Raw genomic sequence first — 144,179 nt, 5'->3', positions numbered from 1 at the left:
CAAGAAAGAGTTTGGATGGACTTGAATGTTGGTAGGTCATTTAGAGGGCTGTTTACATGAGTTAAAGTGGACTGCTAGCAATTCTTGCTAATCTAATTTTATGTTTTATCAGCTTCTTAGAAATAGAAAAAAGGTTTTCCCTAAAGATGTAGACACACACACACACACACACACACACTGACAATATCACACCACACAAATACTGTAAAGTTTAAAATTTTATAGCACAAAATTTATATAGTTTTCAGAGAAATGTTCTAAGATGGTGTCTGCTAAAATACGTTCTCTTTTTTTGGCTCATGGAGCATGTGCCTTAGATTCCCAATGCAGTTGGGGCATTGTGTGTGTTATCAGAGAGTGGACGGAATTAAAGGAGCAGAGAAATGGGGATTGCAACAAAGGTCATCAGCTTGGCACACCTCGGAGATTGCGTGGTTAGCCTCTAATACCCCTAGCATCAGGATGCCCATTTACCTTTTGTAGACCATTTTCTTTTGTAATATATTTCTGTATTTATGCTCTCCACGTGTTTTGTCCACAGTAGTCACACATAATACTTAGGACACAGTTTTAGTTCAGTCTTGCGGGCAATTGTGTGTTTTTAACTGACATTTTATCTGTTTAACATCGCTCCATTGAAAAGGTTGAGTTTAAACTACAGTGTCCTGTGAACGTCAGTGGAGTTTTGACTAGCTGTTGCCTTAATGCTCTTTTAATGAAGTGTGGCTGGGAGCCTGGTCTCAGTAAGAGGTGATTAGTTTTGATGTCAGAATGTCAAAACTGAGACTAAACTGACACCGGGTCTTGACTTAAGCCATACAACCAACGGCTCAAAACGAAATTCAAAAAGCACATTAACTGTACTATGCACACTATGCTAACATGCACACATGCAAATGCCCAGCCAGGTGTATCCATCTCAGGCCACATTTTATAGGCCCTTATAGCTTATAAAAGCTGTGAACCTTTCTATGGCAAATACCTGCCTTCTCAGAAGCAGAAAATTACATGTAAAGTATTATACCATTTTGAAACAATGTCTATATTTTTATACTTTTTATTTGCGGTCTGTGGCTCTCATGTCTGAGCTGTGCATCAGGGGTCTCGTATATCCAGTGTTTTAACACGGCATTATGTTGTAACATTCAGACAGCCTGCTTCTGTTGAATATCATGCTCGTCATTCCTAACTTTGGGTGACTGCTCTTTGGCTTTTACCCTCACTGTTGTGTCAAAGGGACAAGTTTCATGGGGTATGCCAGTGTGGGCAAAGAATGCTGAAAATGTGGAGGAATTGCTAAGATTGGATCAGCAAGAGCAGGGGGTGAGACTGGAATTTGTTGCCATCTTGCTTGAAGCACAATGGAGGGTTACACTTGTAACTCAGATAGTAGGTACAATATATCAGCTCAAAAGTGAACGTTGCATTTTTAGTTTAGTACAATTGTAAAACAGGGTATGCAGTTGTGGAAACTACATTTTTACAGTTGCACACTCCGACTGGCCCTCTCTGTCTCCCCCTCCTCTCACCATCTCTCTGTGTCCTCTGTACTACCTATGAGAGTGTCTGATTGATGGCTGCAGGTCAAACGTTTTTATAAAAGATCACTGGGGGTGCTGTTACACCCTGTTCAAATCTCTCTGCTCTTTTCCTACTTCAGTGAGAACAGCCCGGAGCTACTAAAACACATCTGACCCTTGCCCTGTGTTTGACCTGCCAGTTAAAACAAATACACACATTTCTCCCCGGACAGCGTCCCTTCCTCCATGCCTGGGCTAAATAAATGAACAGATAGCACACATGAGAATCCTCTTCATCTTTATGTCCTCTCCCTGAATCCTTTGATCTCTCTTTCTCTGCATTGTATTATTTTATTCTCTCTTTTAAGCAGTTCAGGTCACTGTTTTCCACTGCCCTTAATGAATAAAAGACAAAAATAATAATAACAAAAAATCCATCACACACCATTTCTTAACCAGTCCAGTCATGGTGAGACGACAGGTCCAGTTTGGATGACGCAAGCAATCAGATGAATGGTGACTTGGAGAATTATTTTATCATCCCAGAAAAGTCTGGCCATGCTCTCAATAATGCCAACTATTTCAGCCATCTCACTGCCCATTCCTTTCACAACAGAGCAGTTCACAGTCAATCAGCACAGCACTGTTCCACTTCGTCTGGTCCAGCGCATCTCCCCAGGAGTTATTTTGACTATCTCGGCATAGTAGTCTAGACATTCACCTCATCACTGCTGATTCTTTTGTAAATGGAAGGTGGTGGAACAAAAAGAGGCAAGGGAGAATGATGGGAGCATTCCTTCCAGTTCCTAAAAAGGGAACACACAGACACATTTTTGCCATAGTTCAGAAAGGAGGAAAGACCATGATGGATAGTTTTTTGTCAAAAATAGGCTTATGAGGTGAATAGACGAGTGTAAAGAGAGACAGAAGAATGCGGTGTTTGTCTGAAAAACGAAACGTGTTCACCAGCTTCAAATTTGGCTGCTGTCAAAAAGTTTAAGGCTAGAAGAGTGAGGTTATTGCTTCAGTGTCTATTTCCATGATAAAGCTGTCCTAAGAGAGCAATACGCAGCTTAGCACTGCAATAATGTCATTTCAGCTTCCTTAATGAAACTACTGCAGCATGCTGTGAGTGGACAGTGAGGCAGAGAATTTTAGCCAATGTGTGTCCATTTTTGTGAGTAAGGACATAGAGTAGATGTCAGGAGCACACCTGCTTTACAGGTAGAGCTTATTTATTCTTGACTAGCATCCGTTCCATTTACAAAAATGACCAACTTTAACCTTAACAAAGCACACATCTGGCCACATACAACCATACCCATGTGGTCAAACGTGTTCTGTTAACTAAATTAGAGGTTACTATCTCCATTTTTGACTTTCCCTTCTCCATGCACCTTGGAAGTAGGTGAAGTTCTGCTGGAAATCCCTACGTCACTCCACCCCAAAACACAACTGATGTTGAAATGAATATCCCTCATTATACACTTGCCAAATTACAAAAATATTTACCTATTCACCCGTGGTTGGATCCAGCGATGCAGATTGTTTTATGCGCCCAGGTTTTGAGTCACCCTCAAAATTCTGCAGCCATATCAATATGACGGAGGTGAATTAAACTTCGATTTAACTTGTGCTGCTTTAAGGAGACCTATTATACTGCATTTCCAGCCCTATATTGTAGTTCTATGACTCCTATATGGCATGTTCCTTTGTGAGCGTGGCCAGCATTCTCTGGAGCAAATGACCATGTATGGAATCTGGAAATACTTTTACCTCTTTATTTGAAGCTTTGGCCATGTTTAACATGAACATCTGACATCTTGTAACATTAGATATGCCATGAAAATATGAAAAAGTATCATAGGTCGCCTTTAAGCCATTGAAAAATTCAGTAGCAGCTTGTCTTCCCAGAAAAATTGGCCCAGTTATTGGCGTACCACTCAAAACCTCTGCACATAAAACTCAAATGATCTTAATGGCTAGATACCACTAGGGATAAGAGAGATAATATGTTTAATTTCACGCTTTAAAGGAAATGTTGGTTAATTACAACCTCATTGTTTCTGTCCACTATAATAATACTGACCTCATCTAAGTAACTGCTGAGATCTGGAAACAAGGGGACATTGCTACAATGAGATCTGACGGGGCCAGAAACATGAGAGGTCGGACTATCAGACTGACCGTAAACTGATTATCTAAAGAATTTCTACTTTTGGAGGTAAAACCAAAACTGAGCACACCCTAAATGTTGCTAACAATCCATCATTGCACAGGAGCACTGTGGGTGCACACCAACAGCAGGTACAGTAACTTTACTGGACGTTTACAGTATGGGGAATAATTTCACTGCTTGGCTTTTTTTCCCTCTTCCAAACAAGTTTGGCTAATCTGGGGAAACCTGCCTGATCATCTGGCTGCTTGTGTTCCTTTCTAGTAGCTAGCAGTAACTTGATGAGTATAATGTTATAAATATGGACAGAAATGAGGGCCAAACTATGATAATAAAACCCAGACTATATGAAATGTCCCTTTAAGGCTGTTGTGCGTTTCTCAGACAAATTCAGTTTTACACTTTCTCTTTCGCTATGCCAGTTCTAACACTCCATGCCAACCTTTTTTTCACTCAGGCCAGTCAAAACATATACTGTCAGTGTCGCTCCTGTCCTCCCAGCATACCTGATCAAAGCCTGTTGCCTAGGAGCGTTTCACCAGACCCTTTGCAACCCATCAGCGGATAATTCCAAAATCCTGTGCAATCCCAGACCGTGGCATCGCTCCGAGCTTCTTCCGGATATATCGATCAAACCTCGTAGAGGAAAAATGTTTCCAAAGCGTGGCTACACACCTGTGATCACTTGCGGGGGGAAAAAAAGCATGTGATACAGTGGGACACCAGTTGGAACAAGGAAATACTAAATATTTATCCTAGCTCCCTGGAGAGGAGGTTAAAAACATACTTGCTTTGTGGGGTTGAAGAAAAGATTATAAAAGTGGAATAAAAAGAAAGAGAAATGGAGGTAGGGGGAAACGCGAGCTTGTCCTTGAACGACAGAGAGAGGGAAAATGTATTTCATTTTGCAATCATTGCACAACCGAAGTGTGCAACCAAATTCACTGTTTGTTTTCTCACTTTTATTTTCCCTCCTCTATTTTGGCTTAAACGAATTTTCTCATCCTTACCCAAATATACAACTGTCACTTCTCCAAATATTCAATGTCTCAGGGAGAAGAAATGTTGATAATCTGCCCAAGAGTTCTCCAGCAGCAGCAACCCCATCTCTTTCATCCGTCATTTCCCATTTATACAGGAATCCACAGCTATGGGTTTAACTGGGCCTGTTTAAACACATTGAAGAAAGTTCTATTGTGCAATTTTTAAAAAGTATTCAGAAATTATCAGCAACACAAAAGCCACTGCAGAAATGTAATCTATAATCATGTTTCCATCCAGCTGCGCAGGTAATCTTACATAAACATGTATCAAAACAGTGTAATGCGAGTTAGGTGTGCTTTGACTGGCTAAGAAAACAGAATCGATAAAAAGAACTTGGCTGCATCAGGAAACACTTTGCTATAAATGGTGTGTTATTACTTATTCATGAAATGTGTTTCCATTATTTAATGCAGAAATTCACATGGATTTTCTTTCAAGGACAAACAAAGCAAAATATTTTCCTACCACAATGATTTCTTTTTGTTGTTTTGGTGAAGGAAAATACTGAATAACACTGTAAAAATGTTGAAATACTATGGCGACTAGAGCAACAACTGTCAAACTCCCAGTTTTAATACAATACTACTCTAAAGTTGCCCTTTTTCTGGGAAAAGAAACATTATATATTCTCATCAAACTTGATGAAAACATGGATGCATTTTTACTGATGATATAAACAGAGCAGCCATTAAAGGTAAGGTAGGAGTTTTATTTTTATTATTAAATCTTTGTTTAATCAGGCAGTCTCTGAGAACAAGAAACATTCACAGGATCAACAACAACAACAACAACAACAGACCAAACTGAAGAATCTCAGCTAATAGAGTTTCAAAAGGGGAATGTAAAGCTGTATTTGAGTATTGTGTTTGAGGCCTGAACCCATTTATGCTGACATTAGTGCGTACATAAGGAATAATGATGAGTGGTTACTGGATTGAGTACTGTAGTTATTTAATAGAAAGAAGAGATGTGAGGTAGCTTAGAAGCTTCAACAGAAGAGTTTTATAGATGAATAATGTGAAATGACTGTTTCTTCATGACTGTAATGAAGTCCATCCAACCGTATGATACAGAGAGCAATGATGAGTACGAAATGTGTCATTTGTGATAACTCGTAATGCACTGTGATGCACAGGAGTGTCAATGGGGCAGCATGACAACACAGGATAGCTCCATAGTTAAGAACCGACATGAATGTTGACCGCACAATAGTGTCACATTTAATTCTGTACAAGAAGCAGTTTGATTTTAAATTTTTGAGTCAAATGCTGAATGTGAATCTAGAAGGATAGTCTACTGTCAAGTCAAATTCCTAAATATTTGTAAAACCCATGAGTAATGTGGGTGCCATGTTAAGTTGTAATGTTAGGATAATCAGAGTCACTGATGTATGTGGAGATTACCATTTACTTGGCTTGTTTTAAAATGAATCCGTGATTTCTTCTTCTTGTGAATAAACAAAAGCTATGTTTACATTCAGTGTTTCTGACACTGTGTTTCTCAACAAATCCGTTGAGTGCATTTCCTTCCTCATAACACACTTGCAAAGACGACGTTATAATATTTTAAACCCTGCACTGCCCAAATTAATGTTTGATTGCTAAAAGTCTTCTTGTCTATGTCACAGCCATCAACTGTTGCCCTTGCATTTGCAGTATTATGAAATGGGTGACATTCCTGAAAAAAATGCTGTTAAATGGAAATTGACCATTTTCTTCTGGTGCAGTTTCACATTAAAAGCATTTAACTGGCAAACTCACAAATTCACTTTTATTTTGAAGTAGTCACAGGAAATGCAATGTGTTTGTCAGTGAAATTAGCACCATAATCGTTCATCAAAATTGCGTGCACAAAACAATACAACAATCATCTTTGATGTTTTTTGACAACAGATCACTTTGAAATATTGCAGAGAGTTATGGATGAAGAGGGCCCTGTACACAACCTCACCCAGTCTCTCCAGGATTGTGCAAGGCCCCACCCACTCACTGTCCAGCTTTGGGCACCTGCCTTTTTTATCCTCTGGGGGTTATATACCCAGACCAGCTCTTCAACTTCAAAACGACGCCCTCTAGCATGCACGTCATAATTTCTCTTCTGTCTTGCCCCTGCACTCAGAATCTGGTTTCTGGCGAACTCGTGAGCTGTCTCCAACCGGTCCTGGAGCCTCAGGTCCTCGAGGATCCACAGGGGTGTCAGGGGGTTTTCCCACCATCATCTCTGCAGGAGTCCGAACAACAACCTATGCCGGCACCAATAAAACCCTTGTCGGAGTGTCTTAGATACCCCAAAGTGGCCAGAACCTGGAGCTTCATGTACTGCCTGGAGCACTGTCTCCTGCAGACCCTTAGGTACAACGACCTGCCACCGTGTCTCTCCCGTTGCTGGCTCTTTCCACACCCTCTGAAGCACCCCGCCACTCAGGCGCAAGGCCTTAAAACATTGGAACAGTGGTGCAGCTATGCAGGAAAACCCCCCCACGAACCTTCTGTAATGGGAGGCCAGGCCCAGGAAGCTCTCCAAGTCCTGCGCCGAGCTGGGGGAGGGCCAGTCCCGCACGGCCCGCACCTTTTCATCCATGGTGCTGACCCCGCCCTCTCCTGTGTCTGTGGCCCAGGAATGTGACCTCACACCTCATAAAACAACACTTCTGGGGGTGCAGTTTCAATCCTGCAGCTGCCACTCTCTCCAACACACACCTGAGGGCTCTAAGGGCTGACTCAAAGGACTCACCATGTACAAGAATGTCATCAGGTACACGACACACTCCTGCCGGGGGATGTCAGCTAGTACCTTGTCCATCAGTCTTTCAAATGTGGCAGGGGCATTGCAGAAGCCAAATGGGAGGACTGCCACATCCCTCCACTTGTGATGAAGGCTGTTTTGGGTCTGGCCTCAGGAGCGAGGGGGACCTGCCAGTACCCGCTGCGTAGGTCCAGAGAGGAGAACCAGGAGGTCCCTGCCACTGTGTCAAGGGCCTCGTCAGTGCTTGGGAGGGGATAGGGGTCTTTTTTGGTCACTTTGTTGAGGGGTCTGAAATCTGATGGTAGAGGGCTCATTGAGCCCCGCCCATTGCATTTCTTGCAAGGCTTTGTCTGCTGTGGCTTGCCTGGCCAGGGGAAGGCGGCGGGGTCTCATCCTAATGGGCTGCACAGTCCCTGTTTCAATGCTGTGCTGAATTAGGTTTGTCCGGCCCACATCATCCTCTGACAGTGAAAAACAGTCATTGAACTGCCACAGCAGGTCCTGTTCAGGAGGAGTCAGTCCATCACAGTTTCTCTGTCAAACCTCAGTCAGGGGTTGGTTGAGCGTGTACCCCAGCAGCAGGCAGGGTGAGGGGGTTGTGTAGGTGGTTCGTTGAGGGAGGTGTTAGAGGTAGCCATTTTGGATGTTGTCTCAGCCGCTAGTACTGTCACTGTGTGAGCCACAGAGGAGTCAGGCTGGGGCAGCCGCCTAGTCATCCGGAAAGGTGAGGGTCCCTCTCCTTGTGTTAATGACACAGTCCAGTGCCTTGAGAACATCCAGCTCCAGTATACAGTCCTCTAGGGCCGTGACCCACACCGGACAGTGGTCACTAAGGCCTCCCCCAACATGGGAGCTCGCTCCCCGGTGACTGTCTGGAGCTTCACTATGGTGGGAAAAATGGTTGTTTTATTTCCCACCACATCAGGTTTCACCAGAGTCACTGAAGAACCTGTGTCCACCAGCGCAGAGCAACGTGTTCCACCCACAGTAACCGGTGTTTACCAGCAGTCTCCTACCCAGGTCCGGCCCAGCACTACGAGTCGCACATCACACACCGGTTGCAACGTCCCCACTTGGTTTGTGCAGCATGCCTTTTTCTCACCTGGTACAGGTTGGGACACAGAACCAGGGATCGTCCCAGTTATGCGGTCCCCTTGTCGTTTCCCTGGTTCGCGTTGCTGTGGGGACAATGACGGAGAAGGTGGCCAGGCTGTCCATAGCCCCAGCAGACTCTGGCACACAGTCTGGGCCTCTGTTCCTCCCTCAGTGTGGCAGCCCGGACTAGCTGTGTCAGTTCCCCCACCCAGGCAAGCGCTGCTGTATTCAACTCAGTCCCACTTGCAGCTCTCACCTTTGCTGTTCTGTCAAACATGACTCCCAGAGAATCAGTACCCAGCATTTCTCTTTCTGTAGCCAACTCCAAAGCCTCCTGGAGGGACCTGGGGTGAGCCAGCGGTGTCTGGATCCGCAGGTCGGCTGGTAGCAGAGCCTGGAGGAAATGGTCTCTGGCCAATTAACTCTGGATGGGAGGAGGCATATGAGAGTAGGTGTGGTGAACTAGTCCCTCAATGTCGTTGGCCAGTTGGCAGACTTGACAAAGCATCACCAGTGAGGCACATCGCTAATTGGAGTGGCCAGAGGAGCCCAAGCCGGCCTCGGCAGCCATTCTCAAAGTCATTTCTCTCACCCGCTCTCTGTGTTCCGCCTCTCTACGACCCGTGGCTGGGCCTTCACGTCCCCGTTCGTCTTCTTCCTCCTCCCGCTTGATTTTAGAGGGGTCCCACAGTGATATGTTTTATACTAGTTATGGAGACAGCAACAGCTAGCTCGTAGAAAAGCAAGAGGAAACTCCGTGGGCGAATCGGTCCGTCACTTCTGACACCAGTGTAGCGTCCCTCAAATGAGAAGCTAGGAGAAGATAGCTGGTTTTGCTCGTTCTTTATTTCTGAACAAAATACAGACTACTGTGGGCCGTAGCCAACGCTACACACTAGCTTCAACTCCTCAGCTCGCTGCCTCACCTCTCTCTCCTCACACACACCCTCCCTTCGGCCTAGCAGGAATAATAACAACCATCCCTCTTAAGTCTCTGCCAATCACAGGTATGAACACAGCTGATTGACAGGCTTCTAAACATATCGCACATTACTCACAGGCAAAACACATTCACTGACATCCTGGAACATTGGAAAACACAGTGCTTACGGTAAACAGCCCTTTCTGCCTTAGCTGACTAGAACAATCTTACTATAATTGTCGTGAATTCGCATCACACCGCTTCCATTGACACTGCAGCCATGAATTCCACCAGTTCCAGTTTGTGCATGTTCCAGGGTTCTTAAATCAGCTGCTTTGCCTTTTAAGCTAGCTAGCCAGTACTTTACTTCACTCTGTTTATTTTACTTGTAATTCTCCAGTGTAAGTAAAACTGAGTTTAAGACAAGAATGATAATGCTGTGGGATGAGCTAGCTTCTGTTTTGCAATGAGCAGGGAAGACTCTACAGTCAAGGGCCGTGAAAGGTGAAGGCCAGTCCAGTTTCACAGTAATGATTTTTTTTGGGTGGGGGGGTCTTGACAAAGTTCGTCCAAATTCTCGTAGGTTGAAACTACTGGAGTAGACAATAAAATAAATATTTAAGATTCTGTCTGCATGTGTGTGTCTGTTTACTAGCCTCTCTCTGCTCAGTGCACATCAACTTTAATACTTACTGTATATGGCCGTTCACATTCTGCCCTGTGCAATGTTGGAAAATATGAGGGTGACTTTATTGCTCCGCAGGCTTCAGGGACACACAGGGATGCATCCTGCTGTGTAACTGGACAGTGATTGATGGTGGGGCTGATGGGATAGCGGCTGGACCACCGAGACCTCCAGGTGCTCTGGAGTCTGGGGGCCCGCTGATCTACAGTCTGCTCCTCTGCATGTGTCAGCATTAAATATCTCACACACTAACTTTGTATTACACGGCCAACACACACACAAACACATAAACACAAGCAGACATCAGAAGATACACCAGGCAGCAGCTCCAGCAGAGGCCTAAGTCGGCTACTGGGCTGCATGTATTTTGGTTCTTGCACACCAACTTTCCTTTGGTGAACATAGAAAAGAAATTTTCTAAACGACCAAGTTCTTTTCACACAGCTAAGCATGGCTTCGTTCCTGCTGAGATCACAAGGGAAGTTTAGGAGAAACTTCTTCTCTCAGCACCTCTAAACTCAAACTCTCGCTGTCTTTCTCGCAAGCCTAGTCCATGGGCAGCAGGGAGAAGCAGTGGGCCAGCTAATCATTTGCGGAATGTGGCGTGGACATAAGATAGGCCCAGATTGGGAATGCGCGGAGCCAGAGGAATGGTAATTACTGTGGAAATCAAACACCATCAATTGTGAGGTTTTTCAACATTTCACAGCGTCCCTCTCTCCCTCTCCCTTCCCAAAGCCCCCCTCCTCTCGCTCCAACTCAAACGACCATCGCTGCCACTCCCTTAGGCCCTCAGCCCTCCCTCCTGCCCTCCTTATTTTTCCACTATTTTCAACCCTATTCCACTTCTCTACTTCTACTTCTCTGTCTCTGTCTACCCACCCATTTATTTTCCTTTAATTCTTTCCGCCTCACTCCACCCGCTCACTTTATCTATCTTCACTTTGTTTTTCCTGTCTCTCGCGGTACACCCATTTATACCTAATCCCTTGGTCAAATGGCTTTGTTTCCCATCCTGTGTGCTCCGCCCACACTCATTTGCACACACACACACACACACACACACACACACACACATTCACGCAGGCACTCACATGAATGACCACATAAGACAAATGACCCTCATCACTGTACGTCTGGAATGTAAAAACACTGAAAAACGGCGCCCAAAACATTTGTTGTACATTCCAAATGCTTTTAGAGACTCTCACTTACTTTGCACTCTGCTGTCTAGCAAGAAATTACAAGCTCACACTAATTCTACGGGCCTTTGTCTTGTAACTTAGATGATAAATGAGTTTTAGTATTTCTTTCTTCCCACATGCCTCTGACTAAAAGCCACATACATGGTGGCATGACCTCAGAGGTAGTTAGAGGATTGTGGGGTGACAGGTGATTATAGGTTGGTTATAAAGCCTCTGTTCCCCAGTGGGTTGTTAGACTGTCGACCTCACATATACCCACACTGGGGTACATGACACTAGCCAGCCTTACTGCAATCAAAAGCACTTTTTGACAGTCCGCTGCATGTGTTCTTGGGCATGCCTACCACTTTGTGTCAGCCTCATGGGTGCAGATATCAAAGGGATGTTGTTACATAACACACACACACAGCACACACAGCCTCTGTCCTGTCCTTCATCCCATCATTCCTTTCCTTTTTTGACAAAGAGCAAATGTGAATTGGACAAATAGGGCCTCTGTCAGGGGTGACTTCCAGGGATAAGAAGGAGAGGGTTCCTGGGAGTAACGCAGGCGGAGGCCGGGGCCCACACTTCATCCATCTTTCCTGGTGCGCCCGCAAACATCCCGCAGCAGCCCCCTCCACACAGCTCCAGTCATGTCATGCTGTAGGTCACAGATCTCTTTTGACAGTCTTCAAGTTGAGGCTCAGGGGCCGGTTTCACAAAGAAAGACTTTGACTATGACTACACTTCAGATGGACATCTAAATCAGAGCATTGCACAAACCCCTGAAGACCCTTACTATCTTAAGTAGAACCACACTGCAATGAATTCTGGGTAAAATAAGACACTTATCAAAACAATTAAAATGGCGAATTGACCAACCACTTTTGTTTTTTGAAGCAGCGTAATAATTTTAAGGACATTTTACTTTTAGCGGAGAGTGTAATAATGTAGAAATGCTTGATTTTGAAAAGAATTGTGACAGCAGTAAAGAGCATTAACCCGACCGTTGAGCAGTGCATCAAAGATATACAGAAAAGATCATGGTACATGAAAAAAAGAAATATTTAAGAGGAAATATCCTAAAATGGTAGGTGGAAGGGCTCAGTACTTCAGCTAATTTGTCTGTCAGACTCAGGATAGCTTCCCTGTGTAAATGAATCCAAACGATGAAGTCCTCATTGTATATTTCTAGAAGGTTACTGCGGCCCCTAAAAACTCTTCCCATAGCTCTCTCCATAATATCAGCTGCAAACCACAAATTATTGGTTGTTTGTAATATAACTGATTGTTACTGGTGGGTAACATGGTAACATAGAATCTTAGACATAAGTTAGCCTGGGGGTGAGGTTTCAAATTTTTTTGGTCTAAACTTAGTCAGTCTATATTTTTGTGAAACAGTCTAACTTGTATTAGACTAGTCTATGAGCAAATTTTAGACTAGTCTTACGCTATAGACCGGTCTAAAATAGCTTTGTGAAACCAGCCCCAGGTCCTTAGTATTGATTTGCTATCAATTAAGATGCTTCTCCACGCCAGAAATGCATAAAATATGTATTTATTCCATATTCATTTCATTTTCGAGAGTCTGGAGAGGTTGTGAAAACATCTCAGCTGGATGAGAAGGTCAGTGAAGGGGAGTGCTTTATGAGCAAATGCTGTGAAGCTTATCTCCCATGAGCCCCCTGTGCAAAGTCAGCCGCCCGTCTGTGAGAAGACAAATAGTTGGAGGAAGCGACGCATTACAGGGGCAGGAAAACTTGCACAGACATGGACACACGCACGCGCGTCTACGCATTCGCCAGGGCGGCCCAGACAGTAACAACGCTCTTTGCCAAGTGTTTGTCAGAACATAACATTCACGACAAGCACTTCCCGCTTCCTGCTCTCGCTGTGTGATGAGACAATCTGAGGAAACGAATTTTGCTGCAAAGGTGCAAAGCAGAGCAGAAACACAAAAAATGCATGGGTGCTTGAAGAGGTAAGGGAGTCCCACATAAAACTGCACCAACACTAGTATCACTTATTAAATACACAGTTTTATGAGACTAAAAAACAGCCAGTGTTCATTTTTGCTCCTGCTTGGCTTGATTGACACAGCAGGACAATGGACTAGCCCATTGGGGGGTGCTTTCACCACATTAAATGGATCCAACATCCATGTTTCATCGCTTGCAGGAGCAAGCAAATGTATCAAAATAAATCACACATTTGCATACAATACTGTTGGGGAAAATGTTGTGGAGGTCTAAACAAATCATAATCAAAATAAACTGCACCGTCGCTTGGGTTAAAATGCTTCCTGTTTGTGAAAGTGGGTCTATCATAATATCCTGTCTGCACTCAGGCGCAAACAGCAGATTGGACATTTAGTTACACAAACATCTCTCAGGCAATACTGCTCTGGAGTCAAAAGCGATCTCATTAGTAGAGATATAACTCAGCAGGTGGATCCATAGTGCTTTTCATGCAAATTTGCTTACTGGCAAAGGAAAAGCATAAAGTACTTCTGCTTTCATTCAATACCATATAATTACCCTATAAATAAGTCTTTCTTAACATTCTTGCTAGTGTGGCTAGCCTCTCCTAAACTTGTGGTGTCAGATTCTCATGTTTCCAGTTACTGTGAGAGAACATTTTTTTGACTTCCTGGTATTTGCTAACACCTTCTTTGCAAGCTCTCATGTTCATTAAACTCCAGTCTCACATCTTCTTCTTGTCTTTTGGTGGATTGACAGATACAGAAGATAGTTACATTCAGTTAATGTCTGACTTAAAATTACTCTGTGGCCTGGACACATTCCCCATGTAAATCTGATGAGAAATATCTTTGTTGTTGTCCTCCCAGAGGTCACAATCTCTTTGAATGATGTAATTGACATATTTAATGCTGAATACCATGAATGTTGACTGTAAAAACATTTGGAAACTGAGGGGCTTATTGCCACTGCTGATAAAATCTTTTAGGAACTTTGTTCCTATATAGCTGCAAGGTCATTTTTGTATTTTTAATTTTGTGCTGTATGACTGCGACATCGCTTTGAGCTGCAAGCTTTCCTATAATCGATTACAGGAGTCACATTAAAAAGTAGACGTTGTAGCTGAAAGCTTTGTGGGTTAGTGACATCAGAATCAGAATCAGAATTTGACTCTGTTCTTACATTGCTATCAATGCACATCCACAGAAGCATAAACAATCAGGACAACAAGCTCAAATACAGATACACACATATACACAAACCTAAACAGCAAAATTTGTAGACAGCAAGACAATAGTGCAATGGAGCCGACTGCAAAGGATGCTGGAACAGATATTCTTGTGCAGGTAATTGTATGTACATGAGGTAGGTGGATATGATATATACAGTGTATATAGTCATATCATATATACAATTACAATAATGACAATAAATAGGGAATACACTGCTCAAAATAATTAAGGGGACACTTAAATTACACATCAGATCTTGAAAAAAAAAAAGTTGCAAGTATAAATAGCAGTGTCCCTACTGCCTCAGCATTCGACCGCCTCTTCAGTAGACGCCATCAGAGCGGCAGGGCTCATCGGTAGAGGGCTCCGCCTGTGCTTATAGAACTAGGGTTACCATATCGTAACCTTCGTTCTATCTCACACAGGCTCCGCCCTCTACTGGACTCTATGGATACAGTGGGTGGAGCCCGATGACTGTCCGCCCTAGCCACGACAAGCCAAAGTCCACCACACCAACCCATTCGGCCACAGGCCGGCCAAAGCCCCGACCACTACATCACCTAGTGACAGAATGGTGAGAAATCCCTGAGAAGGTCGCTGGACCAATAGGGGCTTGGCCTGACCACCTGGACCCTGACTTCTCACTGGAACGTCAGGCACTGCCAGTGTATGTTCCCCCTCTACACCGAGTAGTTACCAGATCCTCACTTTTCAGATCCTAGTTCGCACTTGCGAGCTGGATCCCAAGAAGGAGCCTGACATATCCAAGAGACAGAATTGCACAGTAAGGGCCAAGATGCCATTGTGCAGATCTCTTCGACACACACCCCGCTGAAAAAGTGGAATGTGCACGCACCACTAAGGGTGGGTCTGTTCCCGCCGTGTACAGGCTTGGGAGATTAACTCACAAAGCCAGCAGGCCAGGCTCTTCTTGGACAGGGTTTTACTGACTGCACTGAAACAGACGAACAGCTGACCAGTCCATCGAATGGGGGCTGTGTGCTCTACATAGGACGTTAGCCTAGCACACATGGACACAACAGATGCACTCTCACCTCCCTGCACCCTAAGTGTGGTAGGGGGGTAGAAAGCATCCAGATTTATTTTCCTGTGGACACCAAGAACCAGCATGCAGCTGGGGTGAACCAACAGGCACACAGCTCACTCACCTTCTTAGCAGAGGAGAGAGCAAGGCGCAGGTCTGTTCAAGAGATAGCATTTTCAATGAGGACTGCTCCAGGGGCTCATAAGGTGCAGATATTAGAGCCACCAACACAAGCAGCAAGTCCTACTGAGGCGCAGAGAGACACGACCCGGTCGCTGTTTTCTCACACCCTGCAGAAAGCCTATCACGAGGGAGTGGGTGAAGACTGTTCTGTCACCAAACCCCCTGTGACAGGAGAGATAGTTGCAGCGTGACAGCCCCTTCTCCATCAGACCTTGCAGAAAAGAGAAAACGGATCCCACCGAACAGGTAGGCAGATCTGTCTCCCTCTAAATGCATCAACGCTGAAAGCCCAACCAATTAGCTTTACAGCAACGGCTTGGATGGTCTGTGCGACCTCAGCGGATAGACCAGCCTGAGTCTGCCTCTCCACAATTTTAGGAGAAAAACCTGGAGAGGCTGGTCCAACACCAGCATTGTGCATATGAAGTCTCACCCTTGTGACAGAGCCCCCGAGACCATGGGTACAGGCCAGGGCTCTGTCACTGTAGGCTGCATCACTTCTACCAGAATGACAAACGACCGTTCCCGCCTCATCTAACTGGAGGGATGAGATGGGGTGGGGAGGAATGCAAACAGCAGCCCTTCTGGCAATGGCGCGTGTGTAACGCGTCCATCCCCAAGGGTGGGCTGTCCTGTGGCAGAAATGAGAACCACAGCGGGCAGCGGGTGTTGGCAAACAGATCAACCTCCGCTCTCCCGAAGCGAGCTCAGATCTGCTGAACCACATTGTTGTGCAGTCTCCAATGGCTCGTTTGGGGGCCAGCCCTCGACATGAGGTCAGCCACCGCCGTTCTCCAAGCCTGGGACGTGAATGGCTTTCAGAGACAGCAGGTGTTCTGATGCCCATGTCTATAGGTTCCCTGCCAGCGTCAACAGAGCCGTGATGCTCTCTTCGGGGAGCCACAACACTCACTGCACTCCCCTGGCAGGTCCCTCCCCATCCAGTGAGAGACTCATCTATGAAGACTGACACGGATGAAGACACCCTGCCGAGCAGCACCCACGCTGCCAGACAGTGAGAGACCCCCAGAATCACAGGTCCTCCTGCACTAGAGTTGAAAGGGGGAAGGGGGGCATGCATCACCTTTGCCTTTGAGGTCCAGATGCAGGCTGGCAAACCAACATTGTAGCCATCGCATGTGCAGCAAGCCCAGAGGGACCACCTGATGGACTACTGCCCTGAGGCCCAACAGCAGCATCACTGACAGCGCTGCCGCAGCTGTCCCCTACTCCAGCCTGTGGACCACCAAGTGACGTGCACAGATACGCTCTTGGAGTGTTGCAGTTGATCACAATCCCCAGATACACCGCTCGATGCAGCGGCTTGGGGGAGCTCTCTTCCCAATTGATCGCAACCCCAGGCTGTTGAGGTGAAAAATCAACTGGGCTGTGTGGAGATGACTCAAGGCTTCAATCTCTCCATGACCATGAGGTCGTGAGTAGAAAGGAACCCTCATGCCCTTCGAACGATGGCAGTGTGATGTATGAGTGTGTGGGGGGCTAGCGAGTAGTTGACGGGGAGCCATGTATTTGTAGGCTACCCCCTGAGAGGAGAAGTGTAGAATTCCCTGTTACTGTGTCACCTCGACATGAAATAAGCATCTTTCAGGTCGATGGCGTTGAACCAGTTGCCGGGCTGCTCTGGCTCCAGCATTTCCTGATCATCAGCATGTGGAAACGCTCTCTTTTCCATTATGCTGGTTCAGGTGCCGGAGATCCAAAATGGCTCAGAAGCCTCTCGTCTTTTTGGGGACCAAAAGTACATGGTGCAAGACCTCTGTGCATGTCATGTGCAGAGATGCCCTGCTTCAGCAGAAGTTGCTGGATCACGGCGGCCAGGAAGTCCACATCCTCTTGAGAGGATAGACTGGCTTCCATTATGTCCAGGAAAACTGGTGGTATGCAGCAGAACTGAAGAGAGTAGCCTCGTCTCAGAATGCTGTCCACCCAGCTTGTCAGCATGCAGCGGCGGTGCCATTCTGCATGAAAATGTGTACACGTGAACAACGCATCTTCGGCATTCTCTTACCATAAATGGAAGTTTAGCTCAAAAGGGGGGGAGGGGGGGGCAAACGGGCTATAGTGTCTCTGAACGCACCAGGGCCGGTTTCTCCCTGGTGTCTTTGAACACACCACAGCTTGCTGCTCCAATGACGGCTCAACGTGCAACAGTGTCACCAGTTCTCCACCATCAGTGGAGAAGTCAATATCAACACAGCTGCCGAGTGAAGCCGAGTCAGGACAGGGCATCCTCCTCTCCACTGCAGCGAGCTGCTGCTGGGAGAATGAGCCGCTGTTCACTGTGTGCCAAGGGCCGCACCGCTGGAAGAGACGTTTTGTCTGGTTGCGTCTCTCCAGCTATATCTGTCCTAGATTGGTGTTAGCTCGACTCATGCCGTCGCAGCTAGTCAGCTGAACTGGTTCAGTTGAGTATATGTTGACAATGTGGTTGTGTTTTTTAGGAACACACACACTGTCAGTAAGCTAGCAGTTTTCCCGTGGACACTGTCGTGAGTGCACGGGGAACGCATAGTTAGCTCACATTGCTGCATTGTATCACCGTCATGGCAGCAGCCCATCATTCAGCTGCCAGGCAATATAGGCAACCCATTGTGTGGGCCGGACAGCCAGCTAGCAAGGAGGAAGCCCAGGTCCTACTACCATCTCGCTCGGATGCTACCAGAAGAGTGACGTGGGACATGGGCTTCTGTCCCAATGGTTTGAATAGCGCAGCAAAGACCCGGGCTCTCCCACCGTCTCTCTCGAGCTTAGCAAGGAGAGCATTGTGGGCCATAGGTCGGATCATTAGCTTAGCATCGGTGAACGTGCAGTTTTGTGGAGACTGAACTGAAGTGCGTTACGCACCGACCCGAAGATGGAGGGGGTTCGGTGGGGAGGAGAATGCTCTTTAGGAATGTGCTGTATTTAATCAGTTGAACATTCACAGCATTTTCAGTGTGTACACAGCAGCACATGAAACACAAATAAATGCATGCTGGACACATAATGGAGGGAGGAGGTCTGGTGGTGCGCACCAGTGTCTGTCACCCTTCTTTTTTATTATTTTTTTTAAATAAATAATAAGGCTCAGACTTTTTCCAAGGGCTGCAATCAAAAAGGCTGTGGTGTCCTTGAACGCTCCATGGGCCGTTTTCGAAAGGTTGAACCGGCCGGAGTTGGAAAAGGCCGACCGGGCCTTGAACGCACCACAGTCATTGTGACTGTTGTTGACACGTCACGCAGTGTTGATGTCAGCCTAAAGCTCACAGCTTCCCTGTGAAGCAGTGGCAGGTAGACAGCCTCGTCTGCTTCAACAGGTGCTACGAGCCGCTCGTGGAGGAAACGAAAACAACCGAAGCAGCGAGCGATCTCTTTCGTCCCGCTATACCGAGAGACCTGTCTCTCTCCGGCTATAGCGGACTAGCCTAGCTGCGCTGTGACCATTCATTAATGTTGGCAGGGCGACGTGTCTGTTTATGTAACATGCTTTCACCGCCGGTGAGCTAGCAACGCGCCCGTGCGAGTCCTCGTGGGCACGCTGGGAATGCAGAGTATACAATACAATAGACTGCTGCATTGCCCAGTTTCGTATTGGTCGGCTACGTGCACGATAAAATTTCAGTGGGCAAGTGAGTGCGTGTGATTGGAGGAGGTAGTACCCATGGAGTCCAGTAGAGGGTGGAGCCTGTGTGAGATAGAACCAGCTGAGGTCTAACAATGGCTCTGAGGATTTTCATTCCAGTACCTACAGCAGTCGGGGTACCATTGGCTAATGCATGGAGGTCTGTGCGACACAAAATAACACAAAATTAGAGAGATCAGTCAGGAAGGATTAGGAGAGAGCAATTGTCTGTGGCCACCACCTGCAAAACCATTCCCTTTTTGGAGGTTGTCTTGCTGTTGCCTCTCCAGCACACCTGTTTTCACTTTCATTTGCACCAAAACTGATTCACAATCACTTATGCTTCCTAACTGTACAGAATCACATCGCTGAAGTTTAAAGAAGTGGTATTATGCTTTTTGGCTTTTTCCTTTTCCTTTATTGAGTAACATACCTTTTTTGTGCATGTAATAAGTTTGCAAAGAGCGGCTAGTCTGATGCACCTTCAAAAACACCAGTGGAAAAACACTGAGCTGCAGCACATCTCTCCTCTCCCTTCCAAACACTAGCTACCCTCCAGGCAGTCAATGGACACAAAGTTGTTACTGTGATGTAGAGACAGAGCTCAGTTAAAACTTTATGGATGAAAGATACTTTTGTTACAGATTAATAACTCACCACTCTGAAACTCTTGCTCCAGTCCATGTTGCCAAACTGGTCGGCATCGGCAACATGTACAGCTGAAACAAAGCCCTGTTTACCGGCTTCTCACTGGCCTGTCCTTTTCTGCTTCTGATTGGCTAGTAGTCCTTAATTAGGAACTGCACATGTGCAACTCCCAACAAAGATCATTTAGAGACAAGATGTATCACTCCATAGCTAAAACAAAGTCTTCAACACACAGGGTGAAAAGAAGAGCTGCAGCAATGTGCAGTATGAAAAAAAAATATGGTGTTTTCTGAAATTAAACCATGTAAACCTGTTCTGGTACAACACCTAAAGAGGATTTTGAACCTGAGCAAAATGAGCATAATACCGCTTCTTTAATTGACATGATGTTATTCTGTGATGATTAAGTGTTCCCCCTAATTTTTTTGAGCAGTGTATAGCGGATACCTGCAAGTTATGCAATAGTGACCATTGGTTGTGGCTAGTTTTGTTAGTGGGAAATGGACACAAAAAGAAAAGCTCTGTTGGTGCTGTTTGCAGTGGAGATTTTTATAAAATTGGATGACGCAACACAATTGATATAAGGTCAGGATTGTAAAGAGGGTGTGCAATTGGTCAAAGGTGCAACTTTGTGTGTCAGAATTTATCACAGTTGAACTAAACAGAAAAACATGCACATTTTCTTGCAGCAATTCCATTGAAATGAATTAATATCAGCTAATTGTTTCAAAGTGTGGTCACCAGGCAACACAAAGGCACACCGACTCCAAAACAGCAACACTGAGCTTGTTAAAGACTGACCCATACAAACCACAGCATGCAGTGCACCGTGTGTCCGCAGTGTGTGTCATGAGTGGCCAGCTCTGTACTCTGTCACACACTAAATGTGTGATTAAAGAAACCATTGGGCTGGGACGAACAACTTTAACAACGCTCTGACACGTCACTCAACTTTTATGGATAACATTCCACTGTTAAATTAATCATCGAGGGCGCGAGCACCCGTGAAGTAAATTGCCCCCAACACACATGCATATATGCACACAGAGACAGATGCAAACATTAGGGAGCGAATAAAGGAAATCAAAGCAGAGAACTCGAAATTACACAGTGCCCCAGGCCTCCGTCACACGACCCCCGGATGGTCTGTCTGCTACCATGGTAACCCCCGTGCTCTGATCTCATCTCTCTCATAAACTTTCAATATCCTAGTAAGCACAAACACTGCAGCCAGCATCCATCATCCAGTGGTCAGAACACACTCTTGATTTACAGTTTATTGCTTTGTTGGCTTGTTTTCCTTTTTGTTCCCAGAATTCCTCTTTTTCGTTTGGTTTTGTATTCCCGTGCTATGACCTCTAGCTGCGTTGAAAGTTTTGTGTGCGTGTGATACTGCAATTTAATGTGATGAACGGCTGACACCTGGGACTGACTGATATGACAAGAGTAAACCTACTGCGTCGTAAATTTTGCATCTGATTTATTCTGGAGTTTAGTGATGTATTTCTTGACCCCAGCAGCATGCTATCAACACAAACATAGGCAGTGATAAGGAAAAATGTGTGTGTGTGTGTGTGTGTGTCTGCCTCATTTCCTCATACAGCAGCTTCCACTGCGGTCTGAGGTCAATAATTTAATTCATCCATCTTCAGCTTCCCACAGTTTTAAAAGATTAAACAAATACGTGGTTGATATGAGAACAATGTACGAACATCTATCTGTGAAACAGACAGTTACTAAAACACTGTATGCGTTTAGGTTAGAGCTGAGAATCTTTTCACTATGGGAGTCAAAGGAATTCAACTTACTCAAGTAAATGTAAAAAGCAGCCACAGAAATATTTCATACAGTTAAAACACAATATTTTTGGAAAATGTGTTCTGATGAATTTTGCGGTGGAGCCCATAGTATATCTTGAAATACAACATTTACACATATTCACATGACTTAATTTCATACAGAATTTTGGCAAGCACTCCACCCATCCTATGAGGTAGTGCAGGGCACCTTTTCAGCAATGTACATAAAGTCCTCTCCATTAATCTCAATTTGGATGTATATAGCATCATTCCCTGCCACCTCGATTACACCCAATCACTGTGCTCCATTCCCATTAATCACTGGAATCATGTGCAGAAAGCGTTAGGGATCATTTAAGGAAATTCACTGCACTTTTTTTCCCCTCAGCTCTGCCTCTTGTCTATCTATCTGCGTTCCACTTACATCCGTCACTCCTACATGACATGGCAAGAAACAAGACAGGTCACACAGCACTGCAAATTGAAAGCATGTTCCCAGTGTGTACTTGGTAATAAATTTTCTGCCATGTACATGTACATTTTTAATTATCTTCACTCTCTTTATAAACAAATATAAACATTTAAGCTTCAGGCCTCTGGGTGGGCTATTCCCACAGCAGCGTTTGACTGACATCTAAAAACCGCAGATGCTAGGATACACGCCGTCAACTTCTGTGGTGTGCTACTGACTAACTTGCTAACACACGCACTAATTCCCACATTACTTTTGATCTATAATTTAACACCTGCTGAGTCATTGGCAGCTCTCACACACTCAGAGCATTAGCTCTCTGTTTTTCATGAGTCCAGTTTTGGTGACAGCAAATTATCAGACTGTGAAAACACTTGCAAAGAGTAGTCCTTTAACCTCACTACTCACAGTCACATCACAACACAGAGTATTGATCAAAGTCACACAGTAACATCACATGAAATATCACAAGTAACAATGTCTGCCCCCCAGCTGATTTTGGTGGCCTTTGAAATTGATTTGATATAAAAAACAAATTTTAGGTCATGCAAATTACAGTACCGGAAGTATCAGTCCAAACCACAAATTCACACCTGGTGGAGAACAGTATGTATGTAATCATAACCACACAGGAACATATATCAAAACACACGCTATATACACTGATTTCTAAGGAAAAATATATTTTAATTTTAGTTTGATTAATCCTGGTTGTTTACAAAACAACCAGGCCAATGGCACACATGGGATTACATTGAAAAAGTGTTGGCATTCTTTGAACGAAGGCAAACCTAACCCTAAATACCAGCTAAAAGCTTTGCCACGTTACAAATGTGTATTGTTTGCCCACCTGTACAGCAAGCACTGAAATGAAGACAGGAAATTGAAACATTTGCTCACATGGCAACACAAAACTGTGAAAATTGAGACAAATCACAGAAAATCATGCATTGGTGGTTTATGTGCAAAATATTTAACTAGTTCTGCCAGAAATTTTGAGCATCCCAAAACAACCACAGCAAACAAGCCACTTGTGTGTGTTTGTATGAGCCAGCCAAATTGTAGAAACTGAATCTCAAATCAGCACAAGAGTTGCTACATTTTTCAGGATATCATATGGGAAAAACACAAAGCAAAGCCCCGTGTTCTGTACTGCTACTACGATTTTGAAGTTATGTTAACAAATCCGAATTATCGAGCAAAACCCATAACACATGAATAAAGGAAATCATCTGGGGGCTGAGGTAGTGAACACAAACAACCTCTTCTGTTCTCTCTCTCCATATAATAAATATTTATACCTAAATACAAAGAAAATACACACGCAAAAAGACAATCACCTGGCTCGGCTCACACGAGCCTTGACGCCTGCCAAAGACTCAAAGCTTGCATGAGAGTCTTAAGGCTGCATCGTGTATAAGTCATTTTCTAAAAGCCAGTCTGTAGACCTTGGTCTAATCCTGGAGCTAAAAATAAAAGAGACTGCAATGTACACCTGTCTCATATTGGCTGTGCTTGGTTACCTAATAAAATATTAGCTCTGCAGGGCCCTGGAACTATATGGCAGCTGAATAGAAGTAGGGGCGACTGGTTCATAAAGGAGTGACACATCCACCTGTATTCTTCACATATGACACAAGATGTACATACACACACAGACATATTCAAACACACTATAATTCTGATTGTGTAAAGTTGAAAAAAGTGTCCATGGTGAGACATAAAAGGCCATCCATCCATCTTTTTTCTACATCGCTTATCCTGAGGGTCATCTTATCTTATAGAGCATACATAAACACACACACCCCTGCACACACATACATACAAGATGTTGAAAACCAAACAGTGCAGACGTTGCCCAAAGGAGTGTTCAGCTGCGACGCAGATGTGCTGAACAAAGTTGATGGACCTAGTACACAACATACACACGTCCACATATTCACATAGACACCTTTACTTGCGGGAGGGAGGTTTTAGACAAGGTAAAGGTTCACAGGGTGACAGAAGCATCATGAACCCTCTTCAACCAGGTCATATATTAAGACACTGATCAAACAGAGAATGAAAGAAACAAAGCAAATATTCCGCCGAAACAGCTGCAGGGTCAGGAAGAGAGTAAGAGGAAGTTGAAATGAAAGAGCAAAGGAATGAGGATGGTAGCGAATGGAACCAAGACTCCGACATGCGGTTCAGATTATGACTCGATGCCATGAACATCCTAATGGGGAGTGTGTGTTGATCCAAGAAAATTGGCAATGTGTGGCTGGAGGTATTTGAAGGGCCATCAGCGTTCTGCACCACTGCACACAGGTTCATTTATTAAACATGTCATTGCGCTGCCTCAATCCGGCACAGTAGAGAGAAGGGATGTTTGTTTCCTGTGGGGAACCACCTCGCACAAACAACATTTACACGCTCAAACAAAACCTGTTTTCTCTGCCTTAGGCCATTCCTTCCCCAATTGTGTTCCACAACGTCAGAATGCATCTGACTTTAAATAAACAGTTTGGAAGAACCAGCTGTCATCTGCAAACAGTATACACAAAACAATACGAAATTATACATTGTTTCAACGTCTAATCATGTGTAATCATCATGTAATCATGTCATGTAAATTAGGCAACGGAAAGGTTGCTTTCATGGTTTTTGTAAATTGAAAAAGAAAGGCGGCGTAGGCACACCTCTTCCTGAGCAAATGCACCATGTTTTTGTTTCTGCGGTCTTAATGCACCGCTGATAAACAGGTAACAGGGGCTTGCCACAAATTCTCATCTTGAAGTAATCAAAACGAAGTAGTCTCTGAATTTGTTCCTAATAGGGGCCAGGGTATGTGCAGACTATTATGGGGCCTGTTTCTGATCTGCAAGAAAACAAAACAAAAAATTCCACAGCAACTCCTATCAAAAAGAAGAGGCTAGCATCCAGAAAAGGACCACCAGCATCATATGGACAAACAGACAGGAAGTTACTATTAGTGTATGTCAGAATAAAGGACATGCCCAGAACCCATGCACATCCTTAGTAACACAATTATGACAATGGATGCACAATGTTATCATATTCCCAGTCAACATACTTAACATTTCTTTCCTTATATTTTACTAAGATAACCTCGATCCCAAAGTCAGAATTTTATGGTTTCTCGTATTTTATCAGTGTTTCTTGGCATAGTAAAATACAAATAATCTGTTCTTGTAAATATTAGGTTTGATCATGGACATACCGGAATACTAAAATCCCTCCAAACAAAGAAAAAGGCCTGTGTCATGGACTATGGTTATGGCTGACTATCAAGAGACACAGGTATGAAGCACGACCCTTGAGCACCCCTGAGGGGCATCAGGGAGCCAGGCAGAGACAAAGACGCCACACACATTTGGATGGACCTCACTATCCCACAGATATAATCACCCCTGGAAGAGTCTCTGCTAGTCTGTTTCCCATTTCAAACCTCAATGAATCCCATCCTCATCCTTTAAAAGTGCACAGGCACACACACACCATAGCCTGGAGAGACGGTTGCACTCTATGTTGACTCAGTGGAAAATTTCCGAACCACAGAAACAAAGGCATTTGGTAGAATCGGGAAACAGAACTCAGATACATCATTGATTGGTCCTTGAATAATCATTATTGATGTAGAGAGAGATGAAAAATAAGATGGCCTTATTAATGTTTTTATGTTCATATGGACGAACCCCAAAAGGGATTTTTGTGTACATCATAGACAAAAGAACACCAAAAGATTTAGGAAATGGTGCAGTAGTATGACAGCCAAGGATGTTGTTTTCAGAACAGCAAAGCCTGACCCTCCTATGAGTTGTATTTGAGTTGATCTATTTAAAGACAGTCATTAATAGTAAGTCCTAAAGTGTTCTGCTCTTTCATTTTCCATTCTGTATGTTACAAAAAGGAAAACGTGTTTGTAAGTTGTAACATTCACTCATATGCGCTTGTTTCAAAAATGGTCTTGGCCGGAGCCCTGTGTTTCCAGTGTGGGTTCTGAGGATCAAAATGGAAACATATTGAAACTATGGTACAGATCCAGCTCTCTTTTAGTTGTGTACATTCTTCATCGGCAGTGAGCACTGCTGAATCAGAAAGGGTTACCTAACAAAAGTTGCGAAACCAAGAGGCTCAGGGCAACAACAAGCCCCTGGTCATCTCAGTTATGTGACAGCCCAGCTGGAAGTCCAAGTGAAAATGCACAGATATTCTATTTCTTTTAGCTGTGATAAAACTTGTACATATTTCTGAAAGCTTGAAATACCATTATATGCCTTAATATTCTGCTCCTTTTAGGGAGTTTTAAGTGTATAATCAAGGTCTGGAATAGGCTCTGCGCCGCCAGTTTGGCTCCGTGGACCCACAGCCACAGTTGGACAACGACCACTTCTTGCCTTCCCATGGTAATGGTGGGAATGATCAACTCATTAATGTCCTCTGTATTCACAATTCAATTCAAAAGGGAAGGAAGCCAAATTGGCCGCAGACTTTGCAACCTCAAAATGGGACTGCATACAATATTTGTGCTAGCCTCTGATTAAAATCAAACTATACAGTCAGAGCAGAAATTATCTTGCCATGCAGCAGGATCACAATGACACTAAAAATACTTGATTGTGCAGATTGACAGCCAGTTACCATTGTCGCCCTCATTGTTGATTTTTAGCCATGCTAGTGACATGGCTCTAAGGATGACAGTGATGGTTTGTCGGTTGGTCCACCAATTTGATCCAAACCTAAATATCTCAAGAATTATTAAATTGTCTGCAATTTTGTACAGACAATCATGGTCCCCAGAGAATGAAGCCTACTGATATAGGTGATCCCCTGAGCTTTCCCCTAGCGGCGTCAGCAGGTCAAAGTTTTGACTTATCCAGTGAAATATCTCAACATCTACAACTGGATTGGTACAAAGTTCAGTGCAGACAATCGTGGTTCCCAGTGGATGAAGCCTAATGGTTTGAGGTCCTTGGTCTCAGATATGAAATCTGATACAGACATTTATGTTCCACTCAGGATGAATTGATATCATTTTGGGGATGCCTTAACTTCTCCTCCATCATCAGGCCAAAATTTGAATTTGTCCAATAGTTTTTGTTTATGACTAATTACCTGCAAAAGCATTGACATTCCCACCTGCCTCAGCTGTACTTTATGTCAGTGCTCATTAGCTAATGTTAGTGTGCTAACATGTTAAATTAAAATAGCAAGCATGATAAACATTGTGCATCAACATGTTAGCATTGTCATTGTGCATATGTCATTGAAGTCTACCTCAAGGCACAGCGTGTTTTAAGGACAGTCTAACAGAGCTGCTAGCATGGCTGTAGACTGTATTAGTCTTGTTGACATAGAAGGCCTCTGATTTTGCAATACTGCCTGTTGTGCAGACTATCAAATACTTTATAGTATTTCATAGTCTGGATAGAAATTGATAAGAATCTATGTTGCAATAAATTGTATAATCATTCACAGATTCTCCTTCAGAACCTAATTTAAGTGAAATGTTTATGACAGTGTGTTGAGTCTGGACTCATTTTATGGTTTTCCTTATCATTTTATTCTTCTTAAGTGTGGTATCTATCAAAGCAAAACCATTTGGATGTGTAGACATGATGTCAGAAAAACAACTCAATGGTAATATGGTGCTGGTTAAATGTTTTTATCCACCACCCTCGGGGCACGCATGACAAACAACACCGAAACTTATTATTCCAGTGTTATAATAAAGGACAAGCCACCATATGTCATGCTCATTGGTCAGGAAACTATCATAAAAACATTTAAATGTGAAAAATAGTTCAAAGTTAGGGTGCAGTGATTTTTTTAGGTTTTTATTGGGAACATTCCCCATAGGTCCCTTCATTTGAGAGGCCAAATTCTACAAAACATATCAACTATTAGGGGGGAAAAGATGTAAATAGAGTCAATGTAGAGTCTCTCCAATTAGGGAATAGAAAACATGTGCATTGGCAGGTTGCCAACATGTAATCTGTAAATAAAAAAGGTCTATGGACTTCAAAAGTGAAAGCTCACAGGACTGCCGTGCTACACATATTTCCAAAGAATAGGCTTTACACTCACAAATGCACACACGCACATTTTTGTCCCAGCAGATACTATGGTCAGTAGCAGCTTGGCATCTCCATGGAGTTCAGCAAGTAGGGCAAATACTCTTTTGGGACCCGCCACTGAAATCTCCAGGGCTTTGGAGCGCGTCATTGGCCCAGCGCTTCAAAACACCCCCCAAATCCTGGAGATCACCCTGAGAGGGAACATCTGTGGGCTAGGACGGCCTGCAGATGAGAACAGAGTGCACTGTGTGTGTGTGTGTGTGTGTGTGTGCGTGTGTGTGCGTGTGTGTGTGAAAGAGAGGTTGTGGTAGTGTGGTTGATTGAATAGGTGGGTAGTTTATGATTTATGTCAAACAACGTTTAAGATCATGTATGTGTGACATGTATAGGTCTTTTGGCGCATCATCAAACCAGCCAGTTAATCAGTAAGGCAAGGCAAGTTTATTTGTATAGAATCTTTCAACAACAAGGCATTAAAAATATATTGGCAAGTAAAATACAATAAAATAGGACTGACACAGCAACAGATTCATTGACATGGCTAAAAGACCTTTACAGACATTGTTTACACAATGTACATTTAAAAATGCAAGACGTCCTGACCTTAGAAACAAGTGGTTGTTTGTTCAAACGCTGAAAGCAGCCAGTGTTTATGTGACTAGTGACCTCTTGCAGTCATGCAAATAACTACTGTCCATTCTAAGTAGCAAATGCAGAAGTAGCATGATATTATACAGCAGCACAACCTCTTAGGAAGGAGGTCGGTGTGGATGGTTTCATACCAGCAGTCAGTCTTGGTTTCATTTTAACTAAGACTGTCTTTCAAAAACATTTACCATGACCACAATCCTTTTCTAACCTTAACAAAACAGTTTGAATTACCTCAACTCAACCAAATTCTAACCTTAGAGGTGGCAGATGAGAAAACGTACATATAAGTCACGCACAGTGCAAACACACATTGTAGAAACACACTGTTTTTATGGTGCAAATATGTGCACTGCACATACAATTCACACACACTGCACAAAAATCACACTACGTAATCACGGTACATTCAGATCCGCACGATCCCGGCATACATTCTGTACCCGAAAACCATCTGCACGATGAAAACACACACTGTAGATCCATTGCACATACACACCCGCACATGCTCCACCTGCAGCCAAGACCAACTCTGACTGACAGCTTAAGCATATTCAGCCTATCTGTTCCCATCAGGTGTGACGACTGCATTGGATTGAGGGGTTAAACCCAAAACTCCACTCTAAACAGAGAAACGGGCGTATGTTTAAACTGGTTGTTGCCAACTAGCCAAGGAAAGCAGGACTTTGTGGCCACCTCAGCAAACAGCTCGATTAAAGGGATTTACCATTGATTTTTTGGTTAAAGTTACAGTGGAAATATTTGGACAAAAGGCCGCTATCAACATGAATTACCACTGACATGTTTGCACATTTGAAAAAGAAAGAAGGAAAGAAAGAATGCTAAACTTGGTGAAACCTAAGTAAAACAAGAAAGAAAGAATGGGGAAAAGACACAAGGAAACAAAGAAAGACATAGTGGAAATGAAAGTGGGGTGCAGATTTTATGAGGGGGCTGTGAACGTCCCTGATGTGCGTTTCTCTGTGGGAAGCATGTTGGAGGCTGTGTACACTCTAGTATGTGGTTTTCCCAAGGCCAAGCAGCTCGACCCACCTCTCTCTCATAGACACACCAGACTTACACACCACTACTCAGAGGGAGGGAGAGCCAGGGTTTTCCTGTTCATGTGGAAAAAAGGAGAGAGGAGGGGAGGGAAGAATGAGTGGAGGTAACCCTAGCCACCGAGGTGGCCCTCTGGCAGGGCTCAAATCCTACTATTCTCCTTCCTGAATCCCTCAGCCTCTCTCACTTTCACAGATACATATGAGCAGACTGAACACGTAGGGCGAGGCGTCGTGCATGGACGGCTGCGGGTGGGGTGGGGTCTGGACACTGCTATAGCCTCTCCCTGTTTTTTAACCACAGTTACGTTACATGCCAGTGGGTGTCTGGTTAAGAAAATAAAGCAGTGCGTGGGTCCAGTCCAGGCTCGTATATAAAGCATATGTCTCCAAACACAGGAATTCAAATTCCAAAGGCAGGAATTTAGCAGAGGTCTTTAGTTCTCCTTCACTGCATTGTGGAGCTCCTTCGATCTAAAATATCATTATCTCCCTTACAAATTGTTTGAAAATATGAGTACAGGGAATGATTTGCAGCATTGCAGTGTATTGGATTTAAGTGTCTACTGTCAGACACAGGGGTATTTGTCTCTGTCTATATCTGGTATTCACTTTCTTTACGCTCTCTCCATCATTGTGTCCTGTTCTTTCCTCTCCACTACATCTTCCTCTTTCTCCCTTTCTGTCTCTCTCTGGGGGACGTTGTGCAGGCATGCCTCTGTGTTACTGCTCTGATCCCAAAGAGGGCCCCGCTGAGAAGGGATATGGATTCCATAAAGCACTCAGCCCAATAAACGTCTCCCAGTCCACATTTAGCACCTGGCTAAATATTATCCCAGCTATGCTGAGGTGACATCCTCAGTAAACATGACTGTATTGTCTGATGGCAAATTCTATGTTGTGATTAATTATGTGCTGCTCAACGTGCTTCTTCGAACGTCAAATCTGTAATTTACAGTGATAACAGTAATAGTGTCATCATTACTCATCTTATCAGCTGTAGATAGCTAGCTAATTAAGCTAACGGTAAGTCCATGAGTTGGTTGAGCTGACTTTTTTAATGTTTCCAGCTGACTGATTTTAGCCCTATACATACATACATGATATCATGATAAGACTGAGGAAAAAGGTGCATGTCCCAGACAAAAAAATCAGCATCCTTACCAGTTGATGATCCATGAAGAAGACAAATAAAGAAACAGCACTGTTTTTATCACTTGTCTCTTATTACACTGTAGAGCTAGTTAGTTCTAGTATTGTAAATTTAATAAGAAAAACTATACAGTAACTGAGGTTACAAAATTAAAACTTTTCCTAATTTAATAAAGAGCAGGACAGGACATGCATTTATACTTGTGCGTCGGTGTCTCTGTCATTCTGCAATTACACCCCCAAACGCTAGTTGGCGGTAGTGCTACAGCGTCCACTGTGTTGACTTTTGTCGGCAGAGCAGGCACTTCCTGTCGGCTTGGAGGCATTGCGAGGCTACCCAGCCGACCAATCACAGTGCTTACGGTCCGCATCGCCACTACGTGTAGTTACAATTTAGCGGAGGTTCACGTCACGCTACGGCGTAGGCGACGGCATAGGCTACAGCGTAGGCTAGGGTGTAGGGTAGGGGGCTACGTAGAGGCTACGCCGTCGATTCGACACAGAAGTATAAATTGCACTTAACACTGCAACCTAATGTAATTAATTATATGCTCACTGGCCTTAGAAGTAAAGCTTTGTTACTACTGAAGGTAGAGCTGACGTGCCAAATTATGGTTGCTAAGCCATGATTGGACAATTATTGTTTTTGGGGGAACAGTTTAGCAAACGGTCAATTGTGCATATGTGGAGTAAGTGGCTAAAAACCACATCAACGGCTGAAAACTAAGCCTCAAAACTATTTTTTTTTTTAATGTTTCTGAATTGAGACTGAGAAGATGAGTCGTTTAACTGATGCAGTCTGAACAATGGACGTTATTTGGACAACTCCAGGCCCCCCGGTGGTTTCGTTTGAGTTAGGAATCCAGTGCTGACTTGGTGCTCTTATTAACCACACGAAAAGACTGTATCCACAAATGACCCCAAAGAAACCACTGGGACATGAGGGTATGGTACCTCATGGATACCCTGAGTAACAGTTCAGCTTCCTGTCAGCATACCAAACCACTATGAGAGGGTTGATGAACACCTGCATCTATATGACCTCTGATCTGCTTATCACAGTACATCTGGTACAAAGATGGGTCACATCCTGTTCCTTATTTTGATGGGTTTTAATGATGTAACAAGTTAGCAATAGCACAGTAAGACTTAAATGAAAACACACCATTTAATGAAGATCCTTGGCTACTGTGCCTGGGAACCAAAGAGCTGCTACAGAAGCATGTGACACCCTCGCCTCCACATGGAATTACTTACATTCAGTCTCTGACTGCCAGAATGCTTTGCATTTTGAACTACAACCACAGTTGTGTTTTTTTGATTTTATGATGACTCTTAACTGCACTGTTAAACAATAACTTCAGGCATACTGCAGAGGCAGTAAAGGCCAGGGGATAGAAATGAACAAATAAAAAAAGAAAGGGAATGAGACAGAAATGAGGAAGGGGAATCTCACTTGTTTCCCCATATGTCTTGATTGTTAAAGAATCTCTTAATTACTGTATGACATAAATGAATAACATTTCACTGGCTTGCAAATGAAAGCCCTGTTAGTGGACTGTGTTGCTGCCATGTTAACTTACAGTCAATCCAAGCCTGACTAGAAATCTCACATGAAGTCTATAGATCTCTATCTAGATTCGATTTAATATAAGATTGTCCCTTCAGTTCAATCACAATACCAGGCTCAGAAGTCAAACATGCTCATTTTTAATGGTCTTTGGCGGCTCAGAAGTACAACAGAAAGCTCTCAAGTTACCACAGCTGCACTCTGCCCATTTCACAATTTGGGAAACCGATTTGGAGGCATGGATCCAAGACAGAGACGGGATCCAGTGGACTTGATGCGACCTGGACTACCTCAGCCATTGCACACTGACAGTGACGGAGAAGAAAAACAAAGGGCTGGAGGAAGGGAGAGGAATTGCAAAGGAAATTAATATCTTACAGTAACACATGGTGTGAAAGAAAGAAATGTCTCTCTTGCTGACCTCCTTGTGTTTTTCATTCCACCCCCCACCCCCTTCCTCCTCCACCCCTCACTTTCGCTCTATGCCGATTGAAATATGCAAGCATAATAGTCTGGGAAATAGGATCGAGAGGTTTATGAAGGAAAGTGCATTTGGGCTGGGCCTGCTATGCGGCGTTAAATCCATGTTGAAGAACAGTGAAAGAGATTTATGCTTTGTGTCAAAAGCATGAAGGTAAACTTGGAATTATCACGTTGAAACCAGAATACCATGAAGTGAAAATGAAGCAGAGGAGGACCTGAGTGAGTAGGAGATGAGGATGGAGCGAGGAATAGAAAATAGGAAAACGAATTAGTTAATAGATACATGGTTTGCTGTGGTTTCTCTACAAGTACAGAGGCCAGACCTCATCCAATTTAACTCCTCAATCCACCCTCTATCTATCTACACTTTTGCTAAGTTATTTTCTAATCTTTTCTCCCATATTTGATTCCCTAAACTAGCCAAAAAACTTCCAAAGCATGGGATGTCCTCTTCAGTTTCACCTCAAAAGTGGCTTGAGTAATTTAGGTAATATGGGCAGTGGGATGACTGTTGTTCCCTTCCTCTGCAGGACAGCTTTGTTTGCCCCCACTCATCCAGTCAAGGATAATAGAAGCCAATTTTCTCGCGCCACTGCCTTCATAATGACTTTGGAGGGTCTGTGTGACCAAAGCTTGTCAGGAGAAACCAAATCGAGACCCTCAATTAGATTAGATTGATACACTAAAATAATATGCACTAAAATAACTTTTTCACATATGCAGAGGCCTGCAGATCAAGTGTGATTCTCCACTGCAGATGTTTGGCTAAATGGGGTTTGCAACACCTCCTGAAGGCAAAACAATAAAAGTATCAGTATGCTGCAACTGAATCTGTGATTTACAAGTACTAACCAGTCCAAAACTATCAAGGCATAGCGTTCACAGCGGTATCTAAACTTCACATCTTGCCTCTTATCTAGGACGCCGTTGTTACACGTTGTAACAATTTCTTATTTTAAATTCCTTAGATTTAATGAAATCTAACTTTTATGCAGACCTCTGGGCATAAAGCCGCATACATATCATCATCTCAGTTCGTCAATGGAATAAAAAGTCACCATGTAACAGTGATCAGGGACTACGGTGAGACCCAGACAGACTGACCTGGCCTGACTTGGCCCCAGATGACGATTCACATTTCCTATGCCCAGTTGACAGCTCGCACGGCGCATCCCACTTCCTTTTCCTACAGTGACTTCATCTGTCAGCTGTAGCAGCACCATAGTCTGTGGGTTTCCTGAAACAGTAACATTTCCTTCCTACATGTAGATGCCTCTGTACACACACAGTCCTATACACTCAGAAAGAGAATCCATATGGATTTGAGCCCTTTCAGTAAATGGAAATAGTTATGCATTTTCTTGGAGCTGCTGGCTGGTGTTACAGGCCTATTTGGCCTTTAGGAGACCAATAGAGGTGAGGGTGGGTCTACAGGTGGTCTGATGTGGTCAAATGTGAAAGTGGAAATATCAGATGCAGTTTTACTTTTACTGTTACTTGCTCCTATTTTTAGGCACAGTGTACCTTTTTAAAAATGAGGTACACAACTCTATAAAGAGGTGCTAATGAATGACGCACATTTCATGGAACCCTCCACTACGTTTGTCATTCTTTCCTTGCCGATTCAAGTGTCCACACTTTGCAACAGTGACCACATTCAGTCGTTCTGTTATTTTCATGGTAGCCATAAATATTGGTGGTCATGCTCCCTCACTTAGTTTCTAACATATACCATATAATGAGTGAAAAAGAGCCCTAGGTTATACTTCAACAAACTATTCATCTATTCACTTATCACTCTTTCCAACAGCATTTCAAGTGGTTTGGGGTGTTCAGCCCATTAGTTACAAATGAAATTAATTCTATTCCTTCTAGCCAGCTTCTAGTTTCCTATTCATTGATGTGCTATAAAAGCTACTTGCTGAGACTGAAAGATGCCATACTGGTGATTTGCATGCTTGAGTATTCATGGAAAGCATCACATTGAGAGGACAGAGGAGAGGACAATAAGTGAATGTGTTGCACCGCACAACTTTGTCAATATAAATAGATAAATAAGGAAGACGAATGTTCTCTGTGAACAAACAAAATTGAATACAAAATTACTCTATCTATTTGATTTGTGTTTACATTGTAGTTAAAAATGGACTAAAACCTCTTAAACCACTGGCACAGTCCTTTCAACCAAATTAACCTTCACGTGTGTATTTGGCTTTACAGTATATATACATGACCATCATAGTGTATGTTGGCAGATCGAGGTGCTGAGAGGTACCTTGTGTGTCACAAGGAGCACAATGTTAGTGTTGTGGTACATGTGCGGGGGTGGTCAGGGGTCACTGAGGTGTGAAGGAAGAGAGGGGGCTCTGGCTGAGGGAGCCTTGTTATAATTACACACTTATGTTCAGACCTGGATTTCTTCGGAACACATTCACCCCCTGGGTTATTATTTTATGTTCTTTTCCTCTCCTCGGCATTGTGCGGCAATCTCAGTTATATCCTCCACTGACATGTTTTCCCAGAGCTGGTGTTATTGCTAATATGGTTAGTGCTGGAAAACCAAACAAAGCATGACACAGCACTCCATCACCTGGCCCGATGATGTCATGATATCATAAATACCCTGCTTAAAACTGAGGCCCCACCTTCCTCCCGGCACGTGTCAAAGATTGGGGAGACGTGGGCAGGTGTGTGTGTGTGTGTATGGGACATTTTTTGGAGGTTGAGTAGTGACAGGGCATGTTTTTAAGACCCCCCATTCATGTTGTAAAGTTGAACCAGACCATGCAGCACCGGATCTGGGTGTAAATGGGGGGGTTGTGTGTCTGAACAGTCCGCTCTTTGAGCTTCTATAACCAGGTCCACCCTAGCAGATTGAGCATTCATAGTAGAGGTGTTGCCATTAGGACGGTTGCAGCCTCTGGACTCAGGGGTTAGATTTAGTATTTCAACCAAATGCTGGTTATGCCACATCCCATTACTATTACTATTGCTATTGTAGATAATTTCACACAAAACTGAAATAGGCTACTATGAAATGGTTTATTTTTTTTCAAACAGTATGGATATTAGTTGTATAAAAATTATCAAATAATATCAAATACACGTCATTCATTTGATCCAACTCTGACAGACGGCTTTGCACTATGCACTTTTATTTTGTAGGCAGCAACATAACAAAAACAAACATACTCAACATGAGAAAAGTGTGGCAGATGTTAGCAAACAGAGCGCAATGAACTTCACATGACAGTATTCATAACTTGGATTATTTTATATGAAAAGCTGTTTTGATTCTTTTGATCGGTGGACCCTTACAGACTAAAGGAATATAAATAATAGAGGAACGGACACATTTTGACTTATCAGCACTATTTTTTTCATCTATTGTACCATGCTGGTTACACTGGTAAATCTATATGAATTAGACTTTTGGGCTTTTTGTTTCCGTTAAATGATCTCAACGATTGAATTGTTCATATTGACATACTGATCATACATCAATTAACATTAATGTTTGTATGCACGATCTAAGCAGCTTAGAAGCAGCTAAAGCAGGTGACCTGGCAGGGTTTAAGAGGTTTTATACATCCAAAGAAGTTCTATAAAAAACAGACCAGGCGTCTAATCGAGACCTGCGTCAAAATGTCCCACAGCAGGCCAGTAAACGGGGTAGGTGGCTATTTGGGACTCGGCTATTAATTGAAGATTTACGGTAACGTTACTTTAAAAAAGCCACGTTAAATACTGTTCACATTTTACATTACATAGATGCCCTTGATATAGTTAAACAAGACTAAGAATCTAGAGTCAGGCCACTGTTAGGCTGTAATTAGGCACAGCAGTGTTTTGAGCTAAAGGCTATTGACACACGCTAACATGCTGTTGTTTAGCAGGTAGTGTTTACCATGCTCCCTCTCTTAGTGGTATTATAATTTACTAATTAGCACTAAACACAATTTACAACTGACGCCGAGAGGAATACCATTAATTTAACAGATATTTGGTCATAAACAAGAATATTGGACAAATTTAAATTTGGACATGATGAAAGGTTAATGGATCACCAAAATGAGTCCAATTCATCCTGATGGGGACATGAAGGTTTATACAAATTTCATGGCAACACATCCAATAGTTTTTGGGATATGTGTTCTTTACGTTTACATAAGTTAAATGTTGTTGTGGTGGTAATGGTCAAATGCACATATGTTATACACCACATTGTGTTTATGTATGGCTGCTACCTTGGCCAGGTCTCTCTTGTAAAAGAGATTTTAGATCTCAATGAGACTTCCTGGTAAAATAAATAAATAAAATAACATACAGTGAGGGAAAAAAATATTTGATCCCCTGCTGATTTTGTACGTTTGCCCACTGACAAAGAAATGATCAGTCTATAATTTTAATGGTAGGTTTATTTGAACAGTGAGAGACAGAATAACAACAACAAAAATCTGAACAACGCATCAAAAATATTATAAATTGATTTGCATTTTAATAAGTGAAATAAGTGTTTGACCCCTCTGCAAAACATGACTTAGTACTTAGTGGAAAAAACATGGGTTCAAACACAGGTCAGACTTTTTTTTTGTTTGCCACCAGGTTTGCAAACATCTCAGGAGGGATTTTATCCCACTTCTCTTTGCAGATCTTCTCCAAATCATTAAGGTTTTGAGGCTGACGATGGCAACTCAAACCTTCAGCTTCCTCCACAGATTTTCTATGGGATTAAGGTCTGGAGACTGGCTAGGCCACTCCAGGACCTTAATGTGTGTGTCTTTTTAAGCCATTCCTTTGTTGTCTTGGCTGTGTGTTTTGGGTCATTGTCATGCTGGAATACCCATCCATGACACATTTTCAATGCCCTGGCTGAGAGAAGGAGATTCTCACCCAAGACTTGACAGTACATGGCTCTGTCCGTCGACCCTTTGATGCTGTGAAGTTGTCCTGTCCCCTTAGCAGAAAAACACCCCCAAAGCATAATGTTTCGACCTCCATGTTTGACGGTGTTTTTGGGGACATAGGCAGCATTCCTCCGTCTCCAAACACGTTCAGTTGAGTTTATGCCAAAGAGCTCGATTTTGGTCTCATCTGACCACAACACTTTCACCCAGTTCTCCTCTGAATCATTCAGATGTTCATTGTCAAACTTCAGATGGACCTGTACATGTGCTTTCTTGAGCAGGGGTACCTGACGGGCATTGCAGGATGTCAGTCCTTCACGGCATCTTGCATGGAGCTCCAGACCGAGGGAGATTGACAGTTGTTTTGTGTTTCTTCCATTAGCAAATAATCGCACCAACTGTCGTCACCTTCTCACCAAGCTGCTTGGCAATGGTCTTGTAGTCCATTCCAGCCTTGTGTAGGTCCCTGACATCCTTGGAGAGCTATTTGGTCTTGGCCATGGTAGAGAGTTTGGAATCTGATTGATTGATTGCTTCTGTGGGCAGAACAAAACAAACGTGATTAGGAGCACTCCCTGTAAGAGTGTGCTCCTAATCTCAGCTCGTTGCCTGTATAAAGGACACCGGGGGGGCAGAAATCTTTCTGATTGAGAGGAGGTCAAATACTTATTTCACTTACTAAAATGCAAATCAATTTATAATATTTTTGATGCGTTGTTCAGATTTTTGTTGTTATTCTGTCTGTCATAAACCCACCATTAAAATTATAGACTGATAATTTCTTTGTCAGTGGGCAAACGTACAAAATCAGCAGGGGATCAAATAGTGTAAATGCAGATTGCTTTTCAGATTTTTAGAGGGCTAAATAATAATAATCTTTTACAGACATACTTTTAAAGAGGATAATCATGTGTTTAATGCTCTGATCTGTGTTAAGAACATCCGGCGTTGAATAAAATGATTGGACTGCTGTTTGGATGAAGACATGAAGTTGTTACTCGTGCCAGATGAACTGCTCAAAAGAACGTGTCATCACCTTCATCTTGGCTAAGACATCCCCTCATTTTTCTCACAGCATCATCTATTTGCTCTCATTCACACCTGCCAAGAAGCAGATAAAACAGCGAAGGACAAACGAAAGATAAAAGTGAAGAGGAAAAAATGTGGATGTTGGATGTTCCCATGCAGTTCGAGTCATGCCTTTGTCTTCCAAAGCAAATCTCCAAGGACATCCAGGTCTCATTCACTCAGCTCCACAGGCTTTTATGTTCATTGAAAATGTCTCCATGGTGCATGCTGCATACCGAGTGCAAAAGAAACCAAATGTGGTATTACGTTTCATTTCCCTTTGTTAATACATATACAATTTTGGTTTAACTGATTATGGTTACATTTCTGAATCAAAGAAACACTTTAGATTTAAAGAAGCGGAAATAGGAAATAATTACACGGTCTCACAACATATTAACAACAAAATCGGTTCATAGTTACTGTGAAACACAACACAGTGTGCTCAGATGACAGAGGCTGAAAAGACTAACAAACACAAAGAGAATCTGAGGCATGCTTCTGGTCCACTCAGTTCAGAGAGAAAAGATCTGATTTTTGCGTGTGGGTCTGTTTGTGGCCACATGCATACGTGTGTGGTTGTTACATGGCCGCAGAGATCAGAATCTGTCTGTTTTTTAATTTTTCCCTGCATGAAACCATATGACTGTCCTGCAACTGGCTGACTGATGTGGATGTTGACAGTTAGAGGGCCAGACACTGACCTGCAGCATGCGAGGCCCGGAAAACATCCGACAAAATGTTACAGAGCTTTTGACAGCTTCCTCCCTCTTTCTCTCTCTATTTGTCCCTTTGGAGCAGGACCCAGCGGGTGTTTTGTCTGGGTCAGATATACGGTAGATCTAAGCACCACTGAGCCCAACCTGGCCGGCTAATTGGAAAAAGGTTTGTACGTTATGAGGCCCGCAGAGAGCGCTTTCAGCACCTCCACAGTGAATGAGTAACGAAATCACCCAGGGAGGCACACAGGTGAAGCAGATGCGTGTCCACGTGTGTAGGAGAAATCCTCTACATAATGTACGCAGGCAGACACTAACGTCACATTTTCAAGGCCATAAAATTAAGAACTTTTGGCACAGTGCTCACATTACTGAATGACATGAGTGAGGAAATGGGAAAGGCAAAAGTTGAACATTCAGCAACACGTGTTTGGCACAAATCTTCCCATTTGAGAATACACTCCCATTATGAATCCCAATTATATTTATGCATGTGATGTATTTGAAGGACAATAAATACACGCAAGTATAAATGTCCTCTTGCACTCTCTCAGAGTATTACTTCTTTCCTGCATTGACAACGTCCTCTCTTGGGCTGCTCAAAACTCAGTTGTTATTAGTATAAACAACACTGTTTTTACATTTTGTTATAGCTGTGTTTCCTAAAAATGTACATTTTGTAATGTCATACACCTGGAAGCATAGCACTTTCGTGACAGGCAATGAAATGGCAGAGAAAACAGTTACTGCTGTACTAGATGTGTAAGCACTACATCTTTCACAGGCAATTTTAAATCTACTGTGTTTAATCTGATTTTCATTATGAATCAGTAAAGAGGCATACTCTGTGCATCTTGGCCTGTCTGATGCATGCGGCCTATTACATAAATGTCTCATCACCCTGAGGCCTTTGTATCTCTGCCCAGCACAAGAGGACTTGAACTTGGCAACAATAAAAAGACTCTGAAGGCTTTACAGTTGGGCACACACAAACACACACACCACCACAGATTCTAGCAATACTGGGATGGAGAAATACTACACCTGATAAAAATAATACCCAGAGTGACAATGTAAACAGCTGTCTGGTCTTAATTAATTGCAAATGGTTAGAGCAGAAATGATAGAAATATGCCTTCATTAGCTGATTTATGAGGACAAATTCATCATTTATATTTCTAGTAGCCACACTAGTGGCAGGGATCTACAGATGGCAATCTCAATCAATCCACCACTTAGTTAGTTCATTGGTCCAGAATTATATCTCAACAACTAGGCTATTGGGTGGTTTGCCAAAAGGTTGGGACAGTCTTGGTCCCCAATGGATCAATCCTACTGATTTTGATGGTCCTGTAACGTTTTCTCTAGCGCCACCAGCAGGTCAAAGTTTACACTTGTCCAGTAAAATATATCCCAACATCTATTGAATGCATTGCCCAACATTTTGTGCAGACATTTATGCTTCCTAGATTATGTCTCCTAATGACTTTGCTCGTCCCAAGACCTTTATTGCCATCAGCAAATTGACATTCATGGTAAGGTTTCTGTAAAATACAGAATTGCCCCAACATGAAACTAAAAGACGTGTTCCATATTGAACTGATACGGGACACGCTTATCTCCGTATTTTTAATAAATTCAGGGCAAGTCTATGGGAGAGAAATATTACAGGTTAGACTATAAAACTAAAGACTTGAAATCTAAAGGGGACAGAGCATTTGCTGTCAGGGTCCCGAGGCTCTGGAACAGCCTGCCCGAGGAAATCAGGTCAGCTGAGTCAGTGAACTCTTTTAAGTCCCTTCTTAAAACATACTTTTATAGGAGAGCCTTTCCCGATCTTATTTGACTTTATTTTATCCCTTTTATTTTATTGTATTTTACTAATTTTATATTTATCTTAAATGTGTATTTTAGTCTTTTCAATGTTTCATTGCTTTTATCTTGTATTGTTTTTGTATTATTGTCTCTTGGGTATTATTTTCTTTACACTTGTTAAAGCACTTTGTAACTTGTTTTTGAAAAGTGTTCTACAAATAAAGATTATTATTATTATTATTATTTATTATTATTATAAAGACAGGGTGATTTGAATGACATAGAAGCAAACCCTTTGCCTCTCCCCCTGCCCTCTCCCTCATCGTTTCTGTCACTCATTTGTCAAGGCTCACAATGCAACAGCCTTAGAAAAGCTAAACAACATAAGGCTGTTTCAGATTCAAATAATACATTTATTAGTCAGAGAAATCCCATTAGAATGTAGCACTAGAACAGTGCTAAATATTTTTTTAATTTATTCTCAATCAAAATCCGCAGAGGAAAGAGCGTAGAAACTTACGACTTGAATCTCTCTTTCTGTCTCTCTCATTGTATGTCCCTTCACTTTTCTTTGGTATTTCCTATTTCCACTGAAAGTTGAGGTTTTGAGTGAACAACTATTAGACAGATTACCATGAACTGCTGTACAGAAATCATATGTCCTACAGGATGAATTGAATAACTCTGGTGAAAATCAGGTAAAATTTTTATTTGTCCAATACTTTTCTGATCAAAACCAATGACATTATTTCAAGCTGTACTTTGTATTTAGTGTTAATTAGCAATTGTTAGCATGCTAAACTAATATAAGACCATGGCAAAAAAAATGACCTGCTTACATTGCATTACAACATCATGTTAAAATTGCATCCTGATTTTACAATTTTGCTCAAAGCACCACTGTGCTTAAGTACAGCTTCACAGAGCTGCTAGAATGTAGACATCTAATCTGGTGCCCACTTGCTAGGAGGGCCAATATTTTCATCTCACCATGACTTTCCAAAAAAAAACTTTTAAATGTATGTGGTGAATTAATAGTGACAGGTTTGATCTGGGCTAGCTAAATGTTTCAATTCCATGACTGGGTTTGGGTGTTGTCCAGAAATGTCATATCTGTTGTTACAGCCATTTTAGGAATTGCTTTTTAATTGAAATTCCAACTTCTGTTCAAATGTGAGGAAAAACTGAATTACTTTTTAATGATTTACCCGAATTCACAATTTGCAGTGTAGCCTACCATAACAGGTAACAGGTCACAATATCAATAGTTGGTCCCTTCACTATGACAAAATGGAAGAAACAAGAGCAATGCTGTCATCAAAACATCAAACTGTGTAAGAACCAATGTGTGGAGTAATTTTGACACCACAGATGGAATAATGGTGGATAAAGCAAGACTGTTTGCTGCCTTTTAAAAATGGATCTGTCTTACAGTAAAATTATCTCAACAACAAACTTAAACCTGTTAGCTTGCTAGATAGCAAATGAGGCAGCAGGGGAATCAAATAAATAAGAACAAATTACATGTTTGTATTCATTCTGTCCCACTTTAATTTTTAGTTTTAATTCATTCATTTTAATTAAGTAACTTTAATTTGCTCTGAAATATTCCCAAGGGCATTGTTTTCTGCTTTAAAATAAAAAGCATGAAATGCCACCAACACTTCAGTAATGAACAATAACAACCATTTCTTTTTGCTATTTTGCAATTTGAGGAAGATATTACCTTTAATGGAAAAACACATAATTAGCATTTTCTTATGGAAGAATTTCAAAGATAGCATAACATTTACACAACAGCTAAGCTAACAATGCCCCATCATGCATCTCCCACAGTGGGATTTTTTTTTTATAAACCTCAGTCCACGAGTCAGATTCCACTCAGTCTCATTTTCCAGTGTGACAGCTTGAGGTGTTTTATATGGAAAGTCATACTTCACAGACCTGAAATGTCTACCCTGCATAATAGGACATCCAGACCCCTTATAATCACATTGACTGGTGTGAATGGGTGCTTGCAGTGGGCGTATAATAAATGACTTGTTGAAGATGTAAAGCCTTAGAACTGGTGTCTAGATTTATTCTGTGACATTAGCTCTGATATCATGACTTAAAAGTTAGATAGATGGCCTGCTTGGGAGCCATGAGTCATCAGAACAACTTCGCTCTAATCACTGTATGGTGTGTGTTTTGTCACTTCAAGATTTTGACACACACACACACACACAGTCTGTTCATGCTTGGCAGTGAGGAGCGGTGATATCCCGTCCAGTGCAGCTGGTGTGCAGCCTCTAGGCAGTCCTGTGCTCTGGGAGGGAAGCCTGGTTTGATTTTAGTCCAGGGCAAACTAGGACTTTCACATTCCTGCTTTTCAATTGGAATTAACGTATTTGTTACTGCGTGGGAGACTGATATAAATGTATGCTTACGTGTGTGCATTTGAACGAAAAGGCTTGGAATAATAAGGTGAGGTGCCGTTTGCCCTCAGGGCTATAGCCAGTGTAATATTACATGATACTTTTTTCTGCTCTTTCTCTCCCACTCATTCTCCTCGCTCCATCTTCAAGTGAGGCCGCTCCAAGCTGGAAAGTTCTGCCACTGTTACATAAACTCCAGCTCGAACGGCTGCGGGGTCAGGAAAAAAGGGAAAGGAGGGAGAAAAACAAGACAAAAGTTGAGTTGTATTGTGGGAAAATGAGGCATAAAGATAAAGAGGATCTGGAACGGGTAAAACCTGTATCATTGGGAACGTCTAAAAACTTCTCTTCATCAGATCCTGGAGAAAAGAGGAAGAACAAAAGAGCAGGAGGAAATTGGAAGCAGAGTGAAGGCAGCTTAGCAGCTCCCCTCCAAAAAGCCTGGAAGAAAGAGAAGGAGGAAAAACTAAAAACAAGGCATTAAATGGCTCGGCGGCGTCCAGAGCTGTGGCTGAAACCCTCGTGGAACCAGCCAGGTCACTGATACAGAAAAGAGACCCAGCTTTGGACTAATTTCAACCTGACATGTCTTCCTGCTGAAAAGATGTTTTCTTTGTTAGCACGAGTCCCTAGTGACACTGGTGATCCAGGATTTTATTGTACAGGCTGGCTGGATCTGATCCATGCTTTTATTTTTGAGCTTGGAGAGGTGTGTTTTACTAGTTTTGTTTCTCATTTCACCTTTCCTGCCAACTCTCCTGATGACCCAAACATGACTTCATGAGGCCTAAAACATTCTCACTTTCTATTGGATGTGCGGTCCATGCTAAATGGTTGAGCAAAGCATGAGTTATTAGATTTATAGGAAGTGCTCAACAGTTTGTCTGAAAGTGGGTGATGATTCATATACCAAATGGCTTGCAGATGCTGCAGCAGATTTCACTGGGTACATACTGTGACTGAATAACAAATCAAGTCATAATTACCTCTCAAAGCCACATCCATGTTTATTTACCGAGGTGTTTATGCACATAAATCCCAAACGAACATCCCCTGAAACCGCTAACATCACACTTTCACTAAAAACAACAGTGTGTTTTAGCAGAGTTTGTAGAGCCTGTGAATTATGTAACAACTCTTGTGAGCATCTTTTCAGGTGCGCACCAGAGACACCCTCATTAAATCAGCCACATCTTCCCACCACTTCACTGGCCGGGAACATTATTCAGTCTGTCTGGGATTTTTACCATGAACACACTTTGTTTGCTGACTCACAGCATTCTCTTCTCAAAAGAGTGCTGTCCATCCTGCTGTCATCTCCACTCTTTCCACTGACCAGACACAAAACACACACTCCGGAAACCCTCTGGAAATTCCGGGTGACTGCATCTACAGTCAGCCCTTACCTCACCTGAGAGGCAGCGCGTTATTCAGAAAAGGCTGACTATCACACATCCTTTCTTTGATTTAGAGAGTGCTGGCTTTCCTTGAGCACATCAGCAAAACATTAACAAGACTAAGAAAATGGAAAAAAGGTGGAAGTGAAACAATGAAAAGGACTGAAACTAACAGAAACAGAGGATGGCAGCGGATGGAGTGGAGGTAGAAGAAAGGGATGCGGTATTCAGTAAGCGCAGGTCAATACCAGGCAGTGCGCTGGGCTTTACTGTCACAGCGTGCCTTTCACCATTTGTTTCCCATAAAGGCCACATGGAAACGTTTATCTGTCTTAAAGCAGATCGGCGCACGTTGTCTCAGGCCTGTAACATTTGCTACTTGTTTTCCAAGTCCGTCCTAATAAAGTTTTCTGAAAAATACATGCAGCTGTGATACATAATATAATGACAATAACATAAACTTAACTATAATAAAAAATAAAAACAATGCAGGCGCTGATGGGAGACACCAAAGCGTTTGACTTATGAGTGATGGGAAATGTCCGTCTCCCAGAGCCCATGTGTGTTTTAACTACAAGAGAAAAAAAAAAGACTATAGATAAAAATAGCATCTTCGAAGCAGTTCTTCATGCCTCGGAGAGAGTCTTAAGAGCCTCAACAACAACTTCTTTTGTTTTTTCTCCTTGTGTTTTCATTCTGCAACAACATCTGCAGCCTTGCAAAGGGAATAGAAATCACAGATGCACGGGTTATGAGGAGTGAAGTCATAACGGAGCGTTGGTTTGCAGTCCTCATACTTTCTTGGTTGATGGGTAAAACTGTGAAAACAATCAACACAAACCCCCTCACTAGACATATTGGTGTAACTTTAAGTGGTGGGAGACAGAATATGGCCTTTTTGCATGTTTGGACAAGGTCCTTCTAGTGTGCATTAACACCTTTTTGGGAGTACAGTGGTTGTAATAAAGTCCTCCTCACTTTGGCCTCCGTGTACAGTATGTGCATACATGTGTGTGCCTGTCCAGCCAAATTCCTTTGAGCATATGGCAGAGTAATACAGGTTTTCACAAATACACAAACCCAGCTGTCCATCCATCCCCCAGGTACACGGATCTAATACTGCCAAATCATTTACATTGAGCTTCTGCACAAAAAACTATTTCCTGTCCGCTTTCCATCCAACATCCACATCACACACCTACAGGGTGCATAGATATGTGCACGTAATGTGTTGAGAGCTCGCATAATGGACCGCCAAGCTTACTGCATGTTGACGGCCGTCGCAGTTCTTGCACTTTTCACTCTGTATCCTTTTAAATGAGCAGTACCCCACACATGAGTGGGCAGAGGCTTAAGATGATAAATAATATTGAGAAATCCCCTCCTAATACATCTTCCCTGGGGTTATAAAGTACAAAGACCACATGTTGTCATCGTTTGTCTAATCTCCAGCCAAATCAAAGCTGGTCCACATATTGGCCTTGGCATTAGAGGCCACTCTGCTCAAATATGTCAGCTCTTCCCATATTCATAATCTGAAATTTAACTTATTTTTATATTTTCTGGCAGCTTTAATCTTCACTCCCACAAATAAGGGAATGTATTTCCCCCACTATACCCATCTTTGGCCAAAAAATGCTAAATGTACTAGCTGCAGCTGAGGAACGTAATGTACAGAGCAACCTCTGGTGGCTTTTTGGAGAATTTTACTTTAAGAAAATGAAAACTGTAAAAGCAGAAATGGGAACATGTAATAGCAGTTATAAAATAGGATGTATAAGATTTCCAGCTGTTAATAGCTGACAGATTTCTCCAAAAGGAAATCCCTATCTTACAATCTCATCCTCCAAATGCTTTCAGCAGACTCGTGAGTTTGGTTCTAATGTTATTGTTCTGTTACAAAATAAAACTAAAAAGACAAAGAATAAGAAAAACATGGCTAATGTTCTAGTGGTATCCAGACCAGATTTTTGCTCCTAAAGAAAGACCAGGGATGATTTGCATATGTATGTATGTGTGTTTGTGTGTGTGTGAGTGAATGGCCACCTCAGTTATTCAGGAGGTGTGCAGTGGGTCTAAATGAGAGGTTCTGTTTGTTACTTTAGGGTGATGTAAAGCCATTTACAGGTGTCACAGCTAGAATCAAGAGCTGGTGAGTTTTAGGAAGGCAGCCTGTCCTTTTCTGCACGCACACACACAGGCACACAGATTACTTACATGCTTCCTGAACAAACATAAGAGATGCATTAGGTCTGTTATTGTTTGCCTTTGCACAGCGGCTGCAGTACTCCAAAGGAAAAACGCTCCCACAGTACACTGAATCAGAACCAACAAGGTGGTACAGGGGACAAAGTATATGTGTGTGCGCGTATTCATGTTTTTATATCTCAGTGGGGACTTTGACCTGAATGCACACAAACCGATGGGGACGTCAGTCTCAAGGGGCTGTGTGTGTGTGTGTGTGTGTGTGTGTGTGTGTGTGTGTGTGTGTGTGTGTGTGTGTGTGTGTGTGTGTGTGTGTGTGTGTGTGTGTGTGTGTGTGTGGACACGCGCGCGTAGGATCTGTGACCAGTTAAAACTGTTCCAGGTCTGCCAACAGGTACATTATCAATTGTTTAGTCTCTCCACGCACCACAATCACATGACATCATATTAAATATCCCGCTTTTATTTAACATATTCATCTACATAAATTAACATGCCATATAATTGGCAGCAATATAGAGTGTGATTTCTTAAAAAAAAGGAAAACAAACAAGACAAACATAAAAACATCACAATGTAACGCTTTTCAGCCTTGCACCCAAAAAATCTATGCAATCTATGCATGGCCAAATGACAAGACATCATTCTTTTGAGAAGCAGAACAGATGTCTGAAGAAGAAAAGGTGACTGTCCACAAGGAATGGTGACAGAGTGACAGATAAGTGGTCAGAGGCTTCTCCTGAACAGCAACAGCTGTCATTTAAAGCTGACCACAAATCAGTGCCAAGGATTTTTTTTACCCATCAGATATTCAAAGTAGCAGGGCCATGTTATGATCTTGCGTTGTTGTGTTTCTATAGTGTACGGTGTTTTCTCTGGGATTCTCAATTGTCTCGTCTAATTTCAAGCACTTCTTCTCCTAACAACACAGATAGAAAAAAAACAGGAGACGAAGATACTAGAAATAATTTTGAGATTGAGATATGCCACTCAATTTTATGTGTTGAGCTCATTCATCCTTTCAGTCCGTATGTGAAGGTGTTCCTTGTATCACTCAGTCCTCCCCAAAAGAGACACAAGAAGCAGAGGGATGGATCTTTTCACTCGTCTCCTGCTGGGAGATTTTCTTCGATCCTCTTGATAAACTTCATACGTATTTCTGTCACATTGTCCCCCCGCAGAGTGTCCTGAGCAAATCTCACATCCACAGCCATCTGGACCTAAATCAGAAAAATCAGCACTTAAATTTCCATGCGGTTTTTCTCTTGAAATTGTTGCACAAATTTGCACAGGAAATTTACCTAAAGCTATATTTTAGCAATATCTTCTATAATTTTAAATTTTCTACATAATCAAAATACTGACCCTTACACTGGACCCTTACTCTTCAATCTCCTCCTTAAAATGAATGTGTAACGCGTAACTCTTCATTCAGACTGTGTCAATAGCTGAGGGTTGGCCTTACCATTTCCAGGGCTCCTCTGAGGACCCCACACAGCAGGTTGGAGTAGATCAGCGTGCTGTGGTTATCCGGCAGCTCCACAAAGTCTACCAACGGGTTGTTCTCAAGGATGAGGGAGAATTCATCCCCTGCCGGGCTCCAGTTGGTCACACTGGGGGTGACTCCCAGGTACATCTTGAATGCAACCTAACAACAACCACAACACAGAAAGCAGTGCAGGATTACCCAGCTGACAACAGTAATGTTTGACTACACATTCATTTAGCTGAGGCGGGTTCAGTTTTTACTTTGGTGACACTTGTGGCATTAGGGTTTTCAGGGTTACTTTAGGGTTACTTTGCTACTAGTTACAGTTTTTTCTTTCCAAAAACACATTACATACACAAAGATTGTCCCAACTTTTGATTTGTGTAGTTATAGACCATACCAAGATAACATGACATAATGCATACAGTGATGCCAACTGCTCACCAGAAACAGAAATTAACTCATTCATACACATTCACACACCGATGAAACAGCCATGTGGAGCAATTTGGGCATCAGTGTCTTGCCCAAGGACACCTCATGCAGACGACATACAGACTGGGGGAGCCGGGGATCGAACCACAGACCTTATGATAAGTGGAAGACCAACAGCTGATTGTGTCAGCTGATTTCTGGGTTTTATGGTGAATTAGTAGTTCCAAAAAACTTGTGTTGCCAACAGGGGAGTTGCCCACTGGTGGACAAACAACGCAACAACAACACTCATAACACAATCGAAGGATCTCTCTGCCGTCTCTTTAAATTGTCATTTATCAGCTGTTATAAACACCAACACCAATGTATCTGCAATTACCTCATAGAGGCCGATAATATCAGCACTGCGATTTATTGGTCAGACTGTAATATTTAGCATTACCATTAATCATTTACTGCAAGTAACTAAACTATCATGATCTTTCTCTGAGACACCTACTCACAGCACTGTCTTTTCCACATTTTAACAAAAAAAATGTATTATTTTATGTGTCTTGGCGGATTTGTCAAAGCTTCAGCTGAGCCTGCAGCTCATCACCAAATCATCTGACTTGTCTAAAACGGACCATTAACCAGCTTAGTGACCATCGCGGAGCTGCTCCTACGGCTGCTTCACAGTAAAACCCATCATCAAATCGCCACACTGGAAAGCTTTAACCGCAACGCACCAGTAGAAAGTCTTCACGACATGCATAGTGACTGTAGCATCTGCACACACCTGTTTTCTGATACCTCCTGTCCTTTCTTCTATGATGTGTCACAAATAGGGCGGGATACTTTTATTGTATTTTTTATATGTATGTAAAATGGTTGGACTCTGACATGTAGCGTTACCTTAACAAATGAGTATTTTGTCGAAACACGGAAGAAAGAATATTAGCTAATATCACCACAATGTAAGTGGTGTCTTGCCTTCCCACAGAAACCTTTCTAGAAAATCTGTGTCTGACCAAACAACAGACCTCCTCCATATATATATATTCAACTGACGAATGACTGAGGTGGTTTCAGAGTTTAGCTAGAGGTCACATGATATCCTCAGGCAAGGCTATCATTGCAACTTCCAAACCGCTGTCCCATAGTGGTCTTCCGCTTACAGGCATGACCCTTCTCTTTGCGACCAAGAGCCAGCTCTCTGAGCTGGTGTGGGGTTACATCCGTTGGAAAGACTAGCACGCAGCAGTAACACCTTGAACAGCTGGAGTGCTGAACAAACAGTCAGGCCTGAGAAGCAGACTTCATCGTCTTTCTGTCCATCGGTCATAAGAGGAGTAGGACTTTTGTGAAACGAGACGAGGATATGTTAAAAATCCACAGGCCAGGGATAAATACAGAGAATTAGACTGAGGTGCAACATATCACAACAGTAATAAGATCAGCCAGGTGATTCAGTAAATGACAAAAGTACTGACTCCTTTCAACTGAGACACATTAATATGTATTCCAGTTGTTTAAACTATGAGTACCTGGACAGTGAAGCTGAGACGGGGTATCACTGAATGTGCATTACCCTTCTGAGGGGTGAGATTACAATTCATTCCACATGTAAGTAAATCCTTGCCTTCTGAATATCATGGTAACTGTCCAAAAGTAAAGTGGAACGTGATCTTAGCCGCAGGTTTACAAGGATACACACTGCAACTTTCTAATCTACAATTTTTAGGATGTTGCCTCAAGATCTCTCTCTCTCTCTCTTCTTTATTTTTATGCCTTCTTCTTCTCCCTCGCTCCATCTAGGGAGAAATCCGTGGTCGCCCTCTGATTTGCCTGGAAGCTTCCATTCACCTTAGCAATGACATCAGCTGTTTCTCTGAAATCCTGACACCTGCCGATACTGGAGCGTGCCAGGAAGTCCTCAATCAGACGCACGCCGATGTTATAACCCCTGTGAAAGAGAGAAAGACAGGCATAGGAGTCATTCTTCCTCTTTATAGTGGAGGAAAAGCAGTGAGGAAATGTGATAGTAAAGAAACAGCAGTCAGTTCCAAAATGCAACCCTGATCCCAACATGGTCTGCCTCTGACCAGTTGGCTGGCAGCTAACAGAGCGAGCAGTGCAGACTCACAGCCTTCTAAGGTCAGGTGAGACAAGCCTCATCATGACTTAGCTTGTGGAGAGCTAAGGGTTGCCGCACAGCCAGAAAAGCAAAGTACATCCAGTCCAAAGTCCTGTCAGCATGACAGGATGTTTTGAATTTCTGAGAAATAAACCCATCGATTTTTCTTAATCTTATTTTGCGGGAGAACGGTATCCAGCATTGCCTTCCAGAGATTTTTTCTCTCGCAGAAAAACATTTCAGTGTTCTCTCAAAAGGCCCCATGAGTTCTAAGAAATGGCACAAGCAGTGGGAAACCTCTGACACAGACGTGTGAGAAATAAAAGCTGATACAGTCATCTAGTTTGTGTCTAGGTATATTGTGAATAAAAGGCACCCGAACGATCAGTCAGAGTCAAAGGGAGACATTCAAGTGGCCAGAACAAGCCTTTCTCATCCCTTGATTAACAAGCACAAGATAAACTTTAACATGCTGAAGCAAAGCAACATATGTTCAGTACACTATGGTACATTGGTATTGGCAATGGTACTGGCATTTTGCTGGATACTTGAAGGTGGTATGTTGTACCTCAGTTATTAAAGTCAGTTGCGCTTCCATACAAAAATAACTGCTGTGAGAGGAAATTGGATGTTTTGTGATACATTAAAGACCTATGCAATTCATCCTAGAGGAAATGATGTGATAAGAAAACTAAATGTTTTGTTTTGTTGTTTCACACCAGCAAGTCTTATTTGGCATCTACACTATTTGTGAACTACAGATCAGGGTGAGCACAAAGTAGCTACTGATAGTAGAGGCGGACACTTACATCTTGTCCAGTTGTTTATTGACTTCCTCGTCATTCTCGTAGTCTTTACAAAGCTGGGTGACCAGGGCCCCGTAAGTCAGAGTGAACAGCTCAGAGTTCTACAAGAAAGAGAACAAAAGATCATAATCATATCATTTGTGCTGGTTAAGATAAGGAGATCAAACCAATTAACTGATAAGAGTATGGCAAACTATTATGTGATGATGAAAAATAAATTTGTATTAAAGTTATTGATCTATAGTGAAGTGAGCAAGATATTATACAAACAGAATGATCAGATATAAAAAGTCATATATTGGATTTCTATTTTCATATCAAAAGACAGAGCCAATCCTCAAAGATATGTTGAACAAATCAGGAAGCATCTAGCTTCATAGTGGCCAGCAGCCCCTGGTGGTCTGGCGTTAACATCAGAATCAGAAATACTTTATTGATCCCCAAGGGGAAATTCTTGTGGTACAGTTGCTCACTTTGCTAATCAATGCATTAAAAGGAATAGAAATAATAATAGAAAGTTGGTAAGTAGAAAAAAATTTTAAAAATTATACAAATATAAAAATATAAGTGTGGAAATATGTAAAGTATTTTACAGTATGTGACAGAAGTGCAATGAATAAATAGTAGTACTGATAGTGTTGAGGTGAAATGGGTTAAAATTCTTAGAAATTGCAATATTTATCATAAAAGTGATAGCAAGCTCCAAACCTTTTTAAAGTTGTGTAGCCAATTACACTTACTCTCTTAACTTAAAAAAATGAATTTTGGCATAAGCCAAATAAAAAGAAGACCAGTGGAGAGAGGCGTGATACAGGGCTACTTTCTGGCACCAAGACGTTTGACAGCTCATGCTATGGACAGCTCCTGGTGCTGAACTGAAGTCTAATAGCAGTAAAAATAAATAAATAAATAACGGTTTTAATAAATAATTTTGCTAAACCATTTATGCGCCGTTCTGTAACTTCTTACTTTAAGTGTTTAATCCGTTTTCAGCTAAATTGGACTTACAGTGTAGTTCAGCTCAGTAGTTATGTCGAATTATGTTTCTTTTTCACTTGCTCAGGTGAGAATGCATTTCGGCTAATTTTGTTATAATCGCACATAATATGCATTTAACTTTGAACGTTATTTTAAACTTGAACCGAGGGTGACCATGTACAGGTGTGGATGCTAACTATTTAGCTTGTGTGCTACACTTCCTGCCACAGCCAGTATTAACATTAAACAATGAATGAAATTCAACTGGCCCAAACGCTTTTATATATATATATATATATATATATATATATATAGCCACATCTGTCAAACAAACATGCATGACTGCCAAGCGGCGTAGCTCGCAGAGGTAACCAGTTGTTAAGTTCGCTTTTTGGCTACGGTTAGCATCTTGCTAGCTAGGCTATGTAGGTTTGGCTGATGTTGATCCTGCGGGAGTCGCCTACCATCTTCTTGCTGTCTGTTGGTCGGTTGGATTGCCTGGACATTGTGGACAGTGGTACAGGCTTACACAGGTTGCGACTCGATATTAATCCTTTATTTATTTGATTCTTGCTAAGCAGTTATTTCCGTAATCTCCAGTTTAGTCACACACTTCCACCAAAGTCAAGTCAGCGAGATTGAAATCTAAACTTCCGTCGTATATCAGACTAAAATAATTACTGCGAAAATCTCACGAGTAATGCAAAGCACAAAGATGGAAGAAAACAATGCATTTGAGGAAAAAAAAACATTCAGTAGACGATAAGAAGCTATTGTTGTTATAACGTACTTGTATATAGATTCCCTATAAGCAGGACAAACACGTTACATACTTTATTTTGAAGAAAGTCATCTATTTTCCTGTATTTCTTTGTTTCCTTAATGCTAGCTTGATGTAGCTCTTTAGTCAGCTGTCTCACCGACCTTTCCTCGGCTATTCTCCTCTTGGCATGTTGTTTCATCGCCGTCCTGCGTCCTGGAGGGGAACAGAGCGCCACAGTAATACCTCAACTCTTATGACTGACCGCAGGATGGCAGTATACGTAATATATTGTGAATAAAGTAAACCAAACGACATGAGATTCTTTGTAAAGCAGGGGCAAACAGCTTTAAAATATGTTTTGTTCATAATTGTAGTGACTATTCACACTTTCGCGTCTGTATAGCAATGTATCATTGTGTGTGAGCGTGCGAGAGAGAGTGCGCGCGCGCGTGTGTTTGAGAGAGAGAGAGAGAGAGAGGAAGGACTGTGAGAGCTGAGAGCTTCAGGACTCAGTACCGATGACAGGTTATAGATGCGCTTTAAAGGCAACATTACATTAGGCCTAACGTTACATTTGAATCTAAGCTATTACATGGTGTTTTCCACCACGTTGCGTCTTGATTAAGGTGTATTTGCATTTCGAATAACCCGCATGCTGGTTGGCTGAAAGGCAATCATTCCATCGTGGTGAAACAAACTCGCACTGCTTTATATCGAGGAGGAAGAGGAACGGAGCACATCGGCTCTGCACACACTGCTTTGATTTAGTCAAATAAGGGGCTATTTGACAATAGCCGGTACGGGCTGTAGCAGCTGGGGAGGAGGTGGACCGGTGCAATGATGACGGGCAAATCTGTGAAAGACGTTGACAGATACCAGGCTGTCCTCAACTCTTTACTAGCGCTGGAAGAGAATAAATTCTGCGCTGACTGCGAGTCAAAAGGTAGGTGTTGGCCAATGTTTTGATCCTGTTCATGCCTGCAAATGGTCAGCGCATGAATCATGACCCTCTTGCTGTTTTACTACGCGAGGAAATGCGGCATTGCATTCATCATCCCTCGACCAATTACATTGTACTATGGTGCAAGCCACGGGGCCACATCCTTCGCAAGGATGGAGCATGGCATGCAACACCATGACAGCTCCCCCAAAGTAATAGGGTAGCCACAATAGATAAAGATTTTATGAGGAATACCTCTCATCTAAAAAGGTTTTATTTTTAAATAATAAAAAAAATAGTCGGCTACAGGATGAAAGGAGTAAATGTGATAGCCTAATTTGTGAACATTACTCCAACTATTGACTCCAACTACCCTTGCAAGACACCTGTAGGGAACCACTGGGGTAGCAGACATACAGATAGACATAGAGACACCTGTCCAGACTTTGAGTAACCCTGAACAGACTGTTCCTGCAGGCTGACTGCAGATGTCGACCATAGACTGTGTATAAGATGTGGACACAGGGATGCCTAATAGGCACTACAATATTCTCACTTTATAATGGCATAGGGACATATTGTAAGTTTGTAAGGAATTACTTTCAGTGTAATAGTTACGGTGAACAAAGGAATTGGTTGTAGTGACATCACACTGTTCCTCATGTTTTTTTAAATGCTGGGGATGTTGGTGAATTACCCTGCAAACGTTCAAAAATGCATTACATGGTTAATATATATACTGTATATGAGTATCACAATAGCCAGACACTCAGTCCTGTGTGTTTGTACATGTGCATTGACACTTCTGTCTGTTTGTATGAGGCCTTGAACTATTTCATCACCTATTTGGGGAACATGGTTTGCCAAAGTGGCAAGTAAACACTGCTGATTTTGGCCACACTTGCTGGATTCGCTAGATTTCAGACAGGGTCTGATGCAACTCAGTGGCACTGTTGGTGTTGAAATTAATTAGATTGGCCTCTCCATATTGCACTTTGTCCGAGAAATGATTCAACAGAGCAGCTGCATGTTCCTCATCTACATGGTTGGCACTACTTCCTCCTCAGTCATAATTTGAAAGCCCTGAATGTATGTAAATCACTGCACGCTGTCAAGCAGGGGACACCCTTTGGATTCCTTATGAATTATATGGGTAAGGGGATTAAGATGGATATTCTGTAGCACTCAGGTGCATTCAGGCTCAGATCTGTGTTTGCTTCTGGCACAGAAATAGCCAGACAAATGGACAGGCAAACAGCATGATGGAAACACAAAGTGTACAAAGCACTCTTAAAACCTCAGTTGTGTCATGGCTTAAACATCCTCCTTCAATCTGGATCTGGCCATGCAAGTACACTTCTGCTTCACGACAGGAGGGGATTAAAGAGTTGAAATCAATAAGTTCTGTTTGCTTCTCTCTGGATTTATGTACCAGGCTATGTCATGACAGGGGGAAATATTTTGTAATGTTTGTGTAGGCAGGAACACTCAGAGAGGTGGTGCAGACAGACAGACGGACAGACTTGTTGTTCATTTGGAACGTCACTATGCAAGTGTTCTTTCTGCGTCTCTCTTAGTATTTCTCAGTCACTGTCTGTCTCTCTGTCCATTTACTGAGTCTGCATCTCTTCATCTCTTTCAGGTAGCTGCCAAATACAGGTAAAAAACTATCTGGGTTGCTGATGCAGGCATCAGAGATATTTCACATGAAACACTAAGTGGGTGGGGTGGCTGCTGAAAATGGAAACAACTGTCAATATCAGACAGTCCTCCCCAAAAATGCAGCCATATAGGTCGTCTGTGCAAGCAGCTATTTGCGACCCATATTTACGTTGATCTGTTAGCCAACAACCTCCTAATGGCCTTGGTAAATATGACCAGAGCAAAGGAGGAAGGTTAGGTAGTATAAAAGTCCACATACGGAGGAAGCTTGGGTGGATGAATGGGCCAAACACATGACTGTTACCCAGGCGTGTCACATGTGACACCAAAATCAATGTTGACTAATTTTAAGTCTTATTACTTGTTTTAACCCAAACTGTGATCTTTACCTAAACTTAACCAAGTAGTTTTGATGTCTCAACCCTGTCCAAACTGTGACTGTTTGACAAAGTTAACAATGTTTATTATTTATTATTATTACCATGAATACAAAGGTCTGGTACGCATGTCGCAGGTACTCCAAAGTTCATTTATATATCATTTTGGGAGTCATTGGCAAACAACCCATTGTGTTGTTTAGGTCTGAGGACGTGTTGGTCAATATGGATGTGGTGAAAATTATTTTTCTTTGGACATGCAACCTTGCGTAGCATGAAATAACAATACCAATACGAATTCATTGCCGTAGCCTTCAATTAACCCCAAAACTTCAAGCAATGTAGAGTGAGCCAAAAGGCTTATTTCAAACCGTCATGGTAATCTGAACAATCAGTACTTTCAGACATCATTGACGCATCATCTGACCCGTGTTTAGTATGTGTATAGCTTGTTTTATGATAGATTCCTCAGGTTTTTTTGTTTTCTTTCTCAATTTTCCTGTTAAACACAAAAATACAACTTCCCATCAGAAGTGAAAGGAAGTTTAATTGAATCTTGTCTCATACACCACACAGAACATGCACAGTACACAGACAATGGCAGGATTTATACGGGACTTTGTTGAGATGACATGTGATGTTAAGGTCTCGGCTGAATTAAAACCTGAGACGTCACCATGACACTGTGAATGCTCAGTTTTACAATACAAGGTTCTGTTCCAGTGCATATGGCCGCTGGATGGTCTTTTTAATAAGATATAAATAGAACTGCAGACGTTGTTCGACCTCAGGCAGACACACTTGTGACTGTTCTGAAGTCAATTTTTTTAAAAGCTCACCGTGATCAGACTCTTGCAGCTTATCTAAAGACTGTTCCAAGACCGATCAAGGAACAAGCCGAAAATAAATGCATCATTTTTGCATTTGTGAAGCGGTGGACAAAATCGGGGACATGTGGAGAGAGAAAGTTCATTTAGTCTCTTTTCTTCTTACATCCTCAAACATGCGGTGATCACGCGTGCCTGTGCATTGCTTTTTTTCATTGGCGTGACTCTGCTGTGTGACAGACTGATCTAATTAGACTGCAGATCAGATTAGGAGCTAGGGGATAAAATAGCAACCACACTCACACATAGACACACCAAGGATGCTGAAACTGTAGCTTTGCTCTTTATAAAAGTGACCTTTTTCCAGTATCATTTAGTGCTTTTTTATCATAATCTAAAGTATGTTTTCTGTCAGTTATCTGCATTTATTATTTAATGTCATTAAATAATATATGGCTACTGATAGAAAGGTCACAAACCACTCTCATTTTTTTTTTTGTAATGAAGAAGCTGCCACTGTCATCTAGGTTGGCGTTTAGAGAGAGGTATTTATACTCCCACCTGATTAGCACCTGTGTTACAAAGTGTTACTCTTCTGCGCATTAGATGACAAATACAGATTCTCACAAAACCTCACACGTGCACACCTTTAAAGCATAAGTCCCTCTGTGGTTCCTTCTGTCAAGTCAGTCTTTTGGCCATATGGTGTGTGATGAGGTTTGGTCTAATCTTGTTTGCTTGTGACAGAGATTACTGTACGTTTATCACCTTCCTGCATCTGGGTGATTGAAGAGGAAGTGTCAAGATGTATGGAGCCAAGTGTGTGCTTACACCTGCACATGAAAACACACAAAAACACATTAACGGTGCTGTCAGGCCATCCCTATCAATGCTTACTGTGCGGATACCACAACAATGAAACAGTATCTCTGCTTTCTGACTGCAGTTTATTGCCTGTGCTGCCCAACTTCCTGTCTCTCTTTCCCCCTGTACGGCCTGACGTTCTGTATCATTTGGTTTAGTTTTTTTCTCACTTCCTCACAGTGTGACACTTGTACTGTAAATCCTCAACATTGCCAGGAAATAATGAAGAGATGGGGGAGAGAGAGTTAGGCAGGTGCATAATGTAGTCAACACTTCTACCTCTGGCTTCGGTCTCAAGGGGCTGTGTGTGTGTGTGTGTGTGTGTGTTGCCATAAAAGCCTTTCTCCTTTATTGTCTCTATTGTACTTGTGTTTACGTACACACTGGGCCTTGGTTGCTGTGGAGATAACCCCACACACAAGTACACACACACACACACACACACACACACACACACACACACACACACACACACTTTAATCTCATCCAATCAGAAGCTAGCAGGAACTTCCAATGAAACAATGTGGTGATTGGCTGTTTGTGTCACCTGGCTGGCATGGAGTTCACACAGTCTCACCGTACCAAGGAGAGAGTGGCACTATGGTAGTCTACAGTATATTACTGTGTGTATACACTTCTCTAATACACTGTCATGGCCGCATTAACCTGCTCGGGGCCTAGTGGAAAAAATAAGATGCTGGTTCCTAATTAATACCCCCGATCCTCCCACTCTGTGTGCAGTGTGTACAATATTTGAATTAAGCATTAAGAATATTCGATTAAACAAAACATTAGCTGAGGGTCTTAAAACTAGATTTAGACACAGCAGCACCACTATATGTAGCTGACGTAATAAATTAAGACCCCTTAAGTCTGTATCATGTCATGTCTTTAGTGGAGTATATTCCAAAAAAAAGTTACAAATTAATCAAATTACACACACAACTTGCCACACAGTAGATCTTGTATAATCCGGTGGCCCCTGGAGGTCAAATAATTAACATTAACAAAGGTAGCATGTACTTCAAGAGAATTTTATTGTAATGTTATGTTTTCACTCCTTTTGTGTCACCAACAGCTTTCGTCTGAGGATGAGTTTATACCCAGTACTGTAGGCAGAGCTGTTGTTGTGGGTGGGGATGGCATCCATTTATCTCATGCTTATTTTACAGTGAGTTATTGTTACAATAAAACATGTGTATTGTACAAGATTTCAAAATTCTCTAACAGTCATGTAAATGCAGAAATAATTGTATCAACTACAAAGAGCAAAAACAGTAACACAAATATCAGTAATAGGATAAAATTAAGCGTTAAATCTTAAAGTCTAAAAATGTGTATTGAGAAGAACCTAAAGCTTACAGGGATGGAGTGTGTTACTCATCTTTTGATGTATTACCCATTCAACCTCAATGACTCACCTGCTGGATTGTTTCACTCTCATTGTGACGCAGATGGTGGGTGTGTTTTAGTAAATTATCAATATAGGTCCATCTGCTTAGCTCAGACTGGGACTGGGTCACTGTGTGGCCTCAGGGTTTCTGGATTGGTTTAGATGCCGAGGGGCTTGAGGATGGGACAAGTGTGTGTATACATGAGATTGTGTTTGTGGGGTGGCATAGGAGGGCGTAGGATCCACTGTTGACTCTGTGGGATTAACTGGATGCATGCAGAAAGCACCGTTTATCCTTGTGGGATATAGGCTAATGAGCCATATGCACCTGCTCACACGTGTGTGTATGCAAGTCAGTGGGTGTTTACATGAACAAATGTGTTCATGTGGGACATGTGCACTTATGGGTGTCACCATAGCTGTGTGTCAGAAAAGCATCCCTGGGATAGGAGATGTTAATATTATTTGCAAGTTAAAGGTGGGGTAAGAATTCCAATCCAATACACGTCTTTTTCAGGGAATATGTCCTCACTGTCCGCTAGCTGTTCGTTCTGTGTGCACTGAGAAAAAAAAGGTGTTTGTATCAAGCCCTGGCTCTGTAAATGGGAAACAAACAAAGTGGCCCACACCCTGCCACACAACACTATTTCAGCCGTTCCAGCCATGTTTTGTGTGTCAGGTAACATTAAATGACTTGCCCACGGACATTCATGTTACTTTCTAGTTGGCCGAGATATGCTGTTGTTGTGATGTTAGCTATAGTAGCAGGAGAGTATTGCTGTTTGGAGCTGGTGTGCTGGCTCTGCGGCTGTCTCCTCTCTGCATGTGTTTTGCAGCAGCAACTGTAGCCACAGTTTGCTAACCCACAACTAATGTTAGTTACATTACTTGCTGTGTCTTCGTTTGCTCTATATCATGGTATTTGTCGTGTTGTTGGATTTCTCCAGAAACGCTTACTCCACCTTTAATGTATGATTCTGTTTTTTAGTTTTGTTGGTTTGACATTAGGAGATACGGTACATGCCGTTTAACTACAAAAATGTAAAGGACGACATAATAAAGACTTATTTCTGTCGTGGTTGTTGAGGTAAGGATAGCAAAGATGTTGGAGGTGACTTGCTATTAGCAAACAAACCAATACAATATCCACTGTCATCATGAATGAAATCACCCTAAATCAAAACCAAAAACCCAAAAGCCCACTGAGTCGAGCTGTTGAACCTGATGGAATTAGTTGTTGTCCCTGACTTTAAAGGCATGTGCAGATTGAGTAGTAAAAAGTGGAGTGACAGAGAGGTTCATTATAGAACTCTGCACTCACTGCTCATCATACCCCCTGTACATCCCAGCAGGTCGTCAAACAGCTAAAGTCCACCATTTGATGACTATAAAAATCCCCTCTTGTTTGTCTCTGTTTTTGGCTCTCGCCCCGGCTCTGCCTTCTCCTCCCCTGATGTGCTTCAAGCTGCATGTTTGACAACAAAAACCACAGTTTTTGCCAGGATGATTCATCAATCCCCCGACTTTTGGGTAATTTGCCCTATAAAAGCTGAGGACAAATTTATTAGTCAGAGCTAATAGATATTTTATTATACCTGAAAAGAAGTTGTTGACATGTGTTCTTTGATTAAAAAAAAGAGAAGAGAAAGCTTACTCACCGCTGTTACCCAACAGTGGAGAAATATGCACTGCAATGCAAACCCTGTAACTCTGAGATTCTGATTTGTAGATTGTTCGTTCAATCTTTCCTTCCTTTTTTAGACGTGTATTCCTCCTACTCTTGTCCTACTATATCTGTTCAAAGCAACTGGAGGTGTGCATTGTTGCTGGTACAGATGTACTGTATATGAGTTCTTCCTCAAGCACTGCACTGATTGAAACCAAAGAGGCCACTGTGGTGTGGTGTGCAGGAGTGATTCAGCTCTGTCCCGGTTCCTCTTCCTTGGCTCACCGGGTCAGCACACTCCCTGTACACACCAGAGCATTAGGATTCCGAACATTCACAATACATTGCTGCAGATTAGACCTACACTTGCGCACACACCAATGGACACAGGTACACAAACAGTTTGAAAACTTAACCCTGGAGTTACCCCCCTTGGTGCGGTTCTTTTGGGTTGGTGTGAATGCTAGACTCGAACTCTGGTGTGAAACAAGCAACCGCTTTCTGGTCTTTCTCGAAGGGGTGGTCTCCATTGTCAAGTGAACTCTGGAGTGGTTCATTTCTGGTGTGAACCCCAATAATAGGAATTGTACTATTGTATGTGTCATTTAATTGGCTGATAATGTTTTCTCTTCCTGCTTTGGTGCTACAAAAATGTTGACTAGCAGGGGGAAAAAACTTTGACTCACAAAGTGAGATCTCTGAATATTTGGGCTGAAGAGAACACTTACTAGAGAAGGTGCATAAGAACACTGAGGTATTCAAAATACCCAGCCATAAAATGAAGGAGAAAATTTAAACAATGTATCATCCTCGCATTGGTTCAATTCAGGAACCAGAGCTTTAGGTGTGAACCCACCTAGTCTAAAGTCATGCCAGCAGCTCTGTGTGGCTGTACTTAGGAAGAAAGTATACTGTATCAGTGATGTGTCTGTCGCAAATCAGGAGCTGTAATTTCTGTCACTTGCACCGTGGATATCTGTACCTAACTCCATAGCAATCCAATTCAGTAGTTGTTATATATGATATTTCAGTCTGGACCAAAGTGGTGGACAAACAGACCAACATTGCCATGCCACTAGGCTGGCTAAAAGAGATAGAATATCAGTACAATATGCAACCCCAGAATGTAAGGGTGTAGAATGTAAAAGAAAGGGAGAATTAGAACTGCCAGCAAAAGATATGGGCCGACAGGGGAGAAGAGGAGGGAGCCAGTGGTGTGGTGAACTAAAGAGATAAGAAATGGCGGCCAGAACACAGAGGAGCATTAGAATAAGGATGAGGAGGATAAACTCATTCCAGCACTCAGGGAGTTCAACACAATTGACAATGTCTCTCTTTCTCTCTGTCTGTGCCAATGTTTACAGCGGTTAAGCAGGCTTTGCAGAGTAATTCTACTATTATTAGCCGACGTGACAGCTAATGCTGCAGCCAGATGGTCAGGATGATGGCATACCCTGTCTGTCTGGTGACCCTCTCTTTTTGTTTTTTGGTTCTGGCTCTCTGTGCTTTTGTTTGCATTTTTGCCCATTGGTTTCTTTGCCTTTTTTTTTATTTTAAAATTTAGCCTGCAAAATGGGTATCCCAGGAATACATGAAATACAGCACCACTCTTATAATGATGCAAACAGAATAACCCTTTTAGCATTCATAATTCAGGATGCAACCAAGACATAAGACTACTATTTGACTCTGCACCCAGACAGTGTTTCCGCAGCTGCAGTTAAGAGGAAGGCAATGCATTTTTGTTCTTCAGAAATTCAACTTCCTCTTTTATTTGCATAGAATGGCCTTTCTTAAACACTGCACAGTAACTTTGGCTGACAGGAGAGTCCAATGAGAAATCCAAATCAAAAGCAGCTCTTCCACCTAGTGGCACAAAGGCCACAGTGCATCAACTTGTAGCAACGTTGCAACCAAGGTCTCATAAGTGAGATGAGAAGACAGAGTCTTAGGAGGGTGAGCAGGAAAGAGATGGAGGGAGGAAAAGAGGAGGAGTGGCAAGAAGAGGGTGAGATCTGGAGAGAAGCAGCAGTATTCTCTTTGAAGCTGACTGAATTCTCTGAAGAGGACCGTTGCATAATTTCAGCAGAAAAATATCCTGACAGTGTTGTTTTATTTTCCCCTTCTCAGAGTTGTCTGTTCTGGCAAGGAGAGCTCTGCAAATAGAAGGAAGATACACAGAATCACACACAACACTCTATACAGCTTAAACCTATAAACATGAAGGGTGAACATTGGGCACATAACACTCACATGCAACCAGTAGGATACATGTGGCAGTAAGATTGACAAAATGGCCCACTCAGACAACCACGCACCCACACACACAGGCTCATGACCAAATGAGTAATCATCCCTGCAGGTATCCAGGCTGTGAGTGTGTGTTTGTGTGACTTTCTACTCCCCCTCTCAGTCTCAGCTATGTAGGCTAACTCTCCTATTGGATCCCATTATGTGTCAGGACACCTCATGACTTACCCAGGATTAGATGTGTTCCCAGCTGAATTCAAACTCATAATTGAATTTCAGGCTTGCCTCTCTATAATTGGACTAAAATTAATCAGTTAGCTTTTCTCATCATTTTTAAGCTTTTCGCCCGCTTACTTTACCTCTCTTTTACACTTCCTGATTACTCTCCATCTCTTTTGTTCTTTTTTGTTCTATCGCCCATTTACTTCATTGGCCCTCTCCAAAGACCACCGGCTCTCAATATTAAATACTATCTTCTTCTGTCTGCCAGGACCAAGATGGGCGTCCTGGAATTTAGGCATCTTTATCTGTATCCGCTGTGCTGGTATCCATCGAAACCTGGGGGTCCACATTTCCAAGGTCAAGTCTGTCAATCTGGACCAGTGGACGCAGGAGCAGGTTCAGGTCAGAGGTCACACTACAGATGGACACATCAAGATGCGAACATTAGCTAATAAATATTATTGTGATATATTACAGGATGATTGGGTTGACAAATAATAGATCAGGGCATTACACTTGTCGGTCACTTATTCAGTATTCATAGACAAACTCCAAAAAGTGGTATCCCTGAATAGCAACTAAAGCCTTAATGCTCTGATCTTATGGAAGCAGTTGTTTGCACTTGCAGGTATTATTGAAATAGTTTGACATGTTGAGAAAGATGTTAATTGCTTTCTTGCCAAGAGTAAATTGAGAAGATTGATACCACTCTTATAATCCCTTAGCATAAAGATTGGAAACAAGAGTAAACAGTTAGCATGACTCATTCATAAATTTACTTGTCATTTTAAGTGTGCACTCAGACCAAATGCAAATTTAATCTTTACGTTGCTTTTCTTGCGTGAGTTTTATCACTGGACTACTCGCTGAGTGTTCACACACAATGCGATATTGCACAACCCGCAATTACCACAGTGGTATGAACCAAAATTAAAATTTTGCTAGAATTTAATTGCAATAAATGGATCAAAATGATGATGCCAATTTGTTAAACATATGAATTCATGCTTTTTCAAGTCAGCAAGACAGCAAGTTTTTTGTTTTCTGAATAGTGAGTTTGGATTGATCAGGCCTATGCTATGCTAACTTGTTCACAGTAAAGTACAACGATAGCTAGAATCAAGTAACAGTCACATCTTTTTTGAACATACCAGGTAGTTCAACTTCCTTGCTTACTTTTCTCCAAGCAATGTCCAGTTGTGTCCATTTTTTATATAAATATGAAGTAGTATCTGGATGCACACTGAAGCTAACAACAATAACAACAACAGTGGAAGTTGGAAGCACTGTGGAAGTTGGTTCACTGCTGAGAAACGCAACTGAAGATAAATCAAGGTTGTAACCCCAAAAATTTGAGGTAAAAAGTTAATTTAATCAAAGCAATTAACTCTAACTCTGTTGAAGCAGAATTCATTTGTCCAAAAGCTCCGCCGCTGCCCCCGGCTCTCTGCTCCACAGCTCTCTGTCACTCAGCAGCTGTCTGTCAGCCAGCAGAGACTCTGTCCCTCCGCTCTTCCTGGTCCTCTCCAAATCACACTCTGAAGCTGTCAGCGACATCCTGACAGTCTTAACTCTGACAAGTTGCGTGAATCCCTGGAAAAGGAAATCGCGTCTTTCTATTGACTTTGTATGTAATCGCGCCGTGCCCAATGCTTGCTTCGCGTTTGGCCTTAAAGCACCATAATAATTTAGTTATTGCACAGATTAAACAAGTAACAAGTTTTGCCAATTGGCAGAGGCTGTTTTCCTCTGTTTTTGGTCTTTAGCTAATCAGCTGCTGGCGGTATCTTCTTATTTAGCTAAAGACATAATAGTATTGATCTTCTCACCTGACTCTCAGCCAGAAAGCACATAAGAGTATTTCCCAAACTGTCAAACTATACCTTTAACTTTACTGGACAGAATCTTTGGGAAAGTGCGATGTTAAAATATAGGGCAGATTTTCCCTACAAAACAATTCTCTTTGTCTGCTGCTTATTTTAGTTGTAAATTATTATAATTATTAAGTTATGATATGCTACCAAAACAGCAGTGATACTATAAGGTAATGAAAAGGGCTTTGGGAAAAAACTCTGGGTTTTGAAGAACATATGAGTTAAACTAAAGTTCCTAAACTGACAACAAAAGAAATGTAGTTTTAGGGTAAAAGCTTGTAGAAAAGGGATACAAATAAATAATAAATTATAAAGATAATAATAAAGAATAAAGAGGAACTTGTCAGTCATGTATGGAGCACAGCAACATACAAGTGTTAAGTGTTTTCCCACTGCAAGGGGGTGATAACAGCTTTTCTTTGGATTGACCACAGTGTAGGGGCTATTCCTTTTTCTTATGTTTATTTCAAATTTATGTAAAAAGAACATCATAGAACAACATAGGCTGTATTATAAATTGGTACAGACATTTTTTTTTTTAGATAAGACAAAATCCTTTGTCAGACATTTATGTATCAACTGTATCTGTCCGGGATTTTGAATGATTGCTTAGGAAAGGAAACACAGGACATAATAGCAATACTTGCATGTTCACATACATTAGAGGCTCTCATGCAGTTTGATAGGCAAGACAGTCAGCATTATGTTTCTCATTGTGATCTTTGATATTCACTTTTCTCTGCATCCACAATAAGAATTCAGTTTTATTAACAGGACTCCACCACACATAATAGGAATAGCACCTTGGACACCTGCTTAACACTGTGACATGGTTTGTTGTGTTTTGGTGCCACCAGTGTGTTCAGGAGATGGGAAATGCCAAAGCAAAACGTCTCTACGAGGCTTTCTTACCTGAGTGCTTCCAGCGCCCAGAGACAGATCAGTCTGCAGAGATCTTCATCAGAGACAAGTATGATAAGAAGAAGTACATGGATAAGGTCATTGACATCCAGATGCTCAGGGTGAGTCTGCACACCGTCACAAAGCTTTGTGTCATCTCTCTCTATCTACCACTGTTACGATACTGCTGAGCAAGGCCATTACACCTGAAGTGTCTACTTATTCAACAAAACCGCTTGCTTTCTCTGCACAGAAAGAAAAGAGCTGTGACAATATACCCAAGGAGCCAGTTGTGTTTGAGAAGATGAAATTGGTGAGTGCATCTTTCCATGGTCAAACAGGCTGTATCACAGCACTAATAGAGAAGAAGTGATCTTTTCCTTAAATTGTTAGATTTGAAACATTTCGGTGATGCTGCGCTGTTCTGACTTGAGTGGGAAGGAGATTTCACTACCAAGGAGTCTGGAGAAAAAGGATCCTTCGTTCAAGTTCATTTGTCAGTGCAGACATATTGCATTAATTGTATCGACTTTCTCTGTTGTGGCAGAAAAAAGACATCAGCCCGAAGATGGATTCCCAGTCTGTTACGGACCTGCTTGGATTAGGTGTCGTACCTCTCACCCATGCACGCACACACACACACACACACACACATTTATAGTATAATGCTGAGAAGTGTACAATAGATAATTACTAGCACGTTATATAGCACAGCAACATTATATAATAAAGTTGTTCACAGAAGCAAGATATGCTTTGCCAGTGTTCTTTCCAGAAAGCAACATTTTCCCATCTTGAATATCATATCATCCTATTTTTGCATCAGTTGTAGCTAGAATTGCAACCTCCCCAACTAGTTTTGAGTTGCTTGTCGTGTTCTACAATAAGTGGGTGTGCCAAAAACACAAAGACAATTTGAGGGTTCATTAGAATAAATAGTTAAAGAAATACTGACATGAAATAATGATAGCCATGCTTCCTTCTACCCTCTATTAGATGCCCCGGCTCCAAGTCCTGCAGTGTCTAATGGTGGAGGATGTGCTCCAGACAGCAATAAAAGCCCAGCAGTGTCTAAACCAGCTCTGGCACACTCTGCACTGGATCTCTTCAGCTCCCTGCCAGCACCCTCCTCTGCTTCCTCCACTAAAACCATGGTAGGAGTTAACACGCTGTACATACTGTATACCGTCTGCTCTCTACAGAACCCTTATGTTTTGAGCCATGCTAGCGACATGGCCCTAGGGATGGCAATGTCTGTCTGTCTGTCTGTTGGTCAACAACTTTCATCCCGATTGAAATATCTTTGTTATCCCTATGTGCTGCCTCATAGAGCCACTAGCATGCATGTATACTGTTACGTCTTGTGTAAATCTGCCTTTGCCACTTATATTTGCTCCCTCTGTCATCCATGCTTGCATCTTTCCACCCTTCATTATAACCTTATCCTACCTCTCCGTGATAACTCTCTGTCCATGCCACCTGATTGCCCTTCCTCTCCAGCCTGCTTCCAGCTCCATGCCTCAGAGCAGAGTGACAGCCTCAGTGCCTGAAAACCTCAGTCTGTTCCTGGATCCGGTGCCCAAAGCAGAGGTGGGCGCTGTCAAGAAACTGTCCAAGGACTCTATTCTCTCCCTATACGCATCCACGCCCTCAGTGCACGCCAGCAGTATGGCTACTCACGGTGAGATCTGGAGAACCTTTGTTTACTCTCTGAAGTCTTTATTGAATTGCTTATCGATTGCCAAAATGGACGCTTTCTATCTGTGATTATTTTCCGCAGGCCTGTACATGAACCAAATGGGATACCCGACACACCCATATGGTTCATACCATTCTTTAGCCCAGGCAGGTGGAATGGGAGGCGCCATGATGTCATCACAGATGGCCATGATGGGACAGCAACAGAGCGGCATGATTGGAGTTCAACAGAACGGCATGATGGGACAGCAGAATGGCTTAATAGGTGGCCAGGGTGTCATGGCTCAGCCTAGTGGCGTTATGGCGTCAACCTACATGACGGGGATGACCCAGGGCATGATGGGACAGCAGCAGAGTGGGATGATGGGACAGCAGCAGAGTGGGATGATGGGACAGCAGCAGAGTGGGATGATGGGACAGCAGCAAAGTGGGATGATGGGACAGCAGCAGGTTCAAGGACTGGCCACAATACCTCAACAGCAGGTGTATGGAGTGCATCAAGCCCAGCAGCTACAGTGGAACATTACCCAGGTGTGTGTGTGTGTGTGTGTGTGTGTGTGTGTGTGTGTGTGTGTGTGTGTGTGTGTTGGAACATATGAATACAGTGTATGACAGAGTAGTACAATGGCTGTTAATAAGAGTGTGTTTCGTGGCTTTCAGATGACTCAGCACATGGCCGGCATGAATCTCTACAACACCAACGGCATGATGGGATACAGCAGTCAACACATGGGAGACTCGACAACTCCGGGCTCAGCGCACATGGCGGCACACATTTGGAAATGATGATCCAAGAAGTGACGTAAGGCCAGTAACCCACAAAAGAGAGGAAACTCCAGTTGTAGGAATCTGTGGATTAGACTCTCCATGAGACATTTTCTAATGCAAGGGAAGAGGAGTAAGAGGAGGAGGAGGGGACAGGTGTGAAGAAGAATATGGTTTGGGAAACCACTACCTCTCTTTCTCTCTCCTCTCTCCCCACGCTTCCTCTTCTCGTCTCATCCATTGCCATGTTTTGCATAATTCCATGCTTGCCTTCAGAACATTGTCGTTCAACGAAGAATACAACAGGGTTCAGAGATTCACTGATTAGGACTACACATCTTTCTTTGGACCCAACTTTTATGTGAGAGTGTGTGCGCACACATCTGTTGTATGCGGGTGTCAACTACCTGCTTGACTTAAAAGAGCAGTTTGGCTATTGGAGAATTTTACAGTTTTTCTTACTTGATCAGAATCAGAATAACTCAATTGATGTGCTTGAATGTTTATTGGAACAAGACACATTTCCCCTTAAAGGAGGGAAGCACACCTTCTTGCAAGGTTGAGGGTTTAAAATGTTTTCATTTGTTAGATAGATTGATCTTTTGGAAAGTACACCTTTTCTTGAAGAGAGTTTGAAGATTAATGCCACTCTTATGTCTGTAAGCCAAATATGAAGCTACTGCCTTCCGCACATTATATTAGCTTAGCTTAAAGACTGGAAACAGGGGAAATAACTAGCTTGGCTCTGTCCAAAGGTATCACAATCCATCTACCAGCACCTCTAAAGCTCACTTACTCTATAACTTGTTTGTTTAATCCATACAAAGTGTAAAAATGACGGATTGTGGATTCTTGTGGCAACTATCTTTTTACTAGATGAAGTAGAGTAACTTCCTGGGGTCTTGCTGTTTGTATAGATTAAAGAAATGAGATATAACGTGTTAATTAGTAAGCTTTAGATGTACTGATAGGCGGATTTTGATACCTTTGATACCAGGCTAGCTGTTTCTCCTGTTCCCTGTGGTTGTGCTAAGCTAACTGTCTACTGACAGGTAGCTTCATTTGTACTATACAGACTTGAGAGTGGTATCGATCTTCTTATCTAACGCTTGGCCAAAAAGTGAATAAGTATGTTTATGTCAAATATTGAAATTGAAATATAATTCTTTTAACCCAGCATTAAGAATGTTTCTTAACAGAAATGACAATTAGCCTATATTTAGCTGCAACCATTGTTAAGGAGCAACTACAAATGTTTTTCCAGCCAGCTTTCAAGCACACAGGGTTAGGAGTTTGATACTTTAGACGTTTTAGATAACATATCATTTTAGAAATGATTGGAGAATCCAGCTAGGTTAGGTTAGGCTAGCCTTTAAGCTGCACAAAGGGGGAAAGATATACATTCATTTGTCTGGCTCTGTGTAAGTGTGAAACATTTGTAAAATCTTACAAAAAACAATGTGTTCCTTTCTAAATACTTAAGTTATCCTACCCGTCCAACAATGTTAAAATGTAAGAAATCCCTTTACATTCTGATAAGTTCCTAGATCCTTACTGTTACAAGTTAGAGCAGCTACAAAACCTACCTAAACAATCCTTAAACATGATGTCTTCTACTCAATTTACAGAGGGCTTCTTTTAGAATCAATATCTAATCTCTACTTTTAGTATCAAAAGTCCTAAACTGGATTTTGGGAGACCAAAGATCAATGCTAGCTTTATTATGGTTGCACAGTAATCCAACGCTTTGTTTAATCTGTATAGCCACGTAACTAGTGATTAGTAGAAAACCAGTCCTTAAACAGTTTAGTCATACCTGATCTTACGTGATGAAAGCTTGGGCATATCTATTCACTGTGCTATTTCCTCTGCAACGGTGGGACACTTAAAAAGTCACTTGCATGCAATGTCATTGTGTAAATGCTGAGTTAATGCTCACACACCTCAAGTAAATCTACCATATACAATAGAGGCCTCAAATAATGTTGAATGTCAGTAAAAACAGAGAGAGAGACAGAGAGAGAGAAGTGGGGCAGAGAAGACTTTAAGGTACAGATTAGTCATGTTTCAGATTCTTCCACTGAATTGCATGAGGAGAATGTTTTTCTAGCTCTGATTGTATGTTTATGTTTATTAAGATATCCGAATATGTCTCTTAAATGTGTATCTCTGAATGTTTCTCTCTACATGTCAGTCGGTTTTTGACCAAAACCAACAAAAACTCTTAATGAATGTGTGTTCTGAATGTGTTCACGATTGTACTGGACTTGTTTTGAATACACACACCTGAGCACTGCTGGGGTGTGTTTGTTTTTGATATTCTATGACTCTGTCAAGCACTGTACACTTCTGTCTTTTGAATGTTCTGTGGTCAACAGCGTCATTGTTGTTTTTTTTGGTAAATTGTTAAATTCAACCAAGATTTTCTTTTCTCTTTCTTTTTACCGTCACATTAGGAACAAACTTTGACCAGGCTGAACCATTTTCAGGTCACTTTGGGACGTTTACAACTTGGACATACCGCATTGTGAGGCAAAAGTGATTGTACGACCACAATCTGTCACCTCTTAATGTTTTAGTTAACCCTTCTACACCTCCGCAACACACTTTCTCTGAAAGTGTTTCTAAATAGGTCAGTTCTTGTAAATGCATGGAGCCATTAGTGTAAATAATCTCAATCTTGCCATTTTTTCGTAGAAGCACCTTGGTGTTAAGTTGCCATTATGAATGTGAGGGGTAAGAATGTAAAAAGCATAATTGTTATTAACTGCGTCCAGTAAACAAGCAGTACATCCTTCACAACTGAGAAACTCTTTTCCTTCCAGGTATTTTTTTTTTTCCATTTTAGCTCAGAGAGCTGAGACAACAGTGTGACAGAGGCATTCACCTTCTCTGAGCAAAATCTCCATCTCTGCGCTGTAACAGCAGATCTGTCAGCTCGCGATGAGAAGTATCTGGAAAATCAGTTACAATCTCAACCGGGCTTTACCTGAGCTTTTTCATCTGTGATTATCTTTAGGTTCCTTGTAATCGGTTCCTTTTTTCGTCTGGTATACTTTCTGTGAAATAAAGAGCAAATGAAGGAATGTATCTTTTTATGTACTTGTCGATCAAGATATTGTGTACTTTATTCTTTGTCAAAATATCTCTGTGTGTTATGTTTCTTAAACATGATTGAACATGTATTGTATATCAGTTTGGCATTTTCTCACATGCTTTGCCACTTTTGATTTCATGTTCCCACAAGTTAGTCACTTAAATTTGAGAATATGTATGTAACATAAAATACTTGTCTGTGAAAATATACAAAATAAATATTGTTTTGATTAAATTCTGTATGTTATAATGATTTGAAATGTGCCTACTCACAAATGTACACTATTAACCATAGCAGCATGTTTGTGCTATTTAATGGCGATCATGCTTTAGTAAGCCCATATTTACTGTTAATTGCGCCAAAAAACTCCAATATTTCCCTGAATAGTTGGACTGTTCTGTGTTGATCAATCATATTTGTCATATTGTAATTAATGTTCCCTAGACAAACTTTGATTCTACATACTGTATATGTAGTCTATCGCAAATCTTGGATGAGACTATTAATACAAGTGTTTGTTCATTTTAAAATGAGCCTAGGTATTCTAAAAAAGCAAAATGTGCAAAACATCTATATTTGAAGGTGATATAAAGTGGCTGTAATAAACAATTTTATAATATCAATTAATGTATGTATAAATAACTATGTATAATGAGAGTCTCTCCTACTTATGAACCAACAGAGAATTATCACCCTGCAGTTCCTCACAGCTTTACAAACCTTTATAGAATCTTTCAGGTCTTTGATTTTGATTTACAGCCCACAATTTTAATATTCTGGTTTACTCTCATGACTCTCAAAGTGTCATTTCCGGCCACAGTAGGCAGCTGCTCTAACACACTGTACACTACAGACACAGTTAAAAGACAAGCTGCTGAACATAATGTAGGATTTAAGAGTTTGTGGAGGCCAAAACAGTGACACTAGACAAGTGGCCAAAAACATAACTCTAAATAAATGCTAATGCGACTTTGTATCTGCTGGACGTGTTAATAAGTAACAAGTTCACCATATCAACTTTAAAGGTAAAAATATGTCAGTGTTGTGTTTACAGCTTATTTTTGCTGCCCCCATGTGGCCATGAAATCTGTTATTGAGTGGGATTGAAAAAGTTTAAAATACACAGCTGACAAATGTTTGTGATTCAAATAAACTTTATTGACTTTGCGTCCAGATGTCCAAGGGCATGCAAATACAGGCTTCTGAATCCCAAACAGTTTTTTTCCTCAGTTTGGTTCTATTTTCTTACAAAACTACGTGCACCTTAAGTAATCAATTCTGCAGCGTACAAACCACAAAAATACCAGTTTTACATTATCAAATACTGCACATAGAAAACATTTACAAAGCACAGGTATAAAATTACAGCTCCCTTTTTCTTCTTTGCCATATACCGCTTTCCTTTCATCAAACGGTCTGCCATGCTTTGCCCTTTAAAACGTACTCTGTGAACACTCCTCGGTGGAAAGGTTAAGGCCGGTTGAGGAAAGACAGCAACTTATCTACCAACACCAGCAATCCAATTTACCTGGGCTGCATGTTTTGATGCTCCCATCCGTGTTTACATTTGATTCCAAGATGTCAATCTGCCATATGTGCTTGGGAATGTCATTTAATATAATCAGAATCTTACCCATAAAGACGTACTTTATTTTGAGGTACCAAAATAAGACATTAGTTCAGTTTGTATTCGTGAAGTTTGTGCTTTGCTGGGCTTGACAAGATGAAGGTTGTCTTGACAGTGGGGAGGGGAGCTACAGTGGCCTTAATATAGTCTGACAGACAGCTAAAAGGACAGAATGGCTACTCAGGAAACTTGTGCTGTGATTACAAACATTTATATACGTGGATGAAGACAAACTGGCATATTCAGCAGCAAAAACTCGTTGACAGCTGCTACTTTGGCAAACAGACATATGGAATGCATGCGTCATTAGAAAATGAAAATAAAACAAAACTCTGTGTTGCTCATGGGGGCTATCATAAAAAAGCAGTTATTCAAAATGCATTGCATCCTCTGTTGAGTCAAAATTGCTTCTAGTGCTTGAAAAAGTGATTCGACTTCTATTTGTCATCATGGTCAGCTGATACAGATTGAGCCTGAGGTTGCCATGACCCAATTGTAATGAGTAGAAGAGGCCAAGGCCAAAAGTGAAGGCCCCGCAACAGTCTATGGTTATTGCCAGAAGTATATCGGAAACTGGAAGGCTAAGTCCATGCTACTTTAAGATACAGCATTTTTGACAATTCATTTGCCTCTCTATGAATTCCCTTTGATATTGTACTGGGTCTAATTGACTTCCTCATCACTTGTCACCATTATCACAATTATTATCATCCTAAGAGTACCATCATAAAGATTAAATACAAGAAAATCATCAGAGTAACCATGCGGCAAACATTTTCTAGTTCAAAATACAAAAATCATAACAATTCCATTAGCTTGATAGATAAATCAATAAGTTAATCGGGGAGGGGCAATCCTTTCTGTTTGAAACCCATCGTGGCGAATTAAATAAATCAAAATGCATTTCGCCGGACAGAGTTCATGCTCATTTTAACCGCAGAGCTGCTCTTTTAAAGGAACACACACACAGAAACAAGATATACAGTACAGTAAACGTAGGGGCTGCCTGAACCAGTGCAGGCGAGGTCCCTGGAAAGTCTTCAAAGAGACAGTATAGCAAACAAGATGACAAAGAATTATACTCTGGCTCTGGTGTAAGGATTAAGAAATACATTCATAAAACTATAAATATACACATATATAACTTCGGTACAATATTTCAAGCAAAATACGTTTGTCAAAACTTTCAGTTGTGTGCTACAATAGTGAAGCAATGTCCCCTACACAAAATAAGGCCATTGTTAACAGAACAAGCCCTCATTTTCGCGAAAATCTAAAGGTGGGTTTTGCCCACGCCGCCTCTCTAACTCTTTCTTCTCCTTCTCAGAACAACAGTCTCTCCTTACAAAAATAAAATACATCTTCAACATAGCACTCAAAAGACGCTTCGGATTCAGGTTGATTGACGATACATTATAAAAGTTTTTCACACAATAAAAGTGAGTTTGGGAACGCTCAATGTGGAATTTCACAGGGAAGCGAGCAAGTGCAGCACTGCCTTTACATTCAAAACTCAGCTGAGCCACGTTGAGATACTGTCTAACTCGAGCTAATACTATCTTCACCACTCTGAAACACTGTTTCCCAAGCTCTACATGCTCCGTGCTGTGTCTTTAATTGATACTTTGATAAATCCAACAATTTAGCGATCCCCTTGCATGCATCTACCTTTTACAATGACAAAAGTCTAAGCATCGCTAAGCTTCACACAACCATAAAAACTCTCTGAAAACCTGCTGTAACTCTGCCCCTGCTGTTTGTGAGGCTTCAACATCTCATCTTTTTCAACTCACTGAAAACGGTAGGGTCGGTGTCAAAAAAAAAAAATGGCCATGTGATGAGACAATGCAAGACTTCAATAAATTCTTTCTAATCTATGGTAAATGTCATGTAGAGGGAAAAAGGTGTTACTGTTCATATCTGAAGACACTGATCCTTAAATTCTCTTCACTGTGAAGTACAACTTGAGTAACAAGTGGCTTTGTAAACAAGTGGCTTTGTAAATAAATATCTATACATTTAAATCTCTCTCACTCACATTTTGCTGCCGTGCCTCTCCTAGACAAGAATGCACCTCATTAAAATACATACACCCTCACTACGTTTTGAAGAAAGGCAATATTTGAGCTGTCCTTCAAAAAATCTAAATTTGTCAACTGCTATCTGCTCTCAATAAACAACAATAAAAACTTGTTATAGGATCATTTTTACTTCTCATGGCACTGTCTCTGTCTCTGCTTTCATTAGAATGTTTAGGGCTACTCAATACACAGCAAAGGGACAGATACAGTCTCACATTAGCTCCAAAAATTGGTAATCACATGGAAACATATTAACATTAGGAGTTTACCAAGGACTAAACATTCAGCAGGGAAGTCATACAAGCCATTTCTCAATATTCAACCTTTCTTTCAATTTTTCTTTCCATTTAATTTCTCTCCCGTCAACCAAGCTTTTTTTTGTCTTCACAAAAGGCGCACACTGAAGAGAATGTGTGCAAATACCAACATCATGCCAGCTGTCCACAAAAATAGACAGATAGAAAATTAATAAAGGTACATAAAATTACTTCATATACATGACCATACGGTTACAGATCGAGCAAGGAATAGTTCCAAAATGTAGAAAGAAATTGGAACCCAGACCTTGGTGGTTCTTCTAAAAAGGATTGTATACATGATGGGAGGGTCAAAAAAAACACCATCATACCACCAATTATACTCCTCCCAAAAATTCAAGAATGCCAGAGATCCCTTTATCCTAAGTTCAACGAGTGTTAAAATGGTCTGAGGTGCCAAGAAGACAAAAGTGCCTCAGAGTTTCCCTTTTTGTGGATAGATGAAGAGAGGAATAAGCTACACAGTTCTTAGCAGATGATAACATACGGTGGCGATAAAACAAATGTGAGCTCATAAACACGCACAAGCTTTTACACTCTTGCACTACTAAAATACGACAGTCTTTAGTGTCATTATACATACACAAAGTTTGGTGCTGGTCTCAAGACCGACAGATTCAAAACACAGAAGGTGAAAGATGACATCTTCATCTTAAAGAAAAAAGCAAACACATGTCGCTCAGTTTGCCCTGCTGCTCCTCTGCCATCAGTGAAGACAGGTCACTATCACCTTGTTTGCGTGTTCAAATGCAAATAAAATTCTTCAAATAATTAGAACAAAGTGGGGTTGGTTGCTGGCGGGGTTAGGTGAGAAAGCTAAAGGCATAAACTAAAAACATCTGGTAAATTTTGGGACCCATGTCTTTCATCTTTAAAGACAAACATTTTTTAAGATGTAATATATGTAAATATACCTACTGTTTTTGAATAACCCAGTGATGACGTTTTTTGCAAACATATGAGGTTAAAGTCTAAAATCTGAGGCCAAACTGACCTGTTCCAGCTGCCTGAGTGGGCCTTTACACTGATTTTCAAAATACACTCCAGTTACATTTCCGTGCTGGCATTCAATTCAAAGATTCAGAGGTGAACACTGCAGCGTGACCAAATAAAATCTAAATAAATAAACAGGTGGTTAACCACTTCTTTGTTTGTAATTCAAACATAATACATATTTTACATTAAAGTGCCATCTTAAATATAAATACGCTGCCTGAAAGGAAATAGAGTAACATATTGCACCTGAAAGAAGTAAAACAACTATACATGGCAGGTTAACTATCACCCTGCGAGCAAAGTAATACTGGCATAAATAGTCAGATATCAAAAAGAAAAACTTGAACACATTGACAACAGGTTTAATTACAGTCAGTGTGACAGAGAAGAGTGACCAAAGAGAAAGTAGGAGGGTTGTGGTTGGTACCGGCTGTGTGCGTGTTTGGCTGAGACCTGACCAGACGTGGAGAGGGCGACAGAGGCACGCTTGACACTTTCCTCCCTCCATCATGAACGAGGAAGAGCGTGACAAAAACAGATGACATCAAAATGGGGAAAATCGACAGGAAGTTCAAACAAGTCTGGGTGCTGGTATACGGACAGAGAGTGAGACCGTGGCACCCACTGGATGTGCAACACAAGAACCCCAGACACACAGAGCTGGACACATTTCCCACAAAGCCTCGTTGCTGAGTGCCCTGTGCGGTACAACAGCCCTCTTAACTCTAAAGATGAAGGCAAGATCAGAAATCAGCGAATGGGTAGCTGGCTGACCAGTTTGTTCTCTTCTTCTGCAGGTGGCGACGAAAGCATGCTCTCCCTGTCACCAAAGCCCCAATCCTTCTCCCCAACTCAGCGCCATGCTCTTTTCTCAGGACGGACTGCAAAATCAAGTGGCACTATACTCCTGTTACATTGGTCAAGGCAAGCTAAATAAAAGGATTTAAGCTCTTTTAAATGTCTCTACAAAGGGTTGCAAGCAAACATGCAGAATGCAACCGATACATACGTTAACACAAATAAGTATTATATCTATTTATATATATATGTATATCTATATATAAACTCTGCCCTATGAAAATTATAAGAATAGCAGTGTTGCTACCTCACATAATAGCCATTATGTGAATATTTAAGCCTGTTGCCCAGGTATGTTTATGTGTCTGGCCTACCATTCTCAGCTCATGTGTGTAGAATGTATCTTCATTTTTTGCATTACATCTAAGTCATTGACTCTGCTACATATCCATACTTTATATTGTATACTAGCTCACCTACTACTTATAGTAATAATAACAACAATAACAATTGCTTTGGTTTTAAAAAATAAAGTTTTTTTTTCTTAGTTTGGCATAGAGAGTTTAGAAACTGGCATTGGGATGGCCCTGGGATGAGTCGTGCCACAGAAATCTGGTATCTTGGAACGCAGAATATGGCACCCAGTGGATCGCTGTGTCATGGTGGGAAATGTTGAAGTGGGAGGTTGAAAAATGCTACATGTTCTGGTAAATTATATCTACTTCAGGTTGGATCTGCTATGCGTTTTCTCAACTAAAAACACTGATCAATGGGTGTGACTGTGGACGCAGTGTGTAATGTCCAGTAAAGGATGTGGCAGCGTGTCAGTACGTGTTGTCATGTGGATGAGATCAGGTATTTATACCTACATGTCAAATGCATATTCCTGCCCAGATGGGTATGTGTGTGTGTGTATGTCTACCTGTCTTGCACTTCAAATACAGTCGTTGTGTATATACAGTACGTGTGTCCATGTCTGCATGACTCTGCCTGTGAACGTGCATGTGGGTGTCTACTGGGTGTCTAGGTGCACGAGGGGCTGGTGGCGCTTTCCAGGGAGGACTGGGAGAGGCGTCTGGTGAGGGGTCCGATGCTGGGATCTGCCAGAGAGGAGGTAGGGAACAGCTTGTACCAGCCGCTGACTGTGGCAGACAGATCCAAGTCCTCCAGAAGGATCTGGGCCATTCCCATGAAGCACTTGTGGTCCATACGCCCGTAATCCCCCCACACTATTACCTAAAGGAGAGATTAGAATAAATTATACATATCAAACTAAGATATGCCACAGTAGTACATGACATCACTGTAGATGACGGTTGGTTGGTTGTTTGGTTAATATCAATCAAATCCATACAGACCACAACAACTCTTTTTAGCAATAAAGTATTAATATAAACTACATAAAGTCACAAATCTTTAATGATACAGATTAATACTTAATATATACTGAAAAATTTATATCAAGGTTTCAGGGGCTTTAAAATCCAACAGTTTTTATTCTGGTTCTCGGGGGAAAATATAAAAATGTCTTCCATTAAAATGTGATCATAGATCCCATTTAAGTCATTTAAAACCTACCTATCTTTTTTCAAATGCACTGATGGAATTGCCAAAGTCATGTAATGGAGCACGTTTTCACGCATGTCTGGAAATAAGGTCAGTATCTTGAAACAAAGAAGAATAAGGCACATGACCCTGCTACAAGAAAATGTAATTAGACTAAAAGAAAATTCTTCAGCTAAGTCACTTTGCTTTTGACAGGATTCTCTCAATGGGGCTGAAACAGGTGAGATAACATACTTTAGGGTGGACGTTTTTTGTTACATTTGTGTATTGGTTGTGGAAATGATCACTTTGGAATAAAAAAAAAATTGTAAAAAGTGGGAAAAAGGAAAGTTAGAAAGGGAGGAAAGCAAAGAAATCACATACCTGTAGGACTTTGCCCTGAGGACTTTCATCAAACAACAAAGCCTGCTGGTAGGTGGGGTCCAGATTCTTCTTCACTACTTTGGTTTTCTTCTTGGCCAAGCACACACCATTCTCCAGGACATACACCTTCACGTACGTCGCTGCGGACAAAGAAACAAATCACAGATTGGACAAAGGAGCCAAGGCAACAGAATTTCAATGTAGCATGTTCAGTCAGTTCTGAGTACCTGGTATGTTCTTGGAGCCCGGTTTGGGGGTCAACCCTCTGGCCTGGTTGACCTCCACCTCCAACTGCCCTCCTCTGTCTACCATGCCTACATGGACATCCCCTGTAGAGCAAAAAAAAACCCACACCATTTCTAAAAATCCAATCAAATTCTATATAATTAGAACTAAAATCTTCAAACACTGTGGTGGTCAGTTAACCATATTTTGCTTTAGGCTTTGGTTCCCTGAGGTTGCTGTGTCCAACATCTAACTGCAGAGGGCGACACCGAGCTGTGAATGTGTCTTCACAAGCAGGTATGGTGGAGTACAGTGCTATGTTCTGTTTTTCACAAGCAATGACCTTTGCATGAAAGATTTATATCTCATGCAAGAATAACATCATCTGTGCCAAGTGAACACACTAGTATTGTGCAGTATTTTTAGATGCCGCTGTGCGTCTAACAGTCTGTACGTTGGTATGTGGCTGTAGATTTCCATGATCTGGTCGCTAATGAATTAAAATGGATGATATTTAATATGTTGTTTTGCCATTGTTTAACAGACCTAAGTCCTGCTCCTACATGAGTGCAAAGTGCTATCAAATAAAAATTTTAAATCGGAACCATAACCGCTTAGTTTTCAATCAACTGCAAATAACAGTAGATGAAAATGAGATGGATTTAAGAGGAAAAGATGTTGGTCTTCTTCCTACTTGGCTTACCCATGGAGGGTGTTGCTAGTGTTTGCCGGCCAACGATCTGAGCAGGGCCTAGTCCATCCAGAAAGTCGCTGAACTGGCTCTCAGGCCCCAGGCGTGTAGTAGGGAAGACAAACCTGAGACAGAGGAAACAGAACAATGATAGATGGATACTGTATATGGATAAATGGATAGATGGATGAACTGCTGGTTGGATACTCACGTTCCATCAGAGCTGTTTGAGTTGGTGCTGCCGTCAGTTGACTCCTTGCTGCCCTGCCGTGTCACCCGGTTCCTCATTTCAACGGCGATGCCGGTCTCTGTGCTCCGTCGGATGGTGCTGCGAAGCTTCTTCGTCCCGCCGTCTGAAAAAAACAAACAAACACAGAGGTCAGAGGTGCCCTTATTTCAGCAGTATAATCCACAGAGTAAAATAATCAGAGGAAGTTTAAATTTACGTACAAATAGGTGTTGTGAAAATATCTGAACCCCTACATATCTTGATGTTAAGAGTAGAGGTTTCCTCAGGCAATATTTATACAGTATAAGCTCTCATAGTTACCAAGTTCATATAGAACCATGTGAAACAGACAATGGATGGATGTTTCTGTCAAACCTTTTTATGTCTTTGAGCTGGGCTGCTTTTTATAACTGCTCACAAGAAATAAGGAAATATTCAGGTTGGCCTTGAGAACACCCATCTCTCCACTATTTATTTTGAAGCAAGTTCACTCCGGCAAGAAGGCAATACCACCTTATTTCCACTGGGATGTCCCTGCATTATTGGAAAAAAAATCCTCCACTTCACAGGTATTACTACGGCCCCTTTTAAACACACAAAGCCAATGGCTGCTGTGAGTAGGGGGCAATAAGCTTTTAGAGGGACTCCTGAGCCTGACTTGTGAGGCAGAAACACACACAAAATGCCAGCTTAAGGAATGTGAGAGGCGGGGAATAAAGAAAGTCGGGAGGCTGAGCTGAGAGGGCGGGAGGGAGGGAGGGAAAGGTATTTAGGCTTTACAGCTCTGCTGACACTAGGAGAACGGGAGCTAACTGGAGAACTGCTAACCCCACAGGAAGCTTTCAGGGCATCATCCCCTGTAATGACACACCGTATCTCTTGACTCAAGATACTGAGTTCAAAGTGGTAGGGCACAGTCAAAGTGATTTGAGCTCAGGATATGACATGGGATGTTGTGTACTCGTGCAGTCTCAGCCGACAACCCTTCCCTTATCCCTTCTGTCACTCCCATCTTTGTCTTGCTATCCTTCTCACAACATCTCAGGGTCCAAAGAGGCAATGCAGCCTAACATCTCACCAGTGCACTTGGGGGGACAAAAACGCATACACAAATAGATAAATACTAGATCTGAAGAACTCAGTGAATCAGTTAGTTGATTGACAGAAAATTAATCAGTAACCATTTTGAAAATAGAGTAATTCTTTAAGTAATTTTGTGGGCAAAAATGGCAAATATTCTCAGATTTTTGCTTTTTTTCTCTGTCATATATGATACTAAATTGAATATTTTAGGGTTTAAGAAAGATTTGAAGACATGACGTTGGACTTCCTGACATTTTATAGACAAAGAAATTGATCCTCATGTGCACTGATTATGTATGACAGAAGACGATTAAGTGTTCATTTTAATTAATTGTTGCTTTTCTTAGTTTATATTAAAACATTAAAGGCCAGAAGCTGGTAGTAGAAGGGAGGAAGGTGATACATTTTAATTCTCCCTGAGGTCCATGACTGTAAACAATAAAGCAACATAAAAACTCCCAAAGCTATGTAGCACAATAATCTATGGAGACACATGCACACACAAATATCACGCTCTGACACTAGACAGCAGTGTCTGTACATTCACAACTCTGTGCAACATTTACACTCACTCACACACACACACACACACACACACACACACACACACGTGTGTGTCTGCACGTGAGCTGTCTGACAGTTTAGTCAGTCAAGAGGATGAGAAAGCTGCTGAGAGTGCTTGTGTTGGCAGAGCTTAGTTTATAAAGAGTTCTACAAAGTCTCTGACTAATTTGTGGGACTTCCCTTTGACAGGGGCTTTCAAGACCAGCAGACTTTTTTTTAATCCCACATTAGGGATTTAAATTCCTGAAAACATCTTAAACCTTTTGCAGATATATCCAAGTTTCCCCCTTCAAATAGTCTAAGTGGAGGTAACTCCACTGGTTAACAAAGCAACAACAACAGGTTCAAACTCTGGTTTAGGGCTGCAGCCGTGCAGCTCATTATGACTGCAGTTGTGGTAGCTGTATAAACTCGTATGCTCTATAGGAGCCCAGATAGTTGAATGGTGCAGTGAAGTCACCAAAGGGGACTTTTAACAAGAGGTTGCCCATTGTTGCCAGTTGCCATTAACCTGAGCAACTCCAAGCTCATTAAACATCCTCGCCGTGACAAGCGCAGACACCCCACATCAACAAAGCCACTTGATGAGACTTTGTGGGGTGGGGGTGGGGGGTGAATGGGTGAAGAGGAAGATGAGAATGATGGGGTGCCATGGGTGTTGGAGATGAGGATAGGGGTGCTGCCTTCTGCTGACTTCTATTTATAATCCTGTAGTCAAGAATATTTCCAGCAGACAGCGTGTGTGTGTGTGTGTGTGTGTTTGTGTGCAGCATCACAACCAGACAAACTCCATGCATTCCTGCTGCCATGACAACCCCCCGCCCTCGGATCTGGACCCAGACAATGCCACCTGAGACAACTGGCGCCATGGCGACAGGCTCATCCCCCATCGCTTTTTTTTTTTATGAATGTATCGACATTTCAGCGAAACTCCCGCACTTTGGACTGAAACACGGGCTGACACAATCACTGCAGCAGTAACCTGAACTCCGCCTTGCTCATAATTGAACCATGCTGGTCAAGAAAATAGCATTTAAAATTATCATTTAAGTATAACTGGGTTACAAGCGTGTGCGTTGATGATATGAAGTATCATGACGGTCAAATGTGTCTATAATGAATCTGTCAAAATAAGAATGGGATTTCTCCGCTAAAAAGCCATCTTTGAACTATCAAGCAGCTATTCATTTAACTTCATATCCACACTTGTTACTCATTTGTCAGCCGGCCCCCCTCTCCACTCATCCAAACAGCCCCCATTCCCTCATGGTGCGAAGCAGTGATCCCTTCCTTCCTATTTAATCCCCTCCTCCTCGTCTGCGCTTTCCCTCCATTCGTTTCCATGGCAATGCTGTCTGCATTGCACCAAGAGCCCAGGTCGGCGTGTTTCGCTCATAAGCCTTTCCCCTCTCTGTGTGTGTCTTTCTCCGCTCGTATTGTCCTCTCCATGAGTCTCACTCCTTAATCAGCAACCACTTCGTTTTCTCTCCATGTGTCTCTAAATTGTACCTCCCAACACTCTTCTTTCAATTTATTACTGCTCTTTATCTCCAGCTCTTTGTTTCCTTGCTGTCTTTTTCCTCAGCCTCGCTGCCCCTTTTCCTATTTATACACTCCTAAAGCACCCCTTCATTTTCCCTTTTCTGGTAGTTCCCCAGTTCTTCAGACTCTGTCCATCTTTATCACACAACTCTTATCTCTTTTCCCGGTCCATCCCATCTAAATTATTTAGACAATTTTCTCCTCTCCCTCTGCTGAGCTAACTTTGTTATACAGTGCTAACATCAAATCCACACATATCCTGGTAGAAGTAATTAGAGATAGTCTGACATTTATGCCATTTGAGCAGCTAAAGTAACCATATTACGTACGCTGTGTTTTACCGTGCTAGAGCAGAGTGTTTCTTGGTCTTTGTGTGCTACCCGGCTGTTAAAAATGTCTCCTGTTGGCTTCACTGTGAGGAGTAATACCTCGTCCCCGAAGACACACTCGCAGAAACGTGCAGCCCCAGGGGAGCAATCGCGCACTCAAAACTTTCTTCTTTGTTTAAGCCATGTTTGATAATCACGATAAGGCGAGTTCAAGTCACAGGGAAGAAGATTAGGGTGCGAGGAAGACAGAAGTGGGGAGGATGGAAAGAATTTAGCTTCAGTCGAGAGAATTAATAGCAGAGAGGGAAATACAGAAAGGTGGGATTACTGAAAACGCAAACAATGCAGAAAAGAGCCACACACTGTGACTGCACACATGCTCGCACGCGATATATAGCTTCTGTGTGTGTGTGTGTGTGTGTGTGTGTGTGTGTGTGTGTGCTCAGTAGATCATTAAAGCTGCTCTGACATTTGGAGAGAACACTGATGAAGCCCTTCTCATTATATGCTGTAATATAGAATGCTGTTTTTAGACTCCGTGGCTGCGCCGACATGCCGATTGGATGCACCGGTGACGGCAACGATCCACCATGCATAGCAACAGTAACCAAGCACGAGTGTTGGAGATGAAAGATCTGTTGTGGTATCTTTACCGCCAGAGACCTGCTAAATTTGGACAAAAAGGAAGAGTCAAGAGTTTAAGTAAGACAAGAGTTTATTTATATGAATGCCATTCAGAGCCATATTCATGTATCATACAGTTACATAAGCCAGTTATTAAGTGGTTAACACAGTATATAACACAATTATATATTGTGTATAGTACATAAGTGTATACTGTATATATATAGTTAGATACTGGACTATGATTATCATACAAATCTTCATGTAACTCTAAACAGATTTACAGTACTTTCTAGGAACAACATGGATCGTATCATCCTACAAATGGCAGTAAACTCTGTTAAATTAAAAACGTATGCAGATGGAGTGTAATGGTTTTACCCTCCAGGACATCCCTGGTTAAAACATCATATAACCCTGTAAACTCATTTGTGTGAAGAAATCAGCAACCTTATTGTTTCAGGGCTTTGCTAAGGGCACATCAACAGCCCAGGGAAGACTTATTCATATACCAATACAAAGTGATGCCTCCAGTTCAGCCAGTAGAACACTTCAAGGCCCTGAAAAAGTATTTCCTCAGGCAGTATCTTATTATGGGTAATGGGATCCTACATTAACACACTATTTTATACCAAAGTTTCAACATTTTTGGCTTCTCACTGGTTTGATGCAGGAGGGGCATGCACGAGTGATCAAGATAGAGCATCAGGAATAGAATCTGATGAGAGTTGGTAGGTTGTTTGGTGACTTTCAATCACATCCAATCAATCAAAACCCACACAGTCCTGATAAAACAGGTTAACAGAGTTTTTAACTATATAGTTCGATATTTTGTGAAATACGCTTGATTTGTTTTCTTCACACAGAGAAATAAGGGTATCATTTCTGTTCCCTAAAGGTACATTTGTCAAAACATTACCCTGTAAGGTACGGAAATGGTCCTTAAGGTGTTAACCGTGGACCTTTTTTTATTTTTAAAGGTACAGAATCATTGCTGACAGCAAAGGGTACATAACTGTACCTTTAACAAGCTAAAGGTACAGGCAAATAATGCAGAAAATCATTGATCCCCCGCCCCCATGACATAAAGGGTTGGCGACGGGCCAGTGGATAAGACACATGCTGTTGGTGTGAGAGACCTGGGTTCAATCCCCACTGTGACGCATACACTAATGTGTCCCTGAGCAAGACACTTAACCCCTAGTCCAGAGGCGTGCAACCTCAGATACAAACAGCAATGATAATGTGTAAGTGTCAGCTAAATGAATAATTGCAAAGGTACATTTTTGACACTAGGGTTGCCTGAATGTTCTTTTAGAGGTACAGACAAGAAGGTACAAAAATGTACCAACTTCAAAAGGTACAGTCCTCGTACCCTACTAGGGTACAGCTGGAGCGACAAAGCATTTATACATTTGTAGGTCCATTCCTGTACCTCGATTTCTCTGTGTGTTGCCGAGACATAGATGAGAAGACTGATACCACTCTCATGTCTGTATTTGTAGCTGGAGTCATCAGGTGGTTAGCTTAGCTCAGCATAAAGATTGGAAACTAGGAGCAGCTAGTCTGGCTAATCCAACTACCAGCACCTCCAAAAGCTCAGTGATTAGCACGTACAGGTATGAGAGTGGTATCAATCGCCTCATCTATCTCTCTACAAGAAAGCGAATAAAGGTCAAACGGTTTCTTTAAAGTTCCTTTGAAACGGAAAGTGGAGTGTTATCGGCTTCTGCATATTTATGCTCGGGAGGGACTCGCGTTGGAAACTGATTGCTGTTTACAGTAGTCAATAGCGCTGGATGTGATTTCGTGGCAGAACAGTGTTGGCCACTCGCTCTGCTCATGGTGCCCATTCCGGCGTTGCTCGCCACCAGCATTGCCTGCTGGGTCCCCCCACGCCCCTGGCTTGTAAACCTCCTCCCAGCTGTCCCAATTGACCCTTCGCTAAGCCAAGCCCCCCTTAATTACTGTTGCCGACAAACTGTCGAACCTGTCACACTTTAATTACGGCGCTGTCACTGTCTGTAACTGCACTCCTTGGAGAAATATTGTCTAATTTCTGGAAAAAGCGATCTCAGAAAGAAGCAGACAGTTTTGCAGTTGCATTATGCATTTGAAGGTTATTTTCAGGCTGTCAAACCGACTCAAACTGATGTGAAAAAGCTTAAGCCTACCGATCACAGTGTAAAAGTGAACCACCGTATTACCTGACTATTGAGAAAGATATTAAGGATCAACACTGTTTGTGTACAGCTGGGTAGGTCTCTATTCACTATTACAATCATTAAAAAGTATCAGTAACAGTATGGTTATTTAACGTTACATTCAGTAGTAAGTTAGCTAGCCATAGCTAACTAACATTACATTAGGAACAATCCGCTGCCTACATTTTTTCTAGATTTGTTTTAGGTTTTAGAAAAGGAATAAATTATACTTCTCCTTTCAACCTCTCTGGGTGTGTCCCAGGAACAACGTTTGACCATACTTTGGAAAAATACAGCAAAGAAAAGCTAGAAAACGACTCCTTTTGCATTAGAGTCAATGGAGCGCAGCCATGAAAGTGTCAGAAAGTGTCAGTCTCAGTTAGAGCGAGTCCTATACTGTGCTGTGATTGGCCAGCTGCGTATTCGGGGCATGGCTTAGGGAAGGGTCAATTGTGCTAGAGTAAATTAGAGATGTAAATTAACACTCCACCAGTGCTCCAAGCTCCCAGTCCGGGCAGTCAGCTAATATGACCTCTACCATGGCTAACTAAGCTAACTAGGTAACAGCAGCTAGTTAGCTTTTTATTTTACAAGTAAAGCTAGCTGTCAATCAGGAAATGCCATAAATCACAGAGAATTGAGGCAGAGCAGCCAAAGGACATCATAGGAAAAAAAAAAAAATCGTTTCAGACAAACTCTAAAATATCATTAAGAATAGAATTTTTCTTTTGATCATTTTTGGGCCAGATACTGGAGTATAGGTCCCATGTAGCACAATACATATATAAAAACGCCTAAACATCTATTTTGATATCATGGGGACTTTAAGGCCACATTAACAGTCTGAGAAGAATCATTCATAATACTAATACAAAGTATTACCAACAGTTTAAGGAATAGTATTTAACCTCTTTATACTTCAATGAACATGACTTATGTGTCTCTTATATTTCTATCAGTGTGCAATCAAATGATTCTTTTCCGGCTGCTTTGTGATTGTGTTTTTCTCAGTACCTTTCTCTATTTGTTCAACTCTTTATGAGAAACTGCCAGCCGGTCCACTTTTCTTAGACAGTTATTTAACTCTAACAGAGCGTGCAAAAACAAATAAATCTGGCGGAGAGTTAAGTGTAGCCTAGTATGCTAAGTGTTACTCTGTCTTTAATGATAATGCATAGGAGATAAACAGAACTAATCTCCTGTGTAGTCTTTGTGTGTGTCCACAGTCAGTGTGTGTGTGTGTGTCTGAGTGCTCTGGCAGGGACATAAAACAGGGAGTGGTCAATGTGAGGCGATTAGTCTTTCTCAGCGCCATCTTGCATAGGAAATGATTTCTAAATCTAAAACCTTCATGTATGGCAGGATGTCTGTCAGTGAGTTAATATGCCACACGGGCTCCTGTCTAATGACAATTAATTACAATGAGGAAAGGAATAATCTAATTCAGATGTAATTTCCTCTTGATTACTCTGCAGCTGATTGGCAAATGATGCAAGGTTTCTTCTGTGGGCCTTCGGTGGCTGAAATACTTTTTACCGCTGACCCTGTTTACAGCAGTACAATGCTTAGCTTCTGTGCTGGTACAACTTTCTGCTTCTCCAAACTGGGGACGCAAATATAATTTTCTCATCTGTAACACCACAATGGTGGAACGAGCTACCACATGCCATTAGAGCAGCAGCGTCCCTCTCTAACTAGAAGCTCTTATAACACCTCTTACCACTAAACTCCAACATGCACTTCCTGTGCTCTTCTTCTATCCCCTTATAATTCTCTTGTATTGATTGCACTATTTCGTTAACTTTTACTTCTTTCTAGGGCTGAATGATTAATTGAAAAGTAATCGAAACCGAAATTCAGAACCTCTAACCCACCTAGTTTTACCATGTTGGTTATTTCGGTTATTTAGTCCTATTAATATTTTCCCCGTGTTTGTTCATGTACTTTCCCCTTAAAAACATACTACCCTGTGTGTGGTCACGTGACTCCGTGCCCTCCAGTCCTGCTCAGCTTCCAGACCGGAGTCAGAAGCTCAGGGAGAGGTTAACTGGCACAAACCGTCTTCACTTTCCAGCAGTTGGGGAAACGACAGAAATAAGTTTTATTAACTGACACCTACACTGCACATTTACTGCCAGACTGACAACAAACTCGCTCGCTTTCTCCATCACTTTCTGCCGCTCTCTCTCTCTCATTCGATCACCAACTCACTCGCTGCACGCACATACACACTGCACTCCTTAAAAGACTCCACTGATCTTATAACAAAAGCTGTCACATAACTTATGAAACCCATTATATTGGCTTGTCAATGGCTTCCGCCGTGCCACTGCAGTTTGTTGCTGCGAAGAGCAAAGCACGCGCAGCGCACTGCTTGGCGAACTTGCGCGCATGCCGCAGTCAGTTCAAAACAGCTGAACCTTTGCGCTCAACCCCGCGACCAGCGCAGCGCAAATCGCTCCATAAGACGTCCTTTGATGAATGAGGAGAGGAAGCTAGTAAAGCGTGTGTTACAGTGCTTACACAGTGTGTGAGCGAAAATCATTTGTTCTGCACTGACATTAAAATTTCATAATTTAAATTTTAGCAGCAGCGCTCAGCAGCAGCGATGCGACGAATATATGGGGAACCATGTCTCTGTAATGTGCACGTCAACATTACCCTAACATTTACATAACAGATTTTTAAAATCTGAGAATAAAAAAGTAAAATAAACCCAGTTTTAATAGTTGAGCATATTTACAGTGCAAACTTTGTCAGTGAACTATGAGGGCAAAAAAAACAACAAACAACATTCAAAATCAAAATAATCGTTCAAAAATTGTAATGGAGGTAAAATGTTCAATTAATTGTGATTTTGATTTTAGTTGAAATTGTCCTGCCCTACTTCTTTCCCTCAGTATTTACCCCATTGATGCCATACCTGCTATTAGCTCTTACTAGTATTTATTGCTGCCCTCACTAGTATCTATTGTCGCTTGTAGATCTCTTGCTGTATTGATGCTTTGTTGATGCTTGTATGTTGTTCCTCAAATGTAAGTCGCCTTGGATAAAAGCATCTGCCAAATGAGTAAATGTAAAGTACTGCAAGTAATATGCTAACTGTGGATAAGTACCTCATACAGCCCCACTTCACCTGAACTATCCCTTGAGAGCAGAATAATCAAGCCAATTCCACTTTGTGTGAAGGAAATTACACTTAGGTCAAGAAAATTCCCCAGACAAATCAATTTACATTTAATAGAAAGGGAACTATCTCACCATCTTGGCAGCTTTGTGCTCTCTGATTTAGGAGCCAATAACATTTGAAAGGGACACTTTGCAGGTTTTCAACGAGCTTGGTATCATTATGTGGTCTGTATATGCAAATTGTTCAACCTCCCTCCATGTTGCCTGGACCCAGACCTCCACGCTCATTTCACATCTAGGGCTGTTTGAACTACAGACTGTACTTCCACATTATTTGTATGTCCGCCTCAATGAACAGTCAGATGGAGAGAGGGGGGCTCCTCAACATCATGTCTAAAATCAACACCACTGACAGAATAGATATATATCCTGCAGATATGGAAGGAAACCGTTTTATAGTGTAATGCTGAAATCAGACATTCTGGGTTACTTATATGAGCAAGAATACAGAGCAGAGCTGCCCCGTGCCAGGGGCAACTGGGGGTGCAGCTGAAGTAATGTGCGGCAATGGAAACAGAAGCTGTGCTGCAGCAAATTTTACCGAGGCCAGTTTCTTTTGGAAAAAGTTCCTGAATCGAAAGAGGAAGGGGCAAAAGCATGTGTAACGTTACATTAAACCTGCAGGCCACATTTGGACAGAGGAGTGCTTAGCTGACACATATTTCAGGATCCTGAAAAGAAGCTGGAAAAACAGGCTGTTTGTAAGATTTGGGAAAGTTTACGCTGCCTGGGAGTGGCCTTGGAAGACAACGAGCTCAGTGCATTCTTGTTGTTATAGGTTTTCTATCTTTTGCGCAAAAGGGAATACCCCAGCACCTTTTCTCTACTTTCTCTGGTAATGTAGCTAGAATTTTAAAAGAACATTTGCATCTATGATTCCTGCAATGCAGCAGCAGCATCTCTGTGCCATGATATAGATTCAGGAATCCACTTGCATGTTGTATGTATATGTATGGATTGTGTACATTCTGTGTAAATGTGTGTTTACAGCACTCTATGTCGAGAGGAGTGGTACTGACCCCCTGATTATAGGTCTTTTACACACAGGTATTCATACACACACAACATAGTGATTCACCTCACACACTTTGGAGCTTGGTGACACTTCACTGCCAGTTAAAACCTCGCTGGGACGCCACTAGTGCTCATTTTCGACCCGTTTTGATAATCTGAGAGCTCTTACTCTATTAGTACGGTTTGCCAGATCAGCCCATATATGAGTAATAACGCCTCAGCCAGCTCTACTTTGTGATAACTCGGACATGATGTATAATACATATAAGAAGAAATATTAAATTATTTTCAGTTCTGAGTGGAAAGTTGCATTGGTGTAAAAAGGAAAAGTTGGACATTTGCTTTTTTGCTTAGGAGATTGAGAAGATTGATATCATTCTTATGTTTGTACATAAATATGAAGCCACAGTCAAAAGCTGTTAGCTTAGCTTTGCACAAAGGCCGGAAGCAGGAGAAAATAGCTAGCCTGGCTCTGTGAAAAGGTAAAAAAAACAAACAATGCACATACACATTCAACTGGTATCAATCCTCTCAGCAGAAAGCAAATTAGCATATTTTCAAAAATGTCAAATAATTCCTTTACATAAATATAATGTAATAATAAAAGGTTGCATCAGATTGCAATTGCAGCCGCAGTGCTTTTCACACTTGGATGAGAGGCAGAGACGGAGACTGCACACACACAATCTCACACAAAAGCAGGTATGCAGGTAGAGAGAAAGACAGTTTACCAATCTGGCTGGATAAGAATAGCGCAGATGAGTCGATGGGCGAGATCGGGAAAACGTGATAGGTGCTTTGAGTGAAAGTGAGAGCAAAAAAGATAGAGATAAAGGGAGGAGAGATAAAGGAAAGGGAAAATTAAGATGTCATTGAGCTGGACGAAACACAAAGAGAGCAACAAGGGAGTACAGCGAGCAAAGAAAGAAAGTGATCATCGGTCAACTTAACCGGTGTTTGATAACCTCTAAAAGCACCGGTGGGGAAGAGAAAGCTTTTAGAGACATGAGTAAGGTTTCAGTTGGTATGTGTCAGGAGAGCCACTGACTCAATACGCTTCAAAAAACAAATGCGGTGGTGGAGCAGGAGGTGGGGTGAGGAGCAGCAGTCTCACCTGAAATAGCAGCTCAAAAGACACAGGGAGGATTTTTTGATTAGTCATTGTTGTGAATATTAATAGCTATCATGTGCAGTCACCCTGTGAAATAGCAATTATTATGAAAGGGCAATTCAAGACTCAAAACAACCATTGTTAATATTCTAACAGCTTTTTACCCACTGCTGCTCATTTTGGTCACAAGCCTTTTCTGAGTTGTCTTGATGTGCAAGAATTTTTCTTCAGGTCTGAATTTTCCCTTGAAGGATCTGATCACCGTGAGCTTTCCAAAATGTCTGCCAAAATTCCTAAAGTGTGTTTCCTAGTGGTGACTCAGAAATAGAGCTAGAAGTAGGGCATGAGTGAGTCACCCCGAAAACACCCTGAGTGCTAAAATGCCAGGTTTATTCTCTGGTCCACTGTAACGCAGGCTAGAAGACATGCAGAGGCTAACTGTTTTTAAACAGTGGACATACTCGTCTGTGGCCTATTATTGTGTTATTGTTGGGTTTCTTTCTCTTGCCAAAACGTCCCTGATCACTTTCATGTGTTTAAATATCACAAAACCACTCAAAGATTTTGAATAGGATTGTTAAGATATAGCAACATCCTGATCCAACACACGCAACATGATCCACATCTTCAATAATGAGGGAGAAAAGAAGCTGGAATTGAAAGAGAGTTGATCACTATAGGAAGGAGACTTTCAGCTTCAGTATATATTTCTAATATGAAATGAGTCACAATGTATATAGGGAAGACCTGTACACACATAAAAAAGACCACTGAATGGTGTACTGTATTGAAGTGTGTCTAGAACAGAGAGAGACAGAGACACCTGTGTTATGTTATCCATAGCTATCTCCCATCGGCATCACACCAGCCTGTCCTACAGCGCTATCTCAATGTGGGGGAGCACAATGTTCACATTAAAGGTATTTAGTAATCTAAAAAGACAATTTATGTTCACTGTAGTTCCAGGCAAACTGATCAAAGCAGAGCTTTAGCTAAACACTGTCCTGTCAACGCTTATCAGTAATAACCGGAACAGTAGGCTAACATTAACCTTAGCTTACAACAGAAAAGTTTGAAACACCACAGCCATGTCATATTAACTTTAGCTTCACTAAAATGTACCCTAGGTAAGAATTACACCAAATAAATAAAATAATGTGCACTCACCTGTATGCTATCAAATTGTGGGCTCTGTTTTTAGTTATAACTAGCAACTAGCAAAAAGAAATGATTAGCAAAAACAAACTGTTCAGAGATTCACTTTTATACATTTATCTAACAGCTGGATAAACAGCAGCTGACAACCAGTTTACTATGAAAGTAACAAACTCATAAGCTAAAAAGATTAAACTAGTACCACAACACTGCACACTTGTGAGGTTAGCAACTGTATGTCATGAAGTTTAGCACAGGCTACATTAGCTTTCCTCACGTTGGCAAATGCTAAACACAATCTGAGTTTGACTTTGAGTTAGACTTTCTTATGTTCAGGTAGTAAATATGAAACCTTTGTTTTGCCTCTGTTCTTCCTTTGGTTCTTTTGAGAATAAAATCCATATGTCTTTAAGTTGCTTTGAATTCTTCCATCATTCTGCATTGCAGAAAAATTGTCACTGCTAACTATCAATGACGCACCACCACTGGATGCTAAAGCTGAAGCTAGCCACATATTATAATTTATATATAGTTTCTAAAGCTGTTTAGGAAGACTTTCTGTAGCCGTGATAGCTGCAGAGCTTTAAATTTGCTCTACACATAGAAATAAAGGCTTCTAAAAATGTAATTTAAACACAAATTAAAAGTGAGTGATGGGGAATAGGTTTCTTAACATTACTGGCAATGGTGAAAACACCTTCACATATCTTCACTCCCTGGTTGGAGCTAGAGTTACAGTTTGCAAACTTAAAATTATTTGTCTAACAACAGTACACCCAGAAACATGGCTGCTATCGGTCTCAGAACAAAGTTGGAAGCAATTCAATAAGCAAACTAACAAGTATTCTCTTCCTGTGTCAGACATTTTTCCTTCTCTGTTTCTTTTCTGTGTCTCTGGTGTACTTCAAACAGAATCTACTGCACCACAGAAATAAACACGCAGAAGACAGAGAGATTTAAATAAAGAATAGGCTAGTTGTAGGAATTGAAAAGGAAAGTTGAGAAAGGGGGGGGGGGTTACTGAGTGGGTTGAGAGAGAGCTAAATGGAGCAGAAAAGAGAGAGTGAGGTGATTGAGTGTGAATGTGCACCAGCCAAACACAAGTGCACACTTGAACACAAACATACAGACACACATATACTGTATATACAGTAGAAGCCTTTTACAGGGACGCTCACCAAAAACACACACAAACACACATCCATGCCTGGTTTCCTTTAATCTAACTCTCCTGGTGCACTGCAACTCATCAGTGGCGCTTGTTTCTTAGCAAGCCAGGTCCCTCTGTGCAGACTGACTGGGAGATGCTCTGCTGGCTCTCTTTTCATAGCCATGGATAAACCTGCTCAGGAGATAAGTCCGTGTTCAGCAGAGGAGTGACTCATCCATTAAACCTGGGGAACTGCTTGTGCGTGCGTGTGTGTGTGCTTTTTCCTCACTGATACTAATAATAGCAGGAAATATATAGAAACACAGACAGAACCAAAATGCCAATCCCAACACCCGCCTGTTATAAAACCTAGAATAATGAGACAATGGCACAGTGGGAGTTGGGGCTATGAATGGAATAACATGAAGGAATTTGAGATACATTATGAAAGAAAAACATAGGAGGGCATAAAAATAGTATTAAGGTTAAGGATCTAAATATGGAAGCACCGATTATACAATACCAGTTCTGTATGCTATTCTGTACGCTGTATTTTATTACTGTTCATGTTCATAAAGTCCTGTGACCTGGAACGATTAGCGGTTATCGATAATGGATGGATGGATGGCTGTTCATAAAGTTTGATTACATTTATTTGATGTTGTAATCAATCTAACCTCTACACCTTACTTATTAACATATGTGTGTCGAACATGTGCAGAGACACGTCAGCTGGACATTAATTAGGACTGTAGATTTCACATTATTATGTGGCACAATAAAATGCTATAAAAATATGCATTTTAAGAGATGGTTAATATTTAAATACATTTTATTTTCTGAGTTATGGCTCCCCAGAGTTCCACATTTTTGTTCGAAAACACCAGAGGGCACAATTAAATTGCATCCATTAACACTAAGAACTGTCAGAGGCCTCAGCTGCCATCTGAAAATGTTAACAAGGCTTCAGTCTTACAAAAAATGCCCTTGTCCTACTTTAGACATCTAAAATCACTTTGTATGAAGATGTTTAAATTGGAGTTTGTGCTTAGCTGCCATGTGCAGAACGCTTTTTTTTTTTTTTCAAGATTTATTCTATTTAAAGAGGTGGTATTATGGTATTTGGCTTTTTCCCTCTCCTTTATTGAGTCATATATCTTTTTTGTGCATGTACTAGGTTTGCAAAGTGAAAAAGCCCAAAGTCCACCCCAAAGGGAGTTCCCATCTCCCACAGAAAACACTGCTCTGAACTGCCTGAAAACAGCTCGTTTGTAGTCCAGTCTTTACTTCCCTTTCTTGTGACATCACAATGAAAATAGGTGTCATAATGATTGCTGAGCGACTACTCCGACACGCCCTAAAAAACACAGGTGGAAAAACATTGAGCTGCAGCACACGACTCCTCTCCCTTCCAAACACTAGCAACCCTCCAAGCAGTCAATGGACATGAAGTTGTTACTGTGATGTAGAGACAGAGCTCAGTTAAAACTTTATGGATGAAAGATACTTTTGTTACAGATTAATAACTCACCACTCTGAAACTCTTGCTCCAGTCCAAATTGCCAACCTGGTTGGCAACATGTAGTTTACAGCTGAATCGAAGCTGTTTACCGTCTTTTCGCGGACCTGCCTTTCGCTGCTTCTGATTGGCTAGTAGTCCTTAACTAGGAACTGCGTATGTGCAACTCCCAACAAAGATCATTTAGAGACAAGATGTATCACTCCATAGCTAAAATGAAGCCTTCAACACGGGGTGAAAAGAAGAGCTGCAGCAATGTGCAGTATGACATAAAATATGGCGTTTTTTGAAAATGAAACCATGTAAACCTGTTCTGGTACAACCCCTAAATAGGATTTTGAACCTGAAAATGAGCATAATACCACCTCTTTAATCAATTTTGTATTGTTAACCCCTTGACGCCGATTGTCGCAAATTCGCATCACACCTCTTCCTTTCAGACTGCAGCCAAGATAGCGCATGTATTCCCCCAATGCCTATTTGTGCATATTCGACATGTACCTAGGAACCTTTTGCAAGCCCTGGTTTCTCATTTATGCCTGTTGTCGCTAATTTGCATCATACCTACATCATACCTGAATTTATATATTTTCTATGTTCTATAGACAAATTAATAATCTTCACTTAATTTAACATCAGCTTGAAAGCAAATGAAAACACAATTTTTTTTTTTTTTTTTAAATTGTAAAAAAAATTCAGGCGTCAATGGGTTAAACCCCTAGTACTGTAAAAAGCCAGATCAGTGGAGGGTAATCAAGTTACCAGACATTACCAGCCCACTAAGGCTCTTTTTTTCTAATAGTTCTGACACCTCTTTTTTCCAGAAGACACCTTGTTTTTTTTACAGTTTGGAAATTATGTCATTTTGAAAATAACATACAATTCTTGCTTGGACACTTCAACAGAAAACACCTCCTCGCTTGCATAAGAGCTTGCCGGGACAGATTCTGCTAATAATTGACTGGATACGATTCGCAAAACGTAGCACGGCCAGAACGTACCCTGCAGAATCTTTGACACAATAACAATGCTGTAAACACATTACCTCTTAATAGCGCTTTAATAGTGAGGCACTGACATATTCCCCCACTGTCTCCGTTCACTTTGTCTTTTTAAACATCTTGTGTCTCTATCAATTGCCTCAGTCTTCAGTCACTTTCTCTATTCCCATTTTGTACATCCACTATAAACCTTATTTGGAGTAGAAAAAACAACCAATAGTAACTGATTTTAGTCTCTAGATAGAAGACTGCTTATGGTCTTTTGAAGTCATAAAAAAAGGGTACAATACACTTCACATAACAAAGGCATTTAAAATATTTTGTGAAGTGCTTTAGATCTCCCTATTTCCCTTAATGTTCATTTTGCAACCACCATATAGGATACAGCAGCAGGTATCAATCAATTAATCAATGGTCACAAGATAAGTCTGTTGTTTTGCAGAATGCATTCAATTTATTTTTCCCACTTCTGCAGCCAAAGTCCAAACTGCTTCCCTCACACATTCTCTCTTCTCTGGGGACTAATTCCTGTGGTTTATTAGGGGACCAACTGAGTGAAAAGTAAAGAGGTTTAACCTGGGCCTATCCGCCCCATCAGCCAACTGATGCACACGTCACTCGGAACATTGAGCAGTGACAGCTGACCAGACTGGGCCATTTACGACCGCCAGGAAAAAAAAGGAAAGAGGAACTTGATCAAACGTGACCGAGCGGGGGGCAATATTGCCTGACCCTCTGTCAGTCTGTGAGGGTCACACATCTAATTGCGTGCGCAAATTTTTCGGCGCTAGCTGGTGAGAATTATGAGGTAGGGAAAACAACAGATTAGGCTAGCCCATTCGGCCTCGCTGGATCATATAAACAGCCTTTTTTGTCTCCAGGGACAGGCTTCCAGGTTCAATCTAATAATGTGGTGAGGAAATGGGCATTTCCTTGTAGAACACTGACAAGATTACTATATTGAGTCAATTTATTGTAGCATACGCTACATCCATACATACAGTACATCCATGACATAATGAGGGATGGCAGTGGCTTAACGCATCAAAATTAGCTGACCACACCATAACAAATGAACAGAGCCGAACAGCAAATATTTACGTTTAGTTATATCTCAATCACAAGCTCAGTCACTCATACAAGGGGAAACTCAAAAAACTGCATTTAACCCATCCTATTTAGGAGCAAGGGCTGCCATCGTACGGCACCCGGGGAGCAGTTCGGGGTACAGGGTTTTGCTCGGCATTGGTTCGTGGTAGACTAAGTGACCCACCACTTTCCAAGCCAAGTCCCAACAGACTGAGCAAATGCCGCACTGTGTTATAGGAATCGAAGGAGCGGAGAATGATTCTGTGCTTTTGTTCCAGGCGCGATGTGCTCCTCTGGCAGCTGAGAACATCTAAATTTAGACACACCCCTCATCTCCCCTTCCTCTTCTCTAAATCCTCAGCCCCTCCTAGCCTCCTCATCCGCACTTTCCCCTCCATTGTGCTCTCCCAATCACCACGAACACAGAGACATGAAAGCCCCTGTGGTGAAAATATCGACAGCTCTGTCTGCGTCAGACAAGTGTCAGCTGTGCATGAGTGCGCCGAGCTCTTTGTGTGTGTGTGTGTGTGTGTGTGTGTGTACGTGTGTGTGTGCGTGTATTGAGTACCGATGCAACAGCCATCTCAAACTGACGGGTGCCAAAAACAAGTAATGATACAAGACAATTATACAGGATTTAGGTGAGTGTGTGTGCGCATGTGAATGAGTACACTGCCCATTAGCCACATGGTGACCTTGTCAAAGCTGGCATGAGAACATGTAGGCCTATAAAGTGAAACATTTTTTAACTACATTTTTTTATGTCACACTTTCGTCCACATTCCACTTCTGCCCTCCAAAATGGTCTTTTTCTTCTCACTTATCTTTCAGCTTTCGTCCATCTGCCTGGGTCTGTTATATTTACTTGAGACGAATATCCTGAACATTAAAGTACTCTGACTGTAAATGTCTATTTTCTTTCGTCAGATTGACTTGTTTACTTATATTTTCTGAACTCGATCATAACTTTGCTAATTTTAGATTATTTATATAATTTTTTATTTGTATGTTTTTAGAATGTTTTTGTGGGATTTTTTTACTTTTACAGATGATCATCTAAGTATTTACTGTGTTGGCTTGTTTGAGTATAATGTCACCTGGACTCCTCCATCGTTACCTTCTTTACATCAAGAATTGCAATTGAATTGAAGCCCAAGGTGACATCCTCAAATTATTATATTCAGTTTAATATTAAATAAGACCAAAGAAAACTACACATATTTAAAAAGCTGGAAGCAGTGAATTTTTGGCGTATTTACTTAAAAATAACTTAAATGATTATTATTATTAGTCAGTGTTTCACACATATAGACTTGGGCTGGTATATTTGGCGGTCCTTTTTTGCATATTTGCAGAGAAACAGAGAGAGTTGTTATCTCTTATGTTACAAGATACAGACATAGTGAATATTTTACAAGCACAGACCAGGTAAAGCACCACCCAACCCGGCCATAGCCACCGTCCAAGTTCTGTCATTCTGTGGGAAACACTGTAAGTTCTCATATTTATATACATATATAAACTTCAAACTAAGTAAATGAAAAAAGTATCTCTTTTGTATTGCTACTGAAACGCGTATCCTAATCCTGCTACACAGAGGCAGAGAACAACAACCCTCAGATCTTGTAATAAGACTGAATGTTCTCCCAGAACAACATGCACACCACAAAGACAAGCAAACTGACACATGAAGACACTACTATGAAAAGGTTGCACTCCAATGTACTGGAAGGTGAAACAGAATGTGCTAAGAGGGTGTCTTTACCAAGCCTCGGCGTGTGACATGTTTTCCTGTTTCCCACCAGGAGTGAGTGTGCTTGTGTTTGACGCTGAGGAGTAAAATGGGAAACAGTAGTGTTGCAGCTGCACAGCACCTGTAATTATACCCCGCAGGACACATATGAGAACATAGCGCAGCTATCATTGCCATACAGCCATGGTGCATACGAGATGCTACTGCTGCAAACCCACTTCAGAGTTCAACACACAATGACACTCCCAATCGTGTTGCAGGCTTTTAAAAGGGCTCATTAGAATGATAATACCACAAAAAGGTAAAGCCAGTGAGAGCTTGTTGAATAAGATATTATAGGTATTATAACATAGGCAGTGTACCACCAAATACCCTTTGGAGTGGATTATGCTAATGTTATTGTGCATACACTAAAACAATCCCTGTTCTGTTAGACCAATGTTAGCATCCGTTTAACTGTGTAGCTGTAGCAGGAAAGCATTTAATCATTTTAAAGTCATGTGGAATATTTTGAAATGTTAAAGCCAAACCAAGAGGGTAAAGGTGATTAAATGTCTTACCTATTAAAAAATTCCATCTTCATTTGGAAAGGATTACAATTTGCAGCTTTAAATCAAAAACAAAATTGAAACAAAAAGGTTGATATCCCCATAATTTGAAAAATAGAAAATAGACAAAAGCTAAGAGAGGCCCATGGAAGATGGGAATTAGGAGAATGGAAGGAGAGAAGAAAGGAAATGGAGAGGGACGAAAGCAGTCAGATGTCGCACTGACCTAGCTGAAATGATGTGAATGGAAAAAGGACAAAAACGAGAAATATCTTGGGATAGAGGGAATTTGTTGAAAAAAAAAATGGGGTCTCAAAAGTGAAACTTAATCTAACGTGTTTACATCCGACTGAAGCATTTAAAACTGTAAACTGACCTTGCTGGTTGAGCTGCTGCGTGCTCTTGCTCCACTGCGACAACCCCACAATGGCCACCATCTTGGCGCCCAGACTGGAGCGCCGCTTCTTGTTGCCAGCCAGTGATGCGGAGTCTGGGCCCCCACTGCTGGGACTCTTCTCCAGGTTGTACATGGCCCCCGAGATGCTGGAGGAGCGCACTACGTTCCGGGCCGCCGCACTCAGACCGCTAAGGCCGCTCATCCCACCCGGGCTGGGCACCTCCACGGAGCTGCTGAGCATCATGGTCCCGCTAGGACTGGAGGGCGGATGGGCTGGGGGCAGGGGGGAGGTGGGTGGAAAGTTGGAGCGGGTCTGAGGGGAGAAGATGAAAGAGAACCAAAAAAAGGGTGATAAGGTGAGGGTGGAAGTTAGAGTAGAGAGGTTGAGGGATAGAACAGCTTAAATAAAAGGACGTCTTGATGTGCAGCATGTCTGATGAAATACAGAATAACAGCTCGTCTTACAGCTGGACACCAACTTTAAATTTCAACCACAGTTTGGTTTTCAATTAAATTCCCCACTTATTGCAGAGGCAGCAGAAATGACTTCCTACCAAAGACAAATAAAAAGTGAGAAGCTCTGCAAAGTCTTTTTGATCTCAACTAGTTTTGCAAACTGAGAAAACAGAGAACACAAAGGTCAGCAGACGAGGACGGTGCAGATGGCAGCAGACTGTTCAAGTGAGTTAAGAAATACCTCCAGTCACACGCACAAACACACACAAATGTCAGGGCTGGCCTGCTGTTGAAGGGGTGACCCTGTCAGCTGGTATTTGTCTCCTGTGTTTTTTCTTGGAATCTTATTCCGTGTCTGACCTTAAACAGTGACAGATGATAAACTCTGCAGCTCAAGTCATCATCCTGGGAGGATACCGATGTGTGTGAGAGTGTGTGTATGTTTTTCTTTGATAAACTTTGTAATATCTAATGCTAGCACGCACCACACTTTGGTTACAGCTCACACTACTGGCCTTTACACAGGAGACATTTTGACTTTTGGAAAGCACAGGTGTTACCAATAACATTAATGATGGCTCTGTTCTGTTCAAATTTCCAGTAAGACATGACAACATGAACAATACCAGGACTGATACTGAAGGAATGGAATTCGCAGTGAAGTTAGTTTTAAAACTTGTAGCATAATAGCATAAACAAGGAGAGTGAAGTTTACTCTGAAATGGGTAATACTGAACAGGAGGACTCAGACCATTGAAGCAAAAATGAGGAGCTCATACCTAAGAGAGAAGTCTGTTGTATGGACGAGCCACACAACACTAGACCAGCAGTTCCAGCCATGATTTGTGTGTGTCAGGTAACATTTAATGACTTGTTTTCTAGTTCACCAAGACATGCTGTTGTTGCGATGTTAGCTATAGCAGCAGGAGAGTTTCGGAGTATTGCAGCTCAGAGCAGGTGTGCTGACTCTGGGACTGTCTCATCCTCGCTACAGCAAGTAGCGTCAATGTCTCTGGTAGCGTCAGTTTGCTAACCCACAGCCTAGCTAACATTAGTTACATTACTTGCCGTGTCGATGTTCACTCTATACCATTTGTCATGGTATTGGATTTCTCTAGAATTGCATACCCCACCTTCACGATGCAGAGAAATATTATTAATTACTGTTGGAAATTCCAACAGTAATTCCTTCATTCCTTTCCTTCTCTCCTTTCTTTTTCTCTCTCCTAACTTCAGAGTGATAATACTGATGCTAAACCGACAGCCCAGGGGCACATTAAATATGCAGATGCACTGCGACCCACATCGTGCTTCCACACTGCTTTTTAATAGTTCTCTTTCTTCACTTCCCCGCATCCATAAAACTCCTCTTTACACCTGCTTTCTTACTTAGTTAATCACTATGACCCCTGCTGTAGGTAATTTTTCGTCTTCTATGGGGTTTTTTTGTGTCTTTTTTTGCTGCACATAAAGTACAGTGATGCAGTCTTTTGCCGTCTCAGAACCTACTTAACAAGTGCCATGCAACATTTTTAGTTCCACCTAAGCCTATGCTAGCAGCTTTGTGAACTGTAGCCTACATAGGAACAGTGTTGCTTTAAGCTAAATGCTAACTACAGCATGCTAACAATGACAATGTTAATATGCTAACGTTTATCAGGCATAATGTTTACCATGTTCCCCCTCTTAGTTTACTGTTTAAGCATGCTAATTAGCATTAGCATGACTGATGGGAATTTGGTCATAAACCAAAGTATTGAACAAATAAAAATTTTACCTGATGACAGTGCCATAAGGAAACAGGTACAGTAAAATTTAAGGTAATCAATTGGTTGTTGAGAGATCATGGACCCAACTCAGCATCCCTCGTTGCTATCTCTAGCATCATGCTTCTTCTAATGACTGAAGGACAATCAGTTTTACATACTCCATCACTGATGGCAGGGAATGCTGTACAAATTCTTTATGCAGTCAAAACGCTCTCAGCCGTGACTGGAAATCATAAATGATTCATAATACATATACAGTACAGTGAATTTGCCCTTAATACGTCTTTTGAATTGAAGACTCAAATGTAAATGCCCTGTGCTTCAGATGTCTCTGTAAATCATCATCATTGCCCTGCTTTGTCACGCCACCACAACTATGACGCTTACAGCTCAAAAAATGTTGCTGACCGTCTCTTTTTGTAGGGATGCATTTAGCATTACAACAATAACCGAAGTCGGTGCTGTTGAGGAACGCTGAACTGATGTAGCAAAGGGCAAGTTTTGGCATTTTGTAATGAAACTCTATAATAATAGCCAAGTTGGAAGAGGTGGCTTTGTGCAGAATTATTGCAGTGACATTTGTTATGACCGGAAAAGTGGAGTATGGAGGGGAAAGAAAGGGAGACAGAGGGGAGTTAGGAGCTTGAAATATGAATCAGTTAAGCCTATATGCTTGTATTCATCCCCCTCTCTTTTTCTCCGTCTCTCTCTTCCTTGCTCATCCTCTTTTCTATTCCAGCCCATGCGCACTCTGGGAGGGCTCTGTACTTTGAACACACAGCGAACCGAGCAGGAGAAAATGAGGATTGGGAGGCATAGAGGTGGCTGCTGAGAGAAGGGAGATGAACAGAATAATTCTGCTTTCAGAGATCCACAAGGGCCGAGACGAGCAGGTGAGGGAAGACAAAGGACAGGAAGACAAACGAGGGACGAGAGGACGCTTCATAATGATGGACACAGACAAAGGAAAGGGAGAAAAATATGACGCTGATAATGAAAGCAACCTAGACATGCATCCTTTCCTCCTTTCCTCTTGATGATGAGATCCTCAGTCTCTCAGTCTGCCTCTCTGCCTGAAGACATGCTCCAGAGTGAAGTTCAGTGCACTGGTTTCACATCCACAAGTTTCACTGCTTAGTTGTAGAAAGTAGTAAAAAAAATATTTGATCTACTTAAAGAAATAGTTCGACATTTTGTGTTGAAAAGTCCAACTATCAGCACTTCTGGTTCTTTCCAGTCCTTATGTTAAGCTAATCTACCATCTTCTGGCTCCAGCTACATATCTACTGTACAGATACGGGAGCGGTATCAATATTTTCATCTAGCTCTCTGCAAGAAAGTGTATTTTACAAAAAGCTCAGTATTAACTATTATTTTAGCTGGATATGTTCATGGGCCCTGCGATGGACTGGCGACCTGTTCAGGGTGTAACCCGCCTTTTGCGCGATGACAGCTGGGATTGGCTCTAGCCCCCCCCGTCCCTGTATGCAGGATAAGCGGTTGACGATGGATGGATGGATGGATGGATAAGTTCATGGTCAAAACCAAACATTTCCCAAAGCCTCACCTGCATTTAGTAGTCTTTCACTCTCTAATATCGGCAGTTGAAAATGCCACTATGTACCTGTACCCACACTGGACCCAAAAGGTACACCCGAAGCCCATCTATCTTCATCTCGGTGCCCAGACAGATCCCCTGCCCTATGTCTATGTGCTCTCTAACTTCTCGTCTCAGAGCTCATTTATTTCTCCTCCTGTCAGCAACCCCCCCCTCCACCCAGTGTGGTGGCTATCAGCTCCTCCCCCGCACCTCTTGGTTGAGAGCTGTTGCATGGTCTGTGTGGAGAGCTGGATTGGTTAAAATAGGAGCATATCTGTTCAGCAGACGCACCATTGTTTGAGAGCAGGAGAGCAAAAAAAATGAAGAAAAAAAGGAACCTTTCCTTAGGTTCAATGAGGTGCAAAGAAGGGCATAGTTACCTTCAGATGCTAGTGCAAACAAACACGGCACTCAGCTTTGTGGCAATTTCAACTGTACAGATTCAACAAATGTGATCAAATGTGTTAAGAGTTTTGGAGGTGCTGCTGTCCTTTGTACAAAGCCAGGCAAGTTGTTTTCCTCTGTTTCCAGTCTTTGTGCTAAGCTAAGCTAACTGGCAGCAGTCGAATATTTAACAGACAGATATGGGCGTGGCATTGATCCTCTCATGTAACTCTAGGTAAGAAAGTGAATGAACGTATTTCCCAAAATGTCAAACTATTTCTTCAACAATTCACAGATCATTTTTGGTAGATATCAGTATTTCACAGACAAGAGTCTTCCCCAGTGTATGTTCGCAGGCTAGAGTGTAGAAGCCCAAGATACATGAACTTGAGTGAGAATCTATCAAGCATGACTGTCTGCGGTCAGTGTTAGCTGAGGCAAAGCAGAGAAGGATAAAAATGTGATCTCTCCTTTCTGTTTCTCCCATAAACCCAAATGCCACAATCTTGTAATCAGATATGGCTGAGCGATACAAGTTGCTCTCAGGTATGCAGGTCATTGCCACTGGTGGCCACTTAAGTAACCTACAATTTAGCTGCACAATAGATGGCAAAGTTATACTATAGGTCTGAGAGTCATGCAAACACAGAAAACAAACAGTATAAAGCCAAGGTTAGTAATGCTGATAAACATCAATGTGAACCAATAAACAGTCAAATCTTTCTTATTGTCTTTTTTAATTGGTTCTTAATCATTTCTAATTTGTTTTTACTTATTGCCTCCACTTATTGCTTTTACTATTGTGTCTTGATCGTTTCTTGTGTTTGCTGTTGGATGAGTCTGCATTTATGTTTTTTTGCCATGTGCTTTTGGCTGCAGCATGTCAAATTTCCCATGTGGGACAATAGAAAGTGAACTGAGCTGAATCATAGCAACAATAACAGGAGAGGAAAAAAGTATCTATCACCAAAGTACTGTTGGTCATTTGTCGTCGGTCAAATGTTATTTAAATTCCAAATAATCAGCACCTTACCCTATTGATTGAGATCTGTTAAGTTGCTATTTGTGGTTATTGGAATGACAATCATTATTTACTATGAAGAGCCTGTGTGTCTTAATTTGAAAACCTTAAACATGACAGTATTTTTAATTAAATTAGGGAGCTGATTTTTTTTCACAGGCCACTTGTGTTTCCATCATTTCTCGCCAGGTAACTGGTATCAGAAATTATACTATAGGACAAAGTATATGTGATTTACAGCACATATTACGAGGGATTGGTAAAAAAATTATTGGTAAAAGCTGAAAACTGAAAAGCTGAAACCGTGCTGAGTAGCCTGTAAATCCCTGGTTTCTTCAGAAGAAATGGTGTGACAGCATTTTTACATTTTATATCCTACACATGTTGTGTACATTCAACTTGCAATGAGGACAAGGCAAGAGTGAAAATTTCATGATGGTCAATCATACCGGCAGTGCTCAACAACAGGCAGAAGCTGTAATGCACTTCTTGTAATGCTACCATGGAAACTTCCCAGGTTATGATTCTGTATGTGTTGGCCTGGCGCCTGCTGCCATTGTGTTTGGCCTGGCGTCATATTTGTAAGTTTGCGTGTGTGCGTGTGTGTGTGTGTGTGTGTGTGTGTGTGTGAGATGCATCTCTGTGATCATAAGGGGTCTCTGAAGGCGATAAAACAGAAGGCTGGTTCTGCAGCTACACACACACACAGACAGAGTAAGAGCTGCCAAATGGATCACACACAAAATCACACACAGAGAAACCCACCACAGTGCAAACACACATATGCTGTGCTGAATGTACATGCCAGAGTGTGTCAGAGGAAAGAGCCGAAATATTGAATGACAAGGGCGGCACTGACACTGGTGTGTGTGCCTGATGGGCTTCAGTTAACATCCAAATCTGTAAAAATGCTCCGCTCTGACACGGATTAGATTCCTTTAGTGTCACACTGACCAAGAGAGTACAGTGTATCAGGAAAAAATTGACCAGATATGGTCACAGTGCCATTATATAATTACAAATTTCCCATTTCACACTTTGCAGAGCAATATTATGCCTGGTGCACACACACACGCACACACAAATCTTAATCATACACAAACAGCCGTGAAATGAACAGAAAAAGGAGTTCATAAGGAGCTTTCGCTTTGCCTGTCCCATTGGCCCAATCAAATTTTTATCCAATAAAATCTTTAATGGGGTGAGTCATTGCGGCACTCCCTCTACATCACCTTGTGACAGCAGACATAAATTCGATCCGTCACAGCGTGTTTTTACACAAACTGCCTGGATCATGTTGAGTTAGCCATGGCAGGGAAGCAAAGGTTTACACTTTCTCTATCAGAGCAACAATTAAAGGGTCACATTAGCCCGTCTGTCTAAAATGTAATATGTTTTTGAAACACTAAATTATAATGTTTAGCACACGTCTGTGACCAGAGAAACAAACAGATGGAAGCCATTACGTCTGGTTATCATAAGGCAAAAAAACAGCAAATGAACTCTATTTTTCAGAAAACGATATATTTCTTTTTCTGCCATCTGTCATTAAAACATAATTGATTACAGTATGTGTTCAGCGTATACTGGAATTACATATGACACTGAAACCACTGCTGGTTGTTTGCCTGCCTCCACTCAACAAAGGTGAAGGAGCACAAAAACCACAGATAACACAGTAAAAGATTATTTGACAATGCTAACATTTGTTAGCAAGTGTTTTACAAAACTGTGTAGCTTAAATTTAAAATATAGCAAGCTTATTTATGTTAGTACACAAAAATATTAGACAGACAAATTACTATGCTTTTATACTGTACATATTTGTGTGCTGGTTAACATGCTAATATTTGGGAATTCAAAGTAGCTTGGTATAAATGTGTGTTTATTACAACTTGGGTCTTATTTTCACAGTTTTGGCCATCATTGCTAGCACGTATGCAAATATGGTACTAAAATTTACTGCAGAGGTCTGGAAAGATGGCAAAGTTACTACAAGAAAATCCGGCGGTTGGCCATTAAGACAAATAGCTAACAGTTATCTGATTACTGATTACTGAGTTACTGATTATCTAAACCACTTTATTTGGAGTTAAAACCAGTATTGTTAGGAACAATCCACTGCTCAAGTTATCTGTGTTCTGACTTAACTACGGCAAGTCTGATATGACAAATTTGAACTTGGAAGTCAGCCTGTAAACTGTGATGGATGTTAATTACAACTGAGAGTTAGAGTAACACTTTAGCAACAAACTTTAACTATGAGCTCAGTGAGTAGGCTACAGTGTCAAATTGATGGCCAGACATAGGTGAATAAAACCTGAGTCATAATAAACAGAGCTGCATTACTACAATGTTTACATCTCAGCAGTGAAATCAATCACTTATTACCCCACAGCCGTCTCACCAGTTCACAGGGTTGTTCTCCCCACACCACCACAAGGGAATCTGGTGTGAAAATGAAACACACTATGTCACTGTGTTGTCTTCTTTCTCTCCCTACAGAGGCTCAGACTAAACAGGCAGCCTCTAATCGTTATATTTATTTGCTTCAAATGTATAAGTTGTTTGGGAAAAGAAATTGTGTTTCCCCTGCTGCGCTCCGAAGGTTGACCCCAAATCTCTTCTGGGGCTCATCTCTCGCTGCAATCTGTCCAGCCCTGAACTAATCTCTTTGCACCCTCTTCTCCTTTTTATCACCATCAAAAGAGGGATAGCAGAGGCACTCTGTCAGCAGAAGGGGTATGGAGAGCTAGCAGAAAATAGAAAAATAAAAAGCCGGAGTGGCTGGACTGGAAGGAAAGTGGGTTAAGAGGGGCGTGATGGATGAGACTGGGAGCTTTCCTGACTCATGGCCTGCTTTCGCTGGTGACTAATGTGGTCAGTGACATCTCTCTCACTACCCCTCAGCCACCTCCACCGCATCTCTCTATCCCACCTGGGATGCTGGTAACCAGCCCGGGGCGGAGTAGCACACAGGATCTCACTCCACTTAGAAAGTCCGGGTCACCAAGTCCCGGCTTAGACAGCACAGGTTGTGTGGTGCTGAGGTGGGGACTAGAACAGACCTGTGGGGACATGGCCGGGGTCAACCAAAAGCCTGCCTTCCTGTCTTGTTTGCTGCTAAACTTCTGGATGGGATGTGTGCATTGGAACGTAGTCAGATCCCGCGGGAGGACAAGATAAGAGCTGTATATTTATCTTCCTCCCTCGCTTATGTTTTTAAGACTTCTATCACAGACTTTCAATCCATTTTTCTCCAATCTTCCTTTTATATTTGACCTCATTTTTGGGGTTACTTGCATGTTTGAGTGTTTGGCTGATCTGTCAGACTGATGGTGGTCTTTTGGTGCAAAAGGATATTAGCTGGTCGGCGTACCATTGCATTCATATTGTGTGTTTTTTTAATATATATTTTGAATCGCAATGTGCAAATGTTGTCTAAATCAAACATTAAAAAAGCAAATTCAGTTTAAATTTTCATTATCATGCAGTCCATTGTGAAGAGTATAAACTACACAAATTGCAATTACATACATAGCTGCAGATATTGTGACGCACAGTAATGGTAAAAAAGGTCTTGCCTAATGTCATATCTTCTTTCTTTTGTAGAATTTTAATCCCAATAAATGCAGTTTACGTTGTAATGATTGATTATGAACTACATAATTTTAATGTGTGATGATTTGTTTTACTTATTTAGTTTATTATATTATAATACTGTCTTTGTGGCTTGGTACAGAGGGTTTTTTTAAACATACACTTCATTTGCTATGTCTGGACAGTTTCAGTTTTGTGGCAGAATGTGCATTTGTATACATAAATATGGCATAAGTCAATAAAAAACATTTTTCAGTAAACCTATGAAGTACTACAAACACACTGCCCATTTTTTATATTGTTAGACACTTCTTTTAGCAGGAAGCAAAGAAGCCTTTTGTCTTGTAGACAGGTGTTAGGTTAGCAAGCTCACATGCATCTGATGGAGGTCACCTTTGCTCCTGCAGCAGCCTCAGACACATTTCAGGTGTTGTTGAGTGGAATTGATTTTCTGAGGACTGTTGTTGGAGAGTCCAGTATGGCTTTAAAACAATACAGTGGCACACAAATGGATGACGCCTTGACACGGTTAGGCTCTTGTGTGAGTGTGCAAAACAATCTCATACAAAACTATAGAGCCTCATTAGCAAGTCCTGTTTGGAGTGGCAAGTGAGGCGCAATACCAACCAACCCTTCAGTGTCAACCAATCACAGTGACTCTCTTTGATGATACATACCAGTTGGCCACTGAATTGTGCCTTACAGATGGTTGACACGGCCACATAAGGTGCAGCGACACACATACATATAAAGACGCACTCCAGACGCGCACACTGAAGCCTGCTCGTTACTATGATAAGTGTCTGCTCTGCCCCTTGGTTGTTTTCATTTTATTTTCATTGCAAAGAAGACCAGGACCAGCAGCTGCCAGCTACAGATCTGAAGTGTGGTCAGATGTGTCAGCGCATATGTGAGTGTGCGTGCTGCCCAGCTATCAATTCTGTCTGTGTATGTGTGTGTGTGTGCAGCGACTCTTTGATGGAAGATGATACAGTGCATAACGGCCGAGCTGCCCTTTTGAGTAGCCAGTTTATCTGGTACTGTCTGATATATCTCTTTCTACTACTAGAGACGCGTAGACACGCACATATGCTGTATATTACCACGGTGGATTTTTCAGAAGAACCTGAACTTGTGTGCCACACATCGCAAATCTGCTTGCTAGCCACGCTCATCCAAATACAGTGACTAAACTGTGACAGAAATATGTGAATGCTTCATAAACAGTCATGTGAGCTGTGTGGAGCACCTGTTTCTGGATGTGAAATGGGATGACAGATATGTTTCCTCTTCTTTTTGTACTAGTATAGAATGCAAAACTTGCTGAAAATGGCTTCTGCATTTAAATGTTTGAGTTGTGTGTAAAAGGAGATATAGAAACATGGCTTCCCGCAGTACAGGGTTGAGCCTCTTTCCAGCTTTTACCATCTCAGTTCTTCCTCAATGAATTATTTACAGGATCAAGTGTGAGTCAAGGATTTCAAGAGTTAAGCACATGGATAATTATTCTCTTTCTCCTTAAAACGGGCCAAGGAGGGCCCACTCCTTTAGTGACAGTTAATTTACTCACTCTCTATGCTTCACCCTCTGCCCTTAACACTAACAAATATGCATGTCAGAAACATCAAACGACTTTCAGACTGTTCTTGGCAAGGTTTAGAGTAAGACACGGGAAGCTCTGGAGACAAATCACATGTTTCTGGATCACATCCACAGGTGGGGAACACAGTGTGAGCTGAGATCTGGATAGTGTTGTGTCTGTGTGTGCATGATAGTGTTGTGTCTGTGTGTGCATGATAGTGTTGTGTCTGTGTGTGTGTGTGTGTGATAGTGTTGTGTCTGTGTGTGCCTGCCTGCCTGCAACCATCTGATACAATCTCACACCTCAGCATGAACTTGGCCTGACCTGAGCGCTGGCAGAGGACAAGCATCTTAAAATATGCTTACCCCACCCCCTTTACTGCCACCATCGCTCACATGGGCTTGCACACACAAACACAATCAAAACTGTTTTGATGCTTTGATTGCGTCGCACTGGTACCCGTGCAAGGCTGACTTATCCTCAAGTACCTTTATGCATTTGACCCCATGAAACCCTGCCACAAACCACCAGCAGACGTGTAAAGCTGACCTCTGTCCTGGTTGTCCCTTCATGGCAAAATCAATAAAGACAATTAGTTACCCATTTCTCCAGCAATGTTGTTTAAAATCCCAGTAGTACAAACCCCATTTAAATGTCCAAAGATATATATGGGCTACAATCTTGCCAAAAGAAAAAAGATATCTATGAGTATTTAGGTCACATTACAATCACTATCCTACAGCCTTAATGCGCATTATCTCCTATTTACCATCTCATATGACCAAATGAGCTCCTTTAAACAGTTAATTAGATTGACTGAAGTAGGAGAAGGCTTGAAACTGTGAACTATAGCATCTTGGCTATAATGCTACAGACGTTAGAGTAAAAAAAAAATTGAAAAGCAACTATTCACCCATTCTAGTGCACATTGCCTCTACAATAGACCTATATACATTGAAACAATAGAAAAAAATGAAATGACTGCGCCCAGTTTGAGCCATGCTCCTCTTATCACCCATCAATTTGCTATTAATTGCATTATTCACCAATATGTCAGCCCGCTGTCACTGTCCTGTGCGGAAAATGAGCACTGGGACCGGCAATTAAAAAGGAATTAAGAGCACTTACCACTTACAGCGAGGAGCGGCGAAGGCAAGGTGCGGGGTCGGAAGTTGTCAAATAATTGTTTGCTTCTGTCGTATCTGTAAGAAGGTCATCGTTTTGGGTTTTATTTTCTGCTGTGCTGATGTGCTGACGGCGGTATCACTCTGGACGGTTTCTCCGCTCAGTGCTGCTGGTCACTCGGCATCCAAGGCGCGGTGAGAGGCGTGCTGTTGTGGCGAGAGGAGAGGAGAGGGTGTGGGGGGAGGGGGGGGGCTTTCAGCGGCATGGCAAACAGCGACCACGTGTGGCCTCGTGAGGGATAGGCTAATAAACACTAGCTCTGTCCTGTAGGCTAAGGAAAAAATTAATTAATCAATAAAAAAACAGGCCAACACATGATTGTAATACTGAAGATGTTGCCTATCTCTTTGACGGAGAGGAAAGAAGGCTATATTCCAAGCAAGCGTGGCATAACCTTTAGTGTAAACTGACCCCAAACCTTTTTTCTTGTATCATTTGGGGGACTGGGACAGGACCTTTGGGTGATGGAGACAGCACATGTTATCATTGATTTATTGCAAAATTTAATAATTTCACACTGTTCTTGTCCTGTTGTTCATTATGAATTGACTCCATGTGCATTTCTCTTAAACTTCAGGAAGGTTTAAAGGGCCTATATGTAGTTTTCAGTGGCCACTAGCGGTGCAGTTTTTAGATTGCAACCAGGTGTGCTAGTACGCCTGCTCAAACTCATGAGCGAGCATAATCCGACACACAGACGCTGACACACCGGGTGACAGCTTCACAGAAAATGCTGTAAACTCTAGTAAACTCCCACTGCAATGTAACTATTATATTTTGATCAGCTTTAGGTTGAACTAATCCATTCTCACATTGACTGCATTCAGCCGACGTGATATGTCTGCATTAGCTCGCCTGACGCTTTTCAGTAACTAATGCTATTTGAGTATCTTTCACCAGAGAGGCTCAGCAATGTCAGCACAGCTAAATATATTGGATCATAACGAAAACAGTAAGTGAACTAGACTTAATATAATAAATGAGATTGTGAAATGTATATGTGCTGCGCAGCAAGTAACGTTACTGTAGTGAATGGATGTTCCACTGTGTTGTTGTCCTGCGCCGTTATGTTGCATTATTGTATATTATTTAGGTTAAATTACGCTAGTATAAACACATCGCTCCACATTTGCTTGGTACCCTTATATTATTTCTTGCAGGGTAAGATCAACACTTTGACACAATCCTGGCGGTACACAGGATAGTAATAAGGATCGCCTTATCTGGTGAAGTAATGTTAATGTGGCAAGCCATACAACTGTAGTATTTTGCAACAGATAACGTTAGCGTCCCGGCGTTAGCCAGCAAGCTAACATTATCTAGCTTGAGCCAACTAAAGCACAAAATCACAAAGTATTTGCTTTGCAGTAATGTTAGTTTGTCGGTTTCAAAACAAAGCGGAGGTCTCTGTGACTCATACATCTTCACGGATTATTATTATTATGATTCACGGACTTCAGCACATAAAACTTAATTGTTGTTTTTTATCCTTACATGGAGTTTGTGTTGGAGTCTGTGTCTGCACTGGGATTTCATGGTGTTGTTACAGCTGGCTCAAAACCACGACAAAAAAGAATAGTATGATAAACAACAAAACTGCAGCAAAGGTACCATTACTTTTATTTTTACACAAACAGAAACAACTTAATGTACAAATAATCATATGAAGTGTGACAATCAGTAGGTCAGTCATGTAAGCAGGTATGCATGCTTGAAGGAATAGTGAGTGGAGTGTTGTGTGGTGAAAGAAACCCAGGTGGCTCCAATAACTGATGATCTTAACCACACCTACTGGCATCTGCAACATAGAACACAAAGAGATAGACATCCCAGCAGCTGAAAGAGATGGGGACGTCACAGTGTCAATAGCTGTGGTGTTGTTGATGTAGTAGGCAAGCGGCTTGGGAGCGTGCATGCAGAAAACCCGACCCAATTTCTTCACATAAGAAGCAGAATAGTGTCTTTTCCAAGCAACAGTGAAAACAGGTGTGCTGTTCATTTTAACCTGTTGACAAATAGGCAGTAAAAAAGTGATTTAATGATAAGTGATTTCTTAGAAAACCTCATGTAGCCCCTTTAAAAATCTGGCCAAGAATCTTGAGTCTGCACTATGTCACTCTACTTTTCAATGGCTCACTTCATGCTGTCCTCACAACACTTGTTGTATTTTTTCTTGCTGTTTGTTCTTTCCCTGTGCTGTCCCTTTTGCTGTCTTCCTATATCTCACGTGTGCCATTCTACTCTGCAATAGATAGATAGATAGGGTTAGCGATGGGTTAAGAGGTCAAGGCTGTCTAGTCCAGCTGGCAAAAACAGCCAAAAAATATCTAGCAAACTCCAGCTAGTCCATGGAAATCTTTGTGGTTGATTATGGGTCCACACATAAAGAGGTTGGGAACCACTCATCTAGACCATACAGAGTGTACACAATGGTTCTCTATTGCATTGTTGGTTGGTCATTTTCTTAATTAGCAAAGCCTTTTAGCACTGTCCCCATCAACCGAAATCAACAAAAAACAATACAAACAACCTAATTCCAAAAATAGAAACATGACATTAAAACACTCTTACTGATTTTGTTGCAGTAGCACATCATATTCATGTTTACATCAAAGGTTTGTGCAATGTATTGGCTATGACTATTTTATGACCTTGTGATGAAAACTAGCTAAAGCAATGTCATTCATTTTCCTCAGTTCACATGTTGCAGGGTCAACTTTTTGTTTGATGCTTGCCCTGCCCACCTATGTAATGTCACATCAGAGAGGGCATGCAGTTTTGATTAAGTGGTTTCACAGCTAGGACTCAGAAAAAAAAGTTTTTATTTTAAGTCATCGGGCGAGAAAATCAACCATGTATAGTTATGCTGTCCAATTTGACCTTTCGTCCCTGCGTCGGAAAGAGAGAGATCAAAATGGCAAGTTGCCATGACTTGGTTCACCTCCCCACTATCATGTCACCTTAATAAATGAAGGACAACATATTCAAGCTAAACAATTTTTAGATGAGATCAAAAGCCTACCACCCTCACATCTAAATAAACCTATAAAGCTACAGATAGCAGTAGTTCGCTTAGCTTAGCATGATGACTGGAAGTAGAGGCTAGCAAAATCCACCTATCAGCACCTGTGAAGCCTCTAAAGCTCATAAATTAATAGTTAACATTAAAGCGTCTATAATCAATGGATTATTCTATAATAACAATTTGTCAAATGACAATGTAAAAACAATGCGAAAGGGATAGCTTATAGTGTGGAACTGCTAACAATCAGTAATCACCTGAATCTGCAGTTCAGCTTCACTGAGCTTTATAGTGAGTTTCAAGTCATTGTTCAGCTGTCCGGCCCACAACTTAATTTTTTGGGTTCACTCTCACTGTCTGTGTAATTTTCAGCCACAGCAGCACCTGTTTTCAGCAAAATAACTCTAAAAACTAACTGTACACTACTTGCTGCCGCCAGCACTGACATCCTGGAGGTATAGCTGTCATAGTTTGGGGTTTTCAGGTATTATTTGGGGGGTTTGTTGGAGTTCTATGTCTATTCAGCCTGTGTTTCTGTTTCCTGTTTTAGTCTGAAGTTGTCTGCCTTTGCTGTCATTGTCTAGTTTTGCTTCCCATTTTGTTTCATTACCTTGAACACCTGTTTTGTGTCCCTACTCTGCTCGTTTGCTTGAGTATTTCAATGCCTGTGTTCTGTTCAGTCTTTGTTGGTTCATTTTTGCATGTAGTCTGTGTTGCTCTGTTGTCTGTTTGCTCCTGCATCGTGTTCCAGCGGTACCTTGCGTTTGTTTTTATGACCTCTGTTTCATCTACGTACTTTGGATTCTATTTGAACTCCACAGTTTGTAAGTGTGCTCTCCTTTTGTTAATAAATCATTGGACTATATCTGCTCAGCTCTGGTGTCCTGTGTTTGGGTTCTCAACCTGCTCCATCGTTACATCCATCCATCCATCAACAACCACTTATCCTGCGTACAGGGTCGCGGGGGCTGGAGCCAATCCCAGCTGACATCGGACAAAAGGCATGGGTACACCCTGGACAGGTCGCCAATCCATCGCAGGGCCACACATAGACAAACAACCAGTCTCCATCATTACAACACATGAAAATTCATGACAATAGCTTCATATCCAATGGACAGATATGAGAGTGGTATGGATTGCTTATCTATAGTACATCTCAACAAGAACACAAATAAGCGTTTAGGGGGGGAAAATTCAAAATCCTTTAAGTTGTTTTTTATTTCAGATGATGCTCTGTTTTAGTGAGCATATAAACTTGGAGTTAATGAAATCACCCCAACCCAAGGGCATAGAATTGCTTTCTGCATGCTGAGACCACCTGCAATCTAAATATTCGACTTCAAATATGACTTGTTGTCTGAGGCGCACACGCTCACCTCTACAAAAAACACTTTAATTTTGATAGGCTCTTGGTTTTATGTAGTGCAGATTTGCATAACCTAGACATAAAAGTTGGCTGCAAGTTAGATACCTGCCATCAGCAGCAGGAACGTGTGTCTGTAGTCTCCCACCGCGCACAGCATGGGGACCATCATTAATTTAAGTCTTCCCGCACAGTTGTTGTTAACTGACCTGTGCTTTTACGGATAGCAGATCTCCAAACCTCTTTTCATCTGCATGATTAAAATTAGATCTGTGTCAGTTGTATTACTGCAGGGTAACTGAATGCAACCTCTTTAATCAACTAATTAAAAATGGCAAACAGACATTAATAATGAAAACACGTTAACTTAGTAGTAGTAGTAGTAGTAGTATATTTTTAAGTGGGCAATTATTCACTTCACAAATTCATAAATAAATTTACTTTTATAACCTCGACATATGAAATGTCAAAGTGACAAAATATAGGCTACATCACACAGTCTCAGAGTCCAAGGTGACATCTTCCAAGTCTTTCAAGTCCAAGGTCTTCAGTTCACATCTAAAACAAAGAAAATCAATGTTTTGCAGCTGTTGAAGTGAGAAAAAAAAGGCCTCCTGTGGTTTACGCCATAAGAGAACACCTGCTGACTAATAGGCATCCTCTGTTTGCTGGATGACCGCTATGGTAAAACATTAAACCACATGTTGCTCTATATCATGATTAAATACAGCATAATATAAGCTGAATTATAAATACAATATTTTTAAATATGTTATTTCATTTTGTTGGTTTAAAATATTTCCCCAGAACAGCATCAAAATATTATACCTGCAATTTACTTATCTTATTAGGTTGGATTTTACTCAGAGCGTGTGGCAGTTGAAAAAATATATAAATATTAATATAGTGATTGAAACAAATTTATTTTTAGTTTTTGGAGGTCATCGTAACATTGAAAGTCTAAGACCCAGATGGCAAGGGGGCCATTTTTAAAAAAGCACAAGTTCTGTACAATTGCACGCGCCATGGAGACAACATTAGATAATAGAACTAGTTAGAGACAGTCCTCTCAGCAGAGAGGCAGCAGAACTGTGTATGTTGGCTATTTGCATCAGATGAATTTTGACATATGCAGCAGTTGCTCCTGTTTAAAACATGGAGCTTAGATGATAATTACACATGTCTTTGCACAGCACGCCAGCCAACGTGTGTTTTTTAGTGCTGGGCAAAGATTAAAATTTTTGATCGCGATTAATCGCATGATCTGTTTTCAGGTATCAGCAGAAACATTTTTCTTTTATCAGTTAGCAGCATAAACAGTCTATGTTCAGTAGCAAGTGTCCCTGAGAGTGAGGTGAAGTGCTCGCCTCACACACACGCCCGACCGCCGCCGAAGTTGAATTGAACATTTTGTTCTGCTGTGTAGCGCACAGAAGCCATTGCCATGGTTACTATCCATAGAGCGCCTGACGTTTACTCGCGAGTGCTTGTCTCCCTTTCTGATCACCGGAGTAAAGAGCAACCCCATGGGGTCAAGAGACTACGTTGTGATTTTAAGAACGTACCAAAGGCTGACATCTTCCCCAATACTAATCAGCATTCAGTGTGTAGCTATCCACTTTGCTATGGCATTTGATTGATTGTGTTGCTTTTGTTTATCTACTTCTCCCACATGCTGCATCCAACGTAGTCTGCTGCTCCACTGCTTGTTTGGGTGGGTGACTTGCAGGCTGATCAACATCCCACCCCTCCTGTGACCCATGGTTTGACTGTATGTCTATACAGAGCCAGTGAGAAACGGACTTTTAAAATAATTGTCAGCGTTTATTAATTAATGCGTTAACAAGCGCAGCCCTAGTGTTTTTAAATATGGTCAAGAAAATAAATATTTAAGCTACTTAAATTTTAAATTAAATGCAGCTAATGAACAACTTTGGACAAGACTGAAGCCTCATAGTGAAAGCTGCATAATCTGGGTTTTAATTAGTCCAATGTGTATAAAAAGTTCATGAATAATATGGCTAATGTTTTCCTTTTCTTTGCTTTCCATTCAGCTGCTCTGCATCGCCTAAGACGCATCCTTCAGATGATAATGACCAACCTGAGGAACCATCCTCTGAGCAGCACAAGCATCGACACCATGAGGGAGTCCATCCTGAGCATGCACCACCACCTCATCACAGCCTCCAAGGACTTCCCTTTGATTCCATTCAAGCAACCCTTACAGTGCGGACGGCCAAATCTCATGTCAATCCTCTGGAAGTTTACCAAAGAGTCCACATATTGTGCAAGGACTCAGAGGAAGAAAAGGAAGGGCACTGAGGAAGAGAGCAGCAGTCTGTCAAAGAAATGCCTGAGAGTTTTATGTCTTGTTGTCCTCTTGCTGGCAGGGCAGCATGACAAACCTTCAGTTTTTACAGATGTCTTCTTATCTGTAGCAGCATCACAGATTTTGTTGTCCTGAACCTCACCCTGCCCTGTTATCACACACAGATCGAGCTGTTAAAAGATAACATTGTTTAATCTTTTTATTATCAAGAAATCTCATGAAAAGACCAAAATCAACACTGAATTTTCTTCTGGGGTGTATTGTCTGTGTAGTCCCATGATGAACATCCTTTATATTTGTTTCCCACCTGTTTTTAGTCTAAATAATAAGTAATGAATTAAATAAAATCATGTTCACTGGACCATAAAGCTTCAATTAATAGCCGAGTTCCAAATAGCCGCCTACCTCCTATACTGGTCTGGGAACACATTTTGACAAATAAACGCAGGTCTCCATTAAACGCCTGGTCTGGTTTTTATATAAGTTCTTTGGATGTATAAAACCTCTTAAACCCCGCCGGGCTGCCCAATTTAGCTGCTTCAAAGCCGCTTAGATCGTTACTACAAATATTAATGTTTAAAGGTGTGATCAATATGTCAGTATGGACATGCTACACATCGTTAGATTGGTTAGATTCTCCACAAATCAATCGTTTAGTTCATTTAACGGACACAACAAGCCTAAAGACAAGAAAAGTGGCGATTCCCGTTACCTTTGTAGCGCTCTTTAAGTCCGAATGTGTCCGTTCCTTTACTCTGTAATCCACTCTGTAATCCACCGATCAAAAGAATCAAAACAGCTTTTCATAAAAATTTATCCAAGTTATGAATCCTGTCATGTGAAGTCCATCGCTCTCTGTCTGCTAACTACTCTCATCCTGCACCGTGTTGTTGCCTTCAAAATAAAAGCACATAAGCCGTCTGTCAGAGCTAGATCAAATGAATGACGTGTATTTGATATTATTGGATAATTTTTAAGCAAGGAATATTCTGTTTAAAATAAGTAAAATGTTCATAGTAGTCAGTTTTGTGCGAGCGGAATTAAAGGCCTGTCCCATATGGACGCCTGTCCCAAATATAGGCAGGGTCAATTCAGTGATTTTAGCAAATCCCAATCCCTCAAGCCCGTTGAAGTTTCACCACCTCAAGGAGACCATGGGTCGGTTTACAAAAAAGACAAACATTCATAAACATTTCTTCAACCAGACATAAAATTTATTGGAATACCTTCCAAAACTTACAGAAGGGCCATCCATGCAGCTAGAGTAGCTTACTATTCATCATTAGTAGAGGAGAGCAAGGACAACCCCAAGTTTCTCTTCAGCAAAGTAGGCAGGCTTACAGGGAGTCACACCTCTATTGAGCCTTGTATTCCTGCTAGCATCAGCAGTTTTGATTGATTGATGATTTTATGAGTTAATAAAGCTTTTAGTTAGGGCATGATCGAGCAAACTTTAAATTGCTAAATCGTTTTTATCATTTTATTTTGCTGATTTTCTTTTATCTTGTGTTTTATTACATGCATTCTGTATTTTATGGTTTATTTCATTTAATTGCAATGCATTTTGTAACCATGGGAACATGTCTTTTGGTGATTTTGCACTTTAAATTAACTTGACTGATTGATTGAATTCAGTAGCTTCAAAGTTTTAGTCAGAGTGTAACTGCAGGACCTTTTGATACAGGACCTGTACAGCATTATATAAGACTGGCCAACATCTTACACGTTACATTGCTGTAGTGTACAGAAGACAATAAATGACTTAGGAATCAATAAATAAATGCACAAAAAATATATATAAATACATAAATAGAAGTTGTAAATGAAAGCTTGAAGTCTGCCTGACCCTCTGTCCCCATGAGTTCAATATCTAAGATTTGGCTAAATTCACATGTCAGTGTACTTTGATACAAAGTACACTGGATAGAGACAGAATATTGCAATCAAATATTAAGTGTCTTACAAGCAAGAGGTCACAACGAGCTACCAAAATTTGCTTGAACTATCAAGTTTCAAATTATTTAAAATTAAGCCTGGAGTATGTTTAAGCAACAGAATAACAGAAATAAGGCTCACCACTGCTGCCGTGACCCGGATTCGAACCGGGGTTGCTGCGGCCACAACACAGAGTACTAACCACTATACGATCACGGCCAACTGGTTGGTTGATTGGTTCCTTCAGGTAAGAGGATAGCTTCAACTCTATATATCAAACATACAGCTATTTTATCTGTATGGCTTTCCTGAATGATGTGTGACAACAGACAGTCAGGATCCATGAATGGTTTACGTGGCACTGCCGTGTATGTCCTTCAGGGACTAATTTAGTTTTCCAAAGAAAGATGATTAGCAAGTTACGCTAAATACAACAGCAGCCTCACAATTGCTTTGAGTATGTTAAAAGTGAAGGGTTCAGACATCTTTCAGCATATGCTGATTGGCCACTTGTCTGTGATTTGGCTCCACTGACATGTCAGTGTACTTTGATATATACAGTGTAGAGAAGGGATGTAACAATTGATTTTAAAAAAGAAGGTCACAATGAGCTAGCCAGGAGTCGAACCTAAGATCTTCTGATCTGTAGTCAGACATGTTATCCATTGTGCCACTAGATCTGCTTGCAGTTTTCTTTGGGAATAGCTTGGTTCTCACAGCACTGAAGACAAACAGCCAGTGGTCTTGTACTTCGTATTTATGTGTGGGGAACGCTGGTGAAACAACTTGTCAGGTTGGGAAATATGGGGCCACATGGAGGAAAATTTGCTTTAACTATCCAGTTTCAAATTATTTAAAATTAAGCACAGCCTGGAGTATGTTTAAGCAACAGAATAACAGAAATAAGGCTCACCACTGCTGCCGTGACACGGATTCAAACCAGGGTTGTTGCGGCCACAACACAGAGTACTAACCACTATACGATCACGGCCAACTGGTTGGTTGATCGGTTCCTTCAGGTAAGAGGATAGCTTCAACTCTATATATCAAACATACAGCTATTTTATCTGTATGGCTTTCCTGAATGATGTGTGACAACAGACAGTCAGGATCCATGAATGGTTTACGTGGCACTGCCGTGTATGTCCTTCAGGGACTAATTTAGTTTTTCAAAGAAAGATGATTAGCAAGTTACGCTAAATACAACAGCAGCCTCACAATTGCTTTGAGTATGTTAAAAGTGAAGGGTTCAGACATCTTTTAACAACTATGATTTGGCTCCACTGACATGTCAGTGTACTTTGATATACAGTGTAGAGAAGGGATGTAACAATAGATTTACAAACTAAAGGTTACAACGAGCTAGCCAGGAATCGTCAATCTTCTGATCTGTAGTCAGACACATTATCTATTGCGCCACCAGGCATGCCTGCAGCTTTTTTGGGGAATAGCTTGGTTCTCACAGCACTGAATAAAACAGCCTGCATTATAGGTAAATCTCTGATATGTGACAACATTGTTTATTTTATTGTGATGAGGAAATGATATGTGATAAATAAATACTGAAGTGTGCATATTAGCTGCCTGGTTGTATTCAAGTTCAGTTAGAGCAGCAAAGTCCCTGTATAACCTCAATAGAATCTCAGTGGAAACTCAATGGATTGCTAGTCCATCACCTTAACCACTCAGCAACGACAACACACGTGACATACAACCTGTGTGGAACACAGACAATTAGAGACAAACATCACCTGAGCTATATTGTGAAGGTAGCTGGCAAGGTTATAAGTTTCTGACAGCTATCTTCAACCAACAGGTTCTCCACAAGGCCAGGTCTATTTTAGACTGCACATACCAGCCCCTTCACTTTGAGTTTGAAACACTCCCCTAAGGCCGTAGATTTAGAGTTCTAGTGCAATAGAAGCAATAACTGTACAATAACACAGTTTTTGTATTTGTGGTGCTTATCTTACACTTGTATGTTTATCTTATGCCCTGACAGCAAGTCAAGTTTCCTACTTGGGATAATAAAATGAACTGAACTGATCTCAACAGGGAAAATATAGGAAGTAGTGTGACTATTTTCGATTAAGGATGAAGTAAAGCACTCAACAACTAAAAGTTATATTAACATCAGATATTATGGCTGCACAGCTACTTACAGTCGAAGCCATTAGCCTTTATATGTAGCTAATTTGCTAACATCCGACTCACAGGAGGTTAACGTAGCAAGCATATAGCATGTACAGGGAAGACTTGCTAGGAATCGTTTGTTTCTGCCTGTCTCACCTAGTTGACCAAGCCTGCTATAGAGTGAGGTTAGAACCTCATTCCTCATTAACATACAAACACAGAAATACAAAAATAAACAAATGTAGGCAAACAAAAATGTTCAGAATTTATATATTATATACTTATATGTTATAAATTTATTATTTTATTTCAGTATTCTGTATTATTTAGTCTTTTGCATTCTGCATTATATCACTGATGAAAAGCCTGGAGTCAAATTTACAATCTTCTGATGTGTAGTCAGAGGCATTATACATTGCACACATTTCTACTAGCTGCTTGTTTTTCTTTTTGTGCACCTATGAAAATCATTCGATTACAGCTTATGTTAAAAATGCATTACTTAATTGCTATGCAGGATCTTTAAGGAACTGCCCTTACATAATTGTCTTCTGTGATGCTGATTAGGGCATGATTTGACCCCTGACCTTGATGAGTTCAGAACAGTGCCCCTATCCCTTGACGTTTGAAGTGTGAGTGGAGGGTTGGAGCTTGGGACCAAGGGTAAGATCAGATTCAGCTGGTGTCCCACTACAGCAAACAGTGATTGTGGCTATGGGAAGGACGCCAGATAAACAGCTGGTCAGCAAATGTAAATGAGAGGTACTGTTGCCTCTATAGTGAGACAGCCACTAATCCAAATGTGTTTTACAAATGAACTGATATACTATGAACTGAGAAAAGAAAATATTCAAATTCGCATAGTCCTTTCCTCTTCTTTTGTACATTGTTGCTTGGTGCAAATACAACTATGATAAAGCTATTTACAGTAGGTCAGCAACTGAGGTTCAGTAGTACTGGCATTAGTAATAGAGTAATATTGGAAATAGAGTGGTGTTGTCTTCCGGAGTGGATCATAAATTAACCTTTGAAAAATACACTGCATCTGCTTTTGATCTGCAAAAGGTATAGAGAAGACATACAATCTCATGTCCATTTAAATTTCAAAATGAGAAAATGTAATATCATCAAGTTTGGTTTGCATTGGAACATCCTCATATTAAATTACAACTTGCATAGATGGATGGATGCATGGGTAGAGGTGTGTATGTAAGTAGAAGTATGTATATGTATGTATGTTTGTTTGTATCTGCCTTGGAAAAAACATTTTTTTTAATGTGTTTTTGTGTCAGAGGATTTCTATCTTCTTTTTTAATTTCACATTTATTTTTTATTCTTTTTGAATTCTTAGTTTCCATTTTACTACAGGATAGAGAGACAGCAAACTAGTTATAACTTGTATATTTCTGCAGATGATAGTCTTTGTATCCTTGTATCCTTGTACCCTTATGAAACATTTGGTTGTCATTTGTCTGCCTGTGATACAGTGTTTTTTTTTACAGAATTAATATATTATATTATATTATATAGAAGCTGGTCACAGTTTAATATCTTACTGGACCTATGCATTTCATTCAGCTATTCCCAATTGCTTTGCTCATGTCACTATGCACAGTAACTAAATTTGCATACTCAACAAACAAACATTGACTAATACATATTTTGGCCTGTTTTAGCTAATTGGACCCAAATAAAGAATAAAAAAAACATAGATTACGTGGACTATGTCATTTACATCTTGTACTAATGATCAGTGTTATTACCAAATAGCCATTATAAGCCATTAACGTACTAACTTTACATGATTTCCTATGTCGGCAAATAGGCTACACATGTAAGTGTTATCAGCAGTCTAAAACAAAGTGTAGTTATGCTACCTGGTAATGAATGGAGAATTGTTCGTGACTTAGCTAATTGTTACTGACCTTCGTTTGAAAATTTGTCAGCTAGGTATATGAAATGTTCATAATTAGCCTGCTAGCGTGCTGGCCTGTTACCACTGCAGGAAAACCACATCTTCTCAATAATTGTACTTAATATTGTACTTAACTTCAAGACTATAGAGTGGCAACCATAGGTGGCAATGAACTTAAATGTCACCGTTTTTAACTGTATGTTATTCATAGACTGTTTAAGGTTTTAACAGACCTGAAATCGCCTGAAATCACATTTTAGGAGGCCAGAAAGACTGGACAGCAGAGCGTACAGGTGTCGTGCCAGAAAGTGATTGCTGAAAACTGAATGCCGTCGGCGGGAGCGCGCGCAGCATGTTAAAGCTGTATCGCCCAGTGTGAAAACGAATAGCCTATAATTAACATGACTTACTGCTGTTATATATAAAATAAAGAGAAGATCTCTTTTGCAATTATCCTCACGACTCTACATTATTTAACGTTAACTTGCTGTGTACCAACCAATCCAGTCCTTTTCATCTGTTGAAATACCTTTAAATGGCCAAAAACACACACAAAATGTATTATTTTACTTGCCAGAAAGTAATAGCAGCATACGTTTTGTCTGCGCTATGGCCCTACTACGACAGTGTGCTGGTTTACCCCAGTCTGGACTTTTAGGATCATTTTTTTTTAAAGGTGCAGTCTGATTTTAGTCAAACACAAGAATGAGATTAAGAAACTGTTCCTCCTGAGCTTGTGACCTTCCTGTTTACAATTATGAAAATTATAGTGTTTAGCCGAGTGACAGACATAAGAAAATGATCCTGGCAGTCATGAGTTGGCGGAAACATTAGCCAGGCATTCTGCATAGCTCTAGTCGTGGGGAATGGATAATGCTTCTGACCAAGGATCAGACGATTGTAGGGTCGACTTCTGACTAGCATGACATTTTCTACAGTGATCTGCTAAATGTTAAAGCAACATTTAATATCAATGAATTCCATCCTATCTGTTTATAATTTTTTTTTTTTTTAACTCCACTTGTGTCCTGCACATAGCTACCAGAGCTGTACACTGACAGCTAACCAAAAATGACTCAGTCATTCATTCATTCATTCATGTATTTTACTAATAATTACAGTTCTTTCACTTATAATTATCTTATAATTATAGCCTATCGGTTTCAGCTCTAAATCAATTAGCATTTAATGTGTTTCCAAGTGTTAGATTAGCTCTCAAATTAAGATATCACATTTTAATTGTAATTCTGTGAGATAGAAATACTCAATCTGGTTACACAACTTGACTCACTAAACTGAACAGGAGTTTGACTTTTTAAAAGTCAAACTCCTGTTCAGTTTAGTTTGTATGTTTGAATACCTTCAGTAAACATCAGTCATGTGGGTGACTGTAGAATTTAGTAGGGAGATAAGGACACGTTTGTGCCAATGCCCAGCGACTACTGAAATGTTCCTGGCACACTTTTGATCAAAACAATTTAATATAACAACTGCTGTCCGTCAGCATCTAGTCAATGTATTTAGTACACAAAGGGTTAACAGCTCTCTACTACAACTCCAATGCATTTTTTTAAGTTTTGAAAGATTATGTCCTCCCTCCTCACATGTCTTACAGCGGTTTAGTCCGTTGCATACCTTTTTCAAGTGAAATATCACAAACCACCTGACACACAATGGGCCCTAAAGGCCCCGGGGCCTTAGGGCAGTTGCCCGTTTTACTCAGGTGGTAATCCAGTGTCAGTAGCACAGCTGTTTTTCTTTGGAAACAAAAAAACGATTAAAGAAACAAACTACTACAGAAAATGTAAGCTGCTAAGCAATCAGAAGAGAGGTGGATACACTTATTTAGTTCAGAGCTTGATAAAATAGATAGGATATGCTATTTTTGAATGTGTTTTTCAGTTTCTGTAGGCTATTTTGTGAAACTCAACTTGAAACTTTCTTGAGAAAAGTCATCCATCACATTTATGTTAAAGTTACATAATTGTTGCTCTGTGCATCACCACACTAAAGTAAAATCTTTACTGTAATGTAACATCATTTTCTGCCCAGCCTCTTAGTGCCACTCTAGCTTAAATAATCCAGGCGTCACCCACTCTGGCCTCAAATACAGTAGCCCCTATATACATTCACTGCACTGACAGCATTTACTCACAACAGTGTGTTATTACTGTCAGTGTTAGAGGAACGTGGACACTGATCCTACTATGAACACATAAACATCTGCAGCATAGAAACCGAGGTCCACAACCTTGCAGATGAAATATGTGCCACTCAAGTCACCCAAAGGCATAAATCACAGGCTGGATCAATGCCCTGTTTCCCATAGGCGACCCATGGTGCCACAACACAATCAATTCTTGTTCTCTGCTGTAACAGAAATATAAGGAGGGCCGTCTGTACTGAGCTCGGCACGGAATCCGAATCAGCTCATTAGCATTCCGACGAGAGAGGGGATTCAAGCGGTGGTAAAGCCATCTGTTGCTGTCATCAGCTGATGTAGAGACAACAATAGCTGTGTATTTGCAATGAACATAATTCGCATTTAGGTACTGTATGACATAGGTCTACTACTCTGAAGCCAGCCAGAGGATGACTTTCAACAGCTGCAGGCAGAAGTCATAATTCAAAGAATTGATCCGCTCCAACATAGGCCTACAAACATACAGGGCTACACACAGTCTAAAAAGGGTATTAACGCGCCAGACAACCCCTATGGAAATGTTTACGGAATGTATTAGATCACCATATACAGTGTGCCTTCTCCATGTTGCTGGAGTCAGGTCACAGTCAATTGAATTACAGTTCACATCGCGGTCATGTGACTTGTGGTTTGTGTAAGCTATGATTTCACAGGAGGTGGGGCGGGGGGCAGGTTGGGGGTTCAAAGAGGAGGAATGTGCACAGTAGCTACATGACAGGTGTGTATATGTGCGTGTTTGTGTGTGTGTGTCTCATTTCTCACAATCCAGCCTCCCTCTTGGGAGTCCTGAAACAGCCACCAGCAGGGTAGGAGGAGGAAATGACTGAAATTATATTCTTCGCTATTAAACACAATGAGGGAAATGTAATAATTTCTTTAATATAATATAATTGCGTCTTGCACCATGACCTTCTACAGGTCTTAATGTACTCCGGAGTGATTAAATGTTCCCAGTAAAAAACATTCTGTGTCTGACTATGTATGAGTGTGCAGTGCAGGCATCCACAGAATTACTCGTCATCATCTTTAATATAGCTCTGAGCCACTCTGTGCAGCTCATGCATACATTACATAAACACAGGCAGGCTGGCAATGTGATGCCGCAGCAGTTAGCGATTAAATCTGCTTATTTGCTGGGAAATAAGTACTCAGAAATGCCTATCTTTTTTTTAGTTAGATGTATTTAAGAGTCACCAGATAGCAAATGAAACAAGTGTCACCGAAATGAGTGTGCAAGTGCCTTTTCACGAGACAGTGTCTTTTTCAACCGTTCATTAATCTGTTCAATTATTTATGTATTATCTGCTAGCAGGGGGTGGGGTGGGAGGTTAATGCTTGACAGCCTGAGATGTAGGAGAGAAAAGAACTACTGTATGTCACACACTGTTGCTTGCAGTTTAAGCTGTGTTGCCATTTATAGATATGCATTAAATTGTATGGCTGCGAGATATTGACTTGGGACAATTTCACACACACACACACACAGGAGGCAGCTACAGCTCAGTTTCACCTCTTGCCAATATCACAAACTCTCTGTCAGCTGAAAATATGCCCCAGTCAGCAGAGCCCCAGCCCCTTACAGCAGCAGAATAGCTTATTGCTGTCTCTTTGTCGCTGTATTCCTCTTCTTCTTGTCCCGCCGGGTGCTCAACACCTAATGAATACGTATTGAATAGCTTACTCACTCATTGTCACCCATGCACTACCACACTGTCCTCTCTTTTAGTGGATGTAGGCCTACAAGCTGCTGTGGATGGTTGTAGACCAATGGGCCTGGCTTCAGTTGTTTCAATACTGCAGGGAGCATAATATCCGGCCTGTGGCAATAAACTACCTCTTCTTTTTAAGTTATTACCAAGTTCCACATATATTTACACTTGACGCTTAGTGCTTCACTAAAATGTTAGAAGGATGATGGGCTTTTCTTGTTTGTATTCTGGCACTCTCTCCTGGTTGAGTTGTGCAATTACAGCTTTTATAAAAAGTAAGATTACAAGTCAGTCACAGGAAATTCTATTATTCTTGAAGGAAGTATTAAATGAAACACATTTATATGCAAGAAGAAGACACTATATGACAAAAGCTATAATTGAAAAATACGTGTATTGTAAAGCTGTACATAAAGCATACTTTGCATATACACAAAAATCTTACAAGAAACCAAGGTGAGTCTCCCACTGAGTATGGATCTGGAGTATTTGAACAATATCCATATATTAAAACTGAGAATAATTACTTTTGTTTAAACATAAGCACTAGGCGGAAGAAAATCTTTACTTTGTAAACATTATCTCTTATTTAAAAAAGAATCTTGTTGACTGTTCCCACAGCATCATACCACCAGCATATCAGCTGGGGGAGGCTTTAAAGGAACCTGGCCTAGAGTGAACCTCTTAGCTTTGAACTGATTCAGTTCCTCTGGAGTCAGTTTACTCTCAGGTGAAAACAGACTGTTGGATGTCCCGTCGGATCCTGCTGCAGGTTGAGCAGCGGTTGTCCCAAACCCTCCAGTTGACTGTCCAAAACTACTGCTGCTTCCTGCTGTAGCAGGTGCTTGAGTCCCGAAACTGCTCCCAAATCCTCCTCCAGTGTTTGCTGTCGAAGAGAAACTGAACCCAGAGGCAAGGCCAAATCCTGAAGTGGCCGCTGGTGTGTTGGTGGCCGGAGCGGCAAAGGAAAAAGAAGCAGCCGAAAGAGCAGAGGATGCTGCAGAGGAGGACCCAAACCCAGAGGGAGGTTGTGTAGGAGCTGCTGAGGCACTGCCAAAACCTGCGGAGGATGATGGTGCCAGCGCTGAGGAGCCAAATCCACCACTTGGAGCAGCAAAGCTGAAAGTGCCAGCCTGGGCCGGTGCTGGAGCCCCAAAGCCTACATGGTCAAAAAGATTTCCTGATCAGCATTTTCAGATGCACTGATAAAAGTGTTCAGATTCATTCATGTGCTTGGGCTGAACTCAAACACTAAAATAATTTGTTCACACACTGTATTCATGAGACACAAGGAATACATTTAAAGCAACTGGTTTTGCTTGCAGAGTCAGATGATGCAGTGTGTCCCATTAATTACCTTTCACAGCCCACTTTTTTTTTTCTTAAGGTTTGAGTGTAATGTGAAAAACTAAAATCTATGTTGTTCAATAATTATTGTAATAATTATAATAATAATAGCCAAAATTTATGTAAAAATGCATTGTTAGTAACATATGTTTTTTTTTTTTTTTTTTAGAGAGGAGCACCCCCACCACAGTGTCACAAAATCCTGTGGGAAACAATCGGTGATGCATTGTCCATTAAATATGACATTACAGTCAGCAGCAGTGTTGAGCAAGTTACTCAGAAATTTTAATATTTTACTAGTTACTTATTACTCCTTAAAAAAGGTTATAATACGACTTTACTCATTACTGGGTGATAAAAGCATCTATTTCCGTTACTATATTACTTTCGGCGGGGTGGGGGTGGGGTCACTAATCTGGACAACCCAGCTATATCCAACTTTGGACAGGTTTGTGCAGCGGTGTTTATGAGAGAGAGAGAGAGAGAGAGGATGCTGAATGCATGTATGCTGCGCAATACAGCTTCTCAATCAAATACGATTTTAAATACGCCTCGTAAAAAAATATAAAATCAATATGTGCTGGTCAGCGTTGATAATTATCCCATACACTCATTAATTTGTGGGCCGCCACAAATAAAATAATATGGGAAATAATATGGGAAACACTTCACTGCCACCCCACTTCTCCGCCCAAACAAAGCAGTCTGTCCCGACTTTATTAACTAATATCATGTTCATAACAGCAGAAAGGAGTGTGTTTTTTACAAAACATACAGGCTAACGTTTCTTAACGTCTTAACGTTTCTTACTCAGTAACACATTACTCTTCACACTGGTCTGCAGCTGGCCATCTTATCTTAGCACAAACACTGCAAATGGGGCAACAGCTAGCTCTGTCAAAAGGTAACAAAATCAACCTACTGGCACACCTAAAGCTCACTAATTAACACACTGTATCTTGTTTTTTTTAATGTTTTTTCAAAAGCCAAAGAGCCAAATGCCAAAGACCAGCACTTTCTTATTTTAGAGAGGTTATTTGCTATTTCTTGGCTGGGAGCAGTCACTTCCTTAGGCCCTTTGCAAGAAAGCAAAGCATTTCCAAAAGTGTTGAACTATTTTTGTTACACTGTTACTGTTATGATGAAGCAATACTTAATCTCCACCTTTGCTTTCAAAGCTGGATGCAGAGGAACCAAATCCAGTCGCTGTCGCTGAACCAAAGTCACTTGAAGGTGCCTGAGGGGCTGGGCTGTTTAACTCTGTGAGCTGCAAGGAAAGTAAATATTGCAAATATCAAAAGTTGTTCACTGTATTTTAAAAAAAAAGTCCTATAAAAAATAACTGTGTGTGGGTCTGTGTGTCTCACCACAGCTGCACGGGTGGCTGGACTCATAACCTTCAATTCCTGGACTCTGCTTCTCCACTGGTTGAGCAACTGATTGATGCCATTAATCTGAACATGTGAAACAGAAGTTCCTTAGGCGAGAGGTTCTCAAAGTGGGGTTATTTTCACTATTATTCCATCCACAAGTAACACAGTAGCAGAACATATTTTGGTCATGGGTTTCATACACTTTCTGCAATGAAACATCTAAAAGCCAAATTCCTATCAGATGGGCGATCCTGGGACAAAATCTTATCAAATGTGTCAGTGTAATTTGTGTCAGTTTAGGGGTCCTTGACATGAAAAGGTTTGAGAACCAGTGCCTTAGACTGCTACACATTTTAAATGTTTAAAAAAGATGGTGTGACAAATACATTGAGATTTTGCCTAACAATCTCAAAGGAATCCTTACATCCATGCCGAAGACAAAGAGTCATGAAATGAAGTCTCTTCAGAAATGTACTTTCTTGTTGGCCTGAAAACAAACATTAGGAATGCCATTAATGAGGGGAACTTACATAGCTCTGCAGATCGCCTGAAGCTTTTGTGGAGTAATACTCCAGCCTGAGCTCTTCTGGAGAGAGATCAGTGAAACCTATAGATGAGAAATAAACATGTTCAGGTCTAGTGTCTTGGTGATTGGTGTAATAAACCCATTGTTTACAACCACTAGTGCTGTGACCACAAATAAGAACAGAAATTGTGTGATTAAATGTATTTTTGATACACACCAGATAAAGATGTCTTTAAGCTGGAGTAACAGGAGAAGCCCCACATCCCTGAACTCTCCCAACTGTCCATGTCCATCTGAATGATCTCCCTGGGTGACCATGAGACAGACATTGATTATTGTATTATTATTATTATGACATTTATACCCCCCCCAGTCAATTATACACAGTAGCAACAAGTTAACCATACAGTGGTCTATGATACCAAATCTTTATATCAAAACATTATTATTATCAAACATTTTATTCTCTAGACAAAAAAGTATAGACTGAAACCTAAGCTGGGTCCACACATTTTAATGCTGCACAACTTAAAAAAAACAAGCAGACTCACAGTTTTTTGTCGTCGTCGTCATCACCAGCTGCCACCTGCTGCCCTCCTCCTCTTCCTCCCCTGTCAAAGGTGCTGGGAGTACCAAGCGCTGAGAATCTGTTTTGAGGGGAGAAGCTGAATTCGTTGCCCTTTGCGTTATCTCTTCTCCCGCCACCTCCTCGGCCCCAGTCATTCTCTCCGCGGCCCCAGTCAGCTCCTCCTCCACTGCCACCTCCTCCTCCTCGACCCCAGTCAGCTCCTCCTCCACCGCCACCTCCTCCTCCTCCTCGACCCCAGTCAGCTCCTCCTCCACCGCCACCTCCTCCTCCTCCTCCTCCTCCTCGACCCCAGTCAGCTCCTCCTCCACCGCCACCTCCTCCTCCTCGACCCCAGTCATCACTTCCACGAGAGGAGAATGATGAAGGCTGGATATACCCTCCTTTTTGCTGGGAAGGATTCACCCAAACTCGATTTCCAAACCCTAAATACCAACATGCACACCAAAACCAGTCAATGTTGAGGGAAAAAAAATCACTCTTTTTGTCCATATTATAATTCTACTAAAAACCCGTCTGTCTACTCTGTTTGTAGAACACCTATAGCATGGCTGTCTGTCCTGAATGAGAGCCCCCTCCTCTGTGTTTCCCTCATTTCTTTGTCTTTAGACTCTAAAGACAGACAATGCCATATGTTGGACAAATTGCAAAGCCTTTTAGGATAAATGTGTGGTTTAACTTTGACTTGATCTACAGTCCCTCACAGTGTAGTGCTTACCAGACATTATATTTGTCAGTAGAATAAAAGTGAGCATTGTTTTCTTCTAGTAATGTTCTATTCTCATTGTGTTTAGCTGTCCTGTAATACTTATTTATCTTTGACTTTCGGTGACCCATTTATTGCATTAATTTGCAGTCAGGGCCCCTGAGTCTCTGGAACAGCCTGCCCGATGAAATCAGGACGGCTGAGTCAGTGAACTCTTTTAAGTCCCTTCTGAAAACATACTTTTAGCCCTGCAACAAACCCTGCCTTCATGAAAGTTTTCATGTTCAGTTTATGTTGAAACTGTTTTACAGGGTTTATGAATCAAGTCTGCGGTCATTCTGGATGATGTAATGTTTGTCTGAGCTGCTGTTGAACTGAGAGATGTTTCTAAAGTTTTGACTGTACGTCATACTTGTTAACATGAACACGCCACAATAACTCAACAACCTAACAAAAGTTAACATCCTACCGTTAGCTTACCGTTAATGCCAATGAATGAGAAACGAAAGCTAATTCTGCCTGCCAACCAGCTAACGCTACACAAACACTTCGAAGAGTTAGCTAACGCTTTATTTATTTACGTTACCTCCACCTCCTCCTCTGGTCTGCTGCTGAGCAGGAGTGCGGCTGTAATTGTTGTTGTATCCTCCACCTCCACCTCTGCTTCCTCCCCTCGGGTGCTCATTCCAACATTTTTCGCCGTAACGACAACGGCCCTGAAGAAAAAAGTTGCACACCGTCATTTCCCCGCGGCGTTCGTTGTGTTAAATGTTTCGACAAACGTTTCGTCTCTGAGCTCCCAAACCCAAACAGCACTCGGCAATGTTTTCGTGCGACTCGCGAAGAGGCACGAGCCGGTGTCGCAGGAAATTTGCGTCATCTGCTCGTCTTATTCTTCTTCTTCTTCTGCTTCTTCTTCTGCTTCTTCTTCTTGTTTCCGGCAGGCTAGACGCATCTGTGGCGTATTGCTGCCCTCCTCTGTTCGTTATTCACATCTTAACGCTAATTGCCTATATCTTTTTGTATAAACCAGTTTTATGTAGGTACTCGATCACTTTCTTCATTTTGTTCCAACTATCTAAGTTAACTAGAGTGCGTATGCTAAATATAGTTTCTCCAATTGCCTCCAGGTCTCTAAAAAATTTCCTCCTTTGGCGAGAGAATTTTCTACAATGAACTAATACATGCTTCACTGTTTCCTGTTTCTCCACATTCACATTTTCCATCAGGGTGTTTACCAATCAGAGCCAGCTCACAGTGCCCAAACCTCAGTCTGACACCTGCGTAATTTCCACAAGTAAATGTTGTCTAGATTTCATTTTAGTATCTTTAATTGTAATCATAATTGCTGCTGAGTCGCTACATATAACTGAATATTCCTGTTTATTATGTTCGACCCACTTTAAAGCCCATAGAACAGCCACCAACTCTGCTGTGAAGACTGACATTTGATCTGGAATTCTACATCCTTTTTTATAACCTATTTCTGGAATGCTTACACCAAAAGCCACTTTACCGCTCTCAGGATCCTTTGACCCATCAGTATAGATTTGTAGGTGGCCTCCCCATATTTGACACATCCGGGCTTTTATCTCCTTCACTACAGCCTCTGACATATTTCTTTTGCTTGTTTCCATAAAATATAGGTCAACACTGGGATCAGGAATTAACCATGGACGACATATTGGTGGACATACATTTAAATTCATAATACCAATTTCCTCTGCCATAGATTTGAGTTTTTCTGTAAAGTTTGTTTTGATCCTTCCTGCCGTTCCCATGAACTCCCAATGTTGACTCAACAGGGTTTTTGTTGGTAGATTTCCATCCCGTCCTTTTAGTTTCATTATATACTTCAAACCAATTTTACGTCTTCTTATTTCTAATGGCATCTCCCCTGTTTCTATTAATAGTGCCGGAATTGGGGTTGTGCGAAACGCCCCACTGCACACTCTAAGGGCTTTTGCTTGGACTCTGTCAAGTTGGTTAATCACTGAAGGGGTTGCTGATCCACATACCACACAGCCATAATCCATAGTTGATCTTATCATTGCTCTGTATATCATCATCATAGATTCACTGTCAGCTCCCCAGTCGGCCCCAGCCACACACCTTAGGACATTAATTATTTTCCCACATTTCAAGGAAACCATCTCAATAAGCTTCTTCTATGTCATCCTTTCATCTAACCACATTCCTAAAAATGTGAAATGTTTCACTCTTTCAATAGTCCTATTATAAATCTGTAACATCTGTGTAGGCATTTTCTTCTTCCAAATATCATGCATTTCATTTTTTCTGTAGATATTTTAAAGCCCCAGTCATTAACCCATTCAGTTACTTTGTCCAATGCAGTTTGCGTTTGACCATAAATATAGGAGATGCTCCTCCCTCGCTTCCAAATGGCCCCATCATCTGCAAACAATGAGAACTTGAATTCTTTCCTCACTCTACTAAACATGCCATTGACTAGTATATTAAAGAGCACTGGACTTCCTGGGGTTCCATTCTCTATTTCAAGCTCATCTGATAATTCGCTTCCCACCCTCAGCTGAATTGTCCTGTCACATAAGAAGTTCTTAATCCAGTTAAACGTTCTTCCTGATTCCAGCGTCATGAAGTGCAATTAACAACCCCTCCTGCCTCCTGTTCACTCATAAGTGAAAATACCTGCATGTGTGTACAATGTAGAGCATAAAGCATACACACCCTTGTGCAGAGGTCTGGTAAGCATACAAAACTCTGTCTAAACAATTGTGTGACTTGTCCTTCTTCTTAATCCTTCTGACAGCCATTGTTCATTACTAATTGTATCCAACATCACATATGCGTGATCATGAATAGTTTGATAATATCAGACAAATGTTGTTTGGGATCTTTGTCGTAAAAACATAAATCTTAAAGGTATCTACGATTTTCAATAAAAAATCAACTAAATTCAAATTTGTTTATAGTTTATTGTTTCAAAACAGATAACCTCTGTGAAGTAGCAATTTCCCAAAAAAAATTCCAAGAACCACAAATACAAATTACAACTTCAGCATCTTTGAGAGATACTGTTCATGCAATATAAAAAAGCTTTATTCGCCATTTCTGCAAGATAAAATGACACACTGATATTGCCATGACACAGACTAAAAGCTTTTTCAAAATGTATTAATAGAGTGTAAAGTAAAACATATTTTTCTCCAAACAATAAATTCAAATGTTAACTGACAAAAAGGAACATGTAGTGCCATGGCAAAGGCAGCTTCATAAAACTTCATAGGTAATGTAGAAATACACAAAATCCTCATATTATAACATCATTACTGCACTCAGGGCTGGACTGGGACAAAAAATCTGCCCTGGCATTTTTGGCCCAGGCGGCCCACCAAAATCGGTCGGACACCCCTCACCAATACACCATCCTTCCATTTAAGGGCTCAGATTAGGGGTGTGACAAAACACTTAGCCCATGAGACATAACATTGCACACGATTGGGGCCATGACAACAAGACAAGAATAGCTTATATTTTTATAGGCCTAATATTTAGAAGAAAAAAAAATTATTGAAGAAATATTTGATAGGGAGGTCTGGGGATCTTCTACCAGAAGATTTTGAGCATGAAACATTTAATTTCCTGCATTCTGGAGACATTTTCTGCACCAGGGAAGAATCCAGGCGCCAGGTGACAATTCAGAATATAAAAATACAATAGAATGCAGTAATCAGTAGCTTATTGTTTTTAGCTAAAGTTACTTTATTGGACAACACAGTTTCCCTCTATATTTACATTGCAATGCAGGCTTATTGTGCAAATAAACCTTTTTCATAGCATTTTATTTGTTGATTAACATTTCTTGGTGCAAGCTATTTTTAAGAATATTTTTTTTTAAATGCTTCCAAAAAGTCATGGCTACTGGTCCCCAGTGTAAATGACCCTCCCTCCCTGCTCCAGGTTGAGCTACTCCATGCTTACCGCTTTACCTCCACTCTCCTGCTGCTTTCTCCCGTCCTGTCACTTTGTCACCTGCTAACACACATCTCCTCCTCTGCCTGACAGTGGCTACAGCCCTCCTTTAGTCCTTCAAGTGCCTGTACCTGCTCTATGTCAGGTAAACATATCGGTTATTTTTGCGCATTTGGCTGCATCCGTCTGAAGATTTTTTTTTTGTTGGGGGGGTAAAGCAAGAAACAGAGAGCAGAGTAAGAGATGTGATTGGCCTGGCCCAGTGTCAGTATAGAAAATTACCCAATGGGCCGTTGACCATGCTTTATGGGCTGGTCGTTGGCCCATTTTTTAAAAACAGTTAGGCCACATTTGTGCTTATTTTTTTAGGAAGCACATAACTTAAAGGCATTGCAGGATATAAATACATAATTTACGTTACATCGGCCCCAAAGATGCGTCGTCTCACCGGGCATTTGCCCTGTATGCCAGATTACCGGTCCATCCCTGACTGCACTTTTTTTGTATTGAATGCAATTATTTCAGGGAATGTTAAATATAGCCTGCAGTTTTCTTGATAAATAAAAGACTCTAATAGCAAATGTTTTTGATTAGGAGCAGTAGCAGCAATGAAATGCAACCTCATTTAAAATAAAAATCCTAGCAATAATAGGCATGCGACACAGTTTTTAGCATACCACAATAATGTTTACATATGGTGTGTCATTGGCATGCATCAAATATCCCATTTGTTGTTATATAAAAAAACTAAATCTGTAAACATTACTTGAGCTAAGAAATCAGAAATCTGTTTTCTTAGATCAAACACTATCCATTTTCAGTTGATCCAGTCACTGAACATCCTCAACTCACTGATGAACAGGACACATTTTCCTTGTAAGCATGTAAATAAAAATAATGAAACTGGACTCCTACAAAACAATATTAATTTGTAGGATATATTATGTAAGGTGCATGATCAAGGGTAATGGTTTAAAAGCTATAAAAAACTGAAACATGTCACTATGAAACATGTCAGAGCTGAACCAAAGTATGAGAATTCATCACTTTTCATTGTCTTTTTCATATCATTCAAATATATTTAGTGCTTGTTGAGTAACAAAAATAGAAAAACAATATAACTATCAATAAAGCACATATATATGATAGTCTAACAAAAAATAAACAATGTGAACTAATCAATAATAATAATATAAAGATTTAATGCTATAAACTACAGAAAACTTAGTGCCAATAAACTTTACAATAAAGAAAGGAATGGAATATGATCCATGAAAAAGGAAAAAGTGCATATGCAAACAATACTACTACTTTAGTCCTTTGCACAGCAAGGACAGTCCTTGTATGCTGAGACGGAGGACCAGTGGGAGAATTCTGTCTTCATTTCCGGTCTCCGTCCACAGCCTGTCTGTGTCTCTCCTCAGCGTCACATTGGTGGAGCTGAGCAGCTGCTCTGCCAGCTGAAAGGCTTGGTTGTCCTGCAGCAGGACCGGAAGACACTGGATGGAGAGAGGCTCACTGGTCCCCTTTAACCTGCACATCTAGTGAGAGAGAGAGAGAGAGAGACACACACACACACACACACACACATTACTCGATGAATTAATCTGTAGAGGTGCTTTTGTTACCTATGGACAGAGCCAGGCTAGCTGTTTCCCCCTTTATGCTAAGCTAAGCTCATTGGCTGCTGGCTGTAGCTACATCTCTAGCATACAGAGATGAGAGTGGTATCGATGTTCTAGTCTGACTTTCAGCAAGAAATTGAATAAGTGTATTTTCCAAAATGTCCCAAACGTTCCCAAACTGTATAACAGTCAATAGCGTAAAAAGATGCAGTGAACTAAACAAGTTAACTAACCAGTGTGTCAAAGGCCTCCAGAAAATCAGGACAGCTCTCACTCAAGAGGCTCAGAGTTTCATCAGGCAACTCTACAAAAACACCAGATGGAACACACAAGATTAAACTGCAGAAAACCATTGGTTGAGCACTACCTTGTTTTGCTCAAAACACTGCGGGAAAATGTTTATAGCCTCTCTCACCTTCTATGGCACTGACCAACAGGTGAGCTGCATTTAGGTGAGCAGGGACACCAAACTGGCTGCTCTCAGCAAGACTGTCTGTGTCCACTAGGTCCAGTGTGGCTGACACCGATGTCACCAGACTCTCCGACAACTCCTCTTGCTTAGCCATATCGAGTGTTTCACCACTACACAAGCCCTCCAGCTGTAATAGCGTGAGGTACAGAGTGGAGGGAAAGTGGAGGGAACAGAAAATGTAACAAAAAGAGCAATGGTAGTTCAAACTAGCATAGAAGACAGATCTTTGCCTCAATATATAGACTGTGTCCATTTGTGTACATTTACAGTACACAACTATCCACATGTCCACTGCAGATATGGGCCACAACATGTGGTGTGCTGGTGAAGGGGTCATGTCAATGTGTCACTCACCACATCCTGCAGACATGACAGAGCAGTTCTGTCCCTCAGAGTCTCTTGCAGTGTCTTGAACAAGGCACATCGAGTTGACTTGGGGAGCTCTGCCAGAGGAGAAAGGTCCATCTCCTGGGATCCTGTAAGACAACATACAGAATTCAGCTGGTACTAGCCCCAGTCAGCCACCTTTGATATGATGAATGCAAACAAAAGTTTCTTTGTCAGTGTACACACAGTTGAGCTCTCAGCAGCGCCTTTGGTGTTATTTAAAAAGACAGCTGTTTTAATGAAAATGAGTGATGTACGTATGGCTATCACACAGAATAATGTATATTATATTACTGGATTGATTAAAAGCTTGATCGTCGTCAGAGTATAGCCAATGGGTTCAGAGATTGCATTTCTACCAATGCATTCGGTCTCTTTTGCTTTCTACGTGTACTGTTAAACAGCATGCAACCAAAGCCCACTCAAACGTGATCGGTCAATACTATTCGGACTACAAATGGAAACCAGAACGCTTCCGAAACCAAAATCATGACCCATGCCTACAGACTCTGCATTCACATGCGGCCCACTGTTTATAGAAATAATGTTGCAGCTGGTAGGTGGGGCTAATTTCAATTACTCTATATACTGCTGGGTAGCTTGTGAACTTCACAATCAATAAAGTTTTACCTTAACCTATAATCTTAACCTATCTTAATACATCATCATCATTTATTTGTTGATTATATTTTAAATGTATCATTAATCTGAATCTACACAGCGACTAGTAACTAAAGTTATCATATAAAGGTTGTGGGGTAGAAGTATAAAGTAGAAAATGTAAATTCTTAAGTTAAGTCCCTCAGAGTTGTACTGTAGTACAGTACTTGAGTAAATGCACTTAGCTACTTCCTACCACTGCCAGTCAGCCCAAACATAGTCTTTTAGAGCAAAACCTATGCGTCTATGGATTTGTTGAATCCACAATGCCACTTGCACGCATACGACTAGAAAAGGGAACCTACTACAGTTTTATCATTTCACAACTGTTTCACTTCCCCACAAAAACACAGATATTTGAATGAATGTGCACAAAACATTTTGCAGTGCACTCAAAGGTACTTTCTTTGGAAGCTTCTCTCTATTGTCCTTACCATCCACTGTATTCAAGGAATCATGAGATGGCCAGGACATAACATCCGAGTCTGCTTCAATACCTCCTATAGTGCCAGGTCGCAGGCATATATCTAAAAATACAAACAACATCATAGATCAGTGGTCATGCAGTTGCTTCAAAGTCCAAAACAGGTCATAACATGACAATTTTGGGCCTTTGAAGTAAACAAAATATCCAAGTTTGCAAAATAGCTTCGCTAGCATCTGAGCGCTTTACTTGTTTACTTATCCAAATGAATGGGATTCGTGCAACTTTAGGTTGTCCAGAGCAGTATTTATGGCATAGTTTAACACACAGAGGAGGAAACGACCAAATAGAGAAGTTACATTGTGATTCACTCTTTCATTTTCCCCCCACATCAATCTCAGTTTGCCTCTCTGTAACAACACAAACACACACACATACATACAAACTCACTCACCGTAGTGTCCATTTTTTTTAATCTCCAGTTCCAGGATGCTGTATGCAATGACTGTGCCAGAGGGGATCTCCAAGGAAACATCACTGTCCATCCTAATGTCATTGCTTTCCTTTACAAGCACCTGAGAAAACACATATCCACACACTAAATACTTCTTGGTTGAGGATCTTATATTTGTACTGCTTAAAGAGAATTTAACCAAGCAATATGATGCTAATAAGTATGTAAATAATGACTGGATCTGATTACAATGTTACCTTAGAAGTTATTAAGAAATTCCCATAGAAAACCAGTTCATTATTGATTAATTTTAAACAGAAATGGTCATCACACTGAAACTGACTCACATCTCATATTGTCAGTGATTTGTCAAATGAATGTAGAAAATGAATATGTACTGGATAATAAATACCTGCAATACACACTCAATCTCAGCCACACCCACCTTAACAGAGCCCCCCAGCAAGCCCACTAGCTTGAGCACCCCCTGAAAGATGCACTGCTCCTTTTTCATCTGGGTGATGGAGCAGGAGTTGGCGGTGAGGATCCTCTCCTTCACCACTGCCAGCACCTCAGCTCGCTTCTCCAGCTGCTGCACCAGCACGTGCTGCATGTCCACCAGCCTGATGCAAAGAGATACTGATATGCAATCACAAGACACATGGACAAATCCAGTGTAGTATGTTTGAGTAACATGACGCCGTTTGTCTCTGTGGTTGTGGTTACGTCTTTGCATGACACTGGTCTGAGGTGTCAAATGTCGAACGTCTAACTACATTTACGGTGTTAATCTCATCAACGATGAAGTCATCATCCGGTTGCCATCTGCAGCAACGTGCAAACAGTAAAAAAAAGGAATAATTTTACACCTGTTGCTGGAGTCGTAGAGCAGCTTCTTCACATCCAGCTCCTCTTTCTTCAGTTTGCCAAAGCATGATTCAAGCTTGGAAGAGCCCTGTCCCTCTAGTGTGACACTGACAGAGCCAGCATTTGTGTCCATCTTCCCAGATAGTTTGTCTCCAAATGTCCCCTTGTAGGTGAGGAATTCTGTCTCAGACACTCCTGAGGACACATATGGTGTTAGCATATATACGTATAGATGTGTGTGGGAAATGTTTCATGAGCTGTAAAAACATCTACATGTGGCTTACAAAAAAGAAGCTAGCATGGAAATAAAATATTATATAGCTTGAGCAATTTCTATTCACTTTGCATGTTTTGTTTTTCTTTCTTTCTTTCTTCTTACACAAATGTGCACGTTTACATACCAGGATTGAGCACCTTGTCGCCCTG

At 41.3% G+C, this 144,179-nt stretch overlaps 5 protein-coding genes and 1 non-coding gene across 6 annotated transcripts in view; 1 reads left to right on the top strand and 5 right to left on the bottom strand.

Annotated features, from left to right (window-relative positions):
- Positions 1–48,318: 48,318 nt before the first annotated feature.
- trappc3 (trafficking protein particle complex 3) lies at positions 48,319–54,335 on the bottom strand. Its single transcript, XM_038724164.1, has 5 exons — positions 54,165–54,335; positions 52,726–52,823; positions 51,646–51,745; positions 49,342–49,524; positions 48,319–49,096 (listed from the first exon to the last, which is right to left on the bottom strand). The coding sequence occupies exons 1-5, from the start codon at positions 54,204–54,206 to the stop codon at positions 48,977–48,979; spliced, it is 543 nt and encodes a 180-aa protein (XP_038580092.1). The 5' UTR covers positions 54,207–54,335; the 3' UTR covers positions 48,319–48,976.
- Positions 54,336–54,924: 589 nt separating this feature from the next.
- smap2 (small ArfGAP2) lies at positions 54,925–73,232 on the top strand. The gene is made up of 9 exons (XM_038724163.1): positions 54,925–55,406; positions 64,933–65,066; positions 67,396–67,560; positions 67,692–67,751; positions 67,986–68,043; positions 68,435–68,592; positions 68,939–69,119; positions 69,219–69,667; positions 69,797–73,232. Exons 1-9 carry the CDS (start codon positions 55,301–55,303, stop codon positions 69,920–69,922), a joined length of 1,437 nt encoding a protein of 478 aa, XP_038580091.1. The 5' UTR covers positions 54,925–55,300; the 3' UTR covers positions 69,923–73,232.
- A 902-nt stretch (positions 73,233–74,134) lies between these two features.
- On the bottom strand, positions 74,135–113,903 carry rims3 (regulating synaptic membrane exocytosis 3). The gene is made up of 7 exons (XM_038725575.1): positions 113,704–113,903; positions 102,143–102,476; positions 81,874–82,015; positions 81,675–81,787; positions 80,974–81,075; positions 80,747–80,886; positions 74,135–80,053 (listed from the first exon to the last, which is right to left on the bottom strand). The coding sequence occupies exons 2-7, from the start codon at positions 102,405–102,407 to the stop codon at positions 79,841–79,843; spliced, it is 975 nt and encodes a 324-aa protein (XP_038581503.1). The 5' UTR covers positions 102,408–102,476; positions 113,704–113,903; the 3' UTR covers positions 74,135–79,840.
- An 8,656-nt stretch (positions 113,904–122,559) lies between these two features.
- trnah-gug lies at positions 122,560–122,631 on the bottom strand. The gene has a single exon. It is a non-coding gene; the product is annotated as a tRNA-His (tRNA).
- An 8,084-nt stretch (positions 122,632–130,715) lies between these two features.
- Positions 130,716–135,780, bottom strand: nup42 (nucleoporin 42). Its single transcript, XM_038725178.1, has 7 exons — positions 135,497–135,780; positions 134,170–134,629; positions 133,836–133,924; positions 133,623–133,699; positions 133,087–133,173; positions 132,884–132,986; positions 130,716–131,531 (listed from the first exon to the last, which is right to left on the bottom strand). The coding sequence occupies exons 1-7, from the start codon at positions 135,651–135,653 to the stop codon at positions 130,996–130,998; spliced, it is 1,509 nt and encodes a 502-aa protein (XP_038581106.1). The 5' UTR covers positions 135,654–135,780; the 3' UTR covers positions 130,716–130,995.
- A 2,196-nt stretch (positions 135,781–137,976) lies between these two features.
- LOC119907412 (gasdermin-E-like) overlaps positions 137,977–144,179 on the bottom strand; it is an 8,012-nt gene continuing 1,809 nt past the window's right edge. The window contains exons 2-10 of the mRNA XM_038725176.1: positions 144,155–144,179; positions 143,756–143,948; positions 143,332–143,509; positions 142,887–143,007; positions 142,443–142,535; positions 141,316–141,437; positions 140,905–141,088; positions 140,723–140,793; positions 137,977–140,405 (exon numbers count right to left, since the gene is read on the bottom strand). The exon at positions 144,155–144,179 is cut by the window's right edge and continues 214 nt beyond it. Of these exons, the coding sequence (XP_038581104.1) occupies positions 140,172–140,405; positions 140,723–140,793; positions 140,905–141,088; positions 141,316–141,437; positions 142,443–142,535; positions 142,887–143,007; positions 143,332–143,509; positions 143,756–143,948; positions 144,155–144,179 (1,221 nt within the window). The 3' untranslated portion in view covers positions 137,977–140,171. The remainder of the gene's footprint in view (positions 140,406–140,722; positions 140,794–140,904; positions 141,089–141,315; positions 141,438–142,442; positions 142,536–142,886; positions 143,008–143,331; positions 143,510–143,755; positions 143,949–144,154) is intronic.

Source organism: Micropterus salmoides, unplaced genomic scaffold (genome assembly GCF_014851395.1).
Source record: "Micropterus salmoides isolate LMB-PRFRI ecotype aquatic unplaced genomic scaffold, ASM1485139v1 Ms_hic_scaffold_17, whole genome shotgun sequence".
Classification (NCBI taxonomy): Eukaryota; Metazoa; Chordata; class Actinopteri; order Centrarchiformes; family Centrarchidae; genus Micropterus; species Micropterus salmoides.
This window is presented reverse-complemented; position numbering and strand designations above follow the sequence as displayed.

Excerpts from the sequence above, each read along its gene's own strand:
- trappc3 (XM_038724164.1), bottom strand. The coding sequence starts at position 54,206 with ATGTCCAGGCAATCCAACCGACCAACAGACAGCAAGAAGATG. Across the intron at positions 51,746-52,725 it reads AATAAACAACTGGACAAGAT|GGGTTATAACATCGGCGTGC; the intron begins GTAAGTGTCCGC and ends TCTCTTTCACAG. Across the intron at positions 49,097-49,341 it reads TCAGAGGAGCCCTGGAAATG|GTCCAGATGGCTGTGGATGT; the intron begins GTAAGGCCAACC and ends TTTCTGATTTAG.
- smap2 (XM_038724163.1), top strand. The coding sequence starts at position 55,301 with ATGATGACGGGCAAATCTGTGAAAGACGTTGACAGATACCAGGCTGTC. Across the intron at positions 65,067-67,395 it reads GGACGCAGGAGCAGGTTCAG|TGTGTTCAGGAGATGGGAAA; the intron begins GTCAGAGGTCAC and ends TGGTGCCACCAG. Across the intron at positions 67,752-67,985 it reads TGTTTGAGAAGATGAAATTG|AAAAAAGACATCAGCCCGAA; the intron begins GTGAGTGCATCT and ends CTGTTGTGGCAG.
- rims3 (XM_038725575.1), bottom strand. The coding sequence starts at position 102,407 with ATGATGCTCAGCAGCTCCGTGGAGGTGCCCAGCCCGGGTGGGATGAGC. Across the intron at positions 82,016-102,142 it reads GCAGCAGCTCAACCAGCAAG|ACGGCGGGACGAAGAAGCTT; the intron begins GTCAGTTTACAG and ends TGTTTTTTTCAG. Across the intron at positions 80,887-80,973 it reads GGGCTCCAAGAACATACCAG|CGACGTACGTGAAGGTGTAT; the intron begins GTACTCAGAACT and ends CTTTGTCCGCAG.
- nup42 (XM_038725178.1), bottom strand. The coding sequence starts at position 135,653 with ATGACGGTGTGCAACTTTTTTCTTCAGGGCCGTTGTCGTTACGGCGAA. Across the intron at positions 133,925-134,169 it reads GACGACGACGACAAAAAACT|GGAGATCATTCAGATGGACA; the intron begins GTGAGTCTGCTT and ends ATGGTCACCCAG. Across the intron at positions 132,987-133,086 it reads CAGCCACCCGTGCAGCTGTG|CTCACAGAGTTAAACAGCCC; the intron begins GTGAGACACACA and ends CTTTCCTTGCAG.